A 144,179-nucleotide genomic window follows, 5' to 3' on the forward strand; every position below is an offset into this window, starting at 1 on the left:
AAGAGCAAGTACATCGAAAGCTGAACAAGTGAATGAAGTTTCGAGTCAAAGTTCAAAAGCTGAAGGAGAAGAATCAAAGGAATCAAAAGAACCAGTAGAAATAAAAAGAGTAAGAAGACCCAACCAAAAGTACAGATCACCGGAATGGTCTTATGTGGCACTGTCTGAAGGAGGAAAAGAAGAAACAGTGACTCGAGATAATCCGGAAGAGATCTTGAGAGAAGTGGTTGAGGAAGATACTGGTGAAATTCTGAAAGTACTCTTGACTGACATTGGAGAAGAGTCGAGTACTGAGGATTTTGATGTCGGAGATCTAATACAATTTGATGTTGAAGAAATTGAAGTGAAGAATGACAAGTATCCAAACTGAATAAAGGAAGGATTCACTTGGATTAAGTGAACGAAAAGATCATTTGGAAAAACTGAAAGCTGAAGAATTTGCTGAAGAATTGAAAAAGTTCCAACAGTAGTGGAGTAGTAGAGGCTAAACTAAAGTAGTAAAATGGCTAACATAGAGGATAATAGAAATAGATGTGCCTTCTTTAAAAAGTGGTGTAGAATGTGCTGCTGCTGTACTGGATTATTAATGCTTCTATGGGGTGTTTTGGTTTTATTAGTTACTTTAAAAGTAGAGTTGGAGATGCATACAGAGAATGTGACAAATGTAGAGAGGAATTCGCAAAAAGTAGTTCCAATTAGAATTAGTAATACTTACATACACAAAGATAGGTCAATTAATAACTTTTCTAGTAATGTTTTTTCAAAATTGTTATATGAATATGTGAAAACGAGGGAAGTAAGGGATTGCTACGTCTGTATGCAATTACCTGCATCCGTTTCAGAGGGTGTTACTTATCATCATTTACCAGCTACATATGGTATTTCCTGTAGTATTTTAAGTAGTGTTTTTTATTTGTTAGGGAAAGTAGATTATAAGATGTCTAACAGAGATAGTATTTTTGGGCACTTGCCAATGAACAAAGAGCTGAATCCAGCTAAAGAAGCTAACACTTTTGGTGAGATTTTTATTGAAGAAAAAGGATTAACATTAGATTACATTTTTAAGAATAATTTAACTTGCAGTTTGAAAGGAGAGGAGAAAGCTTTCCTGGATATGGTAGAGGAAAGGAGATTGAACATGCATGAGAAAGCGGGAAAATATAAAGTGAGTGAGACAATTTGGGACATTGAGATGGGAAAAGAATTGAAGAATGGGGCTAGTCCAACTTTAGCTTTAGATGCACCACAGAAAGGTAAACTTTGTATTACAAGAAGGAAATCCCAATATGATACATATTTTGTTGGGACTAGTGAGTGCCATGATACATACTTCATTGCAACAGGTTGGGGTTTCAGAGGTGGAGAAGATACAATTTTTCCAGGAGTATATTATGTTTGTGGGAACAAGGCTTATTACAAGTTGCCTGACCATTGGTATGGCACGTGTTATGTGGGCCTGGTTTTTCCAAAGATTTTTCATATAGATAAAATAACAGATGTAGAACATATTAATTTACTAATGCGTTTTAAGAGAGAAACTTAGTGGGTGACATTTTTGGGGTTTTGATTCCAGCAGTGGGAATTTCTTTGAATGCTTATGGAATTCGGAAACTGTCCACAGTGGTTGATCGCTTATCGACAAATACCGCTGGAGGGTTTCTTTTGGTGAATACGGAATTAAGTGCCGTACGTGCCATGTCTATGCAAAATCGACTTGCCCTTGATATTCTATTGGCCAAGGAGGGTGGAGTCTGTGGAATGCTGAAAGTTCAACATTGTTGTACTTACATTCCAGACGAAAGCAAAGACCTGAAGGTCTATATCAAAAATATTACTGATTTGCATGAAGAATTAGTACCACTTGAAGCTGAGAGTTTATGGACTAAAATAGCTAATAAAATGATAGCTGTTAAGGATTTTATTGCAAAAATAGGTAGTACTATTATAGGTAGAATATTGTTTCCTTTAACTTGTATAATTGTTGCTTTATTGATAATAAGATTGGTGTGTGTGTGTGTTGTAAAAACAGGGGAGGGAGGAAGAAATTGAATAAAGAGAAGAAAAATAAGAGGTTGAAAAGAGAACCTCAAGAGATTGAATTAGAAGAATTGAGGGAGAGTGTTTACTTAGAGACAAAAAGGGATGATGAAAGAGTGACTGGTGTGTAATGTTGTGTAAGGGGAAAAAGACATTTCCGATTTCTCCTAAAATGGGACTAAATTTTCACGAATTTTTATTTTTGGGTTTATTTGGTGATAAAATCACCAAAGGGGGGATTGCTGGAGCAGAGTTTTCAGTTTGAAAATTCAGTGGCTTTTGAAGCTCTGGCATGTCTATTTGTCATATTAATTTTATTAATTACTAGCAATTAATTATTTGTCTTGTGCAAGTGCGTTTATATTAATCAATCCGTTTGTCCTAACAAGAGAGAGTTACACGTGGGTGCGCATAAATGTGCTGTTTAAAATTAACGTGCGTGTTTTCATGTTTAAACGTTGCTATGTGCTGTTTATTTTTTAGCACAAAATGCTTTCCGAATTAATGCTTTTCTATGTTGCAAGTGCTAGATAGATGCATACACATAAGGGTATTAGTGGGGTTAACACTGTTTAATCACTATGCTGTGGTAACGTTGTTTTTGTTTCTTTTAATTAAGATGGTCTATTGAGTAGGCCTGGGCGGCAAATTCCGTTCCGCTCGCGGAATTTGCGTAATTTGCGTAATTTCGCGTCCCGCGGAGAACGCGAAATTGCTCAAAAGTCTGCTTTCCGCGATTTCGCGAAATTTTTGCTTGTTCGCGTTCACAAAATGCATGTTCGCGAGATATTTCTCCTCGAGCACGCAAACAGCAATTGCGAACAGGAAAAAAGCATCGCGAACAAGCAATTCCGCGTGTTCGCGGAATTTCTGCGTGTTCGCGGAGATTTTTTACCGTTTCGCGGAGATTTGCGTAACGCAATTACGCAAATTCCGCCCACCCCTACTATTGAGGCCTATGATGGCCTAGAAAAGATGGCCGATTTGTAAGCCTGGCTGTGATTTATAATATGAAAACTGTGACGAGGGAGACCCCTGCTGGAAATGGTCCTGAAGCTAACTGACCATGGTCCTTGCTTGCTTGTTTGAAAACTTTCCATGAGGACAGCAGCAGTTTTGGGAGATCTCCAAGTGAAATGAAAATGTCCTTGGCAGCCTTGGGAAACAAAGGAGCCTTAGAGAAAAACTCTGAACTGTGGCTCGATTGCCGAGGAGAAGTAGAACTAATAAGATACATGTTTTATTTCTTGGTTCCTGTTCCGTAGTCTTTATTATGTGAACTTTTCCTGAGCGGAGATTTTCAAATGTAGCGATGTTACATCCTTTCCTTCTCGCTCTGCTCAGCAGGTCCGGCGGACATTACAACCTTTTTTATGTTTCCAATGTATCTTTCCATTGTTTAAGACACTATAAGAAATGTTAGCCTAGAGAGGGTTTTTTGCCACTTGCCATTTTGCCTTTGCCGCGTACCGAATCTGCGTTGCTGAGGATCGATGCTGAAGGGACTTCGTCTTGAGAGACATTTACCGAGAGACTTGTCCTGACCCGTTCTGACATTTAGCTAGAATAGGTAACTATGAGAAAATGATTTACTCTGATTGATTTCCTTTGACTAATTTTAGATAAAGCAATATAATTTTAAACATGGTGTTGGATATTCTTTCTTGTCAATTATTGGGTTTACATTTTTGATCATTGCTGTATATGTTGTATAGATTATGTTTAAGGGCAGTCACAAAAACCAGGTCTTATCGACCTCGATATAGATGCAGGGTGATTAGGAGTTTTTCTTTCCACAGGTTTATTGCTGGTAGAGTATTTGAGCGTATGTTAGTGTAGTGAAATGGGCCCTAGCGTATGATGTATGCATGTGCGTGTAACTGTGAGATTACTCTATCCGTGGTAGTGGGAATATTATACACACCCTGATCTCTATCACGCCTACCACGCGGTTCGCCCTCCCTATGTAGATGTTGCCTAGGAATTGGGGAGAAGACCGCCGCAGTCCTGCTGACTCACCAGGATTTCGATCCACACCCATACAGCGAGATGGGTTGCAGCAGGCGGCGGGTGGACTCCGGCTAGGGTTCCCGTCCTCCAGATTTGGATCTGCGTTGTTTCTACAGGAATTCCAGCAGAAAGCTCTCCTCCTTTGAGTTGGTGGAAAGGCAAAAATCGGGGTCAATTATCACCTTTTCCAGCGGAACAGTATGTGGTTTCCTCTTCTTTTCCATTGTTCATGTACCCTCTGTCCTGCTGCACCTTGACAGCGAAAGAGCAGCACCCCGTTTTGACAGAATTGAAGTAGATGTTAGTGGTGTGTGAGGGTATACATTGCATGTTGTATGTATGTTGGTTCTGTGCAAAGCAGTATGTACATTTGAAGGTTACTGCATATATCATGTACACACATATGTACACACTCTACATATATATGTTTTGAGTAAAAAAATGAATGTGACTTACCTGTCTCCCCGCCACTGCGGTCACCCCCCCCCCCCCTGTCTAGACTCCGCCAACAGGACTCCACCAGCCCAAAGGGAACATCTTAATCAGCTCAGTGGGACCCCATCATTAAGATGGCCTTGGAGCCAACACAGAAGACTGCCCACTTGATGGAGTACTCGGGCCTGCTGCCATGGCAGGCCGGCGGGAAGACCGCCAAAATCCCAATCAGGTCCTCAGTCTTTTATTATGTGGTTCTAATTATCACACTGTAATTTGAGATGAAAACTGATGCTTAACCCCTCTTCCTCTCAAGCTACTACAAAGGTCTATTGACCAGAGTTAAATTGGAAGAAACGTCCCAGAGCGTTCTCACTAGAGTCTGACATGTGTGGGGTGAGTGTGCATTAGGCAGGGTTGTAGACCTTCTGTGGTTTTCTTAAGTTGGAATATGGACTAGGCCTGAAGGAATCAATCAAGATTTCGATCTGTATACTTTTTGACTTTTTTCTTTAAACCATGTAACCTACCTTAAGGAAGAAAAGCTTTAAAACATTGCATACAAACAATGCTAAAGATTATGCCTTTGTGAGAAAAGCACCTGTGAAAAAAACATTGAGGACATTTCTCTAATGAGAAATTATTTCCAGGAACATATCAGCAAAACATTTTTGGGGGAAATTCGCAGTGGAGGGCACTGTTTTGCAAAGTTGGACAATTTTTTTGTGTTTATGAAGAAGAAAGAATTTCACTTTTTCAAGATGTTGCGGATGAAATTAAAGTTTTACGCACACTAATATGGCAGGGCTTCTCTAGGTCCACTCTTCTCCCGACAAATTTCAGTCTTCTAGGTCTGTAATATCAGATAGGTTTTCAGGCCTAAAGGATAGAGGTTCGCGAGAGCTTTTTGCCTAGTCCTACATGCCTTGAACCAGGAACAGAAAGGCTCTGGCTCCTGGGTTCTATCTAGTGACTGCCACTGGTGATTTCAAATTGCAGGTGAAGGCAGGCCTTCTCATCTAATGGGGTAAATGTCCGACTAGCTAAGCTAACTAACTCCCTTTGGGTGAAGTATTTTGAATGATTGGTGCAATGACAGAATGCCACAGGATACCCAAAGTCAATCAGATATTGCTGCATTGTTTCCTTAGTTAGACAATAGTTGTCTTGTGACAAGGCCTATTCTGGATCCAGGATTCAGACTAGGGGTTCAGGTAATTGCACTGCCTCTCAAGAGAGCTACCCTGGACTCTGTGAATAGTAACCAGAGCTGCACAGAGTTTTATTTGTAGAATCTAAGTGCCAGGACCCAAAGTATTTCTCAGGGGTTCAATGCAGCTGACACCCAATGTTACTACCAGTGCTGCCAAATGCCAGTGCTAGCATTACATACTAACACTAGACACTGAAAATGTATATTATATTATTAAACAGGCTACTGATGTGCTATGATTAAACATAGGCAGACAGATCTAACGTGATGGACTCTGAGAAGTAAGTGCCTGTGTTTTGAAATAAGTGCCCTTGCAAATCACTAGCAAACAGGGGAGAGGAGTTGGCCTAACGGCTATGGCGCTCGACCTGGGGATCTGGGTTCGAGTCTCGGTAATGGCGCTGAACATCCTGTGATTCTGGGCAAATCACTTAATCTCCCCATGCTTCACAAAGAATTAATGTTTGTCCTAATGTAACGTAACTGGTGCTATGTAAAGCGCTCTGATACCTGATTGGATTCGGGTCAAGTTCACGCTATATAAAACTCTGCAAAACAAACACCAGTACAAAGCTACAGGGTGCAGAATGGCCCTCTTGCTTTGTCTTTGTCAAGGAGCACTGGGATTCCAGAGTGCAGTTAGGGGTAAAAGCCGTTAGAACTGAAAAAGGAATGCTCCTCATTGGGGGTGCCTTGTGCCACTCATATGATGCACACTCTTACATACTTGTGAATCAAGTGCATATAGATTAAACAACTTAGGAGCAGATTTATTTTTGGGTGGATGGACCCCTAACTAAGTGAGGAGGAGTTCTGGAGGATATATGCCTCTGCTACAGCAGCTAAACCCCCCTTTTAGGGATCCCTGCTTTGAAGCTGGCACCTTACTTGATAATGGTATGTACCAGGCAATACAAATATCCTAGTGTACTTGGAGCTTTCAGACATCATGGACAACTGCAGGGCTTACATTCAAGCCGCACATGGTTAAATGGCTGCATGTTGATGACATTAACAAAAATGGTGTTGAGCCAGCATACTGAAGCAGAGTGGCTAGTCTAAAGCTGTTTTCAGCTGTGTCATGACTGAATGTCTTCCTGTCTGCAGAGGCATATGTGGTTTTGGGATTTCAAACACTGTCTTTCCATTGACTCTAAAAAGGGTGGGGTAATGCAGAAGTAGATAAGCATAATTACTCCGTATTGTGTTAAATATCCCATTACTCTGCACCTCTTAATCAGGTCTTTATTGTTTTATTATTCTGTCTTTTACCTCAATATCCTCAAGATTTATGGGGCAAGATCATTATCTCTATCAGGGTCATTTTGTAACACAAATTGTAAGTAGTCTCAAGCAAATCCTGATTTCCATGACTGACTTTTCTTCACATTGTATGGCACTACGTAACAAGTAGCAGTCACAGACTTACTGACCGGGTCTCTTTTGATCACGGATAGCCTAAGGAAATCCTACACACCTTATTAGGTCTCGTCTAAGATGGAACATGTGCCCTAAGTTGCAAGAAATACTGTTATTATAGAATGTGCCCATTGGCTTCATTACCATTTTTATTTGCATGCTTCTTTTTTATTAGCTGTGTGGACTATCCTTCCTCTTCTTGTGTTTGTCCCACCCCAAGAGCCTGGACACTTTACTATACCCTTCCACTGCTCTCTTTTTCAGGTGCTACTTTTTAGTTCAAGTCTACTAGACAGCACATGTCCTGTCTCTTGCAAAGCATATTGTGTCTTGACAAGAACACAGAGGGTTATGGAGCCTGCCCATTGCTTACCATGTCATTCTCATTTGCCTGCTTTTTATTTGGGTCTCAGCTTGTCATTTTTTTTGTCCCTCCCATGGATCCGTGCCTCTTTAAAATCTCTTTGATTGACTGACTGGCTTTGCTGCTTCCACTGCTTGCTTTTCAAGCACTAATTTTTTTCTTTTGTGTGAAGCAGTCCATTGGAGTGCATCTGTGATCCATCTTCCTCATCTTTGTCTCTCTCCATGTACTATGAGTTGTTCTTTGCTGTCCGACAGTTTCTCCCTGCGTCCCTCATTTTTGTACTCAGCCAGGTACTTCTCCCCATTGCTTACCCACTAGTGCCCTTCAAATTGCTTTCCCCCAACCTTTTGTTGCTTCTGCTCCCGCCCTCCCCCTGTTGCTTTCCTGCCCAAGCCCCTTGTTGCTTTTGCATTCCCTCCCATATTGCTTCAGCATTTTCCCCACCATCCCCCATGTTGCTATACCATTTGTCCCCAACCTTTCCTGTGCAGCTTCGCTGTTCCTCCCACCCCATCTAAGTTGCTTCCACTCCCCCTTAAAAAAAATTTAAAAAACTTTTGCACATTTCATTTTCTTTTTAGTTACCAATCCAACTCGGATCGGTAACTAGAACTGTGACAACAGGTCCACCACAACATGATGGAAATGCTGGTCATTAATGTTATTTCTGAAGATAGATCTCTGAAGCAGGGGCCTTTCTTTGAAAATGAGATGACTAATGTCTCCCAGCTGGTGGCTCTGACTGCATGGGAGGCATTCTTGGACTATTTATGGGGGCGATTACAATACTTGTTCAAGACTGCCATGGTTGATATGGTGGTCTTTTGCAGAATGAACTCCGGAGAGTGGTCGGTGACTTTGGCACCATTTCTGATGTTATTGTGTCTGTGTTCTGGATTTCACGTTGCCAGAGATAATGGCGCCTCCTATGTTTTCAAAACTGCTTTCCCTGAATGCTAAATGAGGCTGGGACACTGTGAGGAAGATGGTTTGCAAATCTGCCATTGTTTTGTAAATGTAAATTTAGCAACCCCATCTAAATAAGACATTTTTTGAACCAGAATTTACATGTTATAAATATAGCCCAATAATATATGAGACTATTCCTTTGTAATAAAATAGACGAGAAAGACACCATTTCCTTATTATTTGCTGTTGACCTCATATTATATTGTATTGTATTTTAGTATTATGCACTCTTCTCGCATTAATGCATACACATTTTTCACTGTGTCTCTCAAATGGCAATTTAAACCAGACAAGCAGCAAATAACTATATAGCTTACAGTTTGGCCAAAAGTGTTTTTCTTTTACAACATATTTTCTTTGATATCCCATATACTTATGTATATGTTAGTAACATGTTGACAAAAAAATACAGATTCTGCTCACTGGTTCAGAGCCCTAAAAAGAAACATATCATGGTCTTGGAGCAAACTTGTCTTAGTTATTTTTTTTCTTGATTATCAGCATTAAGTTGAAATAGTTGTTTCTTCAACTAATAAAATTACATTTTTATGAGATTAACCTGCTTGCATCCCTTACAATGGTATGTCTTTAGATGATTTCTATCATGCTGATTATGTGACGTATTGTCTTCTGGGACAAGTATCTTCACTTTTGTGACCAAAGTACCAAGACACATGGTAGCAACAAGTTACAAAGTCTTTAAATCACTCTTTTTGCTTTTAGTGTCAGAATGATTCTCTCTATGTCCATGGATTAAACGTGTCTCCTATCAATTGAAGTCCTATGATGGTTCTTGCAACCAGGTTTTGGTCGATTAACGTAATGACTGGTCACAAAGCTGTCCTTCAAACCTGGAATCTCCGCTAATGGATATCCACCTACTAATGGACTCAATTTTTTGAAATGACAAATAACTGACAGGTGTCATCTTATAATGGATGACATGCTCCTAGACTGATAGTACAACCGTGGGACGAAGCAGAAGATGCCTTTAATGTTATGTTGGTAGCTTGGATACATAACCTCTCTTTGCTGTTATTGTTAGCTGGGTGATGATCAGTTTGAACTGAGCGCCATTTGTTATGCCATTTCAATACCTTAAGAAATATATAGCCACATACTAAGCTATGTTGCACTCTTGGCAGATTTCTTTTTGTAGGAAGCTATTCTTATTATAGGTTAAAACAATGACAGATTCAGTATTACATTGTTAGCAGGCTGCTGGCTAATCGAGAACACTTAGATACATAACACCAGAAAGCTGAAGACACCCCATCCAGCCTCCCACAGTCCCCCAATGCCGCTGCAGGTCCGACAACTCAGCATGCTATATATACATTTAATCCTTGCCATGACAGTAGAGTCTTTTCACAGTTGAGTTGTCATCAAACCAGCTCATTACATGCTGGAGCTGAGTAGTTGCATAATACGAGAACATGTCTAGGAGTCCCAGTACCCACTTCTCCCAGGGGAGCTTCAGGATATCCAGTTTGGACATGGCTCCTCTTCCCAGCACACACGAGTGTGCACATATCCAGCTGGGCAAACATGCTGAGAGGGATGGGAACAACACATTTTGAAGCACATGCAGGCAGCGTGGCAAGAATGCCATTTTAGCCAACGATACTCTACCCATAATTGAAAGAGTTAGGGTACTCCAGAACTCAACAGTCCATCTCAGGCTCTCGAGTAACTGCCCTATATTAAGGTTATATTTGGTCACTGGACATTTAATCACCCACATCCCCAGGAAGCATTGTTTACATGTTTCCCACTGCAGCCCCAAGCATTGTTTACATGTTTCCCACTGCAGCCCCAGCCCCCGGGGATGGGGGGCACAGCCGTGGGTCACAGTCCGCCTAAAAAGAACAGTCTAGATTTTGATGCTTGTTTTCAGTCGTGATATTTCGGCAACTTGCCCCATTTCCCATACGAGGAGGGGCACTAAATGTCTCGATTATCATAAGATCATCTGTGTGTTGCCTGTGTACATTGACACCAAGTGGCAGACGCCCACCAGGCGGACCTCCCAGGATTCCAGTCTCATCCTCAGTCTACAGGCCAGTGGCTTCACCTCTAGTGCAAATAGCACCAGCGACAAGGGGCGATCTTGTCTAGTTGCTCTACCCAATCTACATAAGTCTGAGACAAGGTCTCCTGTGTGCAACATGGCCATTCGGTCCATATACAATAATTGCACCCACAGAATAAAGACGGGATTGAAGTCTATTACCTGCAGGTTTAAATATGTAGACATTTCTATTGAGACAAAATTAATTAATTTGCAATAGCATTGCTTTAAATTCAAATGAGCTGGGGCGACTAGTGTTCATGGGCAAAAGGGGCATTGCCCTGCCACCCTCAGGGAAGAAGCAAGAACAGGGAAAATAAACACAGAGCAGCTGAAAAGAAATGACTGCTCTGAGGCGGTGTGCTAAATCTCCTGGGTGAACTCTAGTGAACTTTGCAGAAGCCCTTCTGAGGAAGCACCAGCCAAGAGAGGTTTTCTTTGACCTGCAGGCACAAGCTACAGCAGTGACATCACATTCGAGGGAGTGCTGAATTGGAAAGCCATGGACTCAGTTGCCTCTGGGGCACATGAACAGTGGCCCTGGGAGGAGTTACAAAACTCCATGTATTTCAATGGCTGGGGGTGGGGCTGGCCGATGAGGACAAGGAGGGAGTGGGTGGCAACAATTAGTTGATTGTCACAGAGAGGACGGCTGTAGGAGGGGTGCAGGGAGCTGCTCTCCTGGCAGGAGCACGTGTTTAGTATTGCATTTAGTTTCACACTGAAAAAAACATTATGGAGCTGAGCACACAGAGTGCTCCTTATCTTCACCATAGAGGCCCAAGAAAAGGAAGGAACCAGCTGCAGACAACAATGGCACTGGTGGCCTAAGAAGTCAGTGTGCAATAAAGCCTCTGCACGAGGAGCATTGCCATCCCACCCCTCCCTGCTTTAGCAGCTACAGAGGGAGTAGGGTTCTTGATGGGCCTCTTCTGTCGGCAGTTTGGTAAGCAAAGGCTCATAATGAACTTGGGAGGGTGAATGAGTGAAAGGAAGGATGGGTGGATAAAGTGAATGGATGAATGAGTGGATGTAAGAATGGAAGGGTGAAAGGAAGCGAGCATGTATGAATGGTAGGGAGGGTGGATGGATGGATGGAGGAGTGAAAGGATGGATCGGTGGATGATGAGAGAAAGGATGGATGGAGCATGGCATAACGAGGAGAAATTTTTCATTTCTCCTAGTTTTTCCTCTTTCTATGTGTGCTGCATTCTGCAGCACACATAGAATGAGGACAATGCCTCCATGGATTGTTTTTGTGCAGGAAGGTGTCCCTTCCTGCAAAAAACGAATTCTGACAACAAAGCAGACAAGGGTCCCTGTGTTGACGCTAATCACCACATTGGGCGCTGGCACTGGTTGGAAGGACAGGAATGCACTATCTTGTAGATACTAGGCATTGTTGTCCTTTTCGATTTGGTGTAGAGCAGCACAGCAAACAGATGTGGCACTGCCCTACGCCAATTCTTTGTAAATTAGGCCCTTAGTGCAAGAAAGTGTGATAGACACCTCAAGAAGCTAATTGGAATTCAAACTAAGGATTACGCCTCACCACTTTTAAACCATCACCAGCCGCCACTGCAAATAAGACAATGGATTGTGCAGGTTGAATTTTTTAATTTTATCTGTGACTCCTTGTGTGCGTTTAATGCTCATTTGCAATGGTGAAATGTGTTATGTTAAAAAGATGTATTTCTACCCAGTGAATCCTATATATCATATTACGATTAACTCTCATGGTCCAGTTTTTGATGGGAGAACAGTTATACTTGAGGATATGAACCTGGTTAAATAAACAGAGAGTTTGGTTGCAATTTAATCTTTGTAGGAAACGTTTAGCTCATTAGTCGAAGGTTTCTGATTTATCTGGCAACCAAATTGATAACAGATATGATGGGAAACTTCCCTCTTGGAAAATACAATTGATGAAAAGATAGATGTGGAATGTAAAAATAACTTGATATTAGCATGTCTATTTCCTTTGCCCATCCGTATAGAGGATTTTCACTTAATACACCACTGCTTGATGTAATGTTTTGTTTTTATTAACCCATTCCACCCTTTAACTTAGGGTTTGAAAGTCAAGTAAGCATTCTTTTTTATCTCCTGAATTCCTCTATATTCAGTTGTTATTGCCTAGACTATATTGGGGTCTCGAGCATCATATCTGATCTCTTTAAATATCACAGAGCCACCTCACAGGCACCTTTTGTGCATTTGAGAACATCTGCTAGATTGATGCTATATGGTGTTACCACATTTGAAATACTTTATTTTCAATGTATCATTAGCTTTCTCATTGTCATTTACTTTATTCTCACCATTTAGTAACATGTTCCTTGTTCGTATTATGTGTATTATAATGGCCTTATGTTTTAGTTAGGAGCATCCATTCGAATGTTTGTTTATGTCTCACAGAATTTCTTATTTTTCAAGTTTCACATAAATTACAAGGTGTCCATTTAGGTTTTCTAAAAGTCAGAATTTGCTCGTTGAATGCTATTTTGATATTGTTTTACAGAACATTATACCAGTCTACTATAGAGAGCACTTTTTGCACTTGTCTGCAATTGCATCTATACTCATCTCAGATTCTCTTCCGTGCCCCCGTCTGTAAGGCTTTCTGTTGACTTTATAATGTTAACATGGATACCATATCCAAACAATAACCTTTTTGGGTAAGTGAATGCGCCTTCATTTCCAACTCATCTTCTAAATAGCATGTCTTAAATGTAACATTTCCTTTCAAATTTCTTGAATTATGGTCTTGTTTGTCTTGTTCAAATCAGTTTTTTTCTGCAATTTAAATTCTTTAGGATACACTTCTAGAATTCCTTTTTTTATGATCATCTTCCAGCGTGGTTAAATACCCCTTATTCCCAAACAATATGCCTAATCTGTTATTTTCCAGAGTCTTCATCCAGTTTTTAACTTCAATTGCTACTAGAAGTTCCAGTGCGCTCTTTCAGCATTTCTCATTGTGATGTGCCCATTTTATAAGCATTTTGGAATTTACTGAATCTGATGAAAGGGTAGTTACTATCTCTAGTCTAGATACTCTGTTGATATGTAAATATCCTGCAAAGTTGTGTATTCTCACCATTTTCTTACTTCCTTTCTATGTATAATCTAAACTACCTCTCAGTAAGGGTAAATCAGAAACAGGGCCCACAGCTGCTGTTGCCATTTTGCTTGAATTCAGGAAATACCTTTGTATGGATGGTGTGAGAATACCTCATTTTCAGAGGCTAAAATATGACATGCATTGTAATTAAGAGTCTACTTTCTTCCTACTCACAAATTAGCTTGCAGGTGAAAGCAAGGGGTACACTGTGGGTGGTCAATGGTGGCATAGTTGTGAAAGTGGCGAGTGTGGTGAAAACTGGGAGGTGATGACTAAGGAGGCTTGAAACCCCGAGCCAGGTACAGGTACTGTTTGCTTAATCCCATCACATAAACTTTAGGCCCTGTCAAAAGGACCTTCAAAGGTCTATTTTGTGAAAAGGTACGCTAAATGGCCATGATCTGCCATTTCAGCTTCACCAATGCCTTGCATTCATTGCGGGGCACTGTAGTGACCTAAGCAAGTGTCACTACTGAAATACTCATTCTTTTTTTTTTTTTTTTAACAAATTATTTTGAGTTATTAAAAACATAGGCACAATAAGGTACCCGGATAGGGCTGCATATGGACAGATTGAAATCAAAATTAGTACTTAGCAGGATATTACATTTCCACATTACATCAGCATTCGTTGGCAAACAAAAGGAGAAAAGGAACCCGCTCCTTACTGAAATACTCATTCATGGATTCATTTATCAGAAATTCAGTATGTGGGAGTACAGTGTTCCCCATCATCATCACCTCTTAAAGTTATTTTAACTCTACTTTATCCCCTCCTCTGCACCCCCTGCTCACCACCCTCACCCACCCATTCTGACGAGTCCTCTTCACCTACTAAATTTTGCTCAGTGATCAGAGTCTGCAGATTCAAAAAAACAAAGCACAAAACAGGGCCTTATTGAGGGGATTCCGGAGCGACCTTCAGCGACCCTGATTTACCAGCCTTCAGTCACCTTCATTGCTACACTTTCCCAGCTTCGCCTTACAGAAGCCTTGTTTTTGCATATTATCATGCTAATGCTTACAAAGCATAAAACTAGCAACAGTATTCTTAAGGAAGTGGTCTTGTTGACGGAATTAAAGCTGCTGCCCTCGCGTAGCTGCATCCCACACAGCAGGATGATTACATTGATTACTCTATTTCGAGGCAGTACTGATGCTCAATACAGAAAATGCAATTACACCTCGGTTTACGGATGAATCTCATTCAGAAATCTAATCCTCTCCATTCAATTATGACCATTATGTACAGTAACATGGCAATGACCATTATGTACAATAACGTAATGTACAGTAGGTTTACATCTGAAAGCGAGCATTTAAGAATGAAGTGACTGAGAAGGATTGTGCTTAACTCGCTGTGAACTCTCAAACGAAAGGAAGATATGCAACCCATCTGTGAGATATTTTCAGCTTGCAAGAGCCAGGAGTGTGATCGAAAACACAATTTAAAGTAAATTACAAGTGAATCTTATCGATCATCTTCACCAATTCTACATTATGCATACTTCCAGCAAGTTTGTTAATTTTGCTTTCCAGTAGGTTATCAATTTTGTGTGATTTTTTCATCTGGAACAGCCAGGTGTCAGGTGAGATTAGCAGGCAGAAGCCCTTCAGGAATCATGAATATTTATCGATAATGAATGCAGTGAAACAGCAGTCCAAACACTTGCAAAAGGAGGCAAAGGATCATGGGACAAAACAGTACTCAGGATAAAATTTGCCTGACATCAGAGTGGGTTTAATGTATAAACAGTATACGTCAAAGATTCTGTCCATTCTCCTTGTGGGAGATAACACGAATATGAAATCAGTTAGAAATTACAGGTAATGTTGGGTTTTTTAAATTAATCTGTGGGTCTCCCAAAAATCACGTAGTGGTGGGTCAGCAACTTCTGTGAGATAGTTTTTGCCTCGCAGCCAGATATCAAGAGGGATTCCGTCAAGAATGAGGACAACGGAATGCCCAAATTCCCGTGGGCGACATGGCCGTGCTGGATAACTGTGGAATGTCTGAGTCTTTGACAGAGTCACAAGCACGTCGTTTTTCTCATTTTAATTTTGGTAATCAGTATATACGCATTTCACAGGAGTATCCAAGTCACAAACTATGCTTAAAGTTTACGCGCTAGTACGCGCTGGCTTGGTGCAAACTCTTTACTTACTAGTAGTACCACGATAGAGACTGCATTCGCTTCCCAAAGAAAGGCTGCAGAATACGAAAACAATAACTGTAGGCAAAGGGTACGCATGCTAAATGCCATGTACGAAACTTGCTATTATCGCATTTTGGTGTTAATTTAGATTTTGGGGTCCGACATTATGGCCTGTGTTTTTTTACCAGGAGCGTTCCTCTCACGGTGCAGTAAAGCACGTCACACGTATCGAGTTTTATCACCCAGAATTATCGAGTCTGAAATCTCTGGGCCCGATAACTCTGGGCCCCGAGACACGCAGCTTCTAAGGCACGCTGTAGGGCCTGGGCTGTGACAAGCAGCATTGCACAGCCCTGCCTGTTCCCTACATAATTGCTGAGTGGAGCATTAACTGCTCCCTACAACCGGCACCAGCATGCCCTTTACTTCCACCCCCTATTCTACACTCCCAAAGACAATACAGCTGGCTTCTATCTATTCCAAACCGCCGGAAAACGTGATTGCAAAACAAATGCTTTAAAAAGTCCCATATAAATCTGTGTTTAAGCATTTATTCCCAATTTCAGAGAAAAACTTGTAATGACCAGATTTTGTAGTGGAGATACCAGTGGCGGCTAGAGGTAACAAAATATGGTGACCGTGATGGCGGAAGACTCACCATAAACCCGTTGGTGGCGGCTCCCGCCCTGTGCAGCACTTCTCTGCCGAAGGTCCTTGTGTCCACGAGCAGGAAAGGGAAGGACTTCGTTCCTGCTTGTAGAAAGCGAGCAGAACCGATCCTGGAGCTACTCTCTTGCTGCTTTCAGCTTAAAAGCAGCTCCAGATTTGGTAGGATCGGGCTAACCCTGCGCTCATTTTGAGGCTAGGGATCTGTGCCAGCAATCCCCAGGCTGTTTCACAGCCTACTGGATTGCTGGGTCCACAATGCGCATGTCGGATAGGACGGCTGTAGACAGCCGGCCAATCTGACATGCGCAAGGCCAATCTGACATGCGCAATGGAAGGGGCAGCAGTCATCCTACAATTGCAGGATTGAACCCCGCCCTACCCTCGAGTTGCACAGCGTGAGTCTGTGGCAAAATAAAAGGGCATTGACATACCATATGCTTCCCTGCCGTTTAGGAGAAGCTGCCCCTGGGAGATAGCGGACAGTAAATTTAATTTTTGTCCTCTTTTATCTCCACTGCAAAGTCCCGCCAACTTCTAATGAGGGCCTGGATAGGGGCTATGAAGGGAGTCAATTCCACCGAAGACTGATTCCATCATTAATTTCAACTAATTATTGTCATCTAATATGTTGCAGGTTTTCAATGTTTCTTCATACATTGCATGTATCAATTTCAGCATAATTTGTATATTGCAATAATGTTCATTCATATAATCTGCATTAAAACTTTAATAACTTATAAAGACTTTCAAAAAGATATAGGGGGCTATTCATGAGCTGCATTTTGTAATACGTTTTGTATTGCTACAATGTACTACAAAATGCTATTCACAAATGAACAGGCAGAGTTTATACCACCGCCTTGCCTGTACCTATATGTGCAGAGATCTCTACCAGACTGCGGAGACTCTACACCTGTAAGTGTGCCTTTTAGTAGTAAAATTGGGTGTGGCTGGAAAGTGGGAAATACAAAGAAGGGGAAGGGGATTTTGGAGGAATTAGAATGAGTTTACAGAGGGTCGGAGGAGTGATTAAGGAAGGGATGTCAAGTCACCCACAAAAACGTAAGCCTATAGCTATTAACAAACTGCACTTCTATAATTACTACAGCCAAAAAGGGACCCAAAATCTTAGTTAAGTACTTCAGCTCCGAGCTGTAGTAAGTCTAGTACCATATATGGCCAACTGCCGGTATTGCAACCCCCTTCCATAGCAAATAATGGAATTAGGGAAAATAAAACCTGATAGAAATAATATGAACTTAAATAATTTGAAATAGTTAAAAATATAAATATGTTAAAAATATTTAATAAAAATAGTACATATTTCTAATTTAATTATAACATATTATATAACCTTTATGCATTTAAAAATGGGGGCATACTTACAAGCCCCTATCGCCACTAGAAAGTAACTTTTTTGGACGTTGTGGTGGCGATGCGGGCTTTGACTTATTTACAAGGCAGTGTTAGGCCACTTAACATGGCTTAATGCTGCTTTATAAATAAGACACTCTTTCACGCTATACTTAGCGTGAAAGGGGTGGGCAGTGGGCATTCCGCAGTAACACTCATTGATTTTGACGCTGACCCATATTTACAATAGTGGCGTAAATATGGGGTAGCACCAAATTTAGGACTAGGGCGCAATGAGGAGAAATGCTTTATTTATTCTCACTTTTGCTTTTTTGTGTGTACTGCATTGTGCAGCACACATAAAAACAGCAAAATGCTATGTATTATTGTTTATGTGCAGGAAGGTGTTGAAGTTGCAACTTCTATGTGTGCTGCACAAAGCAGCACACATAGAAGTTACAAGTCACCATTTAAGATTGTTTATGTACAGGAAGGGACACCTTCATGCACATAAACAATCATTCCCCCACAACGCAGGGACCCTTGTAAAATGGTGCAAGGGGGCCTGTGTTGGCGCTAGGCAGCTAAATTTAGTACCAGCGTAGGGTAAAATGCAGAGATGCACCGTATTCTTATAAATACGGTGCAGCCCTGCACTTCAGAAGAGGCAGAGCAGGGAGTTAAGCCAAAAAGCCTAACGCAGCGCTGTCACTTCTTCGTAAATATGCCCCTAAATTTGATTACAAAATCAATTAAAATACTTTAAACAAATTCTATATATCACTTTTTTTATTCTTTACCATAGGGCGACTCCACAGCCTGGCCTGAGATCTCCACAAGCTAAAGTATGGCGAACAAGTTTATTAAACTAAAAAAACAAAATTATAGTAAATATTAATGTAAATTAATTTTACACATTTATTTTAAATATAAAACTAAATAAAAATATGCTACAGAAAAAGGAAGTTCATTTTGATTTAGATCTTCAATGAATGTAAATATAGTAATGAATAAAATAAAAATTATTTTTCTGAAGTTTGAACTAAAAAATAAATTACCATCTAAAGTACAAATTGTAATCTTTTATCATACATTAATAATTATTGAAAGTGATGCAAATAATTTATTAAAAGTAAATTATTGTAATCAAAAATATTTTGACATTAATTTTAAATGAAAAAAGTTATTAAACTATTATATAATTAACTTAAAAATATGTATGATTTAAAAACATTTTTTTTTACATTAAATCATACTTAATTACATTTGTAACTTTTTAAAATAATGTAATTTATTTTAACGTTATTTCCTATGGGGTTTTATCTTAAGTTCCTACCTCAATTATTTTCTATGTGAGGGTGTTGCACTATCTTGGGTTTCCCATGTGTGGTGCTGGACTTACTACTGTTTTTCTAATAGTAATTTACACGTGTAAGTTAGTCTACGGCCCCACCCCGGCTCCTTTTTCAGGGGTTGGAAACACGTAAATTACACTTTTTGAGCAACTATACAGTTTTTGTGAATAGCCTATAGTAGTAATTTCACTTAAACATGTGAGAGTAAATTACATATGTAGAAGTATTCAAAATGCAACTGCCATTGTGAATAGCTCTGATAGTTTAGATTTCATGTGTACGTCCATCTTTTCTTGAAAGGGGTAACAGAAGAAAACAAGTTACTTACCTGTAACTTTGGTTCTCCAGTATTGGTAACTTTCATAGATTCCCATAGCTTGTATCATTCCCCATCGTCGGAATGGGAGTCTCGGTAAATAGAAAAATAACATAGCAGTATATACAAAAGAGAAAGAAAGGCCTAGGTCTCATCTCATTTTGTAGCATATCCACCTCTTTTTGTAAAAGAGACCAAACTAAAGCAACAACCAATCAGATTAGCCTCACCCCATAGAACCTTACTGAGAGAGCCTCAGAGCCTCAGATTTTCGTAGCCGTTGTGTAGCAGAGTAACCAAATTTGCTGAAGGCTGAGCTTTCCCTGGGGAGGTGGGTGGGCGCATGGGAATCTATGAAAGCTACCAATACTGGAGAACCAAAGTTACAGGTAAGTAACTTGTTTTCTTACTCCAGTATTGGAACTTTCATAGATTCCCATAGCTTGTATCAGAGTAGTTAGCAGTTAGCAACAATGCACATTTTGTGAAATAAACACGGGCATAACCCTTTATGTATAGTCACATAAGCTATAACCAGATATGCAAAACATTAGTTAGAAAACATCATATGATACAAAATGTGCAATAGCAATAACAGGAAGGAGGGTTAGAAGGGAAAGCTCACCGCTCACTGGAAGGCGTTCCTGAGGACTTGTTGTCTCACTACTGTCTCGCTCCGCGTGGAAGAGTCCAAGCAGTAATGCTTCGTGTATGTATGGGCACTGATCCATGTAGCCGCCCTGCAAATGTCCTTGATCAGCACTCCACCGAAAAGAGCAGCAGACGATGAAACTGATCTTGTGGAGTGCGCCCGGACCCTGGTGCATTGGATATAGAATTTCAAACACCTTTGGACATCCAAGGAATGAAGAGACCTTTCCGCTGGAGTCGTAGGTCGAGGGAAAAAAGATTTTAGAATGACCGGCTCATTCAAATGAAAATCCAAAGGCACTTTGGGAATTAATTTCGGATTTGTACTCAGAATAAGAGTGTCCTTCTTAAACTGTAAACATGGATCCTTTGTAGTGAGAGCTTGAAGTTCCCCAACCCTCCTGGCAGATGTTAAAGCGAGAAGGAGGGCCACTTTCCATGAAAGGAATTTAAGATCCGCTCTATGAACAGGCTCAAAAGGAGGTCTCATGAGTTGAGCAAGAACCAAATTCAGTTGCCACATGGGAGGCAGAGGTCTGACCGGAGGGAAAACTTTAAGGAGTCCTTTTAAAAATTGTTTGACAATTATTACCTACCAGAGAGAAGGACCAGAAGCCGTCCATCTGAATCTAGAGATCGCACCCAGGTGCACTTTGATAGAAGAATGAGCAAGACCTGACTTGGCCAGAGACAAAATGTAAGGTAATATTTGATGAGGAGCAGAAGAAAAAGGATGGATGTTCTCTCGGCGGCACCACACACAGAAACGTTTCCATTTGGCACGATACGTTTAATTCGTACTCGGTGCATGGGCATGAGCTAGCACTTCCTTACATTCCTGAGGAATATCTAAGTTCTGAAATTCGCGGTGTTCAGGAGACATGCAGTCAACTGAAGTGAGCTTGGATCTGGATGCACCACTTGGCCCTGGGACATCGTCAATAGAGAGGGAATTGGCTGCAGATGAATTGGATGATCCTGCAAGAGCAGGAGGAGCTCCGTGAACCAAAACTGGCAGGGCCACGCTGGTGCTACTAGAATCATTGTGCATGGTTCTGCTTTGATCTTCCTGAGCAATCTTGGAATTAGGGGAATTGGCGGAAAGGCGTAGACAAATGCGCCTGACCGGGCCATCGAAAGCCCATTCCCCAACGACCCTTGATGGAGTTCCCTGCTTGCGTAAAATTGGCATTTCCTGTTCTCTGGAGTGGCGAACAGGTCTATGGACGGAGTACCCCAACGATTGAAAACCTTCTCGAGAGTGGCTTGATCCAACTCCCACTCGTGACAGACTGACTTCAGATGACTCAACGTTTCTGCTGTCGTGTTGAGGGTACCCGGAAGATGTTCTGCCAAAAGAGCGGTTTTGTGATGAATCGCCCACTCCCAAATCTCTTGGGCCTCTTTGGAGAGCAGCTGAGATCGTGTTCCACCCTGTTTGTTCACACAGTGCATAGCCGTCGTGTTGTCTGTACGGACTAGGACGGGTGAATTCCGTATTCGTGGAAGGAAAGCCTGTAACGCCAGCCGAATTGCCTTGAGCTCCAGAAGGTTGATGTGGAGAATGCGTTGTTCGGGCGTCCAGTGGCCGCTCACTTGAAGGTCTTGCAAGACCGCTCCCCAGCCTTCTAGAGAGGCGTCTGTTGTAAGTATCAAAGGAGCTGGAGCAACTGTGAAAGTGAGACCCTTCAAGATATTGTCCTTGATCCTCCACCAGCTGACCGGCTTTTTCATAAGAGAAGTGACGATTATCTTGTCGTCGAACGATCCCTCTGCTTGGCGCCGCTGCATGTCTAGTTGCTCTTGGAGCGGACGCATACGAATTCTGCAATGCGGAATTAATGGAATGCAAGATGAGATCGACCCTAGAAGAGATTTGTATAGGCGAACAGACAGAGACCGTCTTGTTACGACAGGCGGAGGAAATTAATCTGTCCTGTCTTTCCTCTGATGGAAAAGCCTTGCAAGAAGTTGTGCCAGAATGGACCCCAGAAACTTGGCCGACCTGGAACGATAGAGGACTGATTTGTCTTTGTTCAGCTGAAGTCCCAGATGTTGGAAAAGTTGAATGCAACTTTCGACTGCCTTTATAGTTGCCTTAGACGATGGTGCTTTCACCATCAGTCGTCCAGGTAAGGGAAAACTTGTAGCGATTGTTTTCTGAGAAACGCTGCAACTGGTGCCAACACCTTCATGAATATCCGCGGCGCGGATCTGAGTCCAAAAGGCAGGACCTTGAATTGAAAGTGGCTCTTGGCTACTGTAAAGCGTAGAAACCTCCTGTGGGCTGGGTGGATAGGAACATGGAAGTATGTGTCCACGAGATCCAGAGTGGCCATGTAATCGCCTGGGTTGAGAAGCTTCAAAATGTTCTGTAGGGATACCTTCCGAAATGATAATTTTATGAGATAGGTGTTGAGCTCCCTCAGGTCTAAAATTGGATGCTACTTTTCTACTGTCTTGCGAACGAGAAAGAACCGGGAATAGAATCCTTCGCCTCGTTGGGACAGAGGCACTGGTTCTATTGCTCCTTTGAGAAGCAGTTGGTGAGCTTCTAGACGTAGAAGGTGTAGATGTTTGGATTCAGTGGCGCGAGGGTCTCTGGATGATGGAAGGTGTTGAAACTCCATCATGTGGCCAAATCGGATGAAATTGAGGACCCACCGATCCGATGTGATGATCTCCCAGTTGTGGAGGCATTGTGATATCCTGCCCCCCACTGGTGTTACAGGGGGCGAAGGAACAGTAGACATAGCCTGAATGCCGCTATTGACGTTTAGAAGAATCTCTTCCCTGACGTCCTCTTGAAGGCTGGCGAGAGAAAGACGACGATTGGCCCTGGCGCTGAGAATACTGGGGTCTGTAAGATTGCGCTTGCTGTGAATAGGAGGAATAGGACTGCTGTTGATAACCACCTTTGTACGAAGAAAAACCTCTCCCTCTTGCCCCACGGAAAGGTACTTTGCGGTAATGCAAGGTCCCAAGGGACCTTGCCATATCTGTGTCCTTTTTTATTTCCTGCAGTGCATCGTCCACATGCTTACCAAAAAGCATTTCTCCATCAAACGGTAGGTCTAGGATTTTATTTTGAACCTACGGGCGAAACCATGTGGCACGAAGCCAACCTTGTCGTCTAAGGACTGCCGCACCAGCCAAAGCGCGAAAAGCAGTGGTAGCAATGTCCACTGTGCAATCTATGATCTCTGAAGAAGAACGCTGTCCTTCCTCCAGAATCTTCTTTGCATCAGACTTAGATTCATCTGGTAGCTGGCCAATGTATGGAGATAAATTGCACCACATTTGGCGATCATATAGTCCCGGAATTGCGAAGGCATTTGCTGCCCTGACAAGAAGAGAATCTTTTTCCCACATTGTCTAGTCGCCTACCCTCCTTATCGGGTGGTGTGGTAAGGGGCGCCGACGGATTCTTTGACTTTCTTTGGGCCGCTTGAGATATGACAGAACTGGCTTCGGTTGGCCAACCAGACAAGCGGGACCATCAGCAGGAGCCCTATATTTCTTCTCCAGCTGCGGAAGAACAGGGATGACGGTAGCTGCTGGAGACTGCATCACCTTAATCCCCTCACTCATCCATGTTCCACAGTCGGGATAGAACGGACAGACTTTTTAAAGGGTTCTTTAAAATCATAAAGAAAGCATTCCGATTGTTCAGAAGGTATGGGAAGGTCAAACCGTTTGGAAGCCCTTGCCATGAGGTTATGGAAACCTCCAATGTCCGCTGGAGAAGAATCCACAGGATCCGGCGATGGTGAAGCGGGATCCGGAATGACGTAGTCGTCCCATTCCCTATCTGGATCTGGGGCTTGTCCTACGCTCTGGTCATCGTCTGATGAATCGTCATGCCCCGTGACGACATTCTGGTGACGTTCTGATGGTTCCTGGTCCGAAGGTTGAGGAAGTTGAGGAACTACCATAGTCGGCGGTGGCAGTGATGGCACCTGCACTGATTGTTGGTCAGAGGGATGTGATGGAAACCTCCTCTTATAATCCAACAACATGAGCTGAAGGTCAGTAATAAGCAAAGACGGCATGGCTATCATGCCCTGCTGCAACTGTTCCTGTGGTCTTGTTTGTGGCATGTATTGTTGCTGGTCCATAACATAGTCTTCAGAGTCTGAGTCCTGGTATTTTACTCGTAATTGAGATGGACTATATGCATCCCCATAAGGACCATCCTCCTCATCTGAAAATTCCTCCTCTTATAAAAGGAGTGCCGGAGGTAATGGTGTCACCCTCCGAGGAGATGTCCTCTCTGGTGTAATCTTTCTTTTTATTGAAATTTCCACTTTTTGAATCGTCGTTGACGAGGTCGTCGTCGGAGGGATCGTCAATAAGAATTGGACCATCGACGATGATGGAATGATCGTCGACGGAACCGTTGACGTCGACATCATCGACGTCGTTTTCGTCGTTGTCGACGTCATCCTTGTCGACGTGGTCATCATCGTCGTCTTCATTGTAACTGGCATCACCTGTAGCGATGTTGCTGTCGATGAAGTCGTTGTCGACGCCGTTCTCGTCAACGTGCCCGTCGACGGAGCTGGAACTAACGTCAGGTGAATCTTTGATGTCGTCGTCGACGTACCTGAAGTTGTCGTCATCGTCAACGGATGGATTTTCTTCTCAGTTTTCCCCTCTGGAGGTACTGAAGCTGTTTTTTTTAACAGCTTTGGTTTCCCAGATGGTGGAGGGGAAATAGAAGGCCCCTGGCTCGCGTTTTGAGTAGAAAGTACCTCAGAAACCAGTCCTTCCCTCTCCTTTGCACCTCGGTGAGGAGATTTTAAGGGACTGCGCCTGTCAGACCTATCAGAGGTCTTTTGCAAGGCCTTAGCAGGGGGGTCAGCTGAAGTTGAAGGAGACGACCTACCCCTCTTTTGGGATCTCCTCGAAGATGTTGTAGAAGAGGTCTCATCGCTGTCACTGGATACAGCCTCCTTTCCTGACTTTAGCTTTTGTAGCCAGGTTAGTAAACGTCCCTCGCGGTCTCTAAGGGTCTTTGATGAGAAGGTCTGGCAGATTTTACAGTCCGTGGCCTTGTGGTCAGGGTAAAAGCAATAAATACAATCGTGATGCTTGTCCTCCACATAAAGCCTTTTCTTTGAACAAGTGGCACAAGCTTTAAATAAAGCCTTTTTCTCCTTGTCTGACATCCTGAAGAGAAATAGCAGTGAAAAGATGAAAAAATCCAGAAGTTGAAGAGAAATCTGAGCAGAGCTCAGTGGAGACTCCCTTAGCACAACGTGCGGTAGAAAATCTGAGGCTCTGAGGCTCTCCCAATAAGGTTCTATGGGGTGAGGCTAATCTGATTGGTTGTTGCTTTAGTTTGGTCTCTTTTACAAAAAGAGGTGGAAATGCTACAAAATTAGATGAGGCCTAGGCCTTTCTTTCTCTTTTGTATATACTGCTATGTTATTTTTCTATTTACCGAGACGCCCATTCCGACGACGGGGAATGATACAAGCTATGGGAATCTATGAAAGTTCCAATACTGGAGTAACCCATTAATATATAAATGTATCCCTGGCAATCTCTGTCAGGATTTATTGGTATCTAGTATACATTATGTTCAGGTAAATTGTGCAAGATTATTGGCATCATAGCCTATCTTCCCAGGTCAAGTTGGTCAGATAAAGCTCTTGTCAGAGAGTCTCAAGATAGCTAACTGAGCTGTATTTACAGGTTGACCAATAACGATGTATTAGCCACTTAACTTGTGGTTGGTTTGTCATCACCATCCGTGCATGCAGCAATATTGGCATTGAATGGACATGTGTATTTAAGATCACTGTCTGTTCTTTGTAGGAATTCATGCTTCATTTATCTACCCAACAGTCTACTAATTACTGCAAATATGCTAACAAAGGGACAATAATGAGAATTATTCTTTTCATGCTGGGACATGTCACACCATAATGTGGCTCAGAGACATAATAGCAGGAAAAATATTGAATGGAAAGATTATTGTCGCTCCGCTCCTTCTTGTTACCATATAAACGGTTTGCCATGTGTCTATCTTTCAGAGGGTCACGCCAACGAAATGCAAGGGGACGCACACTAGCATCACATGAACTTTCATACTTGTGACTGCCCTTAGTAGTTAATTTTAAACATTTTGATGCATGCCAGTGATTTGAAAATATGAGGTTGCAATTTGTTAGTAAAGACTGATTAATACCAGGCTCAATGCAAATAATTCTTTAATATAAACTTGTGGTCATGTCTTTAATGTGGAATGCAATTATGTCATGGAATGCTGTTAAGTCATTTCTTCTTGGCATTCTGTGGCTGGCAGTTATCTCTGAGCCCCTGCTGTTTGGTGTTACATGGCTGTAGTCAATACAGTCTTTGGGCCTTATTACGACTTTGGTGGTCTTCCGATGGGACTGCCTTCGTGGTGATCCTGCCCGCTGGATAATGAGTGTAATCCATGGTGAGCAGGCGGTGCAGCACTTGTCTCACAGCGGCACCTGTGCTAGGCTCATAGGAGAGCCTTCCAAGCATATTGTCACTGTGAGAATGCCTGCAGCATGTTACTGCGCGGTGTGGCGTGCACCATGTCGTGCTTGCCCCACCATGCAGGAACGAGGGTGAAATTCCTTGAGGGGTGTTCTGCTTGAGGGGTGTTCCACTTACCTTTTGCTTGCGATATTTGCACACTGAATCTCGCTGTTATTTTAATCATTTTAGAATAATTTTAAATTGATTGCACACTGTTGGGAGCACACTGTTTTGAATTTGATGCTTTGTCTGCCACAGAGGGGTTGCGACTTCCTATTTTCTCCGCTCGACATATAGAGACGCCATTTTGGGCAGTGCGCTCTCTAGTTGTCGGTGGTACTGCCACATAAAAAAGCTCGCTGCGCGGACGACAGAGCCTTGAGGGGTGTTCCGCTTACCTTTTGCCTGCGATATTTGCACACTGAATCTCGCTGCTATTTTAATCATTTTTAAATTGATTGCACACTGCTAGGAGCTTACTGTTTTGAATTTGATGCTTTGTCTGCCACAGAGGGGTTGCATCTTTCTATTTTCTCCGCTCTACATCTAGCGACGCCATTTTGAACAGTGCACACTCTAGTTGTTGGCGATACTGCCACATAAAAATGCATGCTGTGCGGGCGCCTAAGGCAAGCCCGTCTGCGCCCGTCAGCGTCCCGGATGCAGTCAGCGCCAGCCACACTGCCCAATCCGGTTCTCAGCATGAGTTTCCTCAAACATATAGACGTATCAATTTGCAGCTGCTTCGCCCATGTCCCTGCTCTCCTGCACATGGGTGGGAGGTTCTATCCCATTCCTCCACGGTCTGCTAGCAGTGCGATTACCGCCTGGGGTCAGGTTTGGATGGTTGTCCCCGGTCTTGCATCGCGCTTGATGAGAGTAAGAAGGGGTCCATCATTCGGTCAGCACTGATAACTACCCGCTCATTGGGGAAACACCACCAGGACATCTTTGACCTTCACTCGGACAATCCGATTGATCTTCTTTTCATTACCGTGACCTGGTTGAATGAATTTTCCAACCCAATAGTGGAGATGTCCATCCCAGAGGGATATAAGATTGCTCGTGCTGACCGTCAAAGTGGTAGAGGTGGCAGGGTAGCAGTTATTTATGGGGATACTTGGGCTTGTCATCATGGTGAGGCCTTGCAGCTGGGTGAGGGAGAGATCCTGGACTTTAGTATTTGCATTTGTCCTCAATCCATGCTGGGGGGAACTCTGGTCTATAGGCCCCCTGGGACGGTTGGGGCCTTTCTTAAAGCATTGGAGGACACTATCATTCCCCGGGCCCTACGGTTCTCCCACTATCTCCTTCTCGGGGACCTCAATATCCATCTTGACCAGACTGATTTAGGGGCGACTCTGGAATTTTTGGATTCTCTAAGCCTTGCTCAGCTTACTCAGTGGGTTAGATCAGCAACCCACTGTGGTGGCCATATCCTTGACTCCATTTGTTCCAACTTCCCCATCACGATAGAAGTCTCTCTCTCTGTTCCCTGGTCTGACCATTTCCTGTCTTATTTTTCTTGGGCCTCTAAGGGCAATAATTCTCCTGCACAGGTCAGACATGGCCCTGCCTCCGCTAAAATTGATCCTATGACTTTTAGCCATGCCTTGGCAGGGTCAAGACCAGTTCTTCCTACTGACTTAGAGGGAGCTCTGGTGGGCTTCACTGGTTGGATCAAGCAGGTGGTGGATATACTTTCTCCTCCTTCGCTGCATAGCAGGCCAGGGAGTCTTCCTCTAAACCTTGGTTCTCATCTGAACTGAAAGCATTGAAGCAGCAATGCAAAAAACTGGAACGCTGCTGGCGGAAGGACTATTGCCCACTAGCAAGGACGACACTTAGAGAAGCCCAGAAAATCTATTACACTACCATAGCACAGGCTAAAGGCCACTATTATGTGGATCACCGTAATTCAGAGCTTTCTAGCTCCTAGAGCTGAGTCTATTAGGCTCCCTGCTTCGGATGCCTGGTGCGAGAAACTCTCCAACTTTTTTATTAATAAGATTTGCTCCATACAGACAACGTTTATTGGTCGGAGCCAGGTTACTGCTGTAGCTGTGCCTTTAGAGGCTTTATCGGTTTCTTCTCCCTCGTTAGCAGCTTTTTCACCTATTGATTTGCTAGATTCACTCAAGATTCTTAAGGCCCTGAAATCAGGCTCTCCATCTGACCCCTGTGCTGCTAGGCTTTTGGCCTCAGTAGCAAAGACAGTCAACCCTGAAGTCAACATGCTCAGTAATTTGTCCTTCCACGAGGCTCTTGTCCTGGTGGTGTGGAAACAGGCAAAGATTCTGCCACTCAAAAAAAAAGTCACTGGACCCACGGGACCCTGGGAGCTAGCGTCCTATTTCCCTCCTACCTAGTGTGGCCAAAATTTGTGACAAGGCTGTTAATAAACAACTTACCGAATATATTGAAAGCTCAGGCTTACTCTATCAAGCCTAATCTGGGTTCAGAGCCTTGCATAGTACTAAGTCTGCTTTAGTTGAAGTCGTTGAAGCTTTCCGGGATTGTTTGGACGCTGGCGGAAGGGCTGCCCGTATACTGTTGGACCTTTCGGCAGCGTTCAACACTGTTCCCCATTCGCTGCTCTTGGCCCGCTTGGCAGACATAGGTATCTCAGGTACGGCCTGAGGTTGGCTGAAATCCTTTTTGGACGGTCATACGCAACAGGTTTGGCTCCCTACGTTTGCATTCCCTCCTCAGTTGGTGACCACTGGAGTGCCGCAAGGGTCTTCCTTGAGCCCCCTTCTCTTCAATATTTACGTCACTCCTCTGGTCCGACTGGTGGAGGATCTTGGAGCCAAGATTGTGGCATGCGCCGATGATACCCAGCTTTTGTTCACTTGGGGAAAATCTGAGTATTCTACTCTAGAGATGAAAAACTGTCTGACAGCTGTCTTTCATTGGCTTTCTGCGGCTCAGCTACAATGCAATGAAGACAAATCGGAAATCCTCCTCTATGCGAATTTCCCTCCCCAGTTTAGAGAAACATTCTGGCCACCCGATTATCCCATGCCATCTTCCTCAGGTCAACCGTCAAGAATCTGGGAGTCTAGTTTGAAGAGAATTGATCTTTTGTGACCCAGATTAAGAAGCTTGCCGGGAACAGCTTTGGGATACTAAAATGCCTCAGGAAGTTTCTCCCGCTTCTTTCCAGGGCAGCCAAGGAGACGGTAACTTGGGCGCTGATTCTGTCACCTATCGACTACGCCAATGCTTTGTACATTGGCTTACCGGGCTACATTCTTAGCAAATTGCAGGTAGTCCAGAATGCTGCGGCTAGGCTTCTTTTTAATATCCAAATTAGAAGTAGTGTTAGACAACATCTGCACACACTTCACTGGCTTCCTAGCGCCGAACGTGTTACGTTCAAAGCCCTGGTTTTAGCATACCTTGCCCTGTACGCTTCTGGTCCAGTTTATTTAACCCCTTCGCTGCGGCGGGAATTCCGCCGCAGCGCTGGGGGGGTGGCGGGGGCAGCGCGGTGGCGCTGTGCTCATGACGGAGCCACTCCGTCATGAGCCATGGTTGAGCTGTGCTCATGACGGAGTGGTTCCGTCATGACTCCGCCCACGGCGCTAATCGCCCGCACAGGCGGGGAATTAGCGCCACGTGGGCGGAGCGGCCGCCAACGGCCGCAGCATGACGGAACCACTCCGTCATGAGCACACGGCAACCGTGGCTCATGACGGAATGGCTCCGTCATGAGCAGGGGAGGGGTTAAGGAAGCGTTTTATGTTCTATACCCCAGTTAGACATCTGAGGTCAGCGACCCAGCTTCTTGCCCAGATACCTAATGTTCGCCCCCAAAGAATGGGGGGCAGTTCTCTTGCCCTTACGGCTGCCGCAGCCTGGAACTCTCTTCCTCACACTCTGCGTAGCATTCAGGATCATGTTTGTTTAAAAAATACAGTTCAAAACATTTCTGTTCAACTAATTAACATTACGTCACACCTCAAGTCTCGCGCCGGGACACTCCTTGGAGTAGCTGTGCGCCTCATAAGCTGCAATAACATCACATAACAATTCCAGAGGGGCACAAATTGTGCCCCCCTGCATGCACCCCCAGGCCCAGAATCAGCAAGTTAGGGCCCCCTTAACTGCATGTCTGCCACCCTTTTCATGGCATGGTCCCCGCCATGAAAATGGCAGTGGATATGCAGGTCGGAATATGCTCGTTGGTGCTGGCATATTCAGGCCATTGCCAGGCTGTGGTCCCACCGCCACACTCGTACTAGGACGGATGGGTGTCGGTGGTTGGACCACCACCATGAGTACGGCAGTCCCAGGACCGCCGTACTCGTAATGAGGCCCTTTATATCTCCGGCGTTTCCAGTGGATTAATTCACAAAAGCGTTGGTGACTACTGAAAGAGCGGTGTCCACAACATGAAGAGGAGTTTGGACTGCCAAACTGGTGCAGAATTTAGGCCACCCAGCGTGTGCTATTGGTGTAATGAAACCTACGCACAGCACATTCTTCAACGGGCCCAGTACGTGATGTTACTTTCAGCTCAACAGTGATTTTCATCTTGCGCTCGCGCTCGCGCTCACTTTGTATGAAAGTCATGGTCGTCAGAAGAGTCACAATGTTTTAAAAAAAAAAAATTATTTACTCATACTTTTATGAACTTTATTGAGCTTACCTGAATGGAGTCACTCAGAGCTGTTTATGTCGATGCACTGCCTCTGTGAGAGTAAACACAGAAGAGAGACAACGTCAAAGGTCATAGAGAGCAGGCTGGTGTAATTAGCTCTATTTCAGCAATAGTAAACACTGTGGAAGGGCTACTACACTGTCAACTAATTTTGGGAGCAGATTAGTACGTTTGTTTAGATTACTTTGAGCAATTTGCATGATTTGGGAGTACCAGTAACTTTGTGGAAATTGATTTCAGCGATTTGCACGCTTTGGTGTCCTTTCGCAGGTCTTTATCACCGATTTGCAAGCGTTACAGTGCATTTTGTGAAAGTTATTTTCAGTGATTTGCATGCCTTTCTCTGTGTCATATTGTAAAATTTGGTGTCACTGAGTAAAGCATGAGTTTGAACATTTCTCATTTTGGAATTAATTAAAAATCACATAATTGCAAGATGTTATTAGAATAAAGTTCATGAATGACTTAACATGCACAAATCCTTCTATAGACAAAACCATTGAAACTGCAAAAAGCAAAGATGCCAGTGGATAATAAACCCATTTTAGTAGTGTCTCTGACAGTAAGAATTGGGTTAGACCAAACACTTCTTTTAAACAATCACAAAAATGATTTGTTTTAAATGTGATTCATCGTCAAATGTTTCCTCGTTTAAGAATTGCTCTGCTTTATCACAGCAGTTTAAAATTGTGGTAAAGTTGGCCATTTCTTCAGGGTATGCAGAGGTGTGAGAAGCAGAAACTTTCTTTGTGTATTCAGTGAAGATTGTTAAAACATCGAAAATACTTTTTTTGAGAATAAATAACTAGTTTTAGTGTTGAAGGGTGATGATGTAGATAAAGGAATACAGATTGCTGATCCAAATATTGAACTACTTACAGAAAAGAAAAAGTCAGACTTCTTGTGGACACAAGTGCGCGTATTGCCATTGTGACTCAGGAGAAGTTTAACTCATTGTGGGCTGACAAACCCTGATGTGTTAATTGTTACATTTGAGGGCAGTAAAGTAGATTCAACTGGTTATTTTTTGGCTACTATTTCAATTTTGGGTGAGTTAATCAAAGGGAATGTCTATGTAGCGGACAGAGGTATTAATGTTCTTGGGTGGCCACACTAAGCAGAATTCAATATGACTATAAAACCTGGCTTAAACAGACATGTTACAAATGAGAGGAATGAAGTAAATACTCTGAAGGATAATTGCAGCACAAAGAATGGTTGGGAAGAAGAATTTGAAAAAGCTTTTCAGGACAGACTAGGTAAAATAACAAATGTAATGCATACGATAAAAAACAAACTGGGCGTACTACCTGTTAAACACAAGTTACATAATATTCCTTTCAGCGTAAGGAAAGCTTTATCAGACATGAAAGACCTATCTTCACAGGGTGTTACTGAGAAAGTAGAAGCAACTTTATGGTTGTCTCTGATTCTCTTACCGAGAAAAAAATCAGATGAACTTAGGATGTCTGTAGAGTTGAGAAGTTTAAATGAGGCTATCTGGATGGACAAGTTTCCTCTGCCCAGGATTAAAGATTTGATAACAAAAACTGGACGCTCTAGCTGGTTTGTGGAGTTAGATTTGAGGGCAGAATATCACAAAGCGGAACTCGATATTGAGTCTCATCATCTTACTGCTTTTATTACACCAGAAAGAGCAGGAGTGAATTTCGTAGGGACAGTACCATTATTTTGCAAATATATATGGGGTATTGTATTGTCCTAATTGATCATCACTCAAACTGGATTGAAATTGAACCATTCAATTAACCAACTACTAAAAATGTGATTGAATGTTTTCAGATGGTATTTATCACAGAAGGATTTCCAGTAGGAAGAAAGGATTTCTAGCAAACTATTGCTAATCATTCAATTTTTTCGAAGAATGATGGCACTATGCCCCTTTTGGATGCTTTCAATGCTTCAATCTTAAATTCCTTAAATAAATGTGCTCCACAGAAAATTAATAAATCCACTAGGAACTCTCCCCCAGAAAAATGATACTCGGAGGATCTGAGAGCAATAAAAGTGCAAAAACCTTGAACATAGGTGGAGGTTCTCCAGAAACAAAACTAATCAATCTAAATATAAAGAAGAACAAAAACAGTATCACAAAGCATTGAGGAAATCATAGTAGTATTATCTTATTCGAAGACTTGAAGAGAATAGTAGCTCCTCAAAAGAATTATTTAAAATTGTGAAGGAGGATTTGCCCAAACCACTTGCCTCTCCCAATCAATGTCCTATACAGAGGCAAATTGTGAGGAATTAAGGAATTATTTTTCAGACAAAACTGAAAAAATGTATTCATCTTTTGAACTCCAACCATCTCCACATGATTTTGTTCAGGTTCTGCTGGATCCCCACCCAGATGCTCACTTTCATCTTGAAGCCTTCAAACAATTTACAGAAACACAGTCACTTCAGTAGTTGACGGAGGTCAAATTCAGCTCCTCTTTTGACCCCTTCCATCATTTTATTTATTCTAGATTAGCCATTTTTTTATGTCCCCATTTTACTCACATTTTTAACCAATCCCTGGTAGAGGCTGCCTATCTAGAAATCCGGAAGGAACCGGTACTGCTACCCCTGGCCAAAAAATCAGGCATTGATGTGCCCATCCTCTCCAACTGTTGGCCTATATCACTTACTCTACATGTCAAAGATTCTCGAAAAATTAGTGACTAGCCAATTGACTAATTTTCTAGAAAATAACAAACTTTTGGATTATTCCCAGACTGGATTTCGTGCTACAATAGCATTGAGTCCATGCTGTTAGCTGATATTAGTGCCAGACAAAATCAGGATTCAGAGTCAACCACAGCACCAAGACGGTCCTGATCACCAGAACAGATGATGTTTACACCCTACTTGACAGAGGAGAATCTGCCACCCTGATCCTCCTAGACCGCTCCGTAGCTTTAAATCCTGTCTCCCACCACTCACTCATCAAACAACTACACCAAACTGGAATCGAAGACAATGCCCTTAAATGGATGCCATCTTTCCTCTTGGGGTGCAACCAAAGAATCTGTCTCCCCGCTTCACCTCACAACCCAAACGCCCCATCTGCAGCACCCCTCAAGGTGTGTCCCTCAGTCCTAACCTCTTCTACATGACACCGCTAGCAGACATCGACAGAGCCCACAACATCAACATCATTTCCTACACAGACATTACCCAGCTTCTCCTCTCGCTCTCAGCAGACCCCACCACTGCAAATTCCAACTTCCACAACTGTATGAAAAATGCCTCTTTCTGGATGAAGGACAACTGTCTGAAGCTCAACAAGGACAAAACCGAAGTGCTGATCTTCGGCAGCCACTCCTCCCCATGGAATGACACCTGGTGGCCATCGGAACTAGGACCCACCCCCAAACGGAAACACCACACCCGGAACCTCAGCATCATCCTGGACCACAAACTCTCCATGAAACAACAGGTCAACGCCGTTTCCTCAGCTTGTTTCCACACTCTCTGCATGCTCTACAGAATCTTCAAATGGTTCCCCATCAGCACCAGAAAAACAGTGACATAGGCCCTCATCACCAGCCGTCTCGACTACGGCAATGCACTCTATGCAAGCACCACCAGCGAGCTAATGAGAAGACTCCAGACGATACAGAATGCAGCAGCCAGACTGATCCTCAACCTGCCAAAAAAGACCAACATCACCCAGCACCTGAGAGACTTCCACTGGCTCCCCATCCAGAAGAGAAGCTTGTTCAAGCTACTGACCCACTTCTACAAAGCCCTCCACAACCAGGGACCTGCATACATGAACCACCACCTGATCTTCCACCAATCATCCAGAAACCTCGCCCTCACACAGACCCCGTGCATCTGCCGCTCAGGAGGACGCTCCTTCCCCCACCTCACCGCAAATTCATGGAACGCCCTACCCCTCTGAACATAACTCACTCTGCCATACTTCAGGAAGAAACTCAAGTTCTTGTTTTTTGACTGAATCCCACAGCCCAGTGCCTGGTTACCCTCACTTGTATGCATTATACAAGTACCTGATTGATTTATTGATTGATTGATTAATTGATCAGGGCAAGGCTGTGACCCTGATCGTACTTGACCTGTTGGCAGCTTTCGATACTGTTTCCCACAAAATTGGCCTACATTGCATGCACTTCAGTGGTTGAGCTCTTTTTTGAATGAATAGAACACAGATAATCCTTGCAGATCCCGCTCCTTCACATCCATCTGTGGAGTCCCTAAGGCTCCTGTTAAAGCCCCACTTTTTGTAATATATATGTTTCTTCTCTAGCAAAAAATGCTAGGAAATAGGGTTTCAAAGTCGCTTCTTATGCAGGCAACACGCAGTTGAATATATCACTGGAAGAGAAACTTGATGAGACCCCAGGCAAATTACGTGAGTGCCTGATCAAAGTAGCAGGATGGATGACAAATCATTGTCTAAAAATAAATGCAGAAAAACAGAGATCCTGCTATTTGTTGGGGTACGTTTGATTTGAGATGCCTCCTGGTGGCCAGCCTCCATGGAGGAGATGCCCACTCCTAACAAATTGGCCACAAAACCTGGGAATCATAATTGATGATCGTCTTTCCATGCAAGAACATGTTAAGATCACCTGTGGTAAATGCTTTGGCATTTTGAAGCTTTTGAGAACATTATTTACTTGGATTCCAATAGCTTGCAGCAAAACCATAGTCCAGGCTCTTATAACAAGTAGACTGGACTATGGTGATATCCTTTTTAGAGCCATGGTGGACTACCTGTTTTCAGGATTACAGGTAATTCAAAATGCAGTCGCCAAGCTAATCTGTAACATGGACAGATTGAATTCTGCATTGGCTTGCCCAGCTTCTTTACATTGGCTTCCAATACGGGAAAGAGCAAATTTAAAACTTTGAGGCCACGCTCATATCAATCTGCATAAAACGTGACCCGAGATCTTCCAGGCCAGAGTGGAATTTTATAGGCCCACTCGCGAATTGAGATCCCATGATCCAGCCCTTGCTAAAATCAAATACATTAGGAAAATTAGAACAGATGGCAAATCATTTTCCTATTTGGCTGCTGTACAGTGGAACTCTTTACCTCAGGATATTTACCTCATTGATGATCATGCTAGGTGAGAAAACCTGGCTGTTTCTGGAATAATGCCTCTCATTATTGAATCTAGCTCTGTGGAGTACTCTTAGTGTATGGATTGGGCAGCTGTCCAGCCCCAAGATGTCCCACAGGGGATAAGGGTTGCGCTTTACAAATAAGTAACATAAATAAATAAATGTGAAATCATGACAGACGATAGTGTACAGTTAATTTCCTCAGAAATGGTTTCATTTCTAAACAAATTTGCAATCAAACATATCAGAACACCAATGTATCTCCTACACAGCAATGGCAATGAGCACTTTAACAAACTTTTGGTAGTCTATATTCAGTCTACTTATAGGAGTAACATGGTTGTCAATCAAAGATTTAGTGTGTCATATCATACAACACCACATGGGGTGTACAGCAGAAATCCTTTAGAATTATATGAGAGGAAGAAATGCGCCTATGGAGTTGTGTCCATTTTGGATGGTAAACTTGATTTCCAGAAAAGGGAATGTGTGTTATTGTGGAAAACAACTGAGGTTAACTCCAGTATTTTCAATGGAAAAAGAGTTGATATACAGGCTAAACACTGGAGATTGGGTATGGGTTAAGAATCCTAAATCCTATTGTGGTAAAAAAAAAAAAAAAGGTTTTCAAACTTGAGAGAAACTATACAAGTCTGTGAATCATGGACGCATCCTGTGGGGTTGTCAGATGGTAGCTGGTGGAGTACCTCTCAGGCAGCTTTGAATCCCAGCAGAGGGCTTGGATTAGCAACTGACAGCGAAAAAGTGTGGTAGAAGTTGGGACAGAGTGCGAGTGAGAACCTGTGCTGTGATGATGTGCACAAGAAAAACTCTCACAACAAGAAGGAACCAAAAAAATTGCAAGATTGTTTTCTTTCCTAATTCTGTAAACATTTAGTGTACATTTTTTTCTTTCTCTGTTTATTTGATTTTCTTTTTTCTTTTACCTTGTGTTTTTCTTTTTTTCTTTCTATTTGTAATGATGGGATGGGGATTGGTAAGTTAATTTTGTTAGGCGAGACAAGTATGGTGAAGTCTTTAATGTGGAATACCATTATGTCATAGAATGCTGTTATTACATTTCAAAAAGAGATCTCAGGCAAGTAGGTATAAAATCTGGTAGAGGGCACAAAGAAAGACAGTAAAACTGGCTCATTGATGCAAAAGATGAGAAAATCTATTTCATCTGTGAAACACAGTATCACTCTGTCTTTAGAATCAATCTTTTTTTTAAGTGATACACCTGCAAAGTACACAGCTCGACTGCCTACATCCATGGGCCGGCAGAGCAAAACAGAATATGTCATACACAGCACCCAGGTCTACAGCCCGGAGGGCGACCCCGCAAAAGGGATGAAACACAGGTCAGGCCTGCCAGGCATGCGTTCGCAGATCACAAATTTTGAAAAAAGAGTCCACAACAAAACATATCAACTCCCCTCCCCCCTCCCTCTCCGCATCAGCCTCTACCCGCCACCCCGAAGCCCTACGGGTCTACAGTCCTGATCAACATACAATCAGACCTCCCCAGTGCCCCTTACCGGCTCTGGTGGGATAAGCTGAAGAATTTGCAAATATTTAGGGCACGTAACTTCCCGCACCTCCTTGGATACGAGCCACATAAAGGGGGCCCAAAGCTTCTCATAATCCGATCCTCTCCCATAGATTCTGAGCGACAGGCGCTCCAACACCAATAGATGCCAGAGCCTCCGGAGCCAGTCCCGCGGATCCGGTTCAGCCGGGGAGCCCCACTGCGCCAAGAGAACATGCCGCGCCCCAAGTAGCGCCAATGCCAGCTGCCTGCCCCGTATCGTGCACAGGGGAAAGCACTTGGGATGCAGAAGGCCCAAAAACGTGTGCGTAGGTTCCAGCGGCAGCTTAATTTGAAACGCCTCATCAAGGTCATCCAAGATCGCCGCCCAATACCGCATGAGCTTCGGGCAGCGCCACAACAAGTGCACTAGAGTACCAGATTGCCCACACCCCCGCCAAAAAAGACCGGATGCCGTAGGGTCCCAAGATCGAATGCGCGCCGGAGTATAGTACCAGTATGACGCCACTTTATAGGCTGATTCAGCCCCCGCCGTGTCGGACGCCGTATGGTGGACACGATAGAAAACACTTGCCCCCACTCCTTGCTCGTTAACGGGCACCCCAGCTCAGTCTCCCAGCGAACCTGCGCCTTCGACCTCTGCTGCGTAGGACACGCCATTATCAAGGCATAGAGTTCCGAAATAAGCTTCCGATCATCTTTCTTGTAGATCAACCAGCGTTCAAAAGCGGTCAAAGGACGGGACATCAAAGCGAAGTTGCGAGGAAGGGACACCCAATGAGCAAGCTGTGCGTGGTGATAGACATCGGTGGGCGGCAGGTCAAAATAATCTTTGCGCAGTTGGGCGAAAGGGATCACTCCATCCTGATCTAATAAAGAACCCACTCGCTTACAGCCTTTCTCACACCAACGTTGAAAAACAGGCGACGCGCAGCCCGGCGGGAAATCGGGGTTGTCCACGATAGGCGTCATAGGGGAGGGGAACGTGGTCCACCCCCACATGCGCACTAGTTGATCCCATGCTTTAAGAGTCGGAGAAGTCACCGGGGATGAATAAAGACCCCAGGCCTTGTGCTTCCGCGGAAGCCAGAGCTCACACCAGATATTACAGCCCGCGACTGTCTGATCCATAAAAAGCCAATGCTTGCTAGAGGTATGCCGATTCCACTCCGTGGTATATCGGAGGCAGGAGGCCTGATAATACGCCCCCAACAGGGGGAAGCCCAACTCACCGGCAGCCTTCGGCGCAGTAGCGAGCGATAATGCGAGCCTTGGCCTCTTATTGTGCCATAAAAACTTATTAAGCAGGTCCTGCAACTTACGGATGGCACCCGGGGGCGGCTGCGCGGGGAGTATCTGGAACAAGTAAAGGACCCTCAGCAACACCATCATCTTGACCGCCGCGAGTCGCCCATACCAGGCCAGGCCAAAGCGAGACCTGTCAGATAGCGCTTTAGTGACGTGCTCCACCAATAATTTGTCATTTAAACGAGCTGTTTTGACAACTGTTGGCGCCAAACGAATCCCCAGGTAGGGGATATCAGAGTGCACCCACTGGAAGGCAAAGTCCCGTTGCAAATCACCGACTTCCTCTTCAGGGAGAGAAAGGTCAAGCACCAGCGATTTTGAAAAATTAACTTTAAATCCTGCAACCAATCCAAAATCGCAGAGCTCTCACATCAAGCACCGCAAAGAGGTGCGCGGATGAGTAAGAGAGAGAATAACATCGTCCGCGTATAGACTCATTTTGTGCATGTCAGCGCCGAATTTAAGGCCACCGACATCCGGATTCGACCGTATGCGCTGGGCAAAGGGCTCCCTATAGAGCGCACCCCTGTCGCGTCCCTCTAGAGATGGGAAAGAGAGAGGACCGGCACCCATTCACCCTCACCGATGCCTTATCGCTCTGTCTTTAGATGCAATAAATAACAATGAAAATATATATTATATAGATAACATACTTTATAATCTTATCAGACATACTACTACTCAATCGTACATACATACATTCCTTATCCCTTTCATTTACACTGTGTTAAAGAGATAAATTGTGTATTCATTCATTATTTTGATAACACAAAGTAAAACTGGATGTTTCAAGGTACTGATACAACCAAAATATATACATGTTAGAGGCCAGAATACAGAATTCTGAAGAGCTAAAATTTTCTATGCGCGTTTCGGCATGTTGCCTTTATTAGGAAGCCACTGGATGCATAAATCCAATTAGAACATTGGAATGTTGGGAGCTCCATTATAAACAATGGAGTAGCTCCGGGCTTATAATGGCTGGTATAAGCCCGGAGCTCCAACATTCCAATCATTGTCTTTGTTCACAGCTGTGAACAATGGTTTCAGGGAGCCCAAGGGGATTTCAATCCCCTCGGGTTCCCTGAAACCTTTGTTTTATTTTTTAGAACATTCTACCCTCTAGAGCAGAATGTTCTAATAGCCTTATAGCCCTTCGTAGCTGGGCTATACCGCTATTAAAGTCGCCTTCGGCTCGGGCCTTTAACGCTGGAGCGGGCCTTTAATAGCCGGTATAGCTCACTACGGCGGGCTATAAGGCTGATAGGTCATTGAAAACGTTCCACGTTTGTCCAGAAATGCCAATATATCTTGTGGACAGGTATGTAATTTCGGTTTTACATTCTGTGGTTGGCAGTTATCTTTGAGCCCCAGCTGCATAGCGATGCATGGCTATTGTCAATAAAGGCCTTTATTTCCCCAGCGTTCCCAGTGGATTCACTCACTTAAAAAATCTCAGTTGTTAGATTTGTTATTCATCAGTAAAGCAATATGGTTATCACGGGTTACATTGAGCTACATGGGAGGTTGATGCTTATAAAGGACACCGCTGAAAATCTTCCTTGGTATCTCCCGCTGTGGGGGATAAGCAAAACAAACAGGTGCAGTGAATGAAGGAGGTCGTTGATACCTCTCTCATTGACAATGGTAGTGTATGGCGAAGTGATGGGGCTCTCTGTCAGCCACTGTTATTCTGGTGGTTTAGCTTCATTAGATAAAAAAAAACATGTGGTGGATATGCAACAGTTCCATCTTATAACATCGTTTTTTCATCAATTTCACATATTACTTTTGCTTGAAATCTTTCATTTTTATTAATTTTGATTACCTTTTATTTAGTTTTGCAGGGACTGGGTTAATTGACATTAGTTTTCACTTGCAACTATTTGGACGCTTTTGTCCATAAGTGTTTCCCTTTTCCTACGACAACAAATATCATCTGCTTTTCCTTTCTCATTACTTATTTTCATGATGAACTTTGCTCTATAACCGGAGCAAACTGACACCTGATAGAAACCATAACATATTGTAGCACTCAAGCTATTATGTGAATGGGATGTAATATTACATTTCTGTGTTTTCATTTAAGCCTGGGCAAAGCACTACGCTACGCTCGCTTAGTTTGCGAAGTTTGCGCTACTTCGCACTACGCGAATTGCACGTAGCACAGTGTGAACACGCGTAGCATAGTGTTGCGTAGTGCAGCGGTCATTTTCTGCTTGCTCGCGGTCCTCAATGTCAAGTTGGCGACCGCGAGCAAGCAAAATGACATCCCGGCGAGACTTTTTCCTCGTTCGCGATCAGCAACATCAAGTTGGCGATCGCGAGCGTGGAAAATAAACCTCCCGGCGAGATTCTCAATGTGAGGAGGTCAGGTTTCTCATTGCGAGTGGTCGTGTATGCTCGCGACCGCTCGCGATGAGAAACTACCAGTCCGCGTTGAGAAAGCTGCCGCTCGAGTAAAAATCTACTCGAGCGGCAAAAAACTACAGCTCGCACTGTGCAAGATGCCGTTTTCAATGATTCCACAGTGCCGGTTGCTTGTCTGCACTGTGCAATCATTGAAAACGACATCTTGCACAGTGCGAACAGGGTACTACGCAGTTCGCGAAGTGCTACGCGTAGCTGGCGTAGTGCGAAGTGCACTTTGCGTAGCTTCGCGAAGTGCTACTTCGCGAACTACACCCAGGGTTATTTTCATTGCCATTATCTACATCTCTTTATATGTACCTCCTATTTACAGGGGCGGCTCCTCCACTAGGGCGGAGGAGCATCGCCTCACTGCTTTCTCGCAGTGCGAAAAGCAGAAACATAAAATGGTAAAACTACCACTTCATGTTTCTGCTTCTTGCACTGCGAAAAAGCAGAAGTATTTGGTTGCGGGCGGGCGGGGCTGCTCTATGAGCAGTGATGGGCAGGGGAGGAGAAGTATGCCTACTCCAGAGTGAGCATGACTGGTTTAGGCGGCCCTCTGGGGGAGCCCAAACCAGTCATGGGCACTCTGCCCTTCTCCATGCAGGCTGCAATGCAGCCTACAGGGAGAAAATGGCCTCTTCATAGGCGCCTGGCTGGGCGCCGTCCCAACCAATCACAACGCTGCCATTGCAGCATTGTGATTGGCTTAGGGGAGGGGAGGGAAGCTGCCTGCTTCCTGTTTCTGCCGGAGGCAGGAGAGCGGGAGCCGAGAAAATGCAGGACCGGGCCAGCCGGCAGACAGGTAAAGTTTTTAAATTTATAATTACATTTACCAACCCCTCCCTCCCCGTGTGCCCCCCACCCGCGATTAATGCCAGCGCAACTGATTATTTAACGATTTGGAAACGCCACATTTTTATCCTGAAAATAACGTTATGTTATTGGTGTTTTTATAGTGTCTAATCACCTGTGAGGGTATTCAGGGGTCCTGAGGCAGGAATCCAGGGGTCCAGAAGAGAGAAGAGTAAAAGCTTTATCACTTTTGATTTTTCAACCACTTTTAAAGAGAACTCCTTTAGGGTGCCTGCTTTGGCACACTTAACATATTTACTTTATTTAAAATCAAAAGAGGATCTAATCTACTTCACATGATCACTGCTAACCACTTTTTTTTTGTTCTAATCCTATACCTACAGTTTCACATTTTCAGCGCAGTTCTTGTTCATTTCTTTGTTATCATGTCTTCGATTACAGCTTGTCAAGTTTAGTGGCAGTATAGAAGGTACTGGTCGGGTACAATTTTAACCAGACCCTTTTGGCACAGGTGAACAGTGTCAGTCTCCAGGACCATACAAAGTTTGTGAAGAAAAACTATGTCAAATGGTAAATATATGGGTATTATAAACATGCAAAGTGCGATCAATGATCACAAAAACATGAAGTTCATTTGAATAAGGTACAATGACACTCCTTCACACGCACCCACAAAAGTACATCATCTTACAACAAATATCCTCTAAAGGTATCAGTGCACAAATATGACATTTGCAAAATTACAATAGACAACTGCAGACAGAAAAGAACATCAATGCACAAAAAGTGACACGCACACCAGCAGAGAAGCATGTGATAGTACGCAATAAATACAATGGATCTGTTACCAATAAAAAAAGGCAGTGATGGTATGGCGTTGGGCATGCTTTTCTGTCCTGAATTCCCCACAAAGAAATAGGGAACAGAATGCATTCATCTTACTTAGAGAGCAGGGTCTATTGGCCCGTGGACGAGTGCATTCGTAAAAGGTGCATGTATTTGACCCTTTGGCCATAGGTTAAAATCCTGGTGTATCTAAAGATATTTTCATCCTTCAGAAGGTTTATAAAATTGGTACCACTGAGTTGGGGATCGATATTTATCTGATTTCAGCCCATAGCGCTGTCTGACCCCTCTGGGGTAACTGTGCACACCTCAGATTATTACTGTTACATTATGTTATATTAGGAGAGTCATCCACATTCCAAGAAGAGGCAAGAACCAAAGACTACACCAAGTCACAATAGACTTTCTTACCCAGCCAGCATTAATCTGGACCTTGTATAAATGTCCTTTCAACACATCATGAGGATATATCCTCAATAACTAATTATTGCAACTATAGCCCTAACCCACCAACTGGCCCAACATCTGAAGCCGACTCTCATCTAATGAGGTGGTATACGCACACCCCACCTGTAAGAGTTCAGCGGATTTGCAGAATATGTTGACAATTATTAAAATGCGTCAATGCCATGTGAAAGTGTCAGGTTGCACTAACGTTAAACCGGAGTCAACAGAAGCAATTCTAGTTTCCACATCTTCCTGAACCCACTGATGACCATGCAAAAAATATTTATGCTGGTCAGCAGTAGATCCAGGGTCAAGAAAGAAACAAAGACACTGGATGTTTTCACTCTGCTTGTTCTTACTGCTCGTAGTTGGTGGAAGCTAACACTATGTCCTCACATAGGGCCTCATTGGCTGTCAAACCGCCACCGACAGCGGCGGTCTGACCACTGATAGTACGTCTGGCCGTCCACCGCATTACAATGTGTGGTGGCCGGCCCACAGTGGTAGAAGGCAAGACCACCACCTCCGCCAGGATCTAATATTCCGACGGGGCGGCGGTTGGAGCTACCTCTGATTGACAGTGGTCCAGATTGAGATATCCCTTTCTGACAGCCTTTACATGCAGGGAACACCTCACCACAAATTGGGCCCCCATCCCTAGTGGGCCACAGTTAAATGTCCCAGCCTGCACACGTTGTGCCCCCATGCACCTCAATGCCTGTGTGCCATGCACCACAGGCACACGGGGCATGGAGGTGCAGGAAGTGCTCATTTACACGCCGGCCTGTGCTGCGGACCACTTCCTGGGCCGCAGCACAAGCCGCCATGTAAATGAGCATTTTGCGATTGCCAGCTCAGCGATAGCATCATAATTGGGCAGTCGAACTGCCGCCTGCTTGTCGGCCGGTCTCCTGACCGACGTGATAGCGGGTGGAGGTCCGACCACCCACTACCTAAATGAGGCCCATAGTGATTCATCAGTACAGAAAAAAAGACACAACCTGATTGTAAATTAATTAAAGTGGGTTTACACTGAGTAAAGCATTTACTGTCAAAAGTATAAAAAAAAGTGCCCCTTATAAGATTGAAATGGTGCAGGGCTCATGGGTTTTTCTGATAATGGTTAAAGTTAACAAACTCAAAATCTAGAGATTTTAGCTGACTGAATCATTAAAAAAACTTTTCAAAGGACAATTGTGACTTTGTATGTTTGTCTAACGATGACAATCTTAGCATATATTTTACACACAAGTGCAATAGATGCCAGTTTGTGAAAAAAGGAAGAAGGGGTAATATTCTCACCTCCACGTGGTGGAAAAAAATATGCCATGTGTATCACTTAGAGAGAAGTCATGTTAAATCACCCCCGTGACAATAAAACATTTGCAAATGTGTTAGGCGAGTTGTACTGTAACCATGTGAAACGCTTAATATGAAGTGTGGTTAACTGCATACTCACCACATGACTGGAGAAATAGTTGGTGCCAAAATTTACCAAATGATTTATAAGTGAAATATGTGTACATTTATCAATTCTATTGCATACAAGTGGCCTCACAATAATCATTTTAGTCGTGAGTATAAGTGTTGAGATCAATATGTACTCACCAATGTTCTTCAAAAAGTGTTCAGGATTAAATATCCCCAAGAAACGATCTAGAAAAATCGTTTTAGTCAATAATGTAGGTAACTCAAGACAAAGAATAGGTCTACTTTCTAGTGGGCAGTAATAATGCATGCCACATTTGCCCAGTGCTCATGTCAAATGTGACTCGGTTCAAACTGCAGTGAGTGAGCTTCTGAACTGAATAAATAGGTACGGAAAAAAGCACCAATCAATGTGCACGCTGCATGTGAGCACAGCAATGTCAAGTGACAATTTAGGTTAACAAGGGTCAACAGTTTCCCAAAAGATGTATGAAAAGTTGCATAGGAAAACATTAAAAAAATTATTTTGGAAACTAGTGAAAATGAAAATAGAGGAAACCCAAAGAGATCTATTAAAAGAAAAACTCAAACACAAATCATGTGTATATTGGTACACTGTGACAATTTATCCGCTAGCAAGGGCCGGCAGACTACCATAGGTGAAACAATATGTAAAGTGGCGAAAGAAAAAATGAAAAAAACATTTTCGAAAAACATTTTTTCTAACATTTCTGAAAAATGAAATAGAAGAAATCTAAAGGTATCTAATAAAAGACAGATTCTAACAAAAACCATATATACATATTGGTAGATTGAAAAAATTCAAAGAGAAAAAACTGACACTTTGGCACTATCTTCCTACATAACTCACAGAAATAGTTTTGGTAGTATATTAAGTCACAAGTCAAACATGACATACACTACATTGGTACTCCTACATTTCATTAACTCCTTAAGTTCAAGTTTCTTATCTTTGTATTCAAACAGTTTGGTTTCAATACATAGATTATATGATTTGCATTTGCCATGCTTATTGTAACCTTGTAAAGGTGGAATATTCGAAAGTGCATGGATGGTAGGTTGCTCTTGTGTGGGTAACAGGGACCTGAATACACAATCCCTTACATTTTTGCCTCTCTTAAATTCAAAAGCTGTTTAGTGTACAGTTTAAGTCCATCCCTTATTAAGTCCAAGGTTTTTTTTAACCAAATTTTTAACACTGTAATTCTGAGTGCAAAACGTTGTAACTCATATTAGGTAGTTACCATTATTGGAGTGTGACTTGGCTTCTAAAGGGTATCTCTTATGCAGTACCACACTCTTTTCCTTTGTCATGTAGTTTCCACTAGTCAGTAGGAACTGTATGTTTGCGGACAACATAAACTTAGGATGTTGCCAGACTGATTCAATGCACCCCGCAGGATATGCTGTCCCTTGGGCCAGCTACCTTACAGTGCCACCGTTAGCCCCCCAAAACCTAGACAGGTAACGACCAGTTCTGGCAACTATTGAACATGATAACTCTGTTCCCTCAGTAACCGTGGTGACAGACCTAGAACGTTTTGCTCAGTCACTCTAGCTCTCTTTCACTCAGAGAAATATACAAATAATACATGAAGGGACGTTTTCCAATATTTATTGAACCGTAGTGATTCTTGCATAGAAAATGTGTGCTGCAATGATTAATAGACAGAAGCAGACAAAAGTTATATTGAGAGTCAAAACAGTGAATAAAATGAAGAGTTGCAACATCTTGTTGAGACACTTGTTATATGCATACTTATACAGTATTATACCGACCTAACAAACTCCAATGATGCAAACCCTAACCTACGTGTCTAGGGTCTGAGTGTATGGTCTGCCAAGAAACCACCTTGTGGATGATCTAACCCCTTCACCAGGTGGGTATGAATGTAGGACCACGTCTTGGTCTTTAACTGGACACCCCTCATGGAGATGTCAGTCAGCTGCTAGACGAAAGCTTCAGCATGCAGGGACCCCTCGAAGTCAGTAGAAGCTGTATTTGGAAAAATAGCATCCTTGCCTCGGGGCGCGATTGTGATTAGGCTGCCTATTGTTTGTATTCCACAGATAGCTGCGTCACTATCGGGACGTAATAATGAACACATTTGTATCACACATGTGAAGGCCTTGCACATAATGCCAAGGCAGTGTGATAGTGTTCTCACAAAGTTTTTTTGTGTTAGCAGGGTCGGTGTTTCTGAGAAACTAACCCAAGTGTCAAAAATGCAAATGTGTGTCAAAAGTCGATGTGACAAAGGGAAGGCAACTTTAGGAAAGAACTGTGTACATGTAAATTGGCACTATTTCCTACTAGGCCTAAGTCGGGCACATGACACCCACTCCTCAAACATCGGTCGGGACGTGTCAGTCGCGCCTTTTGAAAAATCACACGCCTCGAACTGCATAGCATCCACTATGCGAATTTGGCTGTCCGGCTCGGTCGGGATGTGTCAGTCGCGTCTCTTGCTAAATCACACGCCTCGAACTGCATAGCATCCACGATGCAATCTGTCCGTCCGGCTCGGTCGGGTTGTGTCAGTCGCGTCTCTTGCTAAATCACACGCCTCGAACTGCATAGCATCCACGATGCAATCTGTCTGTCCGGCTTGGTCGGGATGTGTCAGTCGCGTCTCTTGCTAAATCACACGCCTTGAACTGCATAGCATCCACGATGCTACCTGTCCCTCCGGCTCGGTCATGATTTTGCACGTGCGTAGAAGCAATGCACACTCATCTACTCAGACAATGTGTGTATGGATGATGGCATGCAGCATGCCCTGTGTTGATGGAGTTAAGCACACGTCATAAGGTACAGAGAACATAGAGAAGATCACTCACATTGTGACCCAAGCTCACAAGGCAACTGTAGCAGTGCTAGTGAGGAACATGACGGGTGTGAGTGTCCACTTCCCAATTCACCGTCCTATGCCTGCCCATTGTCCCAGGGGATCATTATGTTAACACAGTAATCATCCACACGTATTCAAAGTATCAAGTGATCATGATCACTCTACAGAGTGTAAATTACTTTTTTCTGTGTTCACAGTGTGTGAGACTTGTGTGACGCAAGGTCTCACTGCTGACACTTGTCACATTAAGGAACAATTTTCACATATTGCATTTGGCATGTGAGTTTCTGTAGTGTCCATGTGTAATTGAATAGCATGTCTGTATGTCATATAAATTAGTGATACACATCATCAATGTTCTGTCACTGTGATAGGAAATGTAGGTCATACATCATATCCGGAAAATGTCAACACCATGATAGTGTTGTGCATTTTGACACACTGTCTGTATGTTGTGTTGTTGCTAGGCATTAGTACCTTGTCCATGTCAGTGCACATTGATATCATGTGCTAGTTGTACTTGAAATATCTGCTTTCGATTTGGTTTTGTGTGTGTTGTGTATGTTACAATAGGTCACATGCAGAGTGACAGACAACAGTGAGTAGTCACAGTACTACACGGTATGTTTTGGAAATCCAGGGCATAATTGTCTAACTGTTCATGCTCACATTGCCACAAGTCAGGGATTATATCTACCACAGACATCTGACTTCACTGTGTCATCATTGTAAGTGAAACGCAATCAGTTGACTCGTTATCAGTTGATGCTTGAATAGGGAGTGATATGTGTACATAATTTCTCATGTGTTCCGCAGGGCACCAAATGTCCACAAACCCTTCCCGGATCTTGCTACCTTGGTGGAGCGTGAGAGCATGAGGAGGTACCGCTTCGTGAGTGCATTGATTGTGGAATTGGCAGACCTGTTGACACCACACTTGCTGCCTGGCTGCACATATCCCGATGACCTGACCCCCAATGTGAAGGTGATGGCGGCACTGCATTTTTTTGCAACTGGCACGTTCCAGTTTACTGTGGCTGATGCTGGTGGGATGTCCCAGACAATGTTCAGTCGAGGGCTCCGGGAAGTGTGTGAGGCCATGTTGAATTACCTCAACCAGTACAAATATTTTCCAACGCCACCATAGTTCCGGGCCATTAAGGAGGACCTTTATGCACTGGGACACATCCCACATGTGATTGGTTCGATTGATGGTACACATGTGGGTTTGGTGGTACCACGACCCCATGAGCAGGTATACCGCAACCGTAAGCACTATCATTCCATCAATGCACTTGTGGTATGTCTGGCGGACCAAACCATCTCACATGTATGTTCGCGTTTTCCAGGATCCGCCCACGACGGCTACATCATGAGGATGAGTCGGATCCCTCAACTGATGTCCCAGCTCAGGAATGAGTGTGCCTGGCTTGTTGGTGAGTCATGTTGTCAGTGTCAGTTGTGTGTTAACTTAATGTCATGTTGCAGCCTGTTTTTGCTCTGATGTCCATTTATATTTGTTAAATGTAGGGGACTCTGGATACCTCAACCAGCCCTGATTGCTGACACCACTCCGGAACCCGGTCACACCAGCTGATCACCGTTACAACGTGGCACATGGTCGGACCATGTGTGTGATTGAACGCACATTTGGCCTGCTGAAGACCAGATTCCACGTCCTGGATCGTACCGGAGGTGCACTGCAATATTCCCCTGAGAAGGTGTGCAAAATAATTATTGTGTGCTGCATGCTTCACAACAAGGCTGTGAGGAATAGGCTACCAATCATCCAGGATGACAGGGACCAACGACCACCATCATGGGAGGATATTGACCTGGGGCACGTTGCCAGTGAGGATAAGGAAGAGGAGGTGAATGTCAGGAGACAGCTCATTAACAACTTTTTTACTTGAGTGTAAGTATGCAAAGATGTCTGATGACGTATTCCCTAAGTGTGGTGTGTGTGTAGGACAATCAGCTGTGATCCGTGTGTGGCTATGCTAGCTTGATGCTCATTGTTATTAGTCCATGGTATGTGTAGTTATGATGCTCACCACTACAGTTTTGAGACTACTCCTAGCTTGTGCTCATAATTTACAATGGACAATACTGATTCAACCATTGTATATATCTTCATGGCACATTGTATTTAAGACTGTCCTATGTCTCTCCTTCACAGGCTCCTTTGGCTGTTGTGTGTGTTACCACAATGCTGATCTATGTTGGATTCACACTTTGTACCAGTACTCTCTGACCGACGCTTCATCTTGGTCATATTTTTCATTCATTTTGTCTATTTTGACACTTGGGACCATACTCGGTTAGCTTTTGTGTTGAGCCGTGCTACTGCCTGTGTAATAAACCTGTTACACACATTGATGTTTGCATAGTCTGTATTGGCAAATGCTACTATTGTTCATATCATGTTTGCTGGCCATGGTGTTCATTTCATTATACAATGTTCTTTGTTTGTGCGGTTCAATTGTTTATTTTGACATCAGTGTGTGCAATGTGCATGTGTTATGTGTGTTGTGGTGAGCTTGCGTGTCTATCTCTGGTATGTGTCATGTGACGTTTCTTCATGAGACGGTGGATGAATTGTGAGCTGGTTCATAGGATTATGCATTATTATTCAGAAGTGACCGGAGACAAGCTTATGTCATAGCTTTGTGTGTGACATTTTAGCACATAATCTTTCTCTGATTGTTGTGCAAGATGCCTTTGTGTCCACATGAGATCATTTGGGCACTATAGAAGCGCCACAAGTCATTAAAATGAGACTCCTTGGATTGGAAGATCTAGTCAGCACGGATAGTTTAGCCATGACATGCAGCACTTTTTACCTCATGAGTGGAATCCTAGCATTACATTGACACACAGTGCAAAAATCTACACAGATGGAAGATTTATATCTATGCACCAGTGCTTTGCGGTGCAAATGCTGTAAGCAGTAATCCTACTTTCTGATGTGAGCAGTTGACCCGTATTGCCACAGAGTTCTTCACTGGCTTGATGAATATGTCAGCATCACAGGGAGGGTGGATGTTTCCATGCTGAGGATGTAAACACATGTCACCTATGGTTCCATCTAGTTTTGTTTGAAAATCATATTTTTGAGATTCAAGCTTTCTGCTGCAGTTGCTATCTTGTATACTGCATTGTAGGACAACAGTCAGAGATTCTTCTTTCTGAAACGTCAATGTTTGAAGTTTACACACACTCTGATGCATGATTTTGTGGACCAGCATGGGTGACTGAGCGTGAAGGTGTGTGTTTCTACCTTGACTCAGAGATGTTGTTGGGACTGGCAAGTGTTTTGTAGAATCACTGTGTATCTACTGAATGATATGTGAAGCTGATGTGACACTATAGGTGGTGTTGTTTTGGATTGCGTGTTCTGATGTGCAGCTAATGGCCAAACATCCTTCAACAACACCCTATTCTGCCGCATACTTAAGTACAAGAGGATTCCCTACCTTAGACCTCAGGCACCTCAGTGTCAGGTGATACTGAACTTGATTTCATGAGTGGGTACAGTGTATAAGTCACAGATGCCACATGGATGGTGTGAAGAATATTTTATCAAGGTGCATGTGAATATAATCTTACAGTGAAAGGTGATAGCATTCCCTAATTTGAATACCACAGTTCATAGGGGATTTGGAAGTGCTGTCCGATGAAATATCTTCCGAGCAAAGTCCACAGTGAATTTGGCAAATCTCCCAAATCAAGTGCTCCTCCTCATGTGGGAGAGTCCAGGGACTGTCAAGTGAATGATTTGCACACAATGGAGGATATCGCAAGCTTTTCATTGGTTCCGGGGCGAGGGGGGCAGGTCTATAGGTCTCTCACTTCCCATCCTTCCTTGGATGGCCCCTCTTCTTCTTGGGGTGGGGGGGACCCTCAGTATCAGGTTGCTGTGGTACAGTGGACTCCTCGCCAGACTCCTCATCCCTCCCTGTGGCAGTTGCCGATGTTGAGGCAACAGGTGTGGAGTGCACATGGGGAGGTGGGGTGATGTTGGCTGTTAACTGGCGTAGGCATGTGAGTATGTCCCTATGCACTGCAATCAGACCATCAAATTTCGAACAATTGGTTCTCATGCGGTCCATGTGTCACTCCACACGGTCCATGTGTTGCTCCACACGGTCCATGTGTTGCTCCACACGGTCCATGTTTTGGTCCACACTGTCCATGTGTTGCTCCACATGGTCCACATGGTCCTCCATCCGGTCGAGATGTGCAGCCTGATGCTGGTTCATGTCCCTGAGGATCCCCACAACCTGGCCAAAGTCTCCGGTGCATACCCGATACACATCGAAAATGCGTTTTAACTGTGGGTCAGCTTCGTCTACGACACCAGCTGTGTGACGTGGCCTCCCACCACGCACCCTCACACCACTCCTTGCCCTACCCGCACGGACATTGCCTGGCGTTGTCCGCACTGGTAGCTCCTGTCCTCCATCGTTGTCAGGGCCGGTATCTTCTGCCACATCCAGAATTGACTGTCTGGGTGTAATACCAGTGTTTGTTGGCTGGGTGTGTCAGTGGGTATCCTGGGTGTCTGGGTGTTTAAGGATGTTGCATGCGTGGTGGCGGGGGCTGCTGGTTGTACTGGTGCCGCATGCTGACCCACACCGGAGGTGCCAGGTTCGTCCCTATCACCAGAGGAGGTGTGAGAGTCATCCCCACTGGAGCTCTCAGTGTCCGAGCTTGTACTGGAACTGCTGCTGGACTCAGACTCTTCGCCAGAATCTGCCCTCTGTTCCAGAGTGCCTGTGGGTAGTAGAGAGACACAATATTATAGGTTACATTTTCAGGAGTTCTTGTGTCATACACAGACAAATGTGTCGATGTTGTTGCTAAAGTAGCGTTCACTTCTTGATTCTACTCATCAAGTTTCACAGACACTGAGACATTAGCTAATCGGACATTGTGATTTTTGAGAGCTGTGCTTTGCCGAGCATGTCCAGTGCTGTGCAACAATGTGCATGTATTGTTATCCTTGTCTGTTAATATTTATACATAGTCAATTGTCACATTGTGCATGAGCAAGGTGATTTGTTGTAGCTCACATCTGTGTTTTCCCAACGACAAACCGACTGTGACAAATCTGATGTTTTTCAGGACTTGTGCATCTGTGCTTGGCATGGTGAATCTTTGTCACTCTTACATTGCTGAGATTACATGCAAAGTTACTCTCCTGTATATGTTCCAGCATTTGTAGTGTTTGCTTGGATGTATGTGTTGTGGAGAACAGACATCACATGTGTCACATCAGATGCTATTGCAAGGCGTTACTTCTTACACATACATTGTTGCATGTCATTCCTTGGGACAACAGACATTACATTGATATGCAGTAGGTGACTCACAAACGTGAGATGTTGTATTATGTGATAGTGGGATGATCTCACATACCATGATATTGACAACAATGGTCTTGTGAATGTTAATAGTATGAGTTTGTACTCCTGCGCAGAGCATACAGCAAACTTGTGTGATGTTGAGCATTGTGCTGTTCTGCTGTGTCACAACATGGTTATTGTAATGCATGTGTTGTTTATGCATTGTTTGTGAACATATGCAATGTGATGAGACAGGTCTCTGTAGTTATTTCTCATCATTTTGCACACATGGTTATATCTTGCTGTGGTACATTCTGTTGAGACATACTTTGGCACATGATCACTTCATGTACAGTCTACTAGTTCTACATGGACTGATTGGTGATACAGGGATGTCCTTTTGCATTTTCAAGGTCAGGGCTGTGAGGTGCACTGTGTTTGGTGCTTGAGTTAGGCTGTGTTGACTTCTAGGCCACTTTACATTTGGGAACAGACCAGCTCACTCATCCTTGTCATAGTATAAATGAGAGGGAGGTGTTAGTTTTCAAGGATGCAAACACCGCTGACTGATGTTGAATTACGATGCTGGAGAGAAGTATGGCTTGTGCATGTGGCAAATACCTAAGTGTCAGCAGTCTAGCATTACACCTCACATCTACTGTCTGCGTGAATAGTCCCAGATGTGTGTTCATCTGTGTGTGTTTTGTGTTATGTGGTGTGATAACTGGTTTCAGTGTGTTCTGTCCTCCACACACATTTCTGGCATTCATGGCATACACATTGTGGGCACATGTGACTGATCTTGACCTGTCAGTGTGTGCCATGTGCAGTTGAGGTATGGTCTGTAGTCGTGTGAGTAGGCCTCAAAATGGCAGGATAAGTTGGAAATTTAGTACATGTGTGCCTGTGTTGCCATATTGACAGGGCAATGACATTCACTCTCAGGGACAGCATAGTGACAGGTGTTTTCGTGTGTGACTAATGTGTGCTGGTGGCAGCAGTCATTGCTCCCACTCCTCCTCCCACCCCTGACAAATGGACCAGCATATTCCAGGCTTACATGACAGTGGTAACAAAGTTACATCCAAGATATCTTGCTGAGATGTCTGTGGATATGTATTCAAGCACATTTTAGACTACTTGTACATGTACTCACCAGGTTCAGGAATTCCAGTTAATCCAGTAATGGACTCCTGTGGGGAGCAGGTCCTGAACCTTCACCTCCCAGGTTTTGAAACGCACCGGTTTGTGACGTCCACCACCAGTCTTGTTACTCAGGGCATGTTCTCTGGCAATAAGCTTCTTCACCCTCCTGCGGACGTCATAATACCGGTTCCGGATATCCTCTATTGTGCGCAAGATAGGTGAATGGGCATTCACCTTGCTGACAATACGGTCCCACATTTTGGTATTCTGGGCCTGTGAGGTCTGTTGGGCCATGCTTCCAAAGAACTGTGGCTTAACTCGGATGATTTCATCGACCAACACTTCCAACTCAGCAGCTGGGAACTGTGGATTCTTCCTTAGGGGCATGGTGATGGGTGGTGATGTATGTGTGTGTGAAGGTGAGGGTGAGTGTGTGTGTGTGTGTAGGTGTGTGTTTCAGTGGTGCTAGTTGTGTATAGGTTGTGTGGTGGATGAGTTATGTGTGTTTGTAACATGTGGATGAGTTGTCTGTGTAGTGGTGTGGTCTTCTTGCATGTGTGTTGGATTGGCAAATGCTGTAGGCAATTTTCTGCTTGCTTTATATAGGGAGATTTGTGGGTTTGACTTAATATGTAAATGTATTATTTGATTGGGATGACAATGCATTTTGGTGTAGTCCTTTTTCTGTTTCAATGTTTTTTATTATAAAATATGGCAGATGTTTTGTCAGCAGATGATGCTTCTTATTGTGTAATTTGTTTGGAACTACTGGGTTAATTTCATGGTAGGTTATGTGGCGTTGGGCCCGTCCGAGTCGGTGGGCTCGTGTTAATGCTTGCCTATGTTTGTGCTTGGGTATGTGGCGCGTTTGTGTCCGAGTCGGTGGGCTCGTGTTGATGCTTGCCTATGTTTGTGCTTGAGTATGTGGCGTGGTCACGTCCGAGTCGGTGGGATCGTGTTGATGCTTGCCTATGTTTGTGCTTGTGTATGTGGCATCGTTCGCGTGCGACTCGGGCGGTTTGTGTTAATGCTTGTGTATGTGGCATCGTTCGTGTCTGACTCGGGCGGTTCGTGTTAATGCTTGTGTATGTGGCATCGTTCACGTCCGACTCGGGCGGTTCGTGTTTATTGTTGTGTATGTGGCATCGTTCGCGTCCGACTCGGGCGGTTCGTGTTAATGCTTGTGTATGTGGCATCGTTTGCATCCGACCCGGGCGGTTCGTGTTAATACTTGTGTATGTGGCATCGTTCACGTCCGACTCGGGCAGGTCGTGTTAATGCTTGTGTATGTGGCATCGTTCACGTCCGTCTCGGGCGGTTCGTGTTAATGCTTGTGTATGTGGCATCGTTCGCGTCCGACTCGGGCGGTTCGTGTTAATGCTTGGCTGTGTGGCATTGTTCACGTCCGACTCGGGCGGTTCGTGTTTATGCTTGGCTATGTGGCATCGTTTGCGTACGTTTCGGTTGCGTAGGGTTGACGCTTGGCTATGTCTAATCTTGCGCGTCCGAGTCTATCCCGTCAGGCTCCTTTCCTGCCGAATTGTCCATAGGATTATATTTCCGGATGAATCGGTCGGAAAATTCGGGCATCGCATCGTACTCAGCTATTCGGAAGGCGTGGGTACGGTTCAGTCGGAAATATTGGCGGGCCCGTGTCGGATAGTAAGATTTCCGGACGAATTAGGAATCGACCCCTTAGTGTAACAGTAGGGAAAGTGTTGGATAGAAAAGGGGATACAATTACTATTCCCACTCCTGGGGGTGCAACAGTAGGGAAAGTGTTGGATAGCCGAGGGTATTAATTTACTATTCCCACTCCAATGAGTGCAACAGTAAGGAAAGTGTTGGATAGCGGAGGGGCAAACATTACTATTCCCACTCCAGCAAGTGTGACAGTAGGGAAAGTGTTGGATAGCGTAGGGGTATAAATTACTATTCCCACTCCTACGAATGCAACAGTAGAGAAAGTGTTGGATAGTGGAGGGGTAAAAATTACTATTCCGACAGAACAAAATTCAGATTTAATAACAAACAAAATATCAACTACAATACAAAATATCATTAAAAAACCCAAACCAAACCACATATAAAAATATAAAAATTAACAAAACATATAAAAATATTTCAATGTAGCAAAAATCTAAAATTGACATAAAAATATACATTTTTAAAATCTAACAAACAATTTGCAAACAAATAAATATTTTGTGATAGAAATTATTCTTAATCAAAAAAACAATTACATAAATGTAATATTTATTTTCCTACCCTATAACGCCACACAGTTTACAGCACACATCTAAATTAAACAAAAAAGTGTACCTCCATAATTAACACAATTAATTATCAATTAAACAAATATTAATATAAACACATTTAAAAATGTAAAAATTAATGTAGAAACCAAATGTTACAGCTATTGAATCTAAATCTCCAAACAAAATAAAAACTAAACAATTACCAAAACTATTTATCAATTAGTAAATAAATATTAACCTCTTCTGTGCCCATGACGAGATGGTCTCGTCATGGAGCACAGTCGCGCTGTGCCCATGACGAGACTATCTCGTCATGACACCCACCCACTAGGGAAACGCCAGGCACAGGAGGGGGAAAAGGCCTGGCACCCAAAGGGTTAATGATCAAGTAATGAATAATTAATTTAAATTAAATTACTTTTCACCCTCTAACCCAATAAACACCAAACACACACCAAAAAATATTTACACAATTTCCATACCTAATTTTACATTAATAAATTAATATCAATTAACAATAAATCATTAATTAATGTAACAAAAATTACTTCACACCATTTACCACTATAAACCCCACAACTCACACATCAATATTATTACACAATTGGCATATTTAAATTTTAATTAATTAGCATTAATTAACAAATAATTATACATAAATTACCTCCCACCATATTCCCCTATAAATGCCCCCACCAATTTCGCAAAACATTACACAATTAACATCATTAACAATTAATTAATTAACAATTAACAGGCAAACTATAAATAATTATGAATCAATTAATTCATACAATTAACACTATACAATAAAATTAATTAAATATTATATCATACATTTTAATAAATGTATTAAAATTAAATTACTTCCCACCCTACTACCCTATGAAGCCACAACCCGCTCCGAAAAAAATAACACAATGAAAATAATTACCAATGAATTAACAATAATTTACAACCAATTAATAAATAATTAATAATACATTAATTCCCACAATTAACAATAAAAATATAAAATAAATAAATATTAATTCATAAAAAATATTAATACATGAATTATATAATTCAATTACTTTCCACCCTACTCCTCTATCAACCCACAACCCGCTCCTAAAAAAAAGACACAATTAACATAATTACCAATTAATTAATAATATTTAACAAGCAATTAATAATTAATTCATAATACATTAATTCCCACAATTAACAATATAAATACATATTAATTAATAAAAAATATTAATACATTAGTTATAATTAAATTACTTCCCCTCCTATTCCCCTATAAACCCACAGCCCGCTACGGAACTAAAGCGCAACATTTTATTAAAATAAAATGTACAACTTCTAAAAATGTAACACATATATTAAAAAACAAATGCAATACTTAGACAAAAAAATAGAGCACATATATATAAAATAGATACTAAAATACATAACACTAACTAAAAAAACAATATTATTTACAACTATTTTTTTGCAAACGATATTAATGACTTCAAAATTTTAGAAAACGATATTTCTTACCTGAAACTCTATATTCTTGACCACGATATTCTTGCAGTAGATATTTATGTATCTCTATATTTTGCACTCGATATTTGTGCAAGTCCACATTTCCTACTCGATGTTCTGACTCTTTACCGCTATCAGGGCCCTCCACTCGAGGAGGGTGGCCAGCCCCAATGGACTCCCCGCAGAACTCTTTAAATGTATAGCATCTGTAGTGGTGAAACCCATGTTGGAGATGTTTGTGACCGTGCAGCAGGAGGGCCGTTTGCCCTCTGACCTTCGAGGTGCCACAGTGTTGGTTATCCCGAAACCGAATAAACCAAAGGAGCTCTGTGGCTCTTACCGGCCCATCTCTCTTTTGAATTTTGAAACAAAAGTATTAGCAAAGGTGTTGATGAACCGACTAGCTACGGTGATCTCCTTGTTGATCCACCCGGACCAGGAGCGGGTTAATGCCACAGTGCAAATACCAGGCTTAACTTTAGGAGATTGTATGGGGTAATGCAGGCGGTGTCTACTGAAACGGATAAACCCACGGTGCTGTTATCACTTGACGCACGTATGGCTTTCAACAGCATCAAATGGCCTTATCTCCAGGTGGTATTAATTAGATTTGGACTGGGCCCCGGGTTTGTGGCATGGGTCCGTCTCCTCTATTGTAAACCTAGTGCCCGGGTCATGGTGAACAGGGTGGTGTCTAGGTCTTTCTTACTTCACAGGGGCACACGTCAGGGCTGCCCATTGTCACCAATCCTTTTCACGCTAGTGCTCGAGCCATTGGTGGTGTGGATCAGAGGAGATCCTATAGTGAGAGGAATAGATATGGGGGGGAATGGGACGAACGTATATCGCTGTACGCAGACGATATTTTACTTTATGCGGGTAAGCCCTGACAGACATTTCATCGGCTTATAAATATTATCCGGCTTTTTGGTACTTATTTAGGCTATCAAATAAATCGGGACAAATCCGTCGTTTTTAACCTGGCCGGAGAACTTCCCCCGCTTACTTCTGACTGTGCAGCATTGATGCAGCAGGACAAGTTTAAATATCTAGGTATTTGGATCACGCACTCTGCGGAGGAATTTCTGCACATGAATACCCAGGCGCAACTGATAAGACTTCGTGAGGATGTGGCTCATTGGCGACAACTCCCCATTACTCTCATGGGAAGAGCTGTATTGTTTAAAATGATGGCCCTCCCCGCCTGTTGTATGTGATACAAATACACCGCACAAACTTGCCTATTTTCTGCTATTGACGGGGAACTGCGGACCCTGCTCTGGTGCTTCGGGGCACCACGGATAGCGCTTCACAAGCTCCAGAGAGGAGTGTACGAGGGTGGGCTTGCGATACCAGATGTGCGGAATTATTATCTAGCCTTTCAACTTATAAATATCAATGGCTGGGTTTTCGCACCATTGACTGAGCCCACACATAGAGTAGATAGGCAAGCGCTGGATAGAAAAGGATATCTGCCGGCCCTATACCAGAATAGAGGGGGAGAGGGCTTCCTGTGCACACTCAGATGGTGGTACGAGCATGGCACACTGCCACAAGGGCACTTGGGTGGAAGGGCAAGTTAACCCAACAGACTCCCCTACGGCACAGCGACGGGTTGTGTGAAGTCGGGAAACTTGAGGGATTCCACACATGGAGTTGCATAGGCATAGACACTCTGGGGGACATATGGAGACGGGATCGGATGCTCACGTTTAGTGAATTACAAAAAGAGTACCAGTTAGCAGAGACGGAACACTACCGATATATCCAACTGAAGCACGTGCTTCGATGCCATCTCAAGGATGGTGAAACTATACCAGAATATGCTCCACTTGAGGATCGACTGTTGCTAGACCCCATCCCAGACAAAGCAATTTCCCTTACATATAGGAAAATAATGAATAACTTACCTGACCCTCTCGGGGCGCTCCGGGCGAGCCGGGAATGGGATATTGGTCTGTTGGAGGACGATGACTGGCAGGAGGCGATACAGAGCCCCAGAGATATTGCAAATACAGCCAAATTTCGATTAATCCAACTGCGAATTTTGCATCGTACATATTACTCCCATACATTTTTACATCGGATTGGGCGGGCAGACTTCGAGCTATGTAGGCGGGGATGTGGTTTACCCGGTGCGTTCTTTCACATTCTATGGGAATGCCCGGTGATTCAACGATACTGGGCAAGGGTAGTTGCTGTGATGGCGCAGGTTCTGTGCATACACATACAACCAGAGCCGTGTTGGCTCCTGCTGGGCGGTACCGGGGATGATAGATGGACAATACACTCGAAAACCTGGCTTATGCTCGCTGCGGGGTGGCTAAGCGCAACATTGCTCGGATGTGCGGTGCCGGAACATCTCCCAAACTATCAGAATGAAAGGCAGATATGGATTGGTGTCGCCTTGCGGAGAAGGTGGTGTATGAGAACAGAGGCTGCCCTAAGAAGTGGGAAAAAATATGGAACCCCTGGGGGAAATATAGAGCTTAAGAACAATGAGACTGGATGGGGGAAGCGATAAAGTTACAAATGACTTTGGGGAGGAAGTAGCCATGCGTGGGATGTATGACCATTAGTGATCTGTCCACCATGATGCCCTTACAAGATGTACTCTGTGTTCTAAAGGTCGACATGATGTATGTTGAAGATCTGCTTGGAACTGTTTTTTGTTTCCTTTTCAGCTTGTTTAATAAAAATATATATATATAAAAAAATAAAAGTGTAGATGATAAAAGGATGATAAAATCACCTTACAAATCAGCAGGCCTGGGCGCAGTTCGCGGAGTTTTGCTACGCGAACTTCGCGAAGATACAAAAAAAACTCAGCGGAGTTCCGCGAACTGCAGTTTGTGCTGGTATTTCTGCCGCTAGGGTAGAAATTCTACCTGAGCGGCACCTCGCGCTTACGAACGCGAACTTACTGTTCGCAATCGAGAGCGGGTTGAAAACTTCACTGCATATCGCAAAGCGGAGTCTTCTGCACTCTGCTAGCTCCGCGGAGTGCGGAGTGCAGAAAACTCCGCAAACTCCGCGAACTGAGTGAATTTCACCGCCCAAGCCTACATATCAGGTCATTCATGCTATTTGAATGCCCAAAGTATAAAGGAAGCCAATAGCTGTTAAAATATAGCAGTATATAAGAAAATTCATGTAAAACCCATGCAAAGGGAACCACATTTTTGTTAACCTATTTTCCCCTTTATAAGACCCAACTATCAGCCAATGAGACGCCAGCCCTGAGATCACAATCCCCTGCAGAGACACCATACCTCAGATTTCAAGCACAAGTGCGAGTCCAAGCTTCCCATCATGAGGTAAAAGTGTTACACCTTAAAGCAGGGAGGCAGCCGGGCCGCATGTGAATCTATGAAAGATATCAATACTGGAGAACCACAGTGTACAGGTAAGTAACATGGGGGCATATCAACAAGGGCCGGCGATAATTATCGCTCAGCGCTCTTAGAATGAGGATAATTATCACCGGCCAACTCTGAATTTTATCGCGGAGATAGCATGCTATTAGCAACGCTTATCTCCAAAGCGATAAAATTCAGAGCGCTAACAGCCAAAAGTGAGATTATCGCTGGAAATCCAGCGATAATCACACAACTTTTGGCGATAGCTTGCTGATAGGGCCTCACATGCTTAGCCATGATATCCACCTTCCATAGGATATCATGGCTAAGTCAGTTTCAAAGCAGGCGTAAGGAAAGTAGTGATAACAGACGTTATCGCTACTTTCCTTGTCCTTTGAGTGAAGCTTGATAATAGGAGAAATGTCGCTTAGCGACATTTCTCCCGTTATCCTGGGGAGGAACATCCACTTGGCATCTCATTAGAGATGCAAAGATGGGCGTTAAGGGAAATGGCAATCAGGCAAGGATTCACGCGATAGCGTGACCTTCCTGATAAGGCGATAACATTATCGCTGCTTTTCGTCCGCGAACGGACGCAAAAGCGGCGATAATTTGTTATCGCCTGCTTGTTGATATGCCCCTTGATTTTTCTCCAGCATTGAATCTTTCATAGATTCACATGCTTGAATCAGAATAGTAAGCAGTACATAACTTTCAGAAAAGTGTTTTAAGGGCAAGACCCCTTTTCTCCTTATGACCAAATAATCACTTTTGAAACTTCCAAGAGGAAGAATAAACAGCAGTTAGTCTGTCCCAAAGGTAAAAAATCAAAGACTAATTATACACTTAACCATATACGTAAGGAATCATAATATATATTATGTATATATATAGTCAATCAAGCCTGTAGAAATATCTTAATGGAACAGTCGATGGAGCACAGCTTGTCCCACCGCTGAATCTCCTTTCAATGCTGTATCCAAACAGTAGTGCCTGGTAAAGGTATGGACGTTCGACTATGTTGCCACCCTACATATGACCTGGAGCGACACTCCCGCGAACAATGCATCAGAAGTAGCCATCTTTCTTGTCGAATGGGCTGACACCTTCAAAGTCAGTGGTCTTCCTGCCTTCTCGTGGCAGAAGACAATTGCTGAAGATATCCATCGGGATATACTGTTTCTAGACAAAGCATACCCCTTCCTGGGAGGGGCAAAAGCAATGAGTAATTGGTTTGATTTTCAAAATGCCTTTGTCCTTTCAATGTAAAATCTCAAGCAACGTCTGACGTCTAGCGTGTGAAGGGATCTTTCCGCTAGAGACATTGGTTCCTAAAAATGTAAGTAATTAGAACAACAGGTTCATTCAGATAGAATGAAATCGGGACCTTTGGAATGAACATTGGATTTGTTCTCAGCACCACCTTATCCCTCTTGAATTGCATAAAGGGTTCAAAAATTGAAAAAGCTTGAATTTTACTGACTCTCCTGCCCGATGTTAGGGCCAGCAAAAGTGACATTTTCCACGACACAAACTTTGCCTCAGCCTTATAAATAGGTTCGAACGGGGGCTTCATCAACTGTGCGAGAACCTTGTTGAGTTGCCAGGGAATCGCTGGACTCTTTATTGGTGGGAATACTCTGAAGAGTCCTTTCATAAACTCCTTCATTACTCTGGCAGACCAAAGAGATGTCTGTACCGGTTTTCTCTGGTACCCCTAGATTGCAGCTAAATGCACCTTAAGAGATGAATGAGCTAAGCCTCTTTTGGCTAGATGCAACAAATACGGTAGTATTTGATCGGGCGTTGACTGTAAAGGGTGTAAAAAGTGATCCAAACACCACTGACAGAACCTCTTCCATTTTGCAACATACGTTTTATGGGTGGAATTTGCTCTTGATTGACTGAGAATATCTTGGAAGTCTTGAGTAATATTCAGTGATTGAAATTCCTGGTCATGAGGTTGCAAAACGACAAACTCAGAGAGCCTATCTGTGGGCCACTTGCCCCTTGCTCATGGATATCAGATTGGGCACAAGTGGAAATTGAATATGAGGGGATACAGACATTCGCGGAAGTTTCGTGAACCAGAACTGTCTCAGCCATGCCTGTGCTATGATGATCAAAAGACAGGGTTCTGATTTCATTTGGCGTATCACTTTCGAGACCAAACCTTGAGGGTAGAGGCTGATCAAATCTGCACACAACAAATGAATATTGTGTCTGATTATTAGATAGTGCACGAAACCAGAGAGTACTCCCCTCTTTACTCCCTGAAAAGTAGGATCAAGTCCTACAACAACATTCAATGCAAAAAGGTTTCAGCACTGTATACATTTATATTAACATGATATATTGATATTCAGCGACAGCAGCTCAATAACGAATGAGAGGGAATGTCGGAAATGCGTAGGCAAACATTCCCATCCATTGTAGCTGAAAAACATTCCCCCACGAACCCTTTTGAGGGAATCTGCTCACAAACCTTTTGCATTTCTTGTTTTCTCGTGTTGCAAATAGGTCCAGACCTAGAGTTCCCCTTTGTTAGAATATTTGCAGAATTTTAATGGCGATCCAACTCCCATTTGTGGCATAGGTTTGAAGACCTGCTTAGGGAGTCTGCCCACGTGTTGTGGACTCCTGGAGCATGTTGTATCTGTAGAGTGTTTTAGAAGCCACTGCCAAATTTCTTGAGCTTGAGAAGATAAGGTTTGTGACTTTGATCCTCCCTGCTTGAGCAGGTAAAACATGGTGGTAATGTTGTTCGTTCTTACTAGAACTAGAACTGGAGAATCCTGGATTCTGGGGAAAAATGCTTGTAGACCTAAAAACACAGCTTTTAGTTCTAGCAAATTGATGTGCATCAGTGCCCCCAGTGGCCCTGAATTTCCACGTTTTTTGATGTGCTCCCCACCCCTGCAAAGATGCGTCCATTGTCATTATGAAACTGGGAGGTTGAGGCTCGAATAGTAGTCCTGTTGAAAGATTCGTTCCTACTCCCCACCATGACAGAGCTTTCCTTATTTGTGGAGTTAACAAAATGATATCCTCGAATGAACCTTGAGCCTGTATCCATTGTAGGTCGAGTTGTTCCTAAAGTGGCCGCATGTGAAGCTGACAATTTGGAATTGGTGGAATGCAGGATGAGAGCATCCCCAGCATAGATTTGTTCATCCATACTGACGCAGACTCTTTTCTTTGTATCTGAGACACCAGCTTTAAGATTTTCGGAATGCGTTCTTCTGCTGATGGGCATGCCTTTTCCTCTCTTGTGTTCAGCACTGCCCCTAGAAACACTAGAGACTTTGTGATGGTACCAGGGAGGATTATTCCACTTTGACTCTGAGACCTAGGGGTCTATTAGGATGGCTGGCGGACTCCAGTCCAAATTTTGTTGCACGCTCTGCATCGCCAAATGTGATGCAGCGCGCGCAACGAAATTCGGTTATTTTTTTGCCCGTAACTTACCTGCAATCAGCCATATGCCACATTTTGCAACCCCCCACTCTGCCCTTCCCCTGCCCGTCACCGCCCCGGTAACACGCACTATACGGGCCGTGGCTGCCTGCTACCTCGAACCTTAGATAACGTCGATGTTTGACGTGAATAGGGACATGAAAGTACGCATTCAAGAAATCTAATGACATCATAAAGTCTTCTCTATTTAGCATTAGGAGAATCTCTTGTAGCGTTAGCATTCTGAAGAGTTGTTTTTTGATATACTTGTTCAAACCCCTTAGATTCATTACCTGTCTCGATTTTGGTACTTTGTTTTTTCTTTATTAGGAAAAAATGTGAATAGAATCCTTTTCCTCGATTATGCTGAGGAACCTCCTCTATCGCCCCCTTCAGAAGAAGATCTGAAATCTCCTTCTGTAGGAAGGTCAGATGATGATGTTTTTGGGGATGGGAGGACGGGTAGGAGCCTTTTGAATGAACTCCAGGGTATGTCCCTGACGAATAATGTTTAATACCCATTTGTCTGATGTTATTGCTAGCCATTGCTGGTAATATTGAGAGAGGTAGTGGTTCTGATGAGGTTTGCGTTATAACGAGGTGGTAGTGCTCTGAGAGTGTCACTGATGTCTACCACTGTCCTGTGACTTTCCCTGTGCCGGAGTTCTTCTTCTGGCCGCCTGTTAGGTGATCTATACTGTTGTTGACTTGCATACTGGTGGTAACCCTGTTGCTGGTAGGGTTGGTATCTACAGGACTGAAAAGACGGCCTTTGTTGGTATTGATCTCTTCCTTCTCTACCTCGAAATGACTGAAACCGCTGCTGTTGTAGTGTCCCTTGTGAGCGTGCCGTGTCCGTATCAGCCGTAATCGCTTGAAGAGCATCATCTATATGTTTCCCAAATAGATTTTGACCAGCAAAGGGCATGTCGATAATCTTAGCTTGAATTTCAGGACAGAAAGAAGTAGCTTTAAGCCATCCTTGCTTGTGAAAAGCGATTGCTCCTGCCAGCTGTCTGAAAGCCACTGATGAGTAGCTATATCAATGATCTCCTAGGCTGCCCTAACACCCTCTTGTAGTATCTGCGTCGCCTCTTCTTTCTTATCGACCGGAAGATGATCGAGGAAAGGTGCCAAATCGGGCCACATTTGCAGGTCGTACCGACCTAAAACGGCTAACGCATTTGATGCCTTGATGGAAGTGGTCACCATCACTGTAAAACACTTTCCTGTGCCATCCAGCCTTCTACCATCCTTATTAGGAGAAGCAGAACATGTAGCCACAGGATTCCTAGAGCGCCTCTGGGCTGCCTGCATGACAACCGACTCAGGTCTTGGATGGCCGATTAGACATGCCAGAGATGAATACGGAGCTTCATATTTCTTCTCCATTCTCGGAATTGCTGCAGGTACTGAAGCCGGACTTTTCATAATTTTTATACCTTCTTCCCAGATGTAGTTCACCATTGGAATGGCCCGAATTGATTTCCTAGTGGAATCCTTAAAATCATACAGAAAACAGTCCGCCTGTTTCGCGGCAAAAGGTAAGTCAGACCTCTTTGAAGCCCGCTCCAGCAGTTCGTGAAACCCTTCAATGTCTTCCAGTGGAGAATTCGCTGGGGAAGGTGAGGGAGAAGGAGAGGATGGTGCAAAGTATTCGTCTCATTCATCACCCACAGGCACCACATCTTGTGTCAGCTCTCCCTCTTCTGGCTGGTCCTTCACATCACTCTATATATAGTCATCTCTGCTGGCTATTACTCTTGGAGGTAGTGCTTTCTGTGGAACCGGTGGTGGCTGTGTAGTCTCGGAAGAAGGTGCACCCTGCTGCTGACTCCGGGTGGTAGTTACAGGAGCATTAGCTTGCAGGAAGCGTTTGTAATAGTCCTTAATCATGTGTCTCAGGTCCGTGATCAACGAGATTGGCACTGATATGGTATCTTCCCGGGGCAGCTGAAGAAAATCCTGCTCTTCCTCAAAATTGTAACTCTCATGAAAAGATTTGTACCTATGCGATTCTGGAGGTGGACGATTTTCAAAGGAGAAATCTGCCTACAAATACTCCAACTTGTCCTGATACTCGTCTTTATTATCTGTATCCTGGCATTTTACCTTGATCTGCGAACGACTATAAGCAGGCCCAAACGAACCTTCCTCCTCCGATTCCTGCATTTCCAATCAATGAGAAGGAGGAAGCGGCGAGATTTTACTCCAAGATGCCAACTCTGATGACCTCCTTCCTGATTCCGGCGTCATGGATCTCTTTTTTCTCTCCATCGATGAGGTCGTGGACGGTGGCATCCTTTTCAACGAGCCTTGCATATTTGGTGATTTAAATACCATCGTCGACTAGGTCGTTGACGAAGCACCTTTCATCGTCGATGGTGCCTTAGTCTTTTTAGTCGACGGTGCATTGTCGACGATGTTGTTGTCGGGGCAGCTATCGATGAGGCCGCCAATGTGGTAAGGGTTATAACCCCTGTCCTCGACGACACCATCGTCGCCGTCAGTGTTGTTGTCGTTGACACTGTCAGTGACGGACTGACTGTTGTCGATTTCACTGCCCTTGTCAACGGGGTTGCCGTCGAGGGGTCTTTTTACCCACAGATGCCTGCCTAAGGAGTATGTGGCACTGAGAAAGATGATCCGGACTGCCTAAGAGAAGCGCTCACACAAGGCAGAGAGGCCGGCAATATGTCCTTGGTCTTACAGACTTTTGGCTTTTTGGTGTCAGTTTCAGTAGAAGCAGCCTCCAGTTTTCTTTTACGTTCTGGTGTAGAATGATCCTCTTCAACATCCGAAATCAGACTCTGATCTGGATTTCCTCTTCTGTAGCCACAGAAGAAAACATGCTTCTCTGTCTTTTAATGTCTTCGCAGAGAAAGTCCTGCAATGTTTACAATCCCTGGGTACATGGTTGGGATGTAAGCAGTATAGTCAGTCTTTGTGGGGGTCCGCAGAAAACAGTTTAGCCTTCCCAAAAGATCTGCAGGGTCTAAATAATCTCTTTTTAGAGCCCTCAGACATTTTCACAATATGAGGAAAAACAATACCTCTTCCTTTTCAGAGAGTTCTGAAGTGGAAACAGTAGGGTCAAAAGTTCAGCAACAGAGAGAAACTGGGCAGAGCTCAGGGAGACTCCTCACATGACGTGCGGTTAGAAATCTGAGGTATGGTGGTTCTGCAGGGGATTGTGATCTCAGGGCTGGAGTCTCATTGGCTGATTGTTGGGTCTTATAAAGAGGACAATAGGTTAACAAAAATGTGGTTCCCTTTGCATGGGTTTTACATGAATTTTCTTATATACTGCTATATTTTAAATACCGTGAGACTCCCACCATGACGACGGGGAACATTCAAGCATGTGAATCTATTAAAGATTCAATGCTGGAGAAATTTAAAAGCAATAAAAGGTGAGTCAATCGAAGTAAGATTTAGCAGTTATAAACAGGCCTAATAAAAAGTTCCCACCACACAGAAAGCCAGGTGTTTATATGTTCTGAGTGATAGATGAAATATTGTTGTTCCCAGCATCTGCAAATTGATAGAACAAATACGTTCCTATCCACCCCTACAGCAGCCACTGACAGGAGAAAACACAGCCAATCTATGTTATGGTGAAACAGAGCCTAGATCCAAACCACTAGGTGGGGAGGCAACTCAGAGAAGCTCATAGAGCACGGCTAGGAGCCGAGTTATCAGAAGAGGTCAGCTGCACAGATTGGCCTTTAGCGGGCTCACTAGTACATGTATGTCCGCCAAGTCAAGCAATTGTGACCCCAAGCAGAAGTCCAAGGTACACTCGTAAGTGCACAAGAGATAGCAGAACACAGGCTGTACAAAAATATTAAATATTAAAAGCAATACCCCTGCAACTAGGAGCAATGCAACCAATGCGCCTGAAAAACTGTGCAATTCAATTCGTACTAGACATCTTAAAAATATGATGGACCAGCTCCTCTAAATGTAGTGGGAAGTTAGTACAGAGAAGTGCCTGTGTCTCTGAAGAGGAACGTGCAACTTGAAGATCAAACATCTCCTTGGCCAAAGTTAAGGCCATGTCTTTTTAAGACAATAAGGCTATCAGTTTGCTCAGGGTTACAAAGTGCACATTAGTAAGATTAATGAAGGCAACAGCATATCTTCCCTAACTACATGGGCAGGCAGAAACAGGACTTGTGTGCAACATCTTACAATGGAAGATACGGTCACCACTAGGGCTTGAAAAATCCCCTCGCCCACTTGTAATAGCGAGCCAGATTTAATCAGGACCAGCTATTTTTAGGGCCTACTCGCCTGTTCTGGCGAGCTGGCAACAGGTGTTCAGCTTGCTCACAAAGTGAATGAGCAATAAAGATGCCTTTAAATGTTTTATCTCGTCACATTTCTCCGCTGTCAGAGACAGAGGTCAAAAGTCAGTTTGTCTTTCTACATTTACTTTTCTTTCTGTGACTGAAGTTAGAGGATTTTGTAAAGGGAACTGTGTGACAGTCGGGATGAGACCAGTTTACGCATCAAGTACATTAAAGCTAGGTCAAGTAGTGTATTCAAGTTACTAGACCAGTAGCTCTGGTAAAATGTTTAGGATTTTTCAAGCCCTGACCACATAGGCAGCCCCTGGATTCATTCCACAACTACCCAGACTGTTCAACATCAGATAACTCCCATTCGAGAGCAATCTGAAAGTCCGACTTATCACGACCGCCGGCAACCCTTTCAAGTAGCAAGACAGGTTCACCACAGATGGACTGCATGCTCCGTGCAACTAAACATCCTTGCATACTAGGGACCCAATTAAAGTTTTCTTGCAGTCTGATCCGCTGAGAAGGACTTCCGTATCCTTTTTCCGGCACCACATTGTGAAAGGAAGCTCTCATCGTTCATGTATGAACCCTTCACCTAATGCATTGGTTTATGCCCACTTGATAGTGTTGTGGACAGTACTGAAAGTGAAAAGTTGAGATTGATAGTATAATGTACCCATCCATTCTGAGGATGCCATTTCAGCAACAGTAAAAGGTAATTTTTCAAGTCGTTCAATGTGTAACATTGTGTATTTTGCATCTTTCTGTGCTATAGCTATCTGCTGTTTCGAAAGGTGCTATGGTGAAAACAGATTAGTGATGTTGATGTGTCGCCACAGCACATGGCCAGAACGTAATGTCTGTAGTGTCCAGTTTAAAAATAGAATTGACCTAAGTTGGGACTGCCCATGTTGTAATGCAGATAAGTCCTGCTCAAGCACATCTATTGTAGATGGACAATGTTACCTAGAGAATAAATTCTAGATGACAAGGTAGTCATACCATTATCCACTACTGCAATGCCTGTTCTTTCTAAGTTGGCCCTGTCAATCTTTACGCAGCCTTTCAGAAGCTTCTTGTTGAGATATTTTCCATATCTCGTAAGAAACAGTATAAAAGAAACACTTTTGACGTGGTTTCCAAAGACCCACTAAAACGTCTCGTAAGTCCAGGTCATTAGATAAAAAGGAACAAATGTGTTTGTACCTGGGGCAGTGTCGAGGTGTTTAACCAATTAAGGCACAACTTCCCAACACTGTAAGTTGTTACCACCCCCAAATGTTCGCTGTGCACATAAAGTATGTCAGGCCTGTTTGTTGCAAATATCTTGATGTTACCCAGGAGTCTATCCTCATACCTGTTAGTGTCTAGTTGCCACACTAACCATCCCTTCCAATTGGGATCTGATGAGTTATGTTGACTCTTACGCAGCATAGTCTTTTCAAAATACGGTGTTAACCATTGCCAGTTGTCAAATTATGTAAGAGTGGGAACCCTCAGTATGTTCAAATCTTTTATCTTGACTAAGCCAAGACACGTCTGTTGCACAATTTGGTTGAGGGGAATCATCTGTTGTGGTATTAAGCAGGGTCTAAACAAAGCCTCAGTTCCTTGAACCTGCCACTCTTTAGTTCCCCAAATAGATTTTACATGCACTGTATCCTTCAAAAAGATGAAACCTTGTACAGAGTTGGGAAAGGAAAGAAACAGAGTAAATCAGCTTAGTGTCAGTTAACAATACTTAATGAGGTGTACTAGCCTTGTGTAGGAGATGATGACCGTGATGTTGAAAACAGAACATCTAATTAAAATTAGCTGTACCATCAAAAACTCATCAGAAGAAATTACAGTTGCATGCTCTAGATCTTCTAACATGTCATATACCGTATCAATGTCCAGATCATCAGAACTAGTACTAGGGTGATAATATAATTTAAAGAAATTTCAAACAAATGTGGAATTTGCAAGAGTCCAGTGGGACCATACATATCAAACGATACTCTGTCCCATGCAATCCCAATTGGAACTGGAACAGCTAAAATGTTCACCAGGTACAAGTCTCTTTGTTCACGGTGTGATGATGTGTGTGGTTTCAAAACCAAATTAATAGTGTGTTATGCAGAGCATTCTGGGATCAAAGTGTCCATTTAGAAGAAGGAAGAACACAGTCACATAACCAATCCAAAGGACTAGGAAAAGTAATAACAATTGTATCCGAAGGTGTAACGATGTAGAAAAAAAGTATGGTATTTTCAGCCAACGATAGACGACACGCACCTTTAGTTCAAAACGCAGGGGCGGTAGAACCTCGGATGTGTCAGAGGAGTAGTCATCAAAGTCAATGAAGTATCCAGACGCTGTCTGGACTATCTTGGGAAGCTTAGCAGGCTGGTTTGAATTAGACAAAGACTAGTTCTGTGGTACATTGATGTAGACCCTGTTCTTAGGATTCAAAATTGAAATCTGTGTTTCTGTACTTGTAAATTGCATGGTTGTCTTTGTTTTTGAAACAGGTAGAAGACATACTTCATTGTTGTTCATCATTGTCGCCTGTATAAGAGAGCCGGCTTTATTTGTAATTAAAGCTTCCATATGAACCTCCTGTATGGCAGCGAAAGGAGATGGCTAGATGTCAAGGAGTCCACGCAGCTTACTGTCGAAAATCGACCACATAATGTGGTTTGATCAGCTCAATAGAGACAAACCTTTTGTCTCGGCATTCGGCATGGGACAGGAGAAGTACAGTTTGTGTACCTATCCACTATCTTTTCTCTGAGCAGATCCCTGATCTTTGTGATTCAGACGGTTCTTGCCAGAACAAACTTCACTTCTCCAGTGGAGGTGCATTTTTATTTGGACGTTGCTTTGTTCGTACCGGAAATCGATTGATTCCTTTAAAACATCCAAACGTTCATTTGTGTCAAACAGTGTTTCTGCCGCCACTGGGCTGGCATTATTGAGGTCTGGGACCCACATTTTAACCCTAAACAGGATCTCATAAGGATTCCGACCACCCAGGGACTTTCTTGGCATATTGTTCAAATCCCTCGGGACCCCATATAGGTGATGGGCCCAACCAACTGCGACCAGAGCCTAATACCCTTGCTGTTAAAGACTGTTTTAAGTCCTGGTATTTTGTCTCCATGACAGCATTTCCCTCTGGATGGTATGCAGAGGAGAAACACAGAGTCACACACAAACCTCCAATGGCCTCTTTGTAAGCCCGAGAGCTAAACAGCAGACCCTAAACAGAATGTAGTTTGCCAGCTGCGCATGTCCCGATAAAGACTCGCAGATCCTCTACAACAGTTTGTGCATCAACCGATCGCAGTGGCCATGCCCACAGGAATCAAGAGCAGGAATCCACTGCTAACAAGATGTACTTGTAAGCCCTGTCAGATGGTAGGGGGCCGCAGTGGTTTGAATACACACAAGCCAGAGGCTTGTTTGAAATCAAAAGAGGTGTCTTGAGTGGATGCGCCATAGGGGAACCCTTCATCTGCTGAAAGATGTCACATCTCAAGACAAAGTCCGTAGTTGGTTTGTAAAGACCCGGCCACTAATAGTGTTGCTCCAATGGATGCTTTGTAGCAGCCACCCATGCGTGTGCAGAAGCCAGACCCTCATGTGCAGCCAGTATTAGTCCTAGTCTGTGATCACTATTTGGTATTACTCTGTCCCCTACCCCAGGAATCTGAGCGTATGGTGTGTTTTGTGCATCTAGCTTGTAGGAGTACTTGAGTGGAAAAGCCTTTCGGCAGGGGTGTGTTGTTGAGCGGAGCATTGACCGGCACGCTGCAGTGCAAACTGTCGCCTTTGTGGCTTCATCAGCCAGTGAATTCCCTGTAACATGACTGCCAACACATTGATGACTCATTGTATGAATGACATGTGGAAAGCCTTCCTTCAGCGTTGCCCCCTGTTCCCAAAGCAACTTGTGCTTCAATGTGCTGCCTTTTGAGTCCCTGAATCCATTCTTGCTCAAATTATGAAGATACTCATTATATAAAAAAATATCAAGGTGGGGGAATGGACCACTTGTCCTGTGTACCAGGGTCTTTCAGTTTACGTGGTTGGGCATCCTTAAAAAACCCTCATATACGTACACTGGCGTAAGGCGGTATATCTTGATTCTCCGCCGTAGTGTATCGTGATAGCATGATCACTGGGCTTTTTATTGTCCAAATGCTAACCTCCCCATGGAGGAAGACCAACTGGTTGTACAGTAGTGGTTAGAAATTACGGAACGAGGGCGTGCTCGTGCTCTGTGAACTGTGGTGTTAAAATTCCTAATGTCAAATCCCGTGTCCTTTATTCTTGGGGTACTTGACAAAGGGAAATTAAAAAATGGTGGTCGTGCATGTGAATAAACTTAATTATTAGTTTAATGCACTGGTATGAATATAGTGTTATCTGGTCAACATGTTTCAGCCCCATGCAGGGTCTAGAGGCTTTCGTCAGGACCAAAGGAGGAAATGGGGAGCTCTAGTAGGCTCTCCACAAGTGTTCTAGAGGTGGAGATTAGTACTCACCACCTTCGATTTAAGGATGTCAGATCAATTGTATCTGTTCCTGTAAAGACAATCATGAGTTATATGACAGCCTAACGTAATACTGTACAATGCTAAAACGATATTCAAGTGCTCTTTACCCTATTGACACCAAAATCATTAATCGATGGTCTGCGCTGCTGTCGCGCCTTTATTCACTCAATACAGGGTGCACGCTTAATTAAAAAAGGGCTAAATACGGAAGGGTTTTGTGAACGCTATCTCGGTTCTCTTAATGGTGTGGTTCTTAGTTGTGTTGAAGAAGGCCGCTAAAAAGGTGCGGTTAGTCTATCGCTATTGTTCTCATAAAAGCTCGTTGTCCTTTTGATAATGCGAGCCGTGGTTGTTAACTGATTGATCTAGCGTGTTGTCTCTCAATAAAAGCTCGTCGGGTGATAATAACAAACTAAAGATTCAGTGAAATGAAAAGGTGATTGCGTAAAACTATGTGGACTTACGGCGACGATACTCATTATATGACTGCACACAACAATACGAATCACACATTATCAGTGTGGGGAATCCAGCATTTGTATTCTGTAGTGCCAGTACTAGAGCTTTAAGTTCTGCCAGCTGTGCAGTGCAATCACCTAGTGACTGCATGTAGGTTTTTTCAGGATGGAATGTTCCATCGTGCATAGAGCCTTTCACAATTGTGCATGCAGCTGAATATTGCTGTTTGATCCCCAAAGCAGGCTGAGCAGAACCATCAGTGTAAATGATGTAGTCACAGCGTTCTAGAGGCATTATTTTATCATGCAGAGGCTATTCTTCCTCGTACTGGAGAAATGCTTGTGTCTGCAATTTAGCGTCAAGTCTTTAGCCTATATCCATTGCAGTGAGGGAGCTTCCCATAGTATCCATCTTGGATGTAGAGCATTAGCGTATGGAACACTTTCTCTGGTAACCGCCTCTAAAGTTGGTACAGCAATGATTTGTTTCCCTTGAGCCAGGGTACGCTTGCTCACTACTGCTGTCAGTATTTTTTCACTCGGTGCAAAACACATTTCAGATTTTGTATAGAGATGCGATTTATATGAAATGGTACTGTGTCAACTTCATTAAACGTGACATATGTATACCCCAATGCTCCTGTAATTACATGGATCACCAGGTTTGTAGTGTTTACACGTGTGTGTAAGTGTTTGGAAGCGATCATGTCTGCTTGAAAGTAACGTAAAACATCTGTATGTTCTAGTGTCCAAAGTGTGCCTGAAAAGGCTGGATGCATAAGGTCGTAGAATGGTTTTATGCATTCTACGTAATCAGGCATGTATGTTCTGCTAAAATTTAGAAATCCTAGTATGAATTGCATTCTCTTCAGAGTCGTTGGAGGTTGGAGCAATGCTCATTTTTTTAAAAAAAATCATCGCCAGGCTCTTGCCCTGACTTGACAGCTTGTATCCCAGAAACAGGACACTGAGGTGGGGATTCTTTGATTTGTTTAAATTGACTCTGTAGCCCATGTGAGCAAACCCCAGGATCATGTGGTCCACTCTGGTCAAGTGCTCAATCAGGTCATCGCCAGTTAAACATATGTCATTGACATATGACAATGCCTGATCATCAAAATTCTCAAGTAATTCTGAGGCTCTGACTGAAAATAGCCCAGGGCTATTCTTATACCCCTGTGGTAAACGGCAGAATTATTTCTGAAAACCTTATGCCATGAAGGCTATCAAATATCTGCTTCCAGGTGCTATATTTTGGCAGAAATATCCATTTGAGATGTCTAGTGTTGTTTTGCACTTCTTCCGCACAATGTCATTGATGAGTGCGGCACTGTGTGCATTTTGGACTGCAAACGTGCGAGTAGCTATTTTCAAATGTCTGTAATCTAACCCTAGACTGTATGAATGATCTTGTTTCATTACTGAAAACAGAGGAATATTAATTAAAGAGGTGCAACTTTCAATCACACGTTGATATTAAAATTGTTTTAGGGTTTCCTTAACTTGTTGTTTTGCTTAATTTTTTATTGGGTATTGTCTTTGAAGGTGTGTATTTGCCCTCAATGGTATATCATGATAAGGTGAACCGTCATCCCACCCCACATGGTTACGGTATGAGTGTTTAATGGATTTTGGAACGAGGTTGGAGAAGCCTGGGAAAATCACAGTTTCCCCCTTTGGGCAATCCATTACGAAGTCAGGCGGCCGATCTTTCTCGGCCAGCAAAATATCATAACCTGGAGTGAGCCACATGGATCATGCGTCTCAAAACTGTAGGACATGGTTTGAATACTGACAATGAGGTGAATAAGTGGGTGGATGCATACGAACGGCATCACTGTTTTTAATAACTGAACTTCGATGATATATCCACAGTATTATGTATATGTATGTAAAAGATGTCGTACTGTTTAGGGAGATTTATTCATGATCTCTAATCAACTATTTAACTTGTGTCTTCATCTATTGTCTAATATTAATAGTCATTATGTGTCACGATACATTTTTGATGCGGGGTTCTTGTAAATATGTATCTGCTTTCTTTAGTCAATGTTATATCGTAGCACCGGATCATTGTTTTAAAGAGTGATGTCAGGACCAGCATAGTCTTGGCCATGGGCATACCGGAGATTAATAACTCGTTTGCCTAACATGGACATGTGTACACTGTTGAATTTCACTCTGTTGTTTTGCCATATCACTGTATATACCACTCACTGCCACTAGCTTGCTCACGTTGAAGACCCACTGCCTGTCATACTTTCAGGCTATTTATATATTTTCCTGTCAGGATTTTAACTCGGCGTCTAACTTGGGGGCTGCACACGATATGCGAGGTTACTACCATGTGGATTCTATACACTGTATCCACACGGTCTCGATTTGTATTCCGAAGTATATTTTTTAAATTCATCTCTCTGTCACGAGTCAGCAAGCAGGATGATTCGAGCCTAAATCACATGGTTAAAAGACATACCTGTGTATTTACTTGGCTGATTACAGGGCCATTAAGCAAGTTTTCATGCGTGTACAAGCTGACATTTTATATATACACCTTTTCGGTAAACTCACTTTCGACAGTATATTACAGCGTGGGGTTTGCGCTCTAGTGTCTGGAGATGCTGCACATATTTAAACTTCCAGGTCGCGAGTCTGAAGGGTTACGGTTCAGAACGCAAACCCAGGACCTTTATTTAGTTGGAGCGTACTTGCTAAAGTAGGTCTGTAGGGCTTGGCACAAAGAGGCTCCTTAGCAGGACTTGATGCTTTTTCTTCGAGATTGAACTTGACTTAATCTAAACCACCTCCCATTACGCCCACAGGGAATGACCAGATTGTGGTTGTAATTGGGACTTGAACTTTGGGACAGCCTCAGCACTTGGGAGGATATACTGAACCTTACTATAAGGCAAGGCGCAATGGGGCTGTCTTGTATTATAGACAAGTGGATGCGTAGTAATTTTGTTTTGCTTGACTTAGGCACTAATGGAGCATTTACTCCCCTTTACCGTGCTCTAGGAACATTATTGTGGCAATTGTGTTGTGATTAATTGACCAGCCGGGTCGGAAGTATAACCGGCAGAAAGGTGAGATTCACCTTTCCTCCTATAAGATTTTTCGGGCTAGACAATTTTGTGTAATATACAGGTGTTATTAGTCTGTAACATGACACTATGCAATCCCATGTGCAGGATACAGAACCTAGAACTTGAAGAGCCATACAGGCAGGGGGCCTGCCCCCTCAGGCAGAAAATTGTATTGAGCTTTACGTTATTGCATGGGTGGTCTTATTTGGGTTGGTATATATCACCATTCACAGAACATTATTTCGGTGACATAGGATTGTTGGATTTAGTCACCCCCTCACCAGCCATCTCTAGACCCAATTTTTACACTACACTCACTTTCATGTAATATGTTCCGCATGAGTTATTGTCACCAGGCGGGATTAATGTACTGTGCTGATACATAAATTATACATCAATTCAGGTTTTCTGGATAATAATTCATAGATTTCACGTGTTGTTTGGGTTTCCACATATGGTGAAATGTTTCACCAATATTGTATTTACACACAATTTACAGTCGTTGATACAAACATTTATCATATTATTTCTAGCACTGAAGAAGTCGTGTGGTCTCCCCCTTTCGACGAAACACGTGCTGGTAAGGCGTAGTTTGGATTAAAGAGAAACAAGAAAAACACAAGAACTTTTCTACTCTTTTATTGATGCATTGTCATATCTACTAAATGTATCTTTACAGGTAAAATTAAGTGTGTGCATAGGCTAAGAATTGTTAATAATATTTGCCCTAGGGACTCATTGTTTGAGGGTATAGGGGGTTTTCCCTCACCTTTTGCACCACAGAAATCATATCATCGTAATTAATGAAAACTCTATAGGCGCCATTTCTCCTAATCAAATGACACCCCTTCATGTTTAAAACATACACATTTGTATCACACACATTAAGGCTTTGCACATAATGCAAAAGCAGTGTGATGGTGTTCTCACAAAGTAGTTTTTTTGTCAGCAAGGTCTGTGTTTCTTAGAAACTAACCTAAGTGTCACAAATGCAAATGTGTAAAAAGTTGATGTGACAAAGGGAAGGCAACTTTAGGAAAGAACAGTGTACATGTAAATTGGCACTATTTCCTACCAGGCCTAACTCAGGCATATGAAACCTTGATCTTTTTAATAAATTTGTAGGATACCCACGATCATGTAATTTGGAAATTAAAATGTCCGACTCTAAAAAATAGTCTGCTTTAACAGCAATATTTCTCCTAACTCTTTAAAAATTGTCCATACTGTAGATTATCATGTAGGCTTTGTGAATTGCGACTGAAAAAGCATACCAGGGTATTGCGCTCCACAGGCTTATGGTAAATGCTGGTGTACAGTTTATTATTGAGAACCCTTGCAGTTACATAAAGAACAACATTCCCATCAAACTAGGAAAATTGTATGATTTACTATCTTCAAGAACAGCAAACACTGGGCAACTATACTAGCTTGAATAAGTTGATCACATGGAGCCTCTCTAAAAAATGTTTTCCTATTCGTTATAGCTTCTTTATAATTCTGCCAGTAGAGCCTAACTGCAACTCTGTCCCTGGGAGTCTTTCTCAATTCTTTACGAAAATCTCTACACACCCTAGAACTCATCTCAGCAAACCATCTGCACTGGGGAGAATGCCGATTAGGACCATGACGTGTTAAATCTGAGCTGACTGTATTACATATCACTTCAAAGGCTACTAAGATTGCTGAGTTAGCAGTGGTCTCCTAAAGACACATTTAACTCCTTAGAACAGGAAAGGACTTTAGATCACTAAATCCTGTGCAATTGGTCAGGTGAAATTATGGGATTGTTTACTAGTTGTGCACATTACACAGGGTTGAGCGACTTAACCGAAAGGTCAATCAATCAATCAGAGATTTGTGAAGCGCACTATTCACCCGTGAGGGTCTCAAGGCGCTGGGGGGGATGGGAGGGTGCGTGCAGCTCCGTCTCATCAGAAGAGCCAGATCTTGAGGCTTTTCCTGAAAGCTTGCAGAGTGGGGGTTCGTCTGATGCTGAGGGGGAGTTTGTTCCAGATCTTGGCCGCGATGTAGGAGAAGGCTCTTCCTCCTGTTCTAGCTCTACGGATGTGTGGGATTTTGGCAAGGGCAAAGTTGACGGAGCTGAGATTTCTCTTGGATGCGTAGATGGGGATTCTGTTGTTGAGGTATTGGGGTCCGGTGTGTAGGCGTGAGTGAGCAGTTTAAAGGTCACTCTCTTTTCGATGGGGAGCCAGTGGAGGTCTCGCAGGTGCTGGGTGATGTGGTCTTGTCATGGGATGCCGAGGACGAGTTTGGCTGCTGTGTTCTGGATGGTCTGGAGTTTGCGGAGTAGAGATTTGTTGATCCCAGCATAGATGGCATTCCCATAGTCCGGCCTGCTGGTTCTGAGTGCGTGGGTGACGGCCTTTCTGGATTCGGGGGGATCCATTTGAAGGTCTTGCAGACCAAGGTATTGAAGCACGTGGAGGAAATGGAGTTGATCTGTCGGTTCATGGTGAGGGAGGAGTTGAGTATGATGTTGAGGTTGTGGGCGTGGTCTGTGTGTGTGGGAGCGTTGCAGAGGGCAGGTGGCCATCAGGTGTTGTCCCATGTGGAGGGGGTGGATTCGAGGACAAGAACTTCAGTTTTCGCCGAGTTGAGCTTCAGGCAGCTGCTGCTCATTCAGGATGCAATGTCTTTTATTCCTTCCTGGAAGCTGTGTCTGGTGATGTCGGGTTCATTGGTGAGGGAGAGGATGAGCTGGGTGTCGTCGGTGTAGGATACTATGCTGAGTCCGTGCTTTCTGACAATAGTTGCGAGGGGGGCCATGTAGATTTTGAAGAGCGTGGGGCTACTCGAGGATCCTCTGGGTACTCCGCCGCTGATCTCTGTGGGCTCGGAGAGGAAGGGCGAGAGTCTGATTCTTTGAGTTTGGCCGGTGAGGAAGGAGCAGATCCAGTCTAGGGCAGTTCCTTGTATGCCGGCGTTGTGGATTCTGGCGGTTAGTGTGCGGTGGGAGATTGTATCGAAGGCTGCTAAGAGGTCTAGTAGAATGAGTGCTGCTGTGTGGCCCTGGTGGATTAGAGTGCAGATGTTGGCTGAGGCAGCTAGGGAGCGGTCTCGGTACTGTGGTTGCTGCAGAATCTGGATTGGGAGGTGTAGAGGATCGAGTTGGATTCTATGAAGTTCGTGAGAAGGATTTTGAAGATCTTCTCGGTGACTATGGCTGCAAAAGGGAGGAGAGAGATGGGACTGTAGTTCTTGAGGTCTGTCGGGTCTGTGTAGGACTTCTTGAGGAGGGGCTTGACTTCTGTGCATTTCAAGTAATCAGAGAAAGTGCCGGTTTCGAAGGTGAGGTTGATCGTGTGTCGTAGCTTGTGTGCTATGGCGGCGGCGGCTCTGTGGAAGATGTGCGGCGGGCTGGGGTCAGTGGGGGCTCCTGTGTGTTTGTGCCTCATGGTCTTAGCAGTGTCTTCTGTGGTGACAGGGTTCCAGACGGTGATGGTAGGTTGGGTGGCATTGACGGTGGTAGGTGTGGTGTTGGTGCCTTGGTTCTGTTTGTTGAAGTTGTCGTAGAGAGTCTTGATGTTGTGATGGAAGTAGGAGCCACGTTTGTTGCAGAGGTCCTAGGAGGGAGAGGTGTCTGAGGTTTCGCTGGGGGGTTTGGTGTATTCTTGTATGATGCTGAAGAGTTCCTTGAAGTTGTTGGAGTTGGAGAGGATTCTGTCCTGGATGAAGTTATTCTTTGTGGATCTAATGCGATGGTAGTGCTCTGTCATGGCGGTTATGTAGGCAGTGCATGCTTCCGAGGTTTTGTTGTTCCTTCATGTTTTTTCAAGTCGTTGGCATGTGCGTCTGGATTCTCGGAGGTCAGTGGTGAATCAGGTGGCTTTTGTAGGGGGTTGTCTGTCAGAGTTCCAGAGGGTGCGAGCGTGTTCGCACATTCGATAATCCATCTGTGGAGTTCGTTGGCTGCAGAGTTGGCATCTGTTGTGGTGGGTAGAAGGGCGCGGTTGAGGTCGGAGTTGAGGTGCTCTTCGGTGACCTTGCTCCAGTTCCTGCACGGGGTGTAGAGCAGAGCAGGCTTGTGTGTTGTGGGTTTCGAGAAAGAGAAATGGACGCAGTGGTGTGTCTGTCCAGAGGGGTTGTGTGGCGTGGCTGAAGCAGACGTTGTTTCCTCCTGCGAAGATGGATAAATTTTACTTGAACCCAGCATAATGAGAGGCTTAAGGGAGTATGATCAGTAAGTCCACTCCACATGGTTTTACATTTCTTTAATAACAAGGCAAGATTGGTCAATATAATATATAATCAATCACCATGGACGACTCCCTTCCAATAAAGGTAGGACAACTATGGAGGGGTTGCTCTGGGTCCCACTTATACATCGAAAACACTAGGTTAAACTAATTTAAATTGCTATTTAAAAGTTCCCCTTAAGTCGATTGTTCCATGTGTAGGGTACCTCCAACAAAAAAGATATGTTTCTCCCTATAATGCTCTAAAAAGGCCCGGAAGGGCCAAAAATGATCTGAACTCCATTGACTAGAGGGGGAATGTTAAAAATCAGTAATCTATATCTACTGGGAAATTCAATACAACAGCTAATAAGTTGGGCAAACTGGAATTGATCAGTGACACACTGCAACCAAGTTTCAAAGAAATCAGCGTAATTTAGCCACCTTCAGCTCTGCCTGATACAGCCGGAGTTGCAGGGGAAAAAAAGGAATAAACCTATCCACAAAAAAGAATTACAAACTGCCACATACTATTTTTTGTCTTTGAACCCAAGTAAGCATCATTCCATCATAAAAGGACTAAAGTATTAGTTGTGTTGCAGGTAATCACTGTAGTATCAAAAAGAGAGTAAACCGAGAGAGGAACTAAGAGTTGATTAGCGTGTCTGGCACTCAAGCTCCTTAAATATCATAATTAAACAAAAGAAGGATGCTATTCCTCCAGAAAAGCGGTACAAAAGAGGGTGGTGATGGACGGAGCATCAGAACCAATCAAACACTCACACCCAGTCAACAGATCTGGGTTTGATCCATCACCGTTCTTTAGCCCACTTTGCCACCCCAGTTCAGACATGGCCATATGCAAATCAGTCTGACCCTGTGCCTCGTGGGAACAGTCCAGCCCAAACTGCCAAGCCATGCCTTCCCTGGACCGGAAACAAGCTTCCTAGGACCGGTTTCTGGCATTTCATCCATCTTCAGCCAGGCTTGCTTGAATCCAGTGGCAAAGTGAGCAAGGGACTCACGTCTGAGCATACCCTCAACACCGCCACCTTCCCGGAGAGCTGGAAGCATGCGGAACTCAGCGCCCTCCTGAAGAAACCATCAGCAGACCCCACCGACCTCAAGAACTACCGCCCCATCTCGCTCCTCCCTTTTCCCGCCAAAGTCATCGAGAAGATCGTCAACAGACAGCTTGCCGCCTTCCTCGAGACGAACGGCTCCCTCGACCACTCGCAGTCCGGCTTCTGAGCCAACCACAGCACCGAGACCGCCCTCATCGCAGCCACTGACGACATCCGAGCCCTGCTCGACAACGGGGAAACAGCGGCCCTCATCCTCCTGGACCTCTCCGCAGCATTCAACACTGTCTGCCACCGCACCCTAATGCAGCGCCTCAGCAACATCGAAATCCAAGAGAAGGCACTAGAATGGATCATCTCGTTCCTAGCAGGAAGAGCCCAGAGAGTCCGCCTCCCCCCGTTCAGATCCAAGGCTACCGAAGTCATCTGCGGCGTTCCGCAAGGATCATCACTCAGCCCCACCCTCTTCAACATCTACATGAGCCCCCTTGCGGCCATCGCACGCCAACACAACCTCAACATCATCTCCTACGCCGACAACACCCAGCTGATCCTCTCCCTCACCAACGACCCAGCCACCGCCAGAACCAACCTACATGAAGGGATGAAAGACGTAGCCGAGTGGATGATGAACAGCCGCCTGAAACTTAACTCAGACAAGACGGAAGTCCTCATCCTTGGATCATCACCCTCTTCCTGGAACGACTCCTGGTGGCCCCCGGCCCTGGGCAACGCACCCAAACCAACGGACCACGCACGCAACCTGGGTTTCATCCTGGACTCCTCCCTCTCGATGACCAGACAAGTCAACGCCGTCTCATCATCATGTTTCAACATCCTACGCATGCTCCGAAAGATCTTCCGATGGATCCCCACCGAAACCAGGAAGACGGTCACCCAGGCACTCGTCACCAGCCGACTGGACTACGGAAACACCCTCTACACCGGAACCACAGCCAAACTACAGAAAAGACTTCAACGCATCCAGAACGCCTCCGCACGACTCATCCTGGACATCCCCCGTCACAGCCACATCTCCGGACACCTGAGAGACCTGCACTGGCTCCCCGTCAACAAGAGAATCACGTTCCGACTCCTCACCCACGCACACAAGGCTCTCCACGACCTGGGCCCCAGGTACCTCACTGACCGCCTGACATTCTACACTCCCACCCGCCAGCTGCGATCGACCAGCCACGCCCTCGCCGCCGTTCCACGCATCCGAAGAGCCACCATGGAGGAAGATCCTTCTCCTACCTGGCAGCCAAGACGTGGAACTCCCTCCCCATCCACCTCCGTCAGACCCAAGACCACTTCTCCTTCAGGAAGCAACTCAAGACCTGGCTTTTCGAGAAGTAGCTGACCCCCCTCCCCAAGCGCCTTGAGACCCTCCGGGTGAGTAGTGCGCTATACAAATTTCGTGATTGATTGATTGATTGATTACCCTGCCAACCTATGGCGAACAAAGCAGTACAAAAGAGGGTGGTGATGGGCGGAGCATCAGAAGCAATCAAACACTCACACCCAGTCAACAGACCTGGGTTTGATCCATCACCGTTCTTTAGCCCACTTTGCCACCCCAGTTCAGACATGGCCATATGCAAATCAGTCTGACCCTGTGCCTCATGGGAACAGTCCAGCCCAAACTGCCAAGCCGTGCCTTCCCTGGACCAGAAACAAGCTTCCTAGGACCGGTTTCTGGCATTTCAGCCGTCTTCAGCTGGGCTTGCTTGAATCCAGTGGCAAAGTGAGCAAGGGACTCACGTCTGAGCATACCCTGCCAACTTATGGCGAACAAAGCGGTACAAAAGAGGGTGGTGATGGACGGAGCATCAGAACCAATCAAACACTCACACCCAGTCAACAGATCTGGGTTTGATCCATCACCGTTCTTTAGCCCACGTTGCCACCCCAGTTCAGACATGGCCATATGCAGATCAGTCTGACCCTGTGCCTCATGGGAACAGTCCAGCCCAAACTGCCAAGCCATGCCTTCCCTGGACCGGAAACAAGCTTCCTAGGACCGGTTTCTGGCATTTCAGCCGTCTTCAGCCAGGCTTGCTTGAATCCAGTGGCACAGTGAGCAAGGGACTCACGTCTGACTCAAGTGAGTGCTTGCAATGTTCAACACTCCGTCCATCATTTCCTTTGGTTTTTGCTTTGTTCGCCATAAGTTGGCAGGGTATGCTCAGACGTGAGTCCCTTGCTCACTTTGCCACTGGATTCAAGCAAGCCTTCCTTTGGTTTTTGCTGCATTCCTCCGGAAAAGGCAGGAGAAAGAAATGAGAAGCTGTCGGTCGGGAACAGAAGAGGGGCTGATTGACTGAATCAGGGGATCTGTGTGATCAGAAGTGATTGCCCTCTCACAACCAGATGGATGTCATGCTTCATCATTGGGCTGCTCCTTGTTGGTCCAGCGCTGCAATGCCCAACGGGTTCCTTAAGGGGGCTTTACATCAGAGATCTTAAAAAAGATTCCTCCAAAGAAATCATCATGTCATCAGCTACCACTTCCGACTAAATATTCCACTTCATTTCCCTGAACATTCCGTTTATATTCCTCAACCAGTGGAATTGTAGATAAAAAATAATTAGGTTTCACAATACCTTTAACTGAAGCTTTCAAAATGACAAAACGATATTCCAGTAACTCCCCCCTCTCAGCGCCTTGAGACCCTCACGGGTGAGTAGCGCGCTTTACAAATACTATGATTGATTGATTGATTGATTGATTGATTAAAACGATTAAAACAATTACACTAATAACGCAGAAGGATTGCCCATTCCTTTCTCAAAAAGAAGATATTGCATTGCTTATGATCTGTGCAGATAGTTTGTTTTCCTCAGACATATGTTCCAAAGTTCTCTACAGCACAGACGGTGGGTTTTCTTAGTCAGAATGAGTATGAATTTCTGAAAAAGAAGAACCCATGTATTCCAATTATGTACATTCTCCGTAAAATCCACAAAACACATGAAGAATACCCGTGGAGGCCTAGTAGTTTCTGGGTTTTGCAACCCCCTTTGTATATACATTGATTCTTTCATAAAACCATTTGTACATAAGACAAAAGCCTATTATCAGAGATACCATGGATATCATCAAGACTATAGTATGGCTGGGTGTAATTCCATGTAGTGTAATCATGGATACTTACCTAAAAAATCTATGAGATTATGTGGAATTATGCAAGAAGAGTAAAAAAACATTTAACAATATTTTCACTGAGCAAACATTGTTTCAAGGGATCTGCCTGATCACATGTTTTATAGGGGGAAGGGTAGAACCCCCTACCCTTGTGAGCACTGCCACATACACAATAATTGGTGATAATAGCGTGAGATAATGGGTGAGCCCCAAAGATACCCCATTTGTATTCATCCTGACATGGATAAATCAATATTCCTACTGTCCTGCAGTGGCTAATGCAGTTGAGTTATATACTGGCTCATGTCACGCTTGCTAGAATGCCAACAAGTGTCTTTTTACACGCAACTCATAGCTTGAACCTTGTTGAGCTTCTACAGTGAGCAATGGGGAAAGTTATCAATGACTTTGTAGTATCTATGCTGGCTTTACTTGATGGCAAGAAATTCATCATAGTGCGGGAAGATTATAATTCAAGTGGCTTTATCATTCTCTGGTGAGGGAGCCCATCAATTGGGTTGTTATCAATTCAATTCAATTCAATTGTAACTTTATTCGGTTATTAAAACAAAACAGCCATAAAAGTACAAATAAAACCACATGTTTAAGAAAATAAATTCATCCAGTAAAACACAGTAATCACAATAATGTCATCACAAATCAGGATATTATAGATTTCCGAAGTTTAAAAACATTTTTTAAAAAAGGCAGAGATAGATACAACAGTTAAAATGTTATCTAATCTTAAAACAGCTAAAAAGGCAGGACGACAACGATTTACTCCCATGATCTTTAATATCGGCACACTCCATCTTCGCCTCGGTATTAAGTAAAGTTTACAGAAGAAGAGGATGTGAATGTCTGACTGCTCAGACAAATCATCACATGGGCATTTGTTTAAATGTTTTGACCAGTTATTCATTTCAGGGAAACTAAGTGACCTGAATAATAAGTTTAATCTAAAACGAGTTAATAAATACCTCTCGTAATCACTCATTTGTAACTTAACATATAGCTGCATTTTGCTTGTAGTCGTTATTAGCTGGTGTGCGACCACCATTTTTTTTAACATTTCAGTGGCGATTCTGCGTTCTCCCAAGTGTTTCATGCACTTTTCCTTCAAGGCTTTTCTAGGGATATCGTGCAGACAAGAAGGATCATCGTAATAGTCTGCCAGACCTATAGCCATAAGGAATTTCTTCACATAGTTTAACCATTCAACCTTGCCGCTATTATCTAGCCTCATCACATCAATCAGGGTTGTACGGTTAAATTCGCATTCCTCGGTGGTCCAGACCCTATGCCATAACAGAACCGGAGTGGCCTTTATGGTGTCTTCAAGATATGGTTCCCCCAGTTCAGCGTGGCAACCATATGTGGAAACACTTTCTGGTACAGCTAAAAGATACTTCATGAAGGAGTTTTCTACCACCTGCAACGTCTTCACATTTGCGTATCCCCACAGTCCTGCGCCATATGTAGCGATCGAAACACAGGTTGTTCTATAAACCGTTAGCAAATCCCCAATTGGTTTCCGGCCCATCTTATTACTAAAAATTTTTAGGGCCATTATTGATTTACAAAAGAGTAACCTTCTTGTCTTGATTGCATTATTCCATAAGCCAGTGTGATCAAATAGAACGCTGTTAGAGTCGGGGATCTCTGGTTGGCGCAAGGTTGCCCTTGTGTCAAGCAGGAACCCTCTCCTCCACGTCAGGGCGCAGGATAACCCCTCGCGAATGACCCTTGCTCACCCTCTAGGTGCGTGGCGTGAGCAGCCAAGGCGATTCCTCAGGCGTTGTTGGTTAAGCACTTACAATCATACACACAGTAAATACATCAATCCCCCCAGAAACGGACACCAGACTTGGATATATATAAAAATACGAGTCTTTATGTAAAAATAAGGTATATATATCTCAACAGACTTATCACAAGACCAATAACGTTTTCGCTAGGCCACCAGGTTGTAAAGCAGGCAAATGTTCTTGGTTCGTAGTTTCAAATGGATAGTTCGTAGTCTCTTTACTTGTAGTTCCAGTACTCACAGAGATCGGTTCCTGCGAACGGGGAAATAAGGCGTTGCGGGCCCCGAGCCCGATACTGGAACTTCTTTCGTGATGTGGAGAGTCGGCACAGGTCGGGGCGACTCTCAGCTTGGGAAGTGTTCTTGGGTCCTCAATCAGCAGGTGTGGGCACGTAGGCAGGCGCGGCCAGCGACCCTTTAGCACGGCGGTGCAGGAGGGTCTCCACAGCGGGGGCGGCGCGGCCTGAGATGTCCGGGGATAGCGAAGCGGGGTCACAGGGCACGGTCAGTGCAGCTGGGTGACCCGGCGTGGATCACAGTCGTCGGACGGCTTCCGGCAGGAGGGGTGATAGCGCGTTCAGCGCACTCCAATGGCAGGCGGTGACAGGGGTGCAGGCGGCCTGGCCCGGGGACAGAGAGCGGCTCCGGACGGAGCGGGGCTCTCACGGGTTGGAGGCAGGCGAGCTTCTGAGTGTCACGGCCCTAGGAGGGGCGATGAGGGGCGCAGTCTCTTTTCCAGCGGGATGCACACACGGCTCGAATTGGAGGACGAGCAAGAAGCACAGAGAACCCACTGTTCCTGGGGTTCAGTTCAGGGGGCAAGCTCAGATCAAGCCCTTGGAGAATGTTCAAGCACAAAGTAGCAAAGTCTTTTCAGTAAGTCTCTTCCTCTCCTTTCTCAGCAAGGCAGGCAGCAGGCCAGCTCCTCCAGCGTCTCCTTCTCCTTCTAGTCGGGCAGAGGTTCTTTGTGGTAAACAGGATTCTGATTTCTTAGGAGCCAGGCTCCTACTTTTATACCATGATTCTTTTGTTCTATAGCGCCAGGGGGCCTAGGCCTGGCTCAGTCCAGTTCTGGAGCACTTTGTTATGGTGACTCTGCTCTTTCCTTTCAGCAGCAGGGCAGAGACATCAGCCGCCCCACAGGGGGTGGCGCCGGCTTTGTGGTGGCAGAGCACAGGTCTATTCAAGAGTCAAGATGTACTCCTCCCACCCATCCAGGTGTAATCTTGCTACCCACCACCTGGCAGCCAACCTGTCTCTGGGGATCCCCCCACCCTGCTCCTACTGTTGCTGGGCAGAACACACACACACACAGCAGAGGCGGACTGAGATGGTCAGGTCAGTAAATACTAACTTTCTAAAAGTAGTATTTACAAACCCAGGATATTAAAATAGACTTGACTACAAGACGTATTTTATCATCCTGAGTTCAGGCATACTAGACTTGACACTTCTACCATGCTCTCTGAGTCCACTGGGGTCACAGCGTTGGCGTGATCCCAGCAGCCCATTCTGGCCTATGGAGAGCAGGTAGCCTTCAATAGTGAAAAACGACAAGGGCTGTAATTCACTACTAAGACATGCCACACACATCAGGGCATGTCCTACCTTATGCCTACAATGCACCCTGCCCTTGGGCCTACCAGAGGGGTGGCTAATATGTAGGTAAGGGAAGGTTTAGGGACTGGCAAGTGGGGGCACTTGCGCAGTCAGCGCGACGGTCCCGGACCGCGCACAGGGTCTGCGGAGGCAGACCCTAGACACATTTTACAAGGCCGCTTCCGTGGGTGGCGCAACCAGCGCTGCAAGCCCACCAGCAGCATTGGCATTCACAAGCCCTGGCACCCCTGGTGCACTTTACTGGGGACTGACAGTGAATCCAATAAACCAATCATGAACATCAATTACAGGTACACTTTACTTAGGGAGCACTTACACTGCGGCACGGATTAGTCGTGGCGCAGTGCCCTGAGCGGACAACACCAGCAAAACAGTCGAGGCACACCATCAAAAAGTGGAAGGGAAACTCACGCCAAGGTGCCAGGTCTAACACGTGTCCCCTCCAGCTGAAATGTGGGGAGAACTACCCTTGCCCAGGGGGTTCCTCGTCACTAAGGCGGAAATACCTGGACAGACCGTCAGCGTTGGCGTGATCTGTACCAGGACGGTGTTCCACCGTAAAGTCCATACCCTGTAGGGAGATGGACCACCTCAACAGCTTCGGGTTCTCACCCCTCATTTGCATCAACCATCTGAGGGGCCTGTGGTCCGTCTGAACCCGGAAGTGAGACCCAAACAAGTAGGGTCTTAGCTTCTTCAGCGCCCAGACCACAGCAAATGCTTCTCGCTCAATTGCACTCCACCTACTTTCCCGTGGAAGTAACCTCCTACTGATGAAGGCTACGGGTTGGTCCCAGCCCTCCTCAGTCATCTGTGAGAGAACAGCCCCTACACCATGCTCTGAAGCGTCTGTCTGGACTAGGAATTCCTTGGAGAAGTCAGGGGCCAAGAGCACGGGCGCCGTGCACATGGCAGTCTTCAGGGTGTCGAAAGCTTTCTGACAGGTGTCAGTCCAAATCACGTTCCTGGGCTGCTTCTTCGAAGTCAGCTCTGTCAAGGGGGCAACGATCGTTCCATAGCCCTTGACAAACCTCCTGTAGTACCCAGTGAGCCCCAGGAAGGCCCTCACTGCGGTCTGCGTCTTGGGGGGTTCCCAAGCCAGGATGGTTTCAATTTTGGGTTGCAAGGGTGCCACCTTGCCGCTCCCCACTTGGTGTCCCAAGTACACCACGGAACCCTGCCCGATCTGGCACTTGCTTGCCTTGATCGTGAGGCCTGCTCGGCGCAGCGCCATCAACACTTCCCAGAGGTGGCGCAGGTGTTCAGGCCAGGTGGCACTGAACACTGCGATGTCATCCAGGTAGGCGGCACTGAACGCATCCAGCCCAACCAGTACCTGGTCGACCAACCTCTGAAAGGTGGCAGGGGCATTCTTCATCCCAAATGGCATGACTCGGAACTGGAAGTGCCCATCTGGTGTAGAGAATGCTGACCTCTCTTTGGCCCCGTCGGTCAAGGCGATCTGCCAGTACCCAGACGTTAAATCAAACGTACTGAGGAACCGGGCAGCCCCCAGCCGATCAATGAGCTCATCAGCTCTGGGGATGGGGTGCGCGTCAGTCTTCGTGACTGAATTGAGTCCTCTGTAGTCCACACAGAACCGGAGTTCAGGTGTGGCTCCCGGCGCAGCAGCCTTTGGGACCAAGACCACGGGGCTGGACCAAGGACTGCTGGAGGACTCAACCACCCCTAGCGCAAGCATTTTGGAGACCTCCTCCTTGATGCAAGCTCTGACCCTGTCAGTTACCCTGTAAGCCTTGTGCTTCACAGGTAAGCTGTCTCCTGTGTCCACATCATGGACGCACCAATCTGTGACACCAGGAACCAGGGAGAATCGGTCGGAAAATTGTCCCAGCAAGTGGCGGCAGTCTTCCTGTTGTTCGGGCGTCAGGGTGGGTGAGAGGTTAACTCCATCCACTGACCCATCTTTCTCAGAGGCCACTAAGAGGTCAGGAAGAGGCTCGGTCTCCTCTTCCATTCCATCATCAGTGGCCAGCAGCATGCCCACTTCGGTCCTCTCTAAGTGGGGCTTAAGGCGGTTAACATGTAGGACCCTCAAAGGGTTCCTGGGAGTCTGCATGTCCACCAAGTAGGTGATAGGACTTTTGCGCTCCACAACCTCAAATGGACCTGTCCACTTATCCTGAAGTGCACACGGCTCCACTGGGGCCAAGACCCACACCTTTTGTCCAGGTTGAAGCTCTACCAGAGTGGCATTCCGGTCGTACCACCGCTTCATCTCCTCCTGGCTGGCTTCCAGATTTGCCTCAGCAAGTTGCCTGAAACGCCGAGTCTGGTTTCGGAAGGCCAGCATGTAACTATATACATTCTGGGGAGGTTTCCTGGGAGATTGCTCCCAGCCTTCCTTCACCAAACTCAGAGGTCCTCTTACCGGGTGACCATACAGAAGCTCAAAGGGGCTGAACCCCAGAGACTTCTGTGGCACCTCTCGGTAAGCGAAGAGCAGGCATGGCAAGAGGACGTCCCACTTACGCCTCATTGGACCGTCCAGGCCCATGATCATGCCTTTGAGGGTTCGGTTGAATCTCTCAACCAACCCATTTCCTTGGGGGTGGTAAGGAGTGGTGAACTTGTAAGTTACCCCACACTCCTTCCACAGGGATTTCATATATGTGGATATGAAATTGGTCCCCCTGTCGCTCACCACCTCTAGAGGGAATCCCACTCGGGAGAAAATTCCCATCAGTGCCCGTCCCACCACGGGGGCCGTCACTGTCCTCAGAGGGATGGCTTCAGGGTACCGGGTGGCATGGTCCACCAAGACCAGGATGAACCTGTTGCCCAGGGCTGTCTTGGGGTCCAGAGGCCCCACAATATCAATACCCACTCGTTGGAATGGCGTACCGACCACAGGGAAAGGTTGCAGAGGAGCCTTGTGCTTCCCTCCGCTCTTACCACTTGCCTGGCAAGTCTGACAGGTTCTGCAGTAGGAATCGGAATTCTTGTGCATTTGGGGCCAGTAAAAGTGGGTGACAAGCCTGTCATAGGTCTTGTCCATCCCCAAATGTCCTGCTAACGGCACATCATGAGCCAGCCCCAGTAGGAAGGTTCTGAACTTCTGGGGTACCACCAGCACACGGGCTGACCCAGGTTCAGCAGCCTTAGGCTCGGAATACAGGAGGTCACTCTCCCAGTACACGTAGTGTGTTTTGGCCTGAACACCGTTGGCCTGGTCTGCAGCCTGTTGCCGCATACCCACGAGAGAAGGGCATTCTTTCTGCTCCCTGCAGAATTCCTCCCTGGAGGGACCTCCTTCTTGCTGCCAATGGGTCAGCTCAGGCAGATCTCCCAGTTCGGCAATCTGTTCCCCGGTAGGCTCCAGAGCATCCCCCTCAGGGTCTACTTCCTCCTGGGCCGTGGGAACTTCGGGGGCCGGTTTCCCGCGCCTCCTGCGCCTTCTCCCTAAGGCCGGTTCCTGGACCTCTCCCTCAGGCTCCAGGACCCTCTCAACACCCCTACTGGCTGCCATGGACCGGGTGGTCACGCACGCCCAGTCGGGTAGACCCACCATCCTCAGATGCGTGGTCTTCTCCACCTTTTCCCAAGGGGAGCTCTCCAGGTCGTTCCCTAGCAGACAATCTACAGGCATGTCAGTTCTCACAGCGACTTGTAGAGTACCAGAGACCTCCCCCCACTCAAAGGGAACTTGAGCCATTGGACAACGACTCTCTACGTTGTCAGCATTGACAACCCTACAGTAGGCATTGGGTACAATTTGCTCTTGAGACACCAGGTGTTGCCTCACCGAGGTCACGCTGGCTCCTGTATCTCTAAGAGCCTCAACCTTCTTTCCATTGATGGTCACCACCTGCCCATATTTCTTAGTGTTAGAGGGCAGGTAGGTTACAGGGACCATCTCACTGTCTCCTAGCGAGACTAGGGTCATCTGCCCGGGACCCCCACCCTCCTGGACTGCTACTTCCTCCCCAAAGTTAACACTAGCTACTTGCCGGGGTGGAGCACCAGTGGGTGCGGTCTTACCAAACAGGCGACACTTAGGATCAGAGGCAATGTGACCCGGATCACCACACTTATAACAATTGAAGGGCCCCTTTGGAACAGGTCTACCTGTCGGGGCCCCGTTCTGCTGCGGGGGTGGGGGAGGCTGAGAACCCTTCTGCTGGTTCCCTTGGGAATTACTTTGGGGGCCTTTTTGGAACCCCTTCTGTTTGCCCCTGTCCCCCCCACTCTTCTGCTGGGGACCCTGCCCACCTTTGGCGGAGTCTCCCACTTGACCCTTGTGGACCCTGGTGCTGAGCCAGCGGTCCGCCTCCTCAGCAAGCTTCCTCGGGTTGGACAGCTTGCTATCAATCAGGTGCTGGCGTAGCTCAGGAAAACATTGACTGGACAAGTGCTCCCATGCAATTAAATCAAGCAGCCCTTGATAATCATTCACTTTGCTACCCTTCACCCAACCATCCAGCGCTCTGCAGAAAAAGGTCACATACTCCACATACGTACTCTCAGGGATCTTCTTCGTCTCCCTGAACCGCTGTCTATATAGCTCCGGAGTTAACCCATACCTGGTCATTAAAGCTTCCTTCATGTGGGGGTATGAGGTTTGGAGATCTAAGGGTAAATCTAACAGTGTGTCACGCCCTTCAGCAAGGAACCTTCCCCACAACCCCGCTCCCCAGTCTTTCTCAGGGACCCGGTGTGAGGACATGGCCACCTCGTAGGCCCTAAACCACTGCCCTATGTCATCCTTTCTAAAATACTCCTTTACTACATCTTTGGGGATGTACACCTTGGACTCTACCTGCGCTGGTGGAGTGCTGCCACCAGAAGGAGCGGTGTCCAAACTTTTCGCCTTCAGCTCCAACTCCTTCAATCTGATATCATGATCCATTTGGCGTTGTTGTGCCTCCAGGGCCAACTTCTGCTTTTCCATTTCCATCTGTCCTGCCAACTTTGCCATCTCCATTGCATGCGCCCTGTCTGCTGCCCTGTCTGCCAGCTCCTCTGGCGACCGGACCCTGCTGGGCTCCTCAAGGTTGTCGGGTGGAACGATGTCCCCCGCATTCCGTGGGTCTCGTGACTCCTTCCAGGCTCTCAGCGCCTTGGCGTACTGGGTTCTCCTCTTGAATCCAGCATGGGGGACTCGGAATTTTACACTGTAGCCTTTCAATTGCTCTATCGTGTAGCCTTCCAGTCTCTCCCAATCCACCTCATCTATTCCAGAAATCACAGAGAGTGCTCTTCCAGCGGAGTGTGAGCCAGGCATGGTTGCAGTAATGGCAGATGTCTCAACAAAGTTCAACAAATGAAAACCTGTGGCTGCGTTATTTGGTCTGCTCTCACTATCTGGTGATTAATAATTCACTGTATGCAAATTATAAGTGCAAATCCGAAATCCCACCCGCTGCCAACAATGTTAGAGTCGGGGATCTCTGGTTGGCGCAAGGTTGCCCTTGTGTCAAGCAGGAACCCTCTCCTCCACGTCAGGGCGCAGGATAACCCCTCGCGAATGACCCTTGCTCACCCTCTAGGTGCGTGGCGTGAGCAGCCAAGGCGATTCCTCAGGCGTTGTTGGTTAAGCACTTACAATCATACACACAGTAAATACATCAATCCCCCCAGAAACGGACACCAGACTTGGATATATATAAAAATACGAGTCTTTATGTAAAAATAAGGTATATATATCTCAACAGACTTATCACAAGACCAATAACGTTTTCGCTAGGCCACCAGGTTGTAAAGCAGGCAAATGTTCTTGGTTCGTAGTTTCAAATGGATAGTTCGTAGTCTCTTTACTTGTAGTTCCAGTACTCACAGAGATCGGTTCCTGCGAACGGGGAAATAAGGCGTTGCGGGCCCCGAGCCCGATACTGGAACTTCTTTCGTGATGTGGAGAGTCGGCACAGGTCGGGGCGACTCTCAGCTTGGGAAGTGTTCTTGGGTCCTCAATCAGCAGGTGTGGGCACGTAGGCAGGCGCGGCCAGCGACCCTTTAGCACGGCGGTGCAGGAGGGTCTCCACAGCGGGGGCGGCGCGGCCTGAGATGTCCGGGGATAGCGAAGCGGGGTCACAGGGCACGGTCAGTGCAGCTGGGTGACCCGGCGTGGATCACAGTCGTCGGACGGCTTCCGGCAGGAGGGGTGATAGCGCGTTCAGCGCACTCCAATGGCAGGCGGTGACAGGGATGCAGGCGGCCTGGCCCGGGGACAGAGAGCGGCTCCGGACGGAGCGGGGCTCTCACGGGTTGGAGGCAGGCGAGCTTCTGAGTGTCACGGCCCTAGGAGGGGCGATGAGGGGCGCAGTCTCTTTTCCAGCGGGATGCACACACGGCTCGAATTGGAGGACGAGCAAGAAGCACAGAGAACCCACTGTTCCTGGGGTTCAGTTCAGGGGGCAAGCTCAGATCAAGCCCTTGGAGAATGTTCAAGCACAAAGTAGCAAAGTCTTTTCAGTAAGTCTCTTCCTCTCCTTTCTCAGCAAGGCAGGCAGCAGGCCAGCTCCTCCAGCGTCTCCTTCTCCTTCTAGTCGGGCAGAGGTTCTTTGTGGTAAACAGGATTCTGATTTCTTAGGAGCCAGGCTCCTACTTTTATACCATGATTCTTTTGTTCTATAGCGCCAGGGGGCCTAGGCCTGGCTCAGTCCAGTTCTGGAGCACTTTGTTATGGTGACTCTGCTCTTTCCTTTCAGCAGCAGGGCAGAGACATCAGCCGCCCCACAGGGGGTGGCGCCGGCTTTGTGGTGGCAGAGCACAGGTCTATTCAAGAGTCAAGATGTACTCCTCCCACCCATCCAGGTGTAATCTTGCTACCCACCACCTGGCAGCCAACCTGTCTCTGGGGATCCCCCCACCCTGCTCCTACTGTTGCTGGGCAGAACACACACACACACAGCCGAGGCGGACTGAGATGGTCAGGTCAGTAAATACTAACTTTCTAAAAGTAGTATTTACAAACCCAGGATATTAAAATAGACTTGACTACAAGACGTATTTTATCATCCTGAGTTCAGGCATACTAGACTTGACACTTCTACCATGCTCTCTGAGTCCACTGGGGTCACAGCGTTGGCGTGATCCCAGCAGCCCATTCTGGCCTATGGAGAGCAGGTAGCCTTCAATAGTGAAAAACGACAAGGGCTGTAATTCACTACTAAGACATGCCACACACATCAGGGCATGTCCTACCTTATGCCTACAATGCACCCTGCCCTTGGGCCTACCAGAGGGGTGGCTAATATGTAGGTAAGGGAAGGTTTAGGGACTGGCAAGTGGGGGCACTTGCGCAGTCAGCGCGACGGTCCCGGACCGCGCACAGGGTCTGCGGAGGCAGACCCTAGACACATTTTACAAGGCCGCTTCCGTGGGTGGCGCAACCAGCGCTGCAAGCCCACCAGCAGCATTGGCATTCACAAGCCCTGGCACCCCTGGTGCACTTTACTGGGGACTGACAGTGAATCCAATAAACCAATCATGAACATCAATTACAGGTACACTTTACTTAGGGAGCACTTACACTGCGGCACGGATTAGCCGTGGCGCAGTGCCCTGAGCGGACAACACCAGCAAAACAGTCGAGGCACACCATCAAAAAGTGGAAGGGAAACTCACGCCAAGGTGCCAGGTCTAACAAACGCCAAGGTACAGAAAGGTTGGAGTAAAATCAACTGGGCTAGAAGCAATAAAAACTGCCTTTATTTATTTTATTTATTTATTTGCAGGTTTATATAGCGCTGGAATCGACTCCAACTGGAGTATCTCTGCGCTTCTGGCATAAGAATCCTATATCAAGAGTGGAGCATGCGGAAGGCATTAGATTGCATTTGTGAACAGCAGGGTTTTTAGTTGTTTCCTAAACACCAAATGTTCAGAACAGGAACGAATAGCTACAGGAAGACAGTTCCACAATTTAGGTCCCAACACTGAGAGTGCCTTACTTCCGTGCCTGGCTTTCTTAGCACGCGGCACTACCAGTGAGTGCCCATTACTGGATCTGAGCGTTCTAGATGGAATGTATGGGATAAATTTCTTTTCCAAATAAAGTGGACCTTGTCTATTTAAGCTCTTGTGTATTAAACAGCAAGTTTTAAATTTTATCCTTTGACGGATAGGAAGCCAATGGAGTTCTTCTAACAGAGGCTTAGATGCTGTTCTTGGGGGGGCATTTAGAACAAGGCGAGCCGCGGTGTTTTGTATTACCTGAAGTCTATTCAGTACTCCCTCATTTGCAGAGAGTAAGAGACCATTACAATAGTCAATCCGACTCATGACAAGGGCCTGCACCAGCGTTTTCCTGAATTGCTCAGGCAGCAATGGAAAAACTTTACGCAGCAAGCTAATAGTGTGGAAGCATACGCCAGTGACATAGTTCGTATGTTGTTTCAATGACAAATCCTGGTCAAGGCGAACCCCCAGGTTTTTAACAATCTGTTTGGGCTCAGGTGCTATGCCTAGACCAGGAGGCCACCAGTCAGGGGTCCAAAGTATTTTTGCTTCACCAAACAGCATGACCTCCGTTTTATTTACATTACACTGTAGGTAGTTGGAGGACATCCAACATGCCACAGCTTCCATGCCAGCAGAGAAAGACTTCCTCAATTCCGGGGTAAGAGTCTTAAAAGGGAAGAGGAGCTGCGTATCGTCCGCGTAAGACACGGGGATGAAGCCAAATTTACGCATCACTCTCGCTAGGGGTGCCACGTAGATGTTGAAAAGTGTTGGGCTTAAACAAGAGCCCTGTGGCACCCCTTTCGAGACTTTCATCTCTGCTGAGCGATACGTACCCATGGTGACAGTCTGGGTACGATCAGAGAGGAAGCTTCCCAACCATGCCAGAGCTTTGTTCTTCACCCCCACGTTCGACAACCGGTCAGTAAGAATGTTATGTGACACGGTGTCGAACGCTGCTGACAAGTCCAGTAAGACCAAGATCACTGAGTAACCCTTATCCTGGAACATGTGCAGGTCGTCCATAACAGAAAGTAATGTAGACTCTGTACTGTGTTTCGGCCTAAAACCAGATTGAGAGTGGTCAAGGCCGCCCACAGTTTCAATAAAGTTGGAAAGGAGTCTGTTGACATACTTTTCTGTAAGTTTCCCAAGAAAAGGTAACAGTGAAATTGGTCTCAGGTTGGATAGTTCAGACCAGGCAATGGTGGTATTTTTCCTGATGGGCCTGACAAGTGCACGTTTCCATTCTTTAGGGACAGACCCTGTACTCAGAGACAGATTAATAAGTTTGATGATAGTGGGACATAATGTGTCAAATAGAGAGGGTATTAATCTAGCTGGAATGGTATCGTCTGGACTACCACTTTTAATCTGTTTAACCAGTACAGATAGCTCCTCATCAGTAATGGGGGGAAAGGAGTCCAGAGTGTGAATGCCATGATCAAACTCTGTATTTTGAAAGGCAGAAGCTACGTCTGCAACCATAACAGCATTGGATGCCACAATTTTCTCGTAAATAACATCAATTTTATTAGAGAAAAAAGAGGATATGTTGTTACAGAGCTGCTGAGATACAAGTTCGGTGCTTTCACACGCTACTGGTTTAACAAAAGAGTTAAGTACCTGGTAAAGAACCCTGGAAGAATTCCCAGCTGCCGTGATTTGAGAAGTTATATGTGTTTTCCTCGCACTCCGGATTGCTTTATGATAGCTAGATAGCGAAACCCAATAGAGCTTTCTATCGCTCTCCAAATGGGAGGATCTCCATCTTTTCTCCAGTTTTCTAGCTGCTTGTTTTAATATTTTCAGGTCATTGGAGAACCAAACTTCCTGTTTCTGAGTAGGCCGGGATTTGAAGCTCTTTATGGGGGCTATATTATCTATGGCTGCTCCAGACGCCGCTTCCAATTTACTCAAAACACTTTCCACATTGTCCAAACGAGTAATGGAGGGCTCAATAAAGTTGTTGGAAAAAGCTTCTTTATTAACTTTGTGCCACTGCCGACGGAGACAGGGAAGAGCAATTGGTCTGTGCAAAGTGTTAGTAGAGTAGGAAGAATAAAATTCGATAATATAGTGGTCAGTCCAACTTACTTGAATGGGCGGAGAGCATGTGACTGCCGGAAATTTGGATAAAATCAAGTCTAATGTGTGTCCTGCCCGGTGAGTTGGCCCAGAGTTCCTTTGGGTTAGCCCAAGTAAGGATAGATCATTTAACACAGATTGTGCCTCTTTACAGTCTATCACATCACTGTGTATGTTGAAATCCCCCACCAATAAAAAGTCCCTGTCAATAGCAATATGGGGGGCAAGAGCCTCAATTAACGTGTTGGAAAAATTAGTGCATGGACCTGGGGGGCGATATACTAAAGCACCCGTCTGGATGTTTTTAGGAGAATAGTGAAATTTAAAAACCAATAATTCAATGACTGGTGATCTCAATTCAGCCAGAATGGTACAGTAAATGTCATGTTTATGTACAATGGCTATCCCCCCTCCTATCTTGCTCGGACGGTCCAGTCTAATTATTTTGTAACCTGAGGGAATTGCTAACGCAATTGCTGGATTAGAATGGGGTTTGAGCCAAGTTTCTGTAAGAAAGCAAAAATCAGGCTCACAGGTAGAAATTAGATCCCATACCTCAGACGTATGTTTAGAAAGGGATCTAATGTTACAGAGTAAGTTTTTCCTTCCGACAAAGGATTTACTTCCATTCATTTTAACGCTTGCAAAATGGGTATTTTTATTAAAACCAGTCTCCTGTGAAACTATACCAAATTGAGCTCGACAAAAGCGGCAAGAAAATGGGCTGTCTAACTGGAGACATCTTCCCATCATACACTCTTGAGGCTGATGTTGAATCTGGCCTATCGCAAGGAGTACCTGTGCTGAGTAGGTCGTCCTAGGAATCGGCGTAGATGGGTGGTCAGTGTTGTTTGGCCCCATAGCCCCTGGCCCCGTCCTGTCGCGGACGGGCGCAGACGGGCAGGTCTTTGGCTGGTCTTCGGCGCCGTCAATGGCGCCCCTCTGCGCGCAACCGCTGCGCGCTTCGACCTCCGAGGGGCTAAATAGCCCTGTGTGGATTGATGTTAGAGCGCTAACCGCTCGACAGTTCCGGTTTTACTGGGCGTGTCTTGCTCTTGTCTGCCCGCCCTCCGCTCAACGGTATTGGCTACCGAGTCGGACCAGGGCGGGTAGGCTGAAACACCGAGTCAAGACAGAAACCGGCCCCCGGAGCCCCACACAGTGCAGAAGGAACAATAGGCTGTCTACTAAATGATGTACAACACAGATGGAAATGTTGTAGCAGTGCGTGTAAGTAAAAACAACGCCGCAAGTGATATTAAAACGATTTTCTAAAAACGTATTAAACAATGCCAATAGCCAATAGCACACTACACTGTTTGATGCTCAATGCTCCGTTCTGATAAGGGTTTACCTGACGCCAAGCGGGGTCGGGAGACACTGCCACTGTCCTCCCTTACCGCAAATGGCCGGTCCTCCTCGCCGCCTAAATAGCCCTGTGTGGATTGATGTTAGAGCGCTAACCGCTCGACAGTTCCGGTTTTACTGGGCGTGTCTTGCTCTTGTCTGCCCGCCCTCCGCTCAACGGTATTGGCTACCGAGTCGGACCAGGGCGGGTAGGCTGAAACACCGAGTCAAGACAGAAACCGGCCCCCGGAGCCCCACACAGTGCAGAAGGAATAATAGGCTGTCTACTAAATGATGTACAACACAGATGGAAATGTTGTAGCAGTGCGTGTAAGTAAAAACAACGCCGCAAGTGATATTAAAACGATTTTCTAAAAACGTATTAAACAATGCCAATAGCCAATAGCACGCTACACTGTTTGATGCTCAATGCTCCGTTCTGATAAGGGTTTACCTGACGCCAAGCGGGGTCGGGAGACACTGCCACTGTCCTCCCTTACCGCAAATGGCCGGTCCTCCTCGCCGCCTAAATAGCCCTGTGTGGATTGATGTTAGAGCGCTAACCGCTCGACAGTTCCGGTTTTACTGGGCGTGTCTTGCTCTTGTCTGCCCGCCCTCCGCTCAACGGTATTGGCTACCGAGTCGGACCAGGGCGGGTAGGCTGAAACACCGAGTCAAGACAGAAACCGGCCCCCGGAGCCCCACACAGTGCAGAAGGAACAATAGGCTGTCTACTAAATGATGTACAACACAGATGGAAATGTTGTAGCAGTGCGTGTAAGTACTTAGCCCCTAGGCCACATGTCATACAGAAGGTCTCCGAGCAATTTATCCTCAAGTCAAGGCCAACCATAAAGTCAGAAAAGGAAGTGACTATACTTTGTATGGCCAACGGTGTCCTACCCATGAGGACCGCGTCATCTGCATACAATAACGCTGGGACTGATCTTTTTCCCACCATCGGCATGTTCTTGCATTCCTTTAATAGTGTTCTCTCAACGTCATTAATATAAAGCGTAAAGAGAAAAGGGGCCAGGACACAACCTTGCCTCACTCCCCTTGCAATACTGAATGGTTCTGTGCATTCTCCGTTTTTACCATACCTAACTCTGGCAGTTGCCCCTGAATAAAGTTCTTTGAGAAAATGTATGATCGACTTTTCTACCCCAAAGGATCTGCCAAAGTTTGCTATGGGTGACGCAATCAACGCTGACGTCAAGTCAACAAAAGTTAAAAACATGCTGCCACCCTTAGCTTTGGTATATTTTTCGATAAGGACATGCAAATTCAGGCACTGATCAGTGGTGCTCAGGCCTTTCCTGAACCCGTATTGTAAATCACTGATTATTTTATGTTCATCGGCCCATGTTTAAAGTCTGTTCAAGATTACACAACCGAAAATCTTAATGGTGGAGTCTAAAAGCGATATTGGGCGATAACAGTGACAGCTTGCCCTATCGCCCTTCTTAAATATCGGGACGATTATAGACTCACACCAAGAAGATAGAAGACCGGTACGATATGTAGCATTAAAGAGTTGGGTCAGAATCGGTCCCCAAAGGTCAGTGTTGTTTTTATATAGGTCCACCGGAACCCCATCGGGTCCAGGAGCTTTTCCCCCCAAGCTAGCTTTTAAACTTGCAGTTACCTCCGCTAAGTAAATGCCCAGGTCCGGAGTAGTCTTCAGATAATGGAGATCCTCCCACATATCTTCCTTTGCTAAGATGTCTTCCCCATGACTCGCCATAATATATAATACTGAGTAATGGTTCACCCACTCTAGCTCTGTGATAGCTACTTCTATCCTAGCCGTAGTGTTGTCATTTAAAAAAGGGGCATTTACTGCTTGCCAGAAAGCGGCAGTATCTCGGAGCATTGATGCCTCACACAATGTATCCCAAGCCCTTTTTTTAAAGTGTCTTTTCTTTTTTTCAAGGACTTCTTATAAATATTTCTCAATGCCTTGATTAAGATGCGATCTTTATTGGGGGATTTTAAAGCGTGTTTGAGGTTACGTTAGGCCTTAGAGCAAGCCGTATCAAACCAGCTTGTTTGCTTCTGTTTAGGGTTTTTCAATTCGACCCATAGACTATCTTTAATTTGTGTAGCAATTATTTAAAAATTCTTTATAAAATCAGAATCATCAATATTCCCATCCAAACAAATATCAACATTTTGGGCACAGTTCACAATCAAGGGTTGTTATCAATTTTCTAGAAGGTGTGTTCACAATAGAAGGATATTCCTGATATATGGTTTTCGATAATGGTGTGCAAGTTGAGTCCATGAAATAAAAGATAACTTTGCTTGTGTATATATCAAACAACTCACTGTGGCATTGTACACCCCACAAAACAATGGATTTGTGAAAAACATGAATAGAATTGCAAGGGAAAGCATATTGCTGGCTTTTAGTTCTTGTGCGAACGATGGTTGTACTAAGAGATATATCCTGGAATTATCATGTTACTCCTCACTACACTACTGAGGTCAGTCCTTTCTGGTTGGTAAGCCTTATGAATCCTGGTTCCAAACTGGTACCCATGTATATTCAGGAATGGAGTAGTGTAGGAAAGTCATCCTTTTTGCCCTGATCACCCCCATTGTTTGACTGATAATGGTGGTTACTGACTCTAAAGGTGCCCTGGGCTCGGCTAACCAGGCCCTGGGCCAGTGCTCTGTCCTTAACAGGTTATTATTATTATTAAGTGATTCTTGATATAGCGCATGGCTACCCTTAGGCATCCCAGCGCTGGTTGCGGTCAATCATATTACTTTTTTTTTTACTGCAATTTTAGGAAAAGCCACCTCTTCAGTTGTTTCCTGAAAGAGAGGTGATTAGTTGTGGATCTAAGCTGTAGGGAAAGTGAGTTCCACAGGATAGAGGCATTGGAAGAGATCCTGTGTCCCCCTGATCGTGCCCTTCGAATCTTTGGTACCTTGGCTAGAAACAGACTGGCAGACCTCAGATTACGCAGAGGACGGTGAAAGGAGAAAAGGGTAGAATACATTTTTGGGCCTGTTTTCCAGAGGGTCTTATGTGTGATGCAGAGTGATTTAAACATTATTCGTTCTGAGATGGGGAGCCAGTGCAGAGTCCTCATTGCTGGCTTAGCTGATTGTTTTCTGGGGATGTTGTATAATAGCCTGGCTGCGCAGTTCTGTACTACCTGGAGTTTACTAATTACGGAGTTTGGGGTGCCCAGATAAAGTGCATTGCAGTAGTCCAGCCGAGGGAGTATCAGTGCTTGGACCATCACTCTGCGTGCGGTATCTGGGAGTAGAGGTAGTATTTTCCTTAGTTGTCTTAGGTACTTGGTATTTGGTAATTGGTGTAATTACAGTTGGTTCACATACCCTGCCTGTATGTCCCTAGTATATGGTAAGGCAGGTAGGTCTGGAGACTCCAGATGGCTTAATGCACTTAAGCGTGCACTGCTGTGGTGTCTTGTGTCATATGAAATCCAGCCCTGCCTTGCAGGCTGGTTTTTAAATAAAACTGTGTCCAAATTCGACTTTGGAATTAAAAGTACTTTCAAAGTCCAAAACTGATTTGTTATTACATGTAAGTCACCCCAAAGGTCTGCCCTAGGTGCCCCAAGGTTAGGATGCCTTGTTATAAAAAGCAGGGACATTATAAAAAGCAAAATGTGTTTTCCCCATTGTAGGACTACTACCTTCATAGGCTAACATAGTAAGGCTTTATTTAACTGTAATAAAGTCTAACTTTTGAAAGGAGTGAGCTAGCAACATTATTCAAAGTATCAAAATAATAGTTACAATAAATCCCACAACTTGCTGAGGTTGTGTTTATTATGTTATATGTTATAGTGATTTGTAAAGCGCGCGATTACCAAGTAGGTGTCCTGGCGCTGTCCACTACTCCCTGATCCTGAGAGACAGAAATTATTTGCCGAACAACCAGGTCTTCAATGCTTTCCTAAAATGCAGTAGGTTTTCCATGTGTCTCAGGTGGAGCGGCAATCCGTTCCATAGCTTGGCTGCACCGTACGAAAAGCTACGTCCTCCCCAGCGAGCTTTTTTTATGACAGGGACCGTAATCAAACTGGCATCTGAAGAACGAAGACGCCGGGCAGGGAAATACCTTTTGAATCGTTTTATTAGGTAGTCAGAACCCTCTCCGTTCAAGGTCTTAAAGACCAAGCAAAGAAACTTAAACTGGACTCTACTTTTGATTGGAAGCCAGTGTAGGTCTCCGATGGCCTTTGATATGGGAGAAAATTTCGGGATGCCGGTTTAAAGTCTGGCAGCCGCATTCTGCAATAGCTGCAATCTGTGCAGCAGGTTTTCCTGAATGTTAAGGTACAGACTATTGCAGTAGTCCAATCTAGATGTTACCAGGGCCACTACCACAGTCTGTCGACATTCCTGAGGGAGCAGGAACAGAATCTTTTTTAGCATTCTCAAGATATAGCCGTTTTTTGAGGCTACCGCCTTAACCTGTAGTGCCATGGATAGTTTGTCGTCTACCACCATCCCGAGATTCTTTACTTTGTTGACCGGAATGGGAAGGGCCCCCAGTTCCTGCGGCCACCATAATGGGGTCCAGAAACTAGGGTTGTTCCCAAACAGCATGACCTCGGTTTTGTTTGAGTTCAGCCTAAGGCAGTTGCTAGCCATCCAGTGGGCCACTTCTGACATACAGGACTGGAAATTATGGTCCATCCCCAGTTCACGGCCAGGAAGTAAAGACACCACAATTCGCGTGTCATCCGTATACGAGGTGACACTAAAACCGTGGCATCTGATAATGGGAGCAAGGGAGGACACGTAAATATTAAACAGGGTGGGACTCAATGAAGACCCTTGCGGAACCCCGCAAGGCAGAGAAAAAGGTTGGGAAGAAAAATTTCCTAAGGATACTGTTTGGCTCCGCTCAGAAAGAAAGGAGTTTATAACTATTGCAGGAAAGTAGTTTTAGAACTTACTTTCCTTAAGTTACCTAACACAGCCCTGTAGCAGTGTCCTCTGATTGGCCTGCCTCTGAGAGCCTGAGCCAAGCTGGGGAGATAATCTGGTCTTCAAAGGTAGAAGCACAGTTGTCATGGGACCCAGGCCCGCCAACACTTCCTTAATCCCCAGCCAGATGAGAGCCCATCTGATTAGACTAGGAGAGAGACTGGAAGGGGAGTGTAAGGAAAGGTTTACCACACCTGTGGGTAGGATTAGCGAGACTTGCACTCCAAGGAAATATTTTCTCCATTTGGATTTTTGAAGAGATGTGCATTCTTTGACAAAATTATGCCACACTTTCCAAGAAGTTGTCATAGCAGAGGTTGGCAACTTGAACCCCATTGGTTGGGGTCCCAACCTATTGCCAGCCCAGAATGGACAATAAATATGGGAGAGCAGAAATAGCACCCCAGATCCCTGCCTAAAACATCTGAACCTGGACTGCACTGCAGGGCGCTTGGACTACACAACAGAAGACTGCACTCAGAATGACTGCACCTGCTGCACTTTAAAGGGTTGGCTCAAGAATGACTTTGCCTGTCTTCAAGGATAAGGAGTGGACTACCTGAGCAGCAACAGGTAGAAAAGTGGTCGATGAAGCCACCTGCATCAACCACTAAGAGAGCAACTCCAGCTGACCACCTTCGCCTGGATTTTCCTGGACTGACCAGATGCATTGTGGGAGTTGTAGTCCCAGGCCTCCAAGAATCAAGCCAGTACTTCTGGACCCTTGGCTGGTGCCGTGGACCCTTTCTAACCCTCCTGGATCATTTCAAAAGAAGATCTGAAAGTTGGGAACTTTTTGCAAACTTTTGTGAAAAAGCTTCCGAAGTAGACCTGCATCGACTACGAGAGCCAAGCCAGCGATGTCGGACTACGACTTGGCATGATCAAGCAGGTTTTCCCTGCGAAAACTCCAGAGTTCCTTACCGTCGATGACAAAGGCAAAGATATCTAGGGTTCAGCGAGGTATCACGCTGCAGTAGGGGGCTCTCGTCGAATCAAAATCCACATCCGAGGTCTTGATTTCTTGACATTGAGAGAAAAAGCTCCAAAAAAGTGACTAAGGAGGTAAAAACGTGACGGGCCCACCAACTCATGGTATCCAACCTCATTTGGAATTGTGGTGTTATTACTAGCTGTAGGTACCTACCTGCACCTACTGACAAACCACCTTCCAACAAGTAGCAAGGAAGGTGCAGTTGATATTCAGACCGTCATGCAAAGGGTAAATAATGCCAAACAGTGCTGTGAGATAAACTAAGACTGATTTTGAGGTGGATTATATTTTCAGGATGGGCAAACCATTTGACATCAGTAAACACACTCCAAGATTTTCTAGGAAACCTGCATCATTTGAGATAGTAAGGGGTCTGTACAAAAATAAAATGGATTATGGTAGAACAAAATGTGTTTGTGAATAGTAGATTAGGTACAAGTGATGTTACTAGTATGAGTTTCCCTAACATAAGTTGTTTGAGTACAGAGTCCAAGTACAGTGAATATCTGCTTCATAATGTTTTGAGTTCTGAATCTTATGCTGATTGTAATCAGGGTGAGTATTACAAATGACAATGGACGGCATTGACATCCATGAAAATCAAGAGCATTACAACCATCTGACTGGTGTACATACCAAGACTCATAACGTGAATTCTGCTGAGGAAATATTGACCTGGACACACAGGCAGTCAACCTTACTGGTTCTGAAGAAGGTTGCAATAAATATGAAGTTGGAAACATTTTCTCCCTGTCTGGTCAAACCGATCTTTCAGAAACAGACTTGAGGAGAACCATCAGAGTGGTGAGAGTGCCTATTTATTTGAAAGGTTATGTTTCCTATTGAACATGTTTGGAAATTCATATTCTGATAGATTTCTTTATAGTTACTTTTTGACTATGTTATTTTCGTTCTTCTTGCATTATGTATACAAGTTTTTGTATTGTTCTCTTTATTGGGAGAAAACTACAATTTTTATCAAGTGTATAATATTTGCAATCTATTGTATTGTCCATTTTAAAAGGGTAAATACACAATCGTGGCTTGTGCATGTAAGAGCGGTGAGCCGGGTGGGGGAGGTTTCGACAGACGATGAAGAGGGAAAACAAATTATTTATTTAATTTTCCCTTGTGGTGATCTGTCGAAATCCCCATTGAACCAGCCCCACAGCACGGTCCGCGGCTGGTAATACATTGCATGTCTAGATGAGTGTTATACTAAGTTGCTTCCATGCAACAGTAGAATTTGGAATATGGTGGCTTGAGTTCAGACAAAGATCCTGTAGAGTGGTCAGTAGGATCTCCAATAACTGTTGTGTGGAACTTAATTTTAATAACTGGTGTTTCGTTTTGATCTTGACTAAATAAACCTCAAATTATGTTTGTAAGCTCAGAGGTTGATGATTCTTTACATTGGATCCAACAAAAGCAATGTTAATATCCATAGTTCCCTGAACTACCCATAAACATTGCAGAAAGTGAATAATTTGTGTAGGTAAGATTTACTGTTCTTACTCTAACGTCTATAAATATGGGGGAACATGTATAAATTTGGGTTTGGTGGTCAAATATACTTTTCTAATTCAAATACCACACATATTGTGGAAAGTGCACAAATTGATGAGGTTAAGAGATTTACTACTTCAAAAGTAGTCCACAAACATTGGGGAGCGTATATAAATTAGGGGGAATGGCAAATATATTATTCTAACTCTGAATAATCTGGAAGTTGTGTATTTGGGTGTGGGGGCCAAATAAATTATAATCACACAAACATAAATTGCATAAATTGTGTATGTGAAATTTACTATTGTACCCCCAGACCCATGAATATTGTAAAAAAATACATACATTCTTTTTCCGGGGATTACGATTTACCATTCTAAATCCAGTCCACGAGCACTATCCACCATATTTCAAAATGATCCCCATAACCTGTAGCAAAGAAACAAGTTAGAAAGAACACCTCTAAAAAATATATAAATCCTGATTTTACAAACATAATAAATTAAAATGCACCCCAAATAGCATTTAAAATACTGTAAAAATAAAGCTTTACCCACCCAAACCCCCCAAACAGCCCCATCCCAGAGAAAAACAAAACATTGAAATGACCAAACTAAGATATAACAAAATAAATAGCTAAAAACACATCTCTAACACCCAAAAACAATAACAATAAACCTATTAAACTATATTAAATTACACAATATTTTAATATACTATCTCTTTAACAGCAATATTATTGATAAACAAAAATAAATACTTACCTACAAATGCTTTACCCAATGACACATTTGATGTCGCAATATGTTTAGCAGAATATTCTTCTAGATCAACATTTAGGACTTGCTATTCGGGCAACAAATAGGCTACTACACTAATATATTCTCGATAACATTGAAGTTGTGTCATGTGTCTTAGTTAGGCCTGGGGAGAAATGCTGCCATTTTAAACATGTACAAGTTTCCTACGTTGCCTTCTCTTTCATACAATGACTTTTAACACACATTTGCGTGCAGTACAATGAACGATTAGTTTCTCTGAAACTACAATGCTTACAAATTCCACTTAGTAAGAACATTATCAAGACACCTTGAACATCCCGTAGAAGGTCTGTACGGGAAACAGCCATTTCAACGCGGATTTTACCACGCAATACCATTACATCGCATGCGTTACAATGCATGCGATGTAACTACGCGTAGCCATTACTACGCATACCATTACAACGCATGCGCTTTTACAACGCATGCGATGTAATGGTTATCCACATCGTTGTGAGGAAACTGAGGCTGTTTCCTCACAACGACGTGCACTGCCCCTCAGATGACGCTGGAAGCAGGAGAGAGGAACCACGAGGAGAGTGAGGTAAGGGGGATTGCGCTTGGGGTGGGGGTTACTTTTGTTGTGTTTAGGGTACTGTCAAAGTAGTGTTGTAATGTTTGTGTTGTGTAGTGTAGTGTTTAAGGGTAGTGTCTGGGGGTCGTGCAGGGTAGTGTTTTAGAGTAGGGACCAGACTGGAGGTAGGGGCCGGGTCGTGCTGAGGGTAGTGTTTTAGGGTTTAGGGTAGTGTTATAGTGTTTGTGTAGTGTAGTGTTTTAGGGTTTAGGGTAGTGTCGGGGGGGGGGTCATGCAGGGTAGTGTTTCAGTGTAGGGACTGGACTGGGGGTAGGGGGAGGGTCGTGTTGAGGGTAGTGTTTTAGGGTTTAGGGTAGTGTTGTAGTGTTTGTGTAGTGTAGTGTTTTAGGGTTTAGGGTAGTGTCGGGAGGTCATGCAGGGTAGTGTTTCAGTGTAGGGACCGGACTGGGGGTAGGGGCAGGGTCGTGCTGAGGGTAGTGTTTTAGGGTTTAGGGTAGTGTTGTGGTGTTTGTGTAGTGTAGTGTTTTAGGGTTTAGGGTAGTGTCGGGGTCGTGCAGGGCAGTGTTTCAGTGTAGGGACTGGACTGGGGGTAGGGGGAGGGTCGTGCTGGGGGTAGTGATTTAGGGTTTAGGGGTAGTGTTGTGGTGTTTGTGTAGTGTAGTGTTTTAGGGTTTAGGGTAGTGTCAGGGGGGTCATGCAGGGTAGTGTTTCAGTGTAGGGACTGGACTGGGGGTAGGGGGAGGGTCATGCAGGGGGTAGTATTTAAGGGTTTAGGGTAGTGTCGGGGGGTCGTGCAGGGTAGTGTAGTGTTATTGTAGGGAGAGGACTGGGGGTCAGGGGAGGGTTGTGCAGGGGTACTACATTAGTGTTTAAGGTAGGGTAGGGTAGAGTCACTTACCTTGCAAACTTTTACCATGAGTATAGCTTTACCACGCATGCCTTTGCGTTGTAATGGCATGCGTGGTAAAGGCATAGCCGTGGTAACATTTTGCGATGTAATGGTATGTCGTTGACATTGACATTGCATAGTAATACCCGCGTAGTAATGGCACGTGTGGTATTTGCATGCGATGTAATGAGACACATTCGTCTGTACATACATTGTGCAAATGTGGTTGTTTATTGTTCGTCCATGTGGCGACGTAGCTATCCATAAAACAAACAATGGTGGCCTGACTAAAGGTCTCGCTCAGAGCAAGGATGCTTTTTGTTATAAATAAACAAGCATGCTGTCATTGCGAGGTCACTACACGATGAATCCTCAGGCAAGCTGCTTGCTGATACCTCTGTGAGGAGGGATGTCCAATGTGACCAAGATGGGGACCTACATTCTCTCCTTTCAGGTAACAGGGGTGGATCATCCAATAAGGGATTCTTGTGAGGACGCATGCACACTTAGGTTAGGGAAAGCATAGTAGGGATACACTATACTATATACTGTTTTACATCCTTTCATATACATATTATTTAGTAGGATGGTTGAACTGCCCTTATATTGCTAATTACTCTCATCTGCTTCTGTCTATTGATCATTGCAGCATATATATTCAATACAAGACTCACAATGGTTCAATAAATAATGAAAATGCCCTTCTTTGTATTCCTTGTATATTTCTGTGAGAGAATGAGAGCACAAGTGACTGAGCATGTGGGTTTTTGATCTGTTACCACAATTCCTAGGAGGGATCATGGTTGTTATGTTCTGTGGTTTCCAAACCCATTTGCTTCCTGTCTAGGTTTAGGGGTGCTTATGATGGCACTGTTAGCTAGCTGGCATTTGGGACAGCATATCTGGAGGGGGTGCCTGGAACCCACCTTGCACCATCCTTAGGTTTATGTTGCTCAACAAATGCGCAGTTCCTACCCGAAAGTGGAAACTACACGACATGGAGACGCCAACATTGGTAGAATTAATTCTTATTCAATGGATCGCCTGAGTAGGTCTATCATGAATTCTCAGAGGGCCCTACTTACCTTCTAACCAGAGACGTCCTTGGTGGTACGGACTATCCTCCTCAGCTGAGTAGGAGAGCCCTATGTATTGGCTGCAGGTTGTTCAAGTTTGAACTTTTCAAGGGATCTATTCCCATTGTGTTACCCTCACTGTGAAATAATTTAGGCATTTACAATAATGTCTGGAGATAGATGACAGCATAGTCTCGCACTTGCTGGTGGAGATGTCAACTTCTTGGTTGAGGCTCACGAAGGGCATAGGACAGAGGTGTTCTATTCTTGGGTTACATTGCTGCTGCAGATAACATCACAAGGGCATTTCACACCTACAAAGAGGTGAGATACCAGATAATTATAAACCATTCGAAGAAACAGAAATACCAGTCAAATACCAAGAACGTATTTGACTATTTTTATTTCCAGATACTCGCGGCAATACTAGAGAAGGCCCGATTATACGTTTTCTTTCTTTGAATCTTTTTTGGTTTCAGCAGCATGGTGCTAGATCGCCGAGACAATCGGCAACTGCCAGAAAGTTAAATTTTTTGAGCGAGGTACAGAGAGGTGTTAAAACGAAGGGCTTTATGAACCATGCAGGCAATTTTTTGGTGTTTCCTGGACTCGTATGAGAGTCAAATTAGGGATTTCAAACCCGGAGAGATCTGTTTGCTTTTTTTGGATCCTGTGATTAGTCTTGCAGTTGAGTTCAGAGAGGCCCTAAAGGGGAGGCAAGTTATAGCTAGGTAGACCGCAAAGGGCTGCACTGCCATACTCCAACCTTGAGATGATTAAGTCTTAAACAGCAGACTTGAAGTAATCAGGGGGAGGGAGGGTTTTATTTTTCTTAGGATGCTCATTTGGAAGTTTGCTCCTTTGGTAGTTGAGCTGATATATTCCTGCATGTTCAAGTTCTTATCTAGTATTATACCCAGAGATCTTGTAGAGTCTATAATGCAAGGTATGCAGTTGAGAGCCGTTAAATGTTTCAAATATTCTTCAATAAAGGGAGATTAGGAGGAATTCTGTTTTGAGGGAGTTACGTTTGAGATGGTTGGAGGTTAGCCACATTTGGGTTTTGAATAGGGTTGTGTTGAGTGACTTGATATCATCAGGGGGAGAGATTTTCAGATACAATTGGGTGTCGTCAGCAACAAACGCTAAATGCAGTCAAGGGAAAAGTTCCTGTCAGACGGGAGGAGATTTCATTCTGGATTGCACTAAAACAAGTAAGCTTTAGGCTTTGTCTCCCCATACAGGCCACAGGAAAAACATGGAATACTAACAATTTGCTTGCCAATGGGGATGGCTCCCCTGTAGAAGACTGCACAAATTGGGGTACAGTGTTTTCTACCGTATATACCCAAAAATATGGTACCCCTTCATTGGCTGTTTTGCCTGAAGTGTTAAAACAGATCCAGAATGAGTACGAGGCAGCACCTTCCCTGGACTTAGGGTACGAAACTGATGGGCAATTCTGTCGTAGTATCCGCCATTATGTTAAGTAAAATAAAGGGAGGAGCAGCAGAGTTGGCTATACGCCAGTGCATAGGGGATTTGGCTCCTGCACAGGAACCAGACCTGGGAAACCACAATTAAAGTGTAATTCTGAATAGGATAACTCTAAGCAAGCACCCAACTCTTCTACAAAGATGAAGTGGGAGAATAAAAAAAACAGAGACAAAACAAAATCACGGGTGGGTCTCCTACACAGGGAACTACTGAATAGCACTAAAATGTGTGTAACTGTGCCAACATTGGACCACCTGACAGGTATCAGGATACTGACAGAGGTTCTACTCATTCCTTTCAGGACTCATCCGAAAAACGTTCAGAGAGGTGGATCAGAGCACAGATCAGAGGAGCACGTGAAACTGAAGGACTCACAAGGCTTTTCTGACTACATCATTAAACAGGAAGATAAACCCAAGCCTTACAAGCCTCAATTAAAAAAGAAGAAGGTAGGCCGACTTAAGGTCAGGCATGCCCCCGATACTGAGAACTCTGCTCTGAGCGGGGAATAGGCAGTGACAATGCTGGGCAGCCAACATAATTCACCAGAACCTGATGGATTGCCTGGCAGGAGTAGCGCCGAGTGAGTATATAACTGTGGAAACACCACATTCTAGGGTAAGTGTCCCCCATCGTTTATACAAAATACAAACTCCAATTGGAGGGGGACATACCTAGATACATTAATGTTCTTTTTTGGGCGTACCTAACTCAAGGTCACAATATTCTTGTGCTTGAAAAAGATTGCCCACCTGATCCATAATTGAGTGCCCAAACAGGGCATTTTACCTGCTTTCTCCCACCTCTTTCCAGAATCAGTTAAACACTCATTCACTAAGGAGTGGGCGCTTGCGCTAGCTGTTGCTTTATATTGCATCCATGTGGGGTGGGATGACAGTTCACCTTATCATGAAATACCACTGAGGACAACTTCACATACTCAAAGACAATACCCAATAAAGCATGAAGCTAAAAACAGTTAGGGAAATTCTTCAACAACTTGAATACCAAGGTGTAATAGAAAGTTGCACCTCATCAATGAATAATCCCTTGTTTACCGTAATGAAACCCGATAATTCATATTATCTAGTATTAGACTACAGACACTTAAACACAGCTACTCGCACATTTACAGTACAAAATGCACATAGTGCCGCACTAATGAACATGGCGCGGAAGAAATACAAAACAACACTTGGCATCTCAAATTGATTTTTCTGCCAGAATATAGCGCTTGGAAGCAAATATCGGACCGCATTTTCAGCCCTAGGCACTCAGGGTAATTCTGTTGATTGCCCTAGGGGTATAAAAAATAACCACAGGCTGTTTTCAGCCAGAGTATCAGAGCTACCACAAAATTGTGATGACCAGGCATTGCCCTATGTTGATGACATATATCTGACAGATGAAGACCTCATGGAACACTTGACAAGAGTGGACCGTATAATTCTGGGGTTTGCTCACATGGGCTACAAATTTAATTTAAAAAAATCAAAAATTGCCCATCTCAACATCCATTTTCTGGGATATGAGTTGTCAATCAAAGGCAAAAGCATTGCAACAAACTTCTTTGAGAAGTGTGCGCTACTTCAAACTTTAACTACGTTGAAGAGATAACAATCCATTTTGGGGTTTCAAAATTTTGGCAGAACTTACATTCTAGATTACGCAGAATGACTGAAATCATTCTACGACTTATTTTGTCCAACCTTTTCCAGAGCACATTGTACTCAGGAACACGCAAATACCTTACATTCCGTACAATCTGACATGATAGCTTCAAATCTGGTGATCTGCATCATCGTGGGGTTATCATGGTGACACTGTACTGATTCTATATAAATCAAATTCCTTAACTATTGCTGAAATGCATTTTGAATCTGCAGAAAAATACTGAGAGCAGTACAGGCTAAATGTAGTGAGAGAGAGGGTCCTGGCTCAGGGTAAATGCATTATTGTCGTGACTCTGGTGCCGATCTTAGAGGCCTTCACCTGAGCGATCGTTCCAAATCCTAAAGCACTACATCCACAATGGATTTAATGGGCTAACTTACTATCCGCAACAGATGTAGATTACAGATTTGACTCTACACTACAAACACAGGCTTTTCTGCACTATGAACAAGAATATCCTCTGCCTAATAAAACAATGCATCTAGAACACAATGATTACATCATATACACTGATGGTTCTGTCCAGCAGGCTGTAGCGACCAATACTCAGCAGTGTGCACAATTGTGAAAGTGTGAATGCATGATGGAGAATTCTATCCTGAGAAATCCTACATGCAGTCACTTGGTGACTACACAGCAGATCTGCCAGAACTAAAGGCTCAAATTCTGGCACTGGAGTATTCAGATCCTAGATTTCCGACATTCATCATGTGTGATTCGTATTACTGTATTCAGTCTTATAATGAATATCTACACTATTGGAGCCAGAATGAATGCAGAGACTCAAAGGGTTGTACAATAAAGCACAAGATGCTTTGCAAAAAAGTGGCAATGCTGAAAGACTGTTTGACACAGACTCATGTAATATACACATTGAGTCATTAACGTACTAGTATTCACGTTGTAGTGTATTCAATGACTGATTAAGCTGCGAAAGCACCAGTTCGCACTGCTGCGGTTGCTGCAATCACTCGTTCAAGTACGAGGATAGACAGGAACATCATGGTGGCCAAAATGCTGCTTGCAACGACACCCACCTGCTGAGAGGCTTTCCACTCAAGTACTCCTACAAGCTAAATGCACAAAACATGCCATATGCTCACATTCCTGGAGTGGGGCATAGAGTAATACCTAACACTGATCGCAAGATGGGTTTAATACTAGCTGCAAACAAGGGTCTGGGACCGCAGACACCTCTACTGATTTCAAACAATCCTCTGGCTTGTGTTTTTTGGACCAGTGAGGCCCTTTGTCATCAGGTGGGGCTTACAAGTATATCTTGGTAGCAGTGGACTCCTGCTCTCGACTCCTATGGGTATGGCTACAACAGTTTGCTGATGCTCAAACTGTTACAAAGAATCTGTGAGTCTTTATCGGGACTTATGCAGTAGAAACATAACATTCCGACCAGGGTCCGGTGTTTAGCTCAAGGGCTTACAATGAGTCCATGGTAAGTTTGGGTGTGACTCTGCGTTTCTATTCTCAATGCCATCCTGGGGGAAGTTCAGTTGTGAAGAGGAAAAACTGTGACTTAAAGCAGTCTTGAACAGATAGTACTAGGCTCATGTCGCAGTTGGGTCCATCACTTATATGGGGTCCAGAGGTCACTTAACAACCTGCCTAGAATATCTCTGGGTGGTCGGACTTCCTATGAAATCATGTTTGGGTAAAGATGTGGGTCCCAGACCTCGACAATCCCAGCACTGTGGCGGTGGAAACACCGTTTGATATCACTGAACGTTTGGCTGTTTTACAGGAAATTAATAACTTCTGAGATGAACATAGCAATGTCCGAGTAAAAGGTGAAGGAGTGCCATCAAGACCTGCCTGGGTCCCAAAGGTTGAAGACCTGGTCAGGGAGAAAAATGTGTACAAGAAAGAATTTGGGCCAACTTACAGAGCGCCTGTCCTGGCTGTTGAGGGTACCAGAACTATACTTTTCCACATCTTGCCAGCCGCAAAGACAAAAGATTTACCTCCTTTGATCAGATCAAACCACACTATGTAGCCGATTCTCAGCAGTAAGCCATGTGGGCTCCTGGGTAGCTACGTGACTCCTCTCGCTACCGTACAGAAAGGTCAAATGGAAGCTTTAATAACTAATGAAGCCTCCCCACTCCAATGAGAGACAACAATCCACAACAAAGAACAATGCTTTTTAACTGTTACTACAACTACAGCAACTGTACAGTCAATTAGTACATAAACACAGATTTCAATTCGAAACGTGAAAAGAACACATTCTACGTTACTATACCACAGATCGAGTCATCTCCAAGTTCTACAAAACCTGCAGAGCTGCCAAAAATAGATCGAACTGCCTCTGGCTACTTTATTGACTACTCTTCAGATTCGTCTGACGCACCACCACCGCCACCTCTACCATTCAGTCTGAAAGTATGCATCTTCTATCTTTGGCTGAAATTGATATTTTGATTCTCCATGGCTACAACTTTGGATTACAATTTCATTACTTTTTCTGGTCCTTTGGATTGGTTTTGTGACCGACCTTTACCTAATTCTGAATGGACACTATCTCCCATAACGCTCTGCAGTACAATGGTGAACTTGGTTCTTAAACCACATTTGTCATCACAATGAGAATGAAGAAACCTTTGTAATTGTAATTGTAATTGTAATGGTATTTGTAGAGCGCGATTGCTGCCCATGGGCGTCCAAGCGCTAAGCTGACCAGAAGTGACGGAGGAGGTGCTATGGTACAGTGGGTTTGTCAAACAGCCATGTTTTTAAGTTTTTGCGGAATGATAGAAGATTTGAGTTGGACCGGAGTGGGAGGGGAAGGTCGTTCCAGAGCCTGGCGGTATTCAGCGAGAACATTCTTCCCCCTGCTCTGGCTCGCTTTACTCTGGGAATGACGGCAAGGAAGGCCTCCTTTGATCGTAGGTTCCGGTTGGGATGGTAGGGGTTAACAAGATTTCTGTTGATCGCTGGGCTTGTGTTCCAGAAAGTGCGGTGCGCCAGGCACAGTGCTTTGAAGGCTATCCTCTGCCTCACTGGCAGCCAGTGGAGAATTTTTAGGGCAGGTTTAGCAGACTGAGTGCGCGGGATTTCTAGCAAGGAACGAGCTGCACAGTTCTGGACAACCTGCAGTTTTCGAAGTGTAAACTCAGGTGCCCCCATGTATAGGGCATTGTTCGAGTCAAGGCGAGACTGGATTAGCCCTTGGACCGCAACCTTTTTGGCTTCTAGTGGCAGCAGTGGAAGAACCTTCCTCAAGGTTCTTAGAAGGCCAAAGCATGTGGCAGATAGTTTAGTGGCTTGGGTGGAGAAGGAGAGTTTGCTGTCCAACCATACTCCCAGGCTCTTCACGCTTTCCTTTGGGGTGGGGGGGGGACCCAGTGCATTAGGCCACAGGGAGGTGAATGGAACTGGAGAAGGTGGGCCTAGGAGCATGAGTTCCGTCTTATCTCCATTTAATTTAAGGGAGGAGTTGGTCATCCAACCCTTTATGTCCTCTAGGCAGTGTAGCAGATCGGCAGGGGAGCACTTACTGTTCTCGGTGGCCAGCGAGACCACCAGCTGGGTGTCGTCGGCGTATGACACGATTTTGATGCCATGTGGTTCGACGACACTTGCCAGCGGCCTCATGTAGACGTTGAACAGCACAGGGCTCAGGGAAGAGCCCTGTGGTACTCCGCAGCTCAGGGGTTTGCTTGAGGATACTGTTACACCGTCGAAGATCTGAAACGACCTCCCAGACAGAAAGGATTCCAGCCACCTTAAAGCGTCACCTGAAACTCCGATGTTATGGAGACGGTCCAGCAAGGTGGAGTAGCTGACCGTATCGAATGCGGCGCTTAGATCAAGGAGGATCACTGCCACTGATCCTCCTTGGTCCAGAATCCTTCTAGTATCTTCGGTGACTGATAACAAGGCGGTTTCTGTCCCGTGTTGAGGTCTAAAACCTGTCTGAGATGTGTGTAACAGCGAGTGATCCTCCAGGTACTGCACCAGCTGGGCATTTATGTGCTTCTCTAGCACCTTGCTCGTCCAAGGAAGGAGTGAGATGGGACGGTAACTTGACAGATCGTTTGGGTCTAGGCTCGGTTTCTTTAGCAGTGCCCGTACCATGGCCTGCTTCCAGGCAGTGGGGACAGAGCATGCAGAGATGGACGAGTCATTTCAGCTGTTCCAGTTCCTGATGGGATTATTTGAAATAGGGTATGATATGATGTGTATGGCCCACTGTACGTTTACAAATTGCATACCTGTTCAAAATATCATTGAATGATGTCATTACCCCTAGTATTGTTTCTGACAGTTGGGACATTGATACGGTGTCTGAACTGAAAAAGGATGTGGAGCATTTGTGTTTTCTTCAAATGAATTGTATGACGGTACGTCTAATTATGATGAAATATTTTGTTTCCAACATTAAAGTCATCAATTTTTATATAAAGCAAGTATTCCACATTCTGTTTTCAATTACACTCACTGGTAACATTGACCTACACCACCACTGGGTAGTTCAAAAACATTTGCAAAGAGGTTTGCCTATTATTCTGGGTATGATAAATCTGACCCTGCCTCTTATTACTCTAGGCTTGTACCATCATCTGGAAAGAAAACTATGCTAACAAATACCAAGTTGATATACTCTGCTTCTTTCCTTTCCCAGCAGGGTTTTGACTTTTGGGGGGACACTATTGATGTAAAATCAATGAGGGGGACAAAGCACTGGTAGATTCAGGGAACCGAGGCCTCGTTAAGAGCATGTCTAATACCACAACAAATTATTTTCCTGAACAAAACAGAGCAACAAACGACATGTCTTGTATTAGCCAAGATGAAGGATTTGAAAACACCACGGATTCCCACGTTCACACATTTTGAAAACTGGCAACAGTTTACAAAATACAGTGAGGATACACTGGGTAATATGCCACAAAATGGCACAACAATTCATCAGACCCCAATTGGAAGGGATGGTTAGTTTGGTCACTAGACTCAAATGGATGTCAGGCACGATTCCTAGATGACGGGATTTAAGACAAGAAGGCCTGACATGTGGTACATACAGTCTCTGGGGAGGTGACAACTTAGGGGCCCGTCACAGAACCAATCTGAGACAAAATTCTAAACTTACTGGTATTCACAGAAGGTACTTATGATTTTTAGTATTCACAGAAATCACTTACGACTCCTAACTTTACGTCTGTAGTCGGGCTGGAATCTCTACATCCGGACCGTACTCTCCTGCTACGGCCGTACTCTCCGACTCGAGCCATAATCTCCGGCTCAGGCCGGGTAAAGTGTAATCAATGGGCTGGAATGCAATTTTTACAAAAAGGAACATTAGGAATGTGTGATAAATGGGAAGGAAGGTCATGGAAAATAGTGTGGGCAGGGAGCAAACCTTTCTGGGTTATGATGTAGTGTCTGGCCATACCATTTCCAATGCCCAGGCTATGTTTCATGACCTCCTCGACTTATCACACATTCCTTTTGTAAAAATTGCATTCCAGCCCATTGATTACACCTTATCCGGCCCGAGCAGAAGATTACAGCTCGAGCCGGAGAGTACGGCCCTAGCCGGAGAGTACGGTGCAGAGATTCCGGCCTTACTGCGGACGTAAAGTTAGGAGCCGTAAGTGATATCTGTGAGTACCAAAAATCATAAGTGCCTTCTGTGAATACCAGAAGTAGTAAGTTTAGGATTTTGTCTCAGATTAGTTCTGTGAATCAGCCCCTTACAGTGTCGGTAAGTTGTGCCTTTATTGGCTAAAAACCTCTACGCTGTCCCAGGTCAAGCAAAACTTGCCCTTTTTATCTGATGACTAGTCTCAATTATCAGCTGAGCTACCATATTGCTGTACTTACTCATCAGTACGATAACACTCCCCTCTTGTTTAATATCAATTCTTATCCCATTAACAGGTCCCATAACTCAAGCACTTTTTATTAGGTCCTCGAAAACCACATCAAAAACGCTTCTTGTATGCAATAAATATCAAAATAGGAAAGGCTGCTGAAAGATTGCGTGAAATAGACAGGGCCAATATAGAAAAAGCTCTAGCAGTGGTTGACAACGGCATGACCACCTTATCCTCTAGAATGAACTTTTTGGAAAATTCAGTAGTATCTTTAACAATAGTCTTTGTTCAGCAAGACATGTCCGCATTACAAGATTTGCAGTCACAGCTTAGGTCTATTCCGCTATTGAGCTGGTCACTTCAAACACTGCATTCTGGTCACGTGCCTTGGCGACATATTAATGCCACAAACCTGTTTTCTCCTTACCACCTTACGAAACAGCAAATACTTATGTCATGAAAAGATGCAAGGTACACTATGTTACACATAGAAAAACTAGACAAGTAAGTTACCTTTCACTGTTGCTGAAATTCCATCTGCAGATTGGATAGTCCATGGGTACATCACCCTACCGATTTTGATATTTCATTTTCAGTGCTGTCTGCAAAACCATCAAGTAGTAGATACGAAGCGTTGGGGAAAGGGTTCATGGATGAGTATTGGGAACTACCTTTAAAATTTTGGTGTGGAAATAGGGAAACTGAAGTTTTTCTCAGTGGTTCAGACTGGGGAGAATACTTTAAGTGGATCATTAAAGTGCAAGGACGTTTCGCTTCACGGAGCCTGTAATTCTACCATGGCAAACTTATCTTGCTATTTGAAAGGTTCCCCCGCAGACATGATAAATCTGGCTTTCAGATTGCTCTCTCATGGGAGTTACCTAATGCTGCAGAATGACCCGAGGGGGTGCCTATCTGGTGACGGTTTCTTCCATTGTCACTTGTTGTACACCAGTACTGTTCCCACCTGCCCGTACAGTTAGGGAGGTACAGAAAAAATGGTCCAAACGGAAGGAAAGTATTTATAAAAAATCACATGACCCGAAATAACCACACTCTCCAAATTAGTATGACATTTTGGCAAATTTATATAATATTCAGCAAAATAAATTCAATATGTATAATTCTAAAAGGTGCTCCAAGATAAGGTGAAAGTGAAAATAGAGCTCGAGGAAGTGCTTGTGTGAAGATTTAGATGGATGAAGATAAGAAATTCACAGTATTTATATTTCGTATACAAAAAAACCTGTCTGACCATCAGTAATACGTGTATTTAACTGAGGAAAACCACACTACAATGAAGAGACACAGTAAAGTAAATGCTGTCATCTACATGTGGATATACATGAAGTACAGGTTCTGTTCCAATCTATCACCCCTAATAATTTGTTGCCTTTCGTTTAAATAATCCATAGGTGGCTCCTTCTGTCCTGATGAAGACCCGGTTGCAAGGAATCATTGTTCCTCCTATTTCCATTGGGGTCGAAAGGTCGACTGTCCCTCATTTCCACCTCTCCGAGACTTATACTTTGGAGTGCGGGTGCCACGCGGCCCGTCCGAGCCCCAGGGACAGCCACCGCCACAGGGCTATATTTAATTAGAGTGTGTGGCGCAGCCCCGGGGACCGCCACCTCCCCGAGGCTAGTTATTTTAAATGTGGGAGAGGCCCCCCGGGAGCCCCGGGGCTGCGACCTCCCCGGGGCTAGTTTTTGTTTAGTGCAGGGGGGCATGCGCCCCCCTCATCCCCAGGGACTGCCACCTCCCTGGGACTATATTTACAATTAGGCGTTGGGGGGCTCCAGACCCCCACGCAGCCCCAGTGACTGACATCTCCTGGGGCTACTTCAAAGATGCCCGCTACCCCTCTCCTGGACCCATAAATGGGCCAGGGAACTGCCACCCCCTAGCCCCTAGGGCTGGCTCCGGCAATGGCCAGGTGTGTAGATTGCTATGGGATGGCGGGAGCAGTGCTTCCACCATCCCATAGCAAACAAGTGTGCTCGCTTTGACCAAGCAAGAGCATTTTGCTCTCACTTGGTCGAAGTGAGCACACTTTGCTTTTTACCCTGAGGTAGCTGCATCATAGCTGTGAATGCTTCGTATTTACAGCAATACGGCGCATCCCTGTGCTTTCCTCTGCGCTGGTGAAAAATTGGCTGCCTAGCACCAACCCAGGCACCCTTGCACCATGCATTACAGGGATGCTTGTTTATGTGCAGGAAGAGACACCTTCCTACACTAAATCAATAATTGAAGGCATGTTTCCCCTTTGTGCGAAAATGAGGAAAAACAAAGGTATTTCTTCTCCACATTAACGCTTACCCTGGGGAGGAGTTAGAATCTGGCATAATCCCAGATTCACGAAACCTTGGAAATCTGGGAATGTGTCAAAATCCATGACTGTTGTGTCCAAACATGCGCAGCAACACCCATGGAACGCCCTTTTCACGCAAAGCAATGCGTGAAAGGGAGCCATATTTACAAGGCAATCAAAAGCCACACATGATTGTTTTGCCTGGCCTTGTAAACATAGCTCAGCATTGTGTGCCACCAGAGCATCAAAAAAAGTGATGCTCCGGTGGCGCAGAGGCCTTGTGAATATGGCCCCTAGAGACTTCTTTGGTCACTTTATCCAGTGTTCTCATAATTACCCACACTCCAACTCATACAGACTTTCTTTGTCATATTAATGCTTACATTTAAGCTGCTATTGTTGCCCCCCTTTAACATGTTGTAAAGGTTCTGAAGACAAACACTTATGTGCATGCTTTTACTAAACAAGTATTTTTCTGTTGTTTGCCTCGTTAACCCTCACAAGGAGAAATGGCGTGACACCGGGGAGCTAAAGTAATTACGACCCTTCTCTTTAAATTAGGCCTTCACATCCAGTAAGAAGCTAAACAAGTCTGCATATTCTCCTTCAAGGACATATTTTGATTGCCAAATTTGAGTAAAGACTGCCCAACACCCTGTTAAGTTGTTCAATGAACTCCATAAACTGCACCATCTTAAGTGGAACAAAGTGCGTACCAATTTCAGAAATCAGACATTTCATTACAGCTTCCACTGCAAATAAAGCTTTTAGAAATTCTAACACACCAGGACTCATAGAACTAAAAAATGCTCAATGTTGGACTTGGCCCTTTTTGGCTAAAGTTCCTTAAACGTTTTGCCTTCCTCCTAGACTTTTTTCTGACATAATGTTGCCGACGTAGATGCTTTGGGCACTTTGCCACTGCTGATCAGTGTCAAAGTGCAGGTGTTCCCTGTATAAAGTGTTATGGTAATTGGTTGTCCATAATTGGTATGTTTGTCTTACAAGTAAAGTCTCTAGTAAAGTGCACTATATGTGCCAGGGCTGGTAATGCAAATGCTACTAGTGGGCCTGCAGCACTAATTGTGCCACCAACACAATTAGCCCTAAGAAGAGATCTCAGGCCTGCCACTGCAGTGCCTGTGCACAGTTTATTAACTACCTTGTTGTCCTGGAAAGTACACCCACTTGCCAGGCCTTCCCTTCCCTTTTTATGCACATCAGACACCCCTATAGTAGGCCCAAGGTACCCCCCTGGCCAGGGTGCAGTGTATGTAAAAGGTAGGACAGGTACTGAGGTGTGTACCATGTCCTGCCAGTGAAATACTGCCAAATTCGTTTTTCACTGTTGCAAGGCCATCTTGTCCATAGGACAGAATGGGAAATGCTGTGTCCCATGTTTCCAGCATATCTTCCCATAAGCATAAGATGGAGAGATGGAGTTTAGTGTTCCTGAACTCGGAATTTAATAACACATCTTTTTGTGAAGATGGTTTTTGAATTGTGTGTTTAGAAAGCACGCTTTTAGAAGTGGCTGGTTTCTTGTCTTAAACCATCCTGTGTGCCTCTGCCTGGTTGTACATTGCCTGCCTAGGTTTGGATGTGACAGGGTCTGGGAAGTGTCATGACCCCTGGGAGGAGTAGGTGAGACAGCAACAGGCTGGCCTGCGTTTGATGTGGGGGGAGGAGTAGCCCCCTGGATGTGAAGAGGGCTGTGTTGTTGTCACCAGAGGATGGCTCCACCTCCTGCTGATCGTCTGGGTCTCAGACCCTGACTATCAAAGAAAGAGGCTGTGCACTGGCAGGAAGACACCCAGGTCTGGTTTGGACCGAGGTCAGAGTACCCCGAACACAAAGACTTCAAAGGCATTTAGGGGTATAAATATAAGAGCTGAAACCCCTGAACTCAACTTTGCTGTGTGCTGTGTCCTGAAGTAGCGTGTACCAAGGGCCCGAGGAGAGCTGGTCCCCTGTTGTGGAAACTCAGGAACATAAAAGTTTCCAACCGTGTCTCAGCGAAGCTTGGTGCGTGGTGCTTTTGCACGCCTTAGACTGCCATGTGATCCGTGGTACTGTTTACGAGGTGCCCCGGGATCGCTTTGCCCCCGCAGCGTGAAACATCATCCACGCTGCTGTATTGCTGTTTGTGGCCCGAGCCATCATGGTAACTGAGGCTGTGAGTAAAGATTGCCGCCGCTGGCTCAAGCTGCAACGTGCTAACGGATTTCTTGAAGCTAAGAAAGCTGCAAGGTGAAAGGGATCATCCTCGTTGTTCACTGAGAGGAATCTGCCCAAGACCGTCAACGAAGGAGAAGGCAGCGCCATAACCCGTCCGGCTACAGCGTCGCCTAGCAACAGAGCCGCCCAGCAGGACGTCTGACAAGCAGGGAGAGAGAGCGCACACCCCCCAGGTAAGGCTTGGACTCCGGTCGGGAGCCGCAAGCGTGTGTGGCCAGGGGAGGCGTGCAGGAGGAGTACATGCGTGCTCCAATCTCTCTCCCGCTGCACCGCATTAGACGCTCTGAGTCCCCGAGCGGCCCGTACCTGCCCAGCAGTTCCGGGGCTGCCCCTGTAAGCTTATGACCGTTGTCTCCGGTGTTGGGGCCTAATGGGGGCCCAAGATGACCGCGCAGATTGGCGTACACCAATATTCTTGCATTATGAACTGCCTGATTCTTGCATTACGAACCGCATTATTATTATTGCATTACGAAACGCATTATTCTTGCATTACGAACTGCCTGACTCTTGCATTAAGGACTGTCTTATTACTACATTACGAACTGCATTACGAACTACATGGCATTGCATTAGGACTGCAATAGAGATCGTGAATTGCTCATTAATACCGCAAGAACCTACAAGTGAATTATTACGTATACGCATATGTTGGATTTCTATAGTTTGGTATCATCGTATTCCTCTTTATAAAGATACCGCTATTTTTGTTAAACCAGTGTTGTGTCTATTTGTGGTGTTATCACTGTGTTACTGGGAGTGTGGTTGCAAATACTTTACACATTGCCTTGGAGATAAGCCTGGCTGCTCGCGCCAAGCTAACAGGGGGTGAGCAGAGGTTAACTAAGGGTGTGTCTCTCCTTACCCTGACTAGAAGCAAGGGTCCCTATTTGGACTAAGGTACCCACCTCAGCCAACTAGAGACCCCCAGTTCTAACACACAATAAATCCATTTAGTGAAATAACTAACCATCATGATTAAATACTTCATATCCTCTGGCAGAAGATCATATGGGTCAACAAAATCAATAGCTACCTTCTCCTACAACCCATCCAATAAAGCAACATGATGAACTGGCTCTTCAACATTTACCTGACAACAAACATTTTTTACAAACATGCGGTGGTAACGAGGTGGCATGGCTGGAGGGGTAGTCTCGAAGGAGAGGGAGTAGCCCCTTCAGACTATCTGCAAAACCCACCTGCCCAAAGTCATGGTGCGCCAGTGGGGGAGGTGATGGCGAATCCTGCTGCCCACTGGCGTTTGATGGGCCTGAAAGGTTGGACTAGGAGGGTTTGGAGGCTGCTGCAGAGGGGGGGTTGGTGGACTGACAGGCCCGCTGGCCCTCTGAACCACAATGCTGGTTCCCACGTCCCTGGCAACGTGAAGGTTGGGTAACTTGCGGCCTGTGGCCCTGGGTGTGACGCAGCGGGCACCCCTTCCGTAGCCACGAAAGGGGCGAAAAGCAGACTGCGCCAGATGGGAGGAGAGGCCCAAGGACTTGGCCGTATCCCGTGAGTCCTTGAAGCACTCTAGGGCGTTGTCTGCTTTGTCGCCAAAAAGGCGATGGCCATCAAAGGGCATGTCCATCAAGGTGTTCTGGACATCCCCCGAAAAGCCAGTGGACCTCATCCAGGCATAGCAACAGAGCGCTAGCGACGCTGAAATGGTCCTGCCCAGAGAGCCGGCGGTGTCCAGCCCACAACAGATCGTAAACTTAGCTGCATCTCTCCCGGCGGCGACAGCCTGGGAGAGCACTGCCCGGGCCTCATCCGGACACTGAGGCAGCACTTGTGCCACCGTGTCCCAGACTGCGTGCGAATAACAGCCCAAGAGACATGTGGTGTTTACGGACCACAGTCCTAAGCTGGCGGAAGAGAAAATTTTCTTCCCAAGATGGTCCAGCTTCATGGATTCCCTTTCCGGGGGAGCGGTAGGGAAGGCGCAGTGGATGTTTGGCCCAGCAAGTTCTCTGGGGTGGGGTGCTGGGAGAGGAAAGTGGGGTCACCCGGAGCCGGGCGGTGGCGTCGGGTGATCATCCTGTCCACTGGAGCCGCCGTGTTGGGCCTGGACCACGTGCCCAAAAGGACGTCAGTGGGGGCAGGAAACCAACACTGGTGCCATAAAACTAGGGCCCTCAAAGGGAAGACCTTAACCCTAGATATCGGTTCGCAGAACGGGGAGGATGGGTGGGGCGGTAAGGAATCTAACTAACTAATGTTTCTTACAGATATATCGTTACCGAAGGTAAGTAACTTGTGCATCTGAAAGAAACACGTTAGTTAGAGTCCTTACCTTAAAATAGATACCCCAGCAATACCAACCCCGGTGGTGGGTCTGCGAACCAAGATCACATCAGGAAGTCCTGGAGAACGGAACGGCCAAAGAAGCCGTCTCTCCGGACTTGGCTGTCCAGGCAGTAATGCTTGGCAAACGTGTGCAGCGAGGCCCACGTAGCTGCCTGACAAATGTCCTGCAGAGGGACTCCCCGTCACAAGGCAGTAGTAGCTGCTGTGGCCCGAGTGGAATGGGCCCTCAGCCCCACAGGAGGATCCTTCTTAGCCAAGGAATAACAGACCTTAATGCACAGAATGACCCACCGAGAGATGGTTCGCTTGTGCACTGCCCGCCCCTTCTAAGCGCCGACGTAGCCAACGAAGAGTTGGTCGGCCAGCCGGAACTGTTTTGTGCGATCAAGATAAAAGGAGAGCGAATTGGAGTCGATGGTGCCGGCGTTGGTAGGCCAAGGCTGTGGTGCGGGATGAGGGCGATGTGTCGTGTAACTTTACGAGTGGAGCCCTCGAACCACGGTGCAAGCAGCGGCGTCGATTTCGGCGTGGACAGGCGTCGTCAGGGATACCAAAGCGGCATCGTGAAGCTAGGCGACGCGGAGTGCGGTGCCCACAGGTATCGGTGCGAGAAGTGGCTCGGTGGCGGTGTCAGCAGGCGTCGTCGGTGAGACCAGGGTCAAATCACTGACAAAATATCGACTACCACAATATCGAGGTACAAAAATATTGTGACAAAAATATCAAAGTCAATAATATTGACATCCTATCTACATCATGGTAAGTACAAAGATATCGAGAAAAAAATTTCGTTGTCAAAAATATCGTTAAAAATATCATTTTTGTTAAAACAATAATGAAAAATAGAGTAAATAATACATATAATTAAAAGAAACATAGTTAAAAATATTTTAAAATATTTAAAAATCATAAATAATACATATAAGTGTCGATTCCAATCCTGTAAAACCCGGGTACGAATGGTCGGACGGAGCGTTTTTGCCGTCCGAATGGTACCCGGGAAAAACACCTTACAAACTCGCAAATACGATTTGCACAGAAATACCATTACCGCCCGAGTCGGAAAAAACCCCGACCGGCAAAATTTGTACATACGAATCACTGTCGGGACGGCGCACATGCGACGTCCGGACGGAGTCAGGCAGCGTTTCACGGACCAGCAAGTATGATTCGTGCCGACGTCACTCCGCACGCTGCAGGTTTTACGGGAGCCAAAAACTGCCGGGAAAGTGAGGACGCCGCGAACAAGGAGCCCCGGCACACCAGGGACAGCGATGGACCCCAACCTATGCGTCGTCCCGGCCCTCATAGCCTACCACTTCGTATACAGAAACCGACGCAGACGCCGCAGAAGGTCAGAACAACCCCCAGGGGCAAAGGGGGGTGTGTGTGTGTGCAAGGGCCAGGAATCATAACCCACACCCCACAAATAACTACAACAGCATGCACAGCAATTGCCACCATGGACTGGTCACTTCGGGGGCGTGTCCACCAATCCCACGTCCCGCCACAATGGAAGTGGACGTGGACGCGTACCCGTCACCACCACAATGGTGGTACGGCACATACCAGGCCCACCCCTACGTCACACCAACTATGCCGGTACGGCCTGCACCCACGTCCCAAAGGCATGGGTATGGGCCGCACCCCAAAATTGGGGTGCCCTAGGGGCACGGGCCCCACCCAGGCCATCAGCGCGTGGTTACGGCACATACCAAGCCCACCCCTACGTCACACCAACTACGCCGGTACAGCCGCACCCACGTCCCAAAGGCATGTGTACGGGCCGCACCTCCAAAGTTGGGGCGCCCCTAGGGGCACAGGCCCCACCCATGCCATCAGCGCGTGGTTATGGCACATACCACGCCCACCCCTACGTCACGCAAACTACGCCGGTACGGCCGCACCCACGTCTCAAAGGCATGGGTACGGGCCGCACCCCCAAAGTTGGGGTGCCCTAGGGGCATGGGCCCCACCCAGGCCATCAGCGCATGGTTACGGCACATACCACGCCCACCCCTACGTCACACGAACTACGCCGGTACGGTGCACCCACGTCCCAAAGGCATGTGTACGGGCCGCACCCCCAAAGTTGGGGCGCCCTAGGGGTACGGGCCCCACCCAGGCCATCAGCACGTGCTTACGGCACATACCACGCCCACCCCTACGTCACACCAACTATGCCGGTACGGCCGCACCCACGTCTCAAAGGCATGGGTACGGGCCACACCCCCAAAGTTGGGGTGCCCTAGGGGCACGGGCCCCACCCAGGCCATCAGCGCATGGTTACGGCACATACCACGCCCACCCCTACGTCACACGAACTAAGCCGGTACGGCCGCACCCACGTCCCAAAGGCATGTGTACGGGCCGCACCCTCAAAGTTGGGGCGCCTTAGGGGCACGGGCCCCACCCAGGCCATCAGCGCGTGGTGATGGCACATACCACGCCCACCCCTACGTCACACCAACTACGCCGGTACGGCCGCACCCACGTCCCAAAGGCATGTGTACGGGCCGCACCCCCAAAGTTGGGGTGCCCTAGGGGCACGGGCCCCACCCAGGCCATCAGCGCGTGGTTACGGCACATACCACGACAGTGGACAGATACATAGGGGTGTGTGCCAATAACTCCCAGCAGTGCCCAGACATATGAGGAGTGGGTGCCATCACTCCCAGCAGTGCCCAGACATATGAGGGGTGGGTGCCATCACTCCCAGCAGTGCCCAGACATATGAGGGGTGGGTGCCGAGGACCCCCAGCAGTGGACAGAGACATGGGGGGCCAACATCATTATCAGATGACCACAGCTCCATGGGTGAATGTACGTATCCCTAACTCAGGACAATGACGATAGTGCCATAACAACACATCACTGACAGCAGTGTCCCACTCCCAGGAGGATGGTCGGCCTACCCCCACTGCATGACACACCACATGTGGGTGTGAGGAGAAATTACACATGCATACCCACCCCTGGCAGAGGCAGCACAATACACACACTGAGATTTTGCCACAAGACTGCACCCTCATGTCAAACACCACTAAACAATGCGAGCCAAAGGGAACACACACTGTCATGCACAGTCCACGAATGAGAGGAATGCACAGGTGCCGGGGCAGCCAACAAGTAGTTGCCCCCCATGGAAGTGAAAGGGTGGAGTACACACAGATACAATGCCCACAATTGTCAGGCAGTTGCCCACATACCCTGCACAACACGCAACACATGTGTGTGAGGCAGGGAGTACACACATGCAAAGTGCGGAAAACGGAAAATGTCCACATGAAGTCATGTCAATATACGCCATACACAAGTACAGTGACCAGCAAGGATGCCACAAACGATGCAGGTGGAGACATTGCAGAGCATGCATGGCCAAATTCGAAGGGATGTGTCACACACCAAGGAAATGTTGACACAGCTCAGCACAACAATTGGGAAACACCATGCAGGGCAGATGACAGGTGCCACAGAGGAAGGAACACACCTTGGGACAATGTCACCATGCAGTAAGAGCCAACATGACCTACGAATATATGCAGACACCATGTGACGGCATGCAGATACCAGGGTCCACCCCATGAGCAGGACACAACAACATTTACCAGACACCCAACACATCATCACCACCCCAACTCAGGGAGCAGCAGCACCAGCAGCAACAGCAGAATAGAAATAGTGTGCAAACGAGAAAATAACAACCACATTCAGCATCTCGAAGGAAAGTAGCCACAGTACACCATTCTACAAGCCCATAGGTCACACCAGATGCGAAGCACCGGGGGGGGGGGGGACACGTAGGGACGCGTCTCCCCAGGGTCACCTGCACAGTACACTGTACCATATTATCCACAGAAGTGGGGGCATCATGTGGGGGGAAGAACCAGGCACCGCAGGGACAGGAGGGGCACGGGTAGGTGTCGTGGCTGCAGGGACGGATGACCCCACCACAGGGGGTGCGGTGCCTGGCACGAAGGAGACATGTTTGGCGTACCACAAACTCCCCTCAGAACCCAGAACCCCACATCCGACTAGCTAAGTGTCCCATTCGATATCCGAGGTTGGGCCCGGCAGTCCCAATGTATAGACAAGCCAGAACAAGCGACTTACAACATCCCCATGAATGGTGGGAATCAGACATAGCTGTGCGTCATGATTCACAGATCAGTCCACAACAGAATAGACACAGACAAGGTAAAGTTCAATGACTACATTCAATGAACCTCGCGTCCTAAGATGCAGGACTGTGGCCAACATAAGCAGACAAATGGTTAAGGCCAGAAACATCAGCATTGTTGCAATATCATAGACATTGAAAGGAGCAATCAGAAGAAACTGACAGTGGAAACAGCAACCTTCCTGTCGGCAGTAAACTAATAGTAGTATCATTCCACTAATAGCAGGTCCCTAAGCTAGAAGGGGGGACCCCCCACCGCACAGATCAGCTCAGTGGTATCACATCACAGGATCATCTAGTCCCATCTCCTGCAAAAGTCCTCCATCCATTAGGGGCGCTAATTCGAGAACGCAGAGTTCAAGTTTGATAGAACGGAACCAAGGGCATGAACTGGAAGGCCATAGAAGGGAAGCGAAAAAGTCAGAAAAGAAATGTCAAACCTGAACGATGTTGCAGGGAAATCAACCATGTAAAAGGGGAGGAAAATATCACATCGACGGATGCACCATGAAATGAGCAGGGCTAAAGTTAATCCATCAAGGCATAGGCACTATAAGTTGCAACAGCTTCCAAGAGGAAATCATCTGCACATTCCGAAACATTGTCTGCCATCCAGTTCAGCAGGGGGAAAGAACACACGTGTTCCTCAACAATCAGGCCATCCAGCACAACTTGAGGACAACAGGTGGGGACATCAAGATAACTCCTGGTTAAGAACTCATTTGCTGCTGTTCGGATGTCCCAATTCCCCAGGACTCCATGTGCAGCAGCGCAGGCCATGACACTGACGCCAGTACAGTCCAACTCATGAGCCACTAAGGGGCACATCAGTCCATCCAAATCCGGGTCAGGAGGCACCGAGTTACACAGGCACACATCCAGAGCCCATTCGAATGGACAGTCTAGGCAATGAAAGACAGGTTGCACGCAGGGAAAGAAGGGAAACCGGAAGGACAATCCATAGGCACTGCTTAAGGTCGCCAGCGGCAGAGTGCCGTATAATTCAAGCATCATGTTCCGAAGATGGAGCAGCCGGTGCATGCTGTCTTGTAACGCAAGAGGTGAAGCCACAGCGTAGTACGCTGATCTATTATGGCACCCCAGCTACGAGGGCGAGAAGCAAAGGGACACCTCCGAAGACGGTAGACAAAATCGAATGATGAAATGCGGGGAGCACACCAAACAGAGTTTGAAAGGAGGTCACGAGGCCGGAGACCACAATGTAAAAAAAAACAGCCAGTCCACCTGTTGACGAGGCATGAAAGATAGTCTGAATCCGAGTCCCAAATATGTAGTGGGAGATCAGTGTTAATAAGCCTCTTGCACCTCTGTGGGCGTGTGATCTTCGTAAAGGCCAAATGTTTCTTGGGAAGAAGTCAACACGACTTGTGTTTGAGACAATGGAGCCCTTATACTGCTCATCTTGTTGAACTCCGCTTTCAAGGTTGCAATGGGAGGCCAGATGGATACATCCAGCCGGCCATGCGGGGGTGGGAAAAGTCCAAAATGACAGAAAACCACTCGTAGTGATACAGTCACGATCTCAGGAATTGCCGGAAGCATCCCACAGCAAGCTTCTGCATTGAATAGCACATAATTGCCGTTAGCAAGCAGCGCACAAGATGGGGTCATGACTGGCACACGAATCCACTTCAGTATACAAGCTACATCATGAGCGTGCATGTAACAAGCACCATGCACTTGAATGTGCCTACACACCACAGAATGATCCGGAGTGGAAGTGCACCCTTCACCCCTTAAATACACCTCCTTGCCGTCTCACACGCACCTGTTGTCGCCTAGCACGGACTCAAGGGACCCGAGCAACTGGGGGGGCGGTGATGAGAATGGAGGGTGCGGCGAGGGATGGAGTGCTGCCTTCAGCACTGGGGGCAGCCTCTGCCCCCTCTGGGGGCTCAGCCTCGGACCCGTCAGCGTCATAGTCGGTGTTGGGTCTGGACAGGTCCTCCGCCTGACTCCCCTCGGCCTCCGTGCCACATGCTGCGCCAGACTCCCCAGCACTGGTGGCCCCGGTGCTGGCTACCTCCCCCACGTCCGTGCCAGTGTCTCCCTCTGTTTCCCCCGACGATGCTGTGGCCAAGGTGAAGAGACAGGAAATGACCAGACACCTGTATACACATGACACATGAGTCCAATCTACATAGGACACAGCGCATAGCATTAACGCCAACATGAGTGACATCTACAAAACTACAAACATAAGTAGGCCCTGCACCACACAGTTGGTTTACCCACCATGCCACTGGGAAACAATGGGGAGCTGGACACAACAGAAATTTACTTGTCCTAAATCGATACAGAGGAGCTACTCACTGGGGACAGTCGAGCACTGCATCACTGGCATGGCACGGTCACCTACACCCGCAACTGTCCACCGATGCCAGGGACACGGTTAATGACACCTCAAATGTTACTACCGGCGTTGCACGTTGTGACTATGTCATGTGAGTGTCATGTGATCCCATGAGCTAGCTGTATGAGTTCTGTTGGACTTGGCCCTTCTGGCAGGTTCACCCCTGGACTTTTTGGCTTTTTATTGGTGACTTGGTGTGGTAATTTTTTTGGTTTCTGCGCACTTTCCCTGTGTCCCAGGGTAAAGTGCGTGCGTGCTCTGAGTGCATGTGGTGAGATAGGCCTGCCCTCCCATAGGAATGCATGGGGAATGTATGTGTCCCTAGTAGTTCCTGATGCGTGGGGTGTGCAGGCCCGAGTTTGGTATGTGCGGACTCGTGGGAGTGAATGCTGCGCGATGATGTGTGCGGCGTGCATGTACCTAGTGTGGAAGTGCCACTTCTAGAAGTGGGCACTTCTGTGTGCAGTGTGTCTGTCGCGTGATTGGCTGGTCATGTCATGTGACGGGCTAGGGATTCCCCAGTGTCAGGATGGGTCACCCAGTGGTGAATGGGGAGATCAGCAGCTAGATGGGTGGGAGGAGTCCACCTGGGTCCTGAATAGGACAGGGTTTTCCAAACACAATGCTGGCCCCGCCCCCTGTGGTGCGACTGACGACCCTAGCCCTGCCAGTGAATAGAGGGAGGGGCTGAGCACATCAAGGGTGCTCCCCAACCAGCTGCGACTGGTTTTCCCCCTCACCCTGAACCCAGAACAAAGGGTTTGCCTGTATAAAAATGGGGCTGTGTCCCCACAGAAACTGTTCACTTCCAGGATCCTGAGGGGGCTGCTGCTGCTGGAGGCCAGGAGGAACCGCCACTTTGGACTGCCTTCCTGCCTGGAGGGCCCAGTGAGCTGGCCCCTGGCCCAGCCTTGCCCCCTGGCCACCTTCCTACGGACTTTGCTGGACTTGTGTGTTTACTGGCACCCCTAAGCGCCTGGAAGCGCTTTCCCTTTACTTATAGCGCTAGGAGCGCTTTATGTGTGGCCAGCAGCGTGGAGCTGCAACTACTAGCGAGGGAACCCCGACGTAGGGATTCCCTGCTATTTTGCCGCGCTTGCGGGTGCCCACCCCGCTGATTTAATTGTTTAATTGGCGGGTGCCCACCCCGCATTGTGGTGTGCTTGCGGGTGCCCACCCCGCTTATTTGTGTTGTTTTCACGGCGGGTGCCCACCCCGCCAAATATCCCTGGTTACGAGGGAGCCTACCCCTCTTATCGCCGAGATTTGGGAAATCACCGCCGCGGCCGGGCTCGAAGGAAGTCAGGCAGGCCGGGGGCGGGACTACGCGACAACCGGAAGTAGACAGGCGGGAGCCTACCCCGCCTGCCTGTGGCCCGGACGAGGAGGTCAGGGTAGCCGGAGATCTTTGAAAGCCCGGGCGGGAGCCTACCCCGCGCCGGGACGTGCGGAGGACGACGGGAGCCTACCCCGCCTCCCCGCGCTCGAGAAAGAAAGTGAGGGGGCCCAGGTGAAGAGGCACATCTGATCGGAAAACCGGGAGAGTGAGGACGGCGACGGCGGCTCCCCGCGCAGGGCCCCCGTGTGTGGAGGGAGCCCTGCAGGTCTTCAAGGAGGGAGAAGACTTCACTCGGAGGAGCCTCGCGTCAGTCCGGTAAGTGGGGGTGTCCCCGCCCGGTTCTCCGCGCTGTGCTGGGATTTGGAGCCCCGAGAGGCTCCTGCTGCGGGTTGCATCTCTGTTGTTGCCTGAGTGAGGCACCCGGGCATTTCAGGATCGGGCGGCCCCAGAAGGCAGCGGGCCGCCCCAACGTTGTTTGGGCCGACATTTGTTTTCAGAGCCACAGAGGCTCCAACGGTGCACATTTGTTTATTGAGCCCACGAGGCTCACGAGTCCCATTGATTGTTAAGAGCCTGTGAGGCTCACGAGTCCCCCGAGAGGACTCCATCGTGGGGGCATTATTACTTTAGAGCCCAGAGGGGCTCCAACGTTACAGGGCATTGGTTGTTTAGAGCCACAAAGGCTCTAGGGGGCATTTCATTCGTTTCAGAGCCCTGGGAGGCTCCAACGTTGGCCCCAGCATTTCCCCAGTTGCCCAGCACTTAGTGGGCAACTGCAACGTTTAGGTTGTGGCCTCGGTGTTCTGGCTTGCGCAGCCTGCGCCGGCGTGCCCTGACTTTTCTGGACGCAGGGCGTCCTTGCCCCTACTAGGCCAGTTGGCCCAGGGACTGCCACAGTAGTGGCTAATGTGAGTTTTTGCGCCATTGTTCCTTTCCTGCACCTCTGAATGTGTTTATGCGTCATGTGCTTTGCTTTACACCTCTGAATGTTATGCATCATGTGTTTATGTGCTTAGACCCCTACAGGTATTGTGATACTTAGGTGGTTGTTTTCTCCCTAGTACAGGTGGTGCTAGTGAGGTCCTGATTCCCTGCGCAATACTGTCCTAAGGTGGTTAGGGTTGCGTAGGTGGTACTTACCTGATACCCGTAGTGACTGGTTGTGTGCTACCTTTGCTATTTTGTACTACAGTATTATTCCTATGTTCTAAAAAGTGCTAATTCCTGACAGTGGTCCAGGTGGCCCTGTCCCCTGTATATATAATCCCTTGTAAATTCTGCCCGTGCCTGTTGGCACATTGTAGAGTGTGTGTTTTTATCTAATGTGTTGTGTATAATACAAAGGCTATTTTTATAGAATACCTTGTGTGGAGTTTCCTTTGTGGTGGGCCTTGGGTGTTGTTGCTGGGTGCGCGCGCAAACGCTTTACACATCGCCTCAGAGATAAGCCTGACTGCTCGTGCCAAGCTACCAAGGGGGTGAGCAGGGGTTATCTTTGGCGTGTAACTCCCCAGCCCTGACTAGGGTGGTGGTTTCTGCCTGGCTTTGGCGCAAGCCTCAGCCAACCAGAAATCCCATTTCTAACATTGGTGGCAGCGGTGGGATTTGGACTTGCGTTTGCGCTGTACCGCAGCGGCAACTGGCCGCACTACAAAACTCTGCATTTAGATAAATCACATGGTATAGGGATTATTGTTTTAAAATTGTTTTTAATTGTCATTTCTTTGGAAATGTGTTTTTGTGCACTGTGAGTTAGGTGTCCCTAGCTCGGGAGGGTAGATCATCCCCCTTAGTGCATTGTGTTTCTGGATTCACCAGAGGGTGGGATCCAGTGGTGGCAGCGTAATAGTGTCCTGTACATTTGTCCCCCGCCCTGCGCCCAGAGTTGGTACCTGTGTCACGTGGTGGTCAGGTTGAGGAATCAGGGGTGGTAGAAACTGCCTTACCAGTCCGAGGGGAGGGTTGTGTGTGTGGATGAATGGTGTGTGGCACTAGGCAAGTGAGTGTGAGTTCTCTGGGTTAGAGAGCTTGCTGAATCTTTTTGTGAATTGTGCTCCTGTGTGAAACTCAGACCCCTAGGTTCCCTGTATAATTGTTACCATAACGTCCGCCAGAATGGAGCCTGCTTGTGATCCCTATGAGCTAGCTTGGCGCCAGAGGCAGGAGTTAGAAAGGTACTGTACAGAGGAAGAGTCAGAAGAGGAGGTAGAGGATGACAATACCTGGACGCCAGTAGAGAGTGAGGACCCCATAGGTAGGGCGTCCCGTGCTGGGTCCAGCGTAGGAGGCAGCGCCTCATCCCTGTCCCTGTCCCCAGAGGAGTGGGAAGATAGGAGGAAAGAAAGGGAGCACCAGCTGGCGTTAGAGAAGCTCAGGTTAGAGCATGCTCAGGCTATGGCGCAGCTGGAGGCCAGGAAGCAACAGCGAGAGACTGAGTGGGTCTTGGCGCGGGAGAGGGTAGAGGAGGCTGAGAGGGCCTCCACCAGAGGCAAAGTAGCTCTGGAGGGTAGACTATCCCCTGCGCGCAGTTTTAATTTTCTGGGCTCCCCAGGGAGGGTTGAGTCCAGTGGTAGTAGCGATGTAGATTCCAGTGTAGGAAATCCCAGTCCCAGTTCCCCCAGTCTGGTACCTGTTCCCCAGGAGGAGGAGTTAAGGTTGAAATTCAGGGGCAGTAGGAAACTGTCTCACCAGTCTTGGGAGGAGTTTGTGGATGAATGTGAGGATGCACTGTTTGATTGGATAAGAGTTCCCGCAGAATCTGATTATGATAAACTGTGTGATCTGATTCTCAGAGAACACCTGCTCAATTGTTGTGCACCGGGGTTGCGCCAACACCTGTTGGGGTGTGGGGTGTCTGCCCCATTTGAGCTTGGAGATGAAGCAGAGCGCTGGGAAAGGGCTAGAGGTTCTCTAGAGTCATTAGGGAGTGACTCCAAAAGTAGTGGGTCAGGTATCTTCCAGCCCAGCGTGGTGGAAGAGGCTCAGTGTAGCCCAGCTAGGTCCCAGGATAGCGAGGAGGGTGTAGGGGCTCACTGCCTGGCTCAGTGGAGCAGGAGTGAGAGGGTGACCGAGGGTCCCCTGACGTACGAAACCCTGCCTCAGGACTTGGATGGTTCCATGAGGGAACACCAAGTTGGGGACCTAGGCTGTCCTGTTAGCCCATTTGAGGGAGATCTCCTGGTGAGTAGAGGACCTGGAGCACCTGTAACCAGGGCTCCTGTGGTTCTAGAGTCTGGCAGTACCGCTCCGGTAGGGAGGGTACAGGAGTCCAGTGTGAGGAGTGATTGGGGGATAAGTTTCCCAGTGGAAGAGCCTGTGGGTCAGGGACTACCCAGTTGGGCTAGGATCCCGTGTAGTGACCAGGGTGGCACCACTTCTGTTCTGGGGGATCTCCGCGCACTGTCAGGTGGACAGGGGACGGGAGATCAGCGCCAGACAGACAGTCGCTTGACGTATGTGTCCTTTGATAGCCTCAGGGGGATGGAGTGGAAATCCCCAGAAGTCCTGGAGTGCCAGGCAATTATTCCACCAAAGGTTCTAGGCCGGAGGTTGGGAGGCCAGGTTCAGGATCAGCCTGACCTGAAGGGTGGGACGTCTGTAATCAGCGTCCCGACCAGTTCTTCTTCCAGAGGTACCGCCCCAGTTGGTAGGGAGCAGGGTTCTGGTAGGGGGTGCAGAGGGTGGGAGAGCCCACCTCTGCCCCCGGTACAACCTGAGGGGTTAAACCCTGGGTTGGAATGGCGTTCTAGGTGTACCCCTCGCCAGAGGAGGAGGAACCCTAGGAGAAGAGGTAGGGGGAGGAGAGCCTTCCCTGAGACTCCTGGTCCGCCTGAGGGTGTAGACCCTAGGCTGGAGAACCAGTGGCAGTCTAGTCCTGTCTTTCAGAGAGGAAGAGTGGAGAATGGCCGCTATGTGCCAGGGGTTACTACCCCCCACTCTGTGGTTAGGCAAAGACCAGTGGCACCTGGGTGGCCTAGGGCCTGGTCTTGGCCGCGGACAGCTTGGGAGTACCAGTGGGGTAGCCCAGTTGGTCCAGACAGTGGTGTTAAAAAGAATTCCATGGGTTCACCGTGGCGTAGAACCGGAGGGTGTCCATGCAGTTGCGGGCCCGCGTCCGTGTTCTATCGCCCCAAGCAGGGAAGTCCATCACGGTGGTGATTGGTCTGCCCTGCGTTTTGGCTGGAAGGGGGTTGTGTTGGACTTGGCCCTTCTGGCAGGTTCACCCCTGGACTTTTTGGCTTTTTATTGGTGACTTGGTGTGGTAATTTTTTTGGTTTCTGCGCACTTTCCCTGTGTCCCAGGGTAAAGTGCGTGCGTGCTCTGAGTGCATGTGGTGAGATAGGCCTGCCCTCCCATAGGAATGCATGGGGAATGTATGTGTCCCTAGTAGTTCCTGATGCGTGGGGTGTGCAGGCCCGAGTTTGGTATGTGCGGACTCGTGGGAGTGAATGCTGCGCGATGATGTGTGCGGCGTGCATGTACCTAGTGTGGAAGTGCCAGGTACTAGGCCACTACAAATGCCAGTCTTGTAGCGTCTGCGATCTCACCACCAACACGAAGGAGTTCGAATGCAATAATCGAACATACCCCCTAAACACGCTGACAAATTGTCGGTCACAAAACGTGATCTATGCCATTGAATGTCCGTGCCATCTCCTCTATATTGGACAGACAACCCAAATGGTGAAACAAAGGATTATTCAGCACAAAAGCAGAATACATTGCAAGATCATCACAGCTCCCCTGGTTTCACACTATCTGGAAAAGAACCATGACGCGCTTGACATGAAGTGGCAAGTAATTGACCAACCGCGACTACCACCAAGAGGTGGCAATTTACAACTGCTCTTGAACAAATGCGAATGTAAATGGATTACACGCTGTAACTCTGTGAACCAGGGGCTTAATACTATTGATGAGTGGAATAGTACGATCTCGTCCCCACCCTGATCATCCAAGTACTCTTGATTCCAGGCTCACCCTAGCTCCTTGGGTATCCAACTCACTAACAAGATACTTGAGATAATGCCTTTTCGTGTTTGTCAATGCCTTAATTGAATGTAAGGTTTCCCTAAATGTATATAATTCTTTCTCTACATGTATTGCGCCCATAACCATGATTGCGCCTTTGTACTCCAATCGTAATAATTTTCCTTGTTCGTTAGGACTGCTTCCCATGCTTCTTGTCTGGCCCCGCCTTGACTCGCTCACTCCCCGTGTTCACATTCTCTCCCCGGACCCGTAGAACTCTTCTCTTTCCCCTGCCTTCTCGTTACCTAGGCGTCCTTAACTACGGCCGCAAGCCCTCGCGCCAAGACCCTATCACGGCTTTCGCTCACCACTCTACCACTTTCTATTGGTTGTCCTCCCGGCGTCCCTAACTACGGCCCCTCCCCCAGCATCACTGTCCTATCACAACCCGTCTCCCTGACGCCGAAGTTCCCTTCATCTAGAAGCGGCCTCGGCTTCTCATTACAGGCAGCGTTCGAGTACCGCACACGTCTGTGGCGGCTTGGTGTACCTCTGGCTAATCCCTGGACCCTGACTCCCCTGACCTGCTCATCCAGTAAGTTATCACCGCGTCCTCCGCGCCCCCCTCGCCCATGTGTTATTCCAGTTTCCCCTCGGAATTCTGGTTTTCGCATTCCATTACTAATCTTTAATTGTCCTCACTCTCCTAGAATTCGTTGAAGCTTCCCTTCGCATCCCTCTCTGGCTCCCCAGTCCCGCTCTTGTCAGCGGTAAGTTTGCCACTGAGATCCTAGTGTTCCCCTATCCTTTCCTCCCCCCCTTCCCCTTCTCTTCCCCCCCCCCCCCTTTTTTCCCCCCCCCCCATTTATACTCCTTTCCTGACCTTCTCTCCTCCCTCCTTTTCTCCCCCAGAGACGCTATTTCCTCACCCTTTTCGGATGTCATGAGATCCAATTCCTGACAACAGACACGCTACATTGATTCGTGCCTCCTATTGAATCCCTACCGTGATGGGTTAACATCTACTCTCCGGTTTTTCCACGACCGAGCCCCTCCTTTCCGTACCTCAGGTACACTCCATTTCATTGCTCCCTTTCCCTCCTTCTCTCCTCACTGTCCCGCTCTCCACCGCTCTGATACCCCTTTTTTCCTTTTCCTCTCCCCTCTCTCGTACAGCACTCCCTGAATTTTGCGACCCTGGTCCTGAGGATGATCCTAATTCAGTAGGATCGAAACGTCGTCGACCAGTGCCCATCAGCCTTAACTCTTTCCGGCGCCTTCTATTGTTTGGTTCCCCGAATAATTTCGAAAAATATCAAATGAACAATTGACAAATAGTGGATGCTTTCGGAACCTTTCATCTTGTATATATTTTGTAAATACTGTTTTGCGCCACTTGGCTATGGTTTCTTTCACGTTGTCACTTGCGCCGTCACTCCATTATCACGAGCACATTGTGCACTTTTTTCTTTAGGGTTGTTTTTGGTATTCATACCAAGTAGTGCTGTTACAATCTGTATATATTTTTCACTGAATCTTCTCCAAATACATGACGCCTACGGGCGCGTTAATCAATTTATTTGTAGCCTCTTTTGTACTTGCTTTGTGGTCTGTAATGTTTTGTACATACAATTGCAAAGAATTCAATAATTCCTGCTGAGATATTGTTGAAAGTATTTTACTTCTAGAAGTGGGCACTTCTGTGTGCAGTGTGTCTGTCGCGTGATTGGCTGGTCATGTCATGTGACGGGCTAGGGATTCCCCAGTGTCAGGATGGGTCACCCAGTGGTGAATGGGGAGATCAGCAGCTAGATGGGTGGGAGGAGTCCACCTGGGTCCTGAATAGGACAGGGTTTTCCAAACACAATGCTGGCCCCGCCCCCTGTGGTGCGACTGACGACCCTAGCCCTGCCAGTGAATAGAGGGAGGGGCTGAGCACATCAAGGGTGCTCCCCAACCAGCTGCGACTGGTTTTCCCCCTCACCCTGAACCCAGAACAAAGGGTTTGCCTGTATAAAAATGGGGCTGTGTCCCCACAGAAACTGTTCACTTCCAGGATCCTGAGGGGGCTGCTGCTGCTGGAGGCCAGGAGGAACCGCCACTTTGGACTGCCTTCCTGCCTGGAGGGCCCAGTGAGCTGGCCCCTGGCCCAGCCTTGCCCCCTGGCCACCTTCCTACGGACTTTGCTGGACTTGTGTGTTTACTGGCACCCCTAAGCGCCTGGAAGCGCTTTCCCTTTACTTATAGCGCTAGGAGCGCTTTATGTGTGGCCAGCAGCGTGGAGCTGCAACTACTAGCGAGGGAACCCCGACGTAGGGATTCCCTGCTATTTTGCCGCGCTTGCGGGTGCCCACCCCGCTGATTTAATTGTTTAATTGGCGGGTGCCCACCCCGCATTGTGGTGTGCTTGCGGGTGCCCACCCCGCTTATTTGTGTTGTTTTCACGGCGGGTGCCCACCCCGCCAAATATCCCTGGTTACGAGGGAGCCTACCCCTCTTATCGACGAGATTTGGGAAATCACCGCCGCGGCCGGGCTCGAAGGAAGTCAGGCAGGCCGGGGGCGGGACTACGCGACAACCGGAAGTAGACAGGCGGGAGCCTACCCCGCCTGCCTGTGGCCCGGACGAGGAGGTCAGGGTAGCCGGAGATCTTCGAAAGCCCGGGCGGGAGCCTACCCCGCGCCGGGACGTGCGGAGGACGACGGGAGCCTACCCCGCCTCCCCGCGCTCGAGAAAGAAAGTGAGGGGGCCCAGGTGAAGAGGCACATCTGATCGGAAAACCGGGAGAGTGAGGACGGCGACGGCGGCTCCCCGCGCAGGGCCCCCGTGTGTGGAGGGAGCCCTGCAGGTCTTCAAGGAGGGAGAAGACTTCACTCGGAGGAGCCTCGCGTCAGTCCGGTAAGTGGGGGTGTCCCCGCCCGGTTCTCCGCGCTGTGCTGGGATTTGGAGCCCCGAGAGGCTCCTGCTGCGGGTTGCATCTCTGTTGTTGCCTGAGTGAGGCACCCGGGCATTTCAGGATCGGGCGGCCCCAGAAGGCAGCGGGCCGCCCCAACGTTGTTTGGGCCGACATTTGTTTTCAGAGCCACAGAGGCTCCAACGGTGCACATTTGTTTATTGAGCCCACGAGGCTCACGAGTCCCATTGATTGTTAAGAGCCTGTGAGGCTCACGAGTCCCCCGAGAGGACTCCATCGTGGGGGCATTATTACTTTAGAGCCCAGAGGGGCTCCAACGTTACAGGGCATTGGTTGTTTAGAGCCACAAAGGCTCTAGGGGGCATTTCATTCGTTTCAGAGCCCTGGGAGGCTCCAACGTTGGCCCCAGCATTTCCCCAGTTGCCCAGCACTTAGTGGGCAACTGCAACGTTTAGGTTGTGGCCTCGGTGTTCTGGCTTGCGCAGCCTGCGCCGGCGTGCCCTGACTTTTCTGGACGCAGGGCGTCCTTGCCCCTACTAGGCCAGTTGGCCCAGGGACTGCCACAGTAGTGGCTAATGTGAGTTTTTCCGCCATTGTTCCTTTCCTGCACCTCTGAATGTGTTTATGCGTCATGTGCTTTGCTTTACACCTCTGAATGTTATGCATCATGTGTTTATGTGCTTAGACCCCTACAGGTATTGTGATACTTAGGTGGTTGTTTTCTCCCTAGTACAGGTGGTGCTAGTGAGGTCCTGATTCCCTGCGCAATACTGTCCTAAGGTGGTTAGGGTTGCGTAGGTGGTACTTACCTGATACCCGTAGTGACTGGTTGTGTGCTACCTTTGCTATTTTGTACTACAGTATTATTCCTATGTTCTAAAAAGTGCTAATTCCTGACAGTGGTCCAGGTGGCCCTGTCCCCTGTATATATAA

The sequence above is a fragment of the Triturus cristatus genome, chromosome 5_1 (assembly GCF_964204655.1).
Source record: "Triturus cristatus chromosome 5_1, aTriCri1.1, whole genome shotgun sequence".
NCBI lineage: Eukaryota > Metazoa > Chordata > Amphibia > Caudata > Salamandridae > Triturus > Triturus cristatus.